Genomic DNA, 134,568 nt, shown 5'->3' with positions numbered 1-134,568 from the left:
TCATTATCTCAATATGCAACAGCCATGGATTACCCTCCTACTGCAGTGGTAAGCACTTTCTGTAAGACCAGATCAGAGCAGATACAGGGAGAGGGAAAGCAGGAAAACTGAGAAGTAGGTGAAAATGCAAAGAGAAAGAGCTGAGAAAAATATATATTTGTTGGTAAAAGCTGAACACAAATGTAAGTGTATACATTAATCTGATAGCCGTAGTTAGACACTGCAGCTTGGTAGTGAAGCTATACAGTGCTCCACATACATTCTATTCCACTCCACTGCAGGAAGTGTGTGTTGCAGGAGCAACTAGCTACAAGTCACTGCGACGGAATGGAGGCTGGAAGTTTGATACCGACAGATGGTGTGCCATGGGTGTGACAGATGACAAATCAAAACTGAGCTGGTCTCAACTTTTTTCCATCAAGCACCAAACATCATATGCTTCCATGTTCACACACACACACACACACACACACACACACACACACACACACACACACACACACACACACACACACAAGCTCAGCAGTGAAGGCAGATAGGATGAACATGGCATTAATCTTCAAACAACCACTTTTCATGATAAAAAAAAACCCATAATTTTCTTTAGCATTTAAGCACTTTTAAAGAGCACTCTGGCTTTTAAATTAATGCAGAAATGAAGTTTGCTACTTTTCAATCCTCAACTAACTTTCAGCACAGTATTCGAGCCCAGCAATAGATTGACAAGAGTGGAAAGTGAGGAGGTGGTACTAGAGAAGAAGAAATAGAATAGATACAGGGTATGGTCCAGTGCAAACCAACTCAAATGCCCTCCAGCAGATCACCTATCCTCTGGTACAACAGAGTTTTAATAACGTAAAGGATTGTTTTTTCATCCGTGGAGAGAGGTTCAAGCCAGGGCTAAAGAAAAATCTTGGGTCCCAAAAATAATAACTGAGAATAAAAATACTCATTCAAATCCACTTCAAATATCTTTAAGGAGCTGTAAAATGTCATTTATTTCTAGAAATTCAAGTCCCCTTCTATCAAAAGTGGTATTTTACAGTTGACGCTGATGCTGGATGAACAACCTGTTGTGAATCTAACGCTAATGAGATGCAGTTTTAGAAAACAAAACTAGTACAAAAGCAAATAGGAAGCAATCAAAACATAGGAGCAGTGGAACGCTGCACCCATTAGTTAAAGCTCCTAGTGTTTCCCAGTTATACCCAAGATGTCACATTCACATAAAAGGTAAGCATAATTTTTGATATGCAGGTGATGTGTACAATATTTTACAACCAACATCTTTCCCAATTTGTCTGTGTAGGTTCTCAGTCATTCAGGGCATGGTGGTACAAAGAGCTTGGAAACAAGGTGCCTGGAAGTCCAAAGTTAAAGAAGTCCATTCACTTTGTTTCCAAGACTGAATCCAGTTGACTGCAATGTGAATACAGACTGTATGAATTAGATGGCAATTATTTGCAAACCCTTAACAGTCTGTTTGAGAGTCACTGCAGTCTGTCCAAGTCAAAATACCACTTTTTGAATTTACAGTCACCAGTTGACCTAACATTAGTCTAACAAGCATTCGGACCTTGGGTGGAAGCTGATACACCCAAAGTAAATCCACAGGTACAGGGAGCATATACTAACTCCACACAGAAAGGAACCAGAGACGACCTTGCTGAAAGGTGAGAGTGCTAGTCAGTGGCAGCCATTCCAAGACTGTGAATTACAAACAAAAACTGCTTTGAAATTGAAAAACAAACAAACAATAAAAGATAAATATTATGTTCTCATTATCATTAGTGTCAAAACACTGGGTAAATTTAATCAGTTCAATTTAGTGTACCTGGTCTGGCAGGTATCCAGACTCCATCATTCTTCCCCCTCCATAATTTGAGCGCCTCCTGGAAAGATCTTGCAGACTCCTCCTCATTGTACTCTCCTTTAAGGAGTGAGGGTAGAAATCCTTTGTTATCATCTTCAGTAATTCCCACCTTTTTCTCCTCTCCATGACTCCTAACTAACATCTGCAATAGAAGAGTTGTTTCATCAGTGTACTTACAGGGATTGATGGCAAACAGTGTGATGTAAGGGTAAGAAGCACCCTTGTGCATGATAAGACTCCTACTGATAAAGGTTAGTGTTAGTGTTAGCACAAATCAAATACTACTCACAAAAAACTGTTTTTCTGATATCCTAACATAGCAAATATAATCAGAATGATGGTGCTAAACCTTTCAGGTTTTTTTGATGACTGCAATTTAATGAAGGGGGTCAGTTAATGAGTTTTTGTGTGCTGCAGGAACTGACCTGTATTCATATTCTAAAGGCAAAGACAAGCAAAACCTAAAATATGCATATGTACGAGCGTGGCTGTAACCTTGGCAATACCCTTGTTGATGCATCATTTTAGTGGCAACAGGAACTCTTTATCTATCTTTATATTAGACCTCTAAATATAAAGTCAACTGAAATAAGGCTGAAAATAGAAACTGTTCCTCATAGTAAAGTTCATTTGAGGTAAAAGAACAATGATTGTTGTACACACATATCACAGTGACTAACAAAAGTCAGTAAGCGTTCGGCAGTTGGAAACCAAACAAAACAAATCTGCTTAAACTCCCATAGATGAGTTGGTAGATATTTTTTTGCTTTTGTTTTTGTTCTCTGCCATGAAATCTTATTTCCTGTGTAGCTCTGATTTCCCTGACACAGCAGCTTTTGTGCTGGTAAGATGCAACATGTTCAACTTATCATTCCTGAATCAACTTCTGATCTTTGCTCTAGGTGTAAAAAAGAAACAGATGGCTTTATCCACGTTTTAGACACGCAATAAACTAAAAGATTACTGGTGCTCAATAAGAGAGGATATACAGGACTGTCAGATGTGAGATACCCTCTTCACCTAGATTAGCCCTTTTAGAGGACATATCTGATGTCCCCCCCTGTCAAAAGAAACCAGGCACAGTATATCAAACCAGCCATGACTGCTGGCAATATTCGTATTTCTCTCTTATGAAAAAGTTCAGATCCCACCTTCATCTCCATGTCGCTTCATTTAATCTCCAAAGAAAAAGACATCTTTTTGACAAATGCTGGTCTGATTTCAGGCACTACATTCATAATAGATTGCTGTCTTTGTTGGGTTTATATGTTTGTTTTCTACAAATGTAAATTTCTGTGTAAGTATTGTCAAATTCATGAGTTAAATCTATCTAACTTTTTATAGCTGAATAACTGTACTCTTTTCTGTGTTGGTGATGTAACATTTATTTATTCATTCGCATACAGTACGTATATTTGACTGTTTTTAGTTTTTCTCCTGCCTCAGAAATTATTGATTCCAGTATAGTTCTTGTCTGGTAGTGAGTGGGAGTGGGACTGGGCTTAAGGGACTGTTTTTGTTTTATTATGTTTTATTGAGTCTTGCTTAACTTATCTTTTTTTAATCGTCACTGATGTTGGAATATTTTATTTCTACTTTATTTTTGTAAATGGCCTAATGTTTCGGGGAAAAAATGTAATAAACATAGTTAAAACAAAGAAAAAAATCATTACTGAAGGTGTTGCCATGGTTTTGCTTGGAAAAAATGTGTGGTTACTTTTGTTTAATCTGTTGGAGATTTTCATTCACTTCCATCTTTTCTGAATAGCTTTGTGGTGCTGAAAGCAAGCCTGACACCGTGTTTGTGTCCTTGTTTAAGTGGGTATTAACTGTTTCCTTGATGTGTGTTATTATTTTTTATTGCCATTCTTTCTATTCTTATGCTCTTATGCGAAATGGCTGCACTGAACTATAAGCATAAAAATTGTTTAATGAGTGCTCTTATTTTTTCTATTAAGAGATACTTATATTTACATCTGAAATGGGGCGGGGGGGGGGGGGGGAGATTTGGACATTAGCTTACAATTTAGTGGATCATTTAATGAGTAGTTAATACAATTGCAGCCTACAACCAGCCCCTTAGATGTGATATTAAAAAAAATAAACAGTAGCTGTCTTTTGGCGGGGATAAAATGTTTAATAAATTTTGCACACAAAGGCAGCCGTCGTTTTTATTTTGTTGCAGTTGTTGCTGTTTTTAAATCATACTGCATTCTGGGTAATGATGTCAAATATTTGTACCAGTCTTGGTCACAGTCTCTGGATCCTCTAGGAAGACAAACATGTAATGTCTCCAAGAACCTCTATTTATGCCCAAGCACAACCTAACTGAGCAGGAAAGCTTAACTGCCATTATCAGAGATGTGCATTAAAATGACAACTATGATAGAAGGGACGAGGCAGCTGTCTGACTTTTTAATCCAAGTCAGTGTTGTTTTCACACACAAACACAATCCATAATATTGACTCACACACTTCGCCTGGCCACTGTCTACCTTCATCCACTATGTCTGTATCCAGCTAAGTAGCTGCATCACTCTTAGCTGAAGAACAACATGCACTTTTTTGCTGAGCTGGTGACACTGTTGGTTGTCAGGTTCCTGCTGACTGTTGGTTCACTTTCAGACAAAGCGACCACCATAATGAACAGTTTGCTGCTTAGTGGAAAACAGAGGTGGGAAGTAACAAGTACAAATACTTCACTACTGTAGTTAAGTAGAATTTTAAGGTATCTGTACTATACCCATTTTTAAACAAATATTTGCACTTTCTACTCCTTTTCAAAGCAGGCTCATTACGTTAGGTTTAATTTTTCACGTCACTGCAGGCCATCAAACATCAAGCCGATTTGGGCCTAAACAGTACAGCATGAAAGGCTATCGTGTTCATGTATTTATCACCAGAGGGATGTCACATAAAAGAGATTAATGAGGCAAAACTGTGTAGCTAGTTGGAGATTACAGTGGGCTGGTGTTTTGTTTTTGTTTCCTTCTTCTTCTGTTATTGAACACAACACCGGAACAACTGCAGGTGTCTATAAATTGTGGTCGTGGTACTTCAGCAAGGATAGTTAAACGTGTCGCCGTACTCCTTTCTATGCCTGTGTAAAGCACCCTGTGTGTTGGATGTATCAAAACTTGTTTCCACCACTGAAAAAAAAATCCATAAGTCAACATTTTCATGTTGTTATTTTTTTTCAATTCTGAGTTTTGTTTTTTCTTTTCTTTTCAGTAATGGAAATTAGCTTTCATAGAACTACACAAATTAACTGACCTTTACTTGCTCTCTGACAGCATTTAGACTCCTTATCAAAGTGCATTTTAGGCACACTTGGTTTTGGTTATCACATCTTTATGGCTTTAACTAAACTAATGCATCAAATACAACAAGCCTTACTCCACCAGGACTTTCCTGCTTCTTTCTCCTCTTCCTATTGACAAGAAAGCTGTGGAGACTAAAATCAACCCTCTTCTTTCCTTTGGACTGGTAATCACAATCAAAAGCAGCACAATGTGACATTTCTTTTTCATAATTTATAATGGCGACCTTGTAATGATCGCTCTGGAGTGCCATTAATTTACCCTAAGTGCACTGCACGCACAAAGTAATGGTGTCTTTCATAGGTCAAAATGAGGATTATAAATTCAGGATTTTTCAAACAATGAAAATATGTGTTTATAACAGCCTAGATGAGTTTCAGGAGAGTAAATTTACACCTTGAGGGTCAAATGTTGAGTTCCTTTTAATAAAAATGACACATCAATTTTAAATATTCAGCCTATTACCAGAATTAAAAACATATTAAGTTATGTGTTAAGCAGGGAGGTTTCTATGTCTGTTGCTGCTCAGACTGGTGAAAATTTAATGCCTGTATATGAAGTTTTAACATATAAGTTGAACACTAGTTTGACATTCAAAGACATTTCCTCAGTACCTTCTGACCCCAGCTGTTCAAAATGACTGCTGTTTGAATAAGGTCAACTGAGCTCGGTGGTATAAAAAGTCTGAAATGTCAATCTAACTGTTCTTGCCAGACCTACACAGCTGGAGGGCATTTTTTAGTCCAAAGGTGCATGCAGTTCACCAGCCTGCCTGTAGATACAGCCTGTGGATATAGCGTCAATTAGAGTTTGTTTGAAGTCTTTTCAATTGACTCACAGTGTGCAGGGGTAAAATTTAACAGTGTTAAGGCTTGTCTGGTATGTCTGAATTAAATTTTCACAGCCGGTTAACTGCAGTAGAGAAGAAAATGTATTCAGTAATCAATGACCATTTGAAATTTTTTTACATACGTAAAAAGTAAATAAATAATTGTTGGTATAACAATTGGCAAAGCCCCATTATTAAGAATATCATTTAATCTCATATTTAGATTTTCTTTAAATAAAATGGATGGAAAACACGTTTAGTATAATTTAATTAGTTTTTATTATTCCCTAATTAAATAAATAATGAATAAAAATGACAAACCTCAAAAATTATGTGTGAAAGACAGAAGCTTTGTTTTAAAGAAAACATGGCTTTTCTTATACTTCTCGTTTTAAAGCCCTGGTCTTGTTATCTAGTCCAATATTACATTTTTGTAAGTGTCATAGCTCATCTTACTGCAACATTTCAACATCCATTTAAGCTCTGCTTAATTTTTTGTCATCAAAAACTCAAGTAAGCAAAATTACTCAATGGACTGCCGTAGCAGTTCAAGTCTTTAATGCTGTATATTGGTTTGTTTAGCACAGTGCTTAGCACAGTTAAGCACATGCATACTGTACAATATTTAACGTATTAAACAAGTCAATGCATCTCCACTTTGATCATGTGTACAACTAACTGAGTAGTTTAGAAGACTTCATAAACACTGAATATTTATATATCAATAAGTATTAAATGGTAGTTATTACTTACCTTGCCGCAGTCAGGATTTTCCTCAGCTTCTGTTCTTTTTTCTGGACTCTCATTTTGAAGTCTGGAACTGGGGGTAGTACCAGGATTGGGATTAGGACTAGTGCTATAGTCGGAGCTAGGGTCAGTCTGTTTCTTGAAGCTGTTGACAACATCTCGAGTGCTCACACGGGTCTGTAAGTCTGTCTGTAACAGAAGGCCATAGCATGTGAGACTAGATCACTATGTTGTTACTCATAAAAATGATAGAAACTAAATACTGCAAATAATATAGCAGATGAAAAAAAAATACTGCATTAGGACAAATGGGGACGAATTGATACATAAGCTATAGCATAAAATCATAAAAGAGGTACACAGCAAAATCTCCAGTGTTAAATTAACACTGGAGATTTTGCTGTGTATTTATAAATTAAAAGTAAATGTCAAGGTTATTAATTTCTGCACAAGGCAATCCTATGAAAGTATGTTTAGCTAACCTGCATTTCTCTGAAATGTTTGTTTATAAATAGCTCGATCCCACTTGCGGGAAAAACAAGATCAGAGGCAAAGCTGTGCATTTTGTTGTAAAAAAGCCACAGGAGTGCAGAGGTAGACTCTTCAACAATGCTATTATCACAAAGATAAGAAATGTTGATCAGCAATAACAATGAACAGAAATTTATTAATAAATAAAGGTTGTACTTTCTTTACAATGAATGTCCTAAAAGTCAAACTGCAGACAACAGAGTGACAAATTTTCCAGAAATGAAAAAGGTGTTGAACAAATTTGATACACAGTAATGACAAAAAGTCAATGAGATGAGGGCTCTTTCGACAACTGCCACGAACCCCATTTAGAGGTTACAACCTAATCATTTTAAGTGCTCATACTTACATCACTGGCATAACCTTGAAAGTCACAACAATGAACTCCATTTTATATAGTTAATGTGTGCATCTTTATTTTATGTAAATTAATCCACAAAGAGCCTGGGCAGAAAGGGCGACATGTATAGACTGGAGAAGGACATGGAGCCTCAAACTGAGCATTGTGGCCATCGCTATCTTGTTTTTGCTGTGACATCAGTGGAAATACTATCAGGTCAAAGAAAGATATGAAGGAGAATTCTTAAGGAAATAAAAAAAGATCGTCTGACTTGGTGCTAGGCTGCTCAACTATGTGGTGGTAGATATTGTTGATATTGGACTGCTTTAGAGAAACTACAATGTTGTAAAGATGGACTAAAAAAGTCTATTTTAAATACACTGGCTCACTCTCGCTATGTTTATTCACCATGTTTGGTCAAAAATGTGTCTTCACTACTACATTTAGGATTATAGAAAAAAAGAATATATAGGCTTTAAATTGAAATGAAATGCTTGTCCACTGAGATTAGTGGACACCATAGTATTTCCACTGATGTCACAGCCAAAACAAGATGGCGATGGCCAAAATGCTCCGTTTGAGGCAGTGAATGTAATAACCTGGGATCCAGCGTGAAACAAATCAGAAACACCCCTATGATTAAACAATAAGTAAGGAACATGACTACCCTGCCTGTGACAGGGTTAAATTGGTCTCACCCTGGAGCCAGATCTGTGCATGGTGCTCACAGGAGGGAGCCCAGTGGCTGGCAAAGCCAGAAGGTGGTATAGGGTTTAGGTGCTCTGTGTATCAGGCACAAATCAGGGGCAAAGGTCCTGACGAATCTTGCTTTAGAAACATGGAATGTATGTCACCTCTTCATTCAATATTGTATTCCATGACTAACCAAGGGTGCGAAGACTATAGACTTACATTTTGTCCTTAAGTAATACACCAACAAATGTGGAGTCAAGAAAACATTGAGGAACTGAAAGTTTTGTTAAAGCTACATAAGAGTTTTAGTCATTTTGATCATCTTTTCTGGCAATTATGGACAACAACTCATATTGGAGATATTGCTCACACTCGTTCTGTTGACATTTTTCATCACTGACTTTTTTAATGGAGATGTAACCACAAATTTCAACTGTGTTCATTATGTGCAATTTCGTTTGTGAGCTATGGAAGATGTAAGGAAACTTTTCCATGTGTCCCTGTTGCACCACACCTGAATAAAATTAGTAGGTCATTGGCATGAGTATAGAACTTGACTGCATGATGAAGTGGCAACCCCTAACCATACTCGAGTAAATTTAAGTAAATTTAAGTGTTTGGAAAAATGTACTTCTTAAAGTACTTCTATTGCACCATGTTCATTCACTTATGCGCTGCTGTAACATGAATCAAATGGCTGAATTGCCACCTCAGCATGCAGTCAAGTTTTATAGAGTCTTGCTAATGACCTACTAATTGTATTCAGCGGTGTTGCAACAGGGACACATGGAAAAGTTGCAGGACACCAGCCCTCAAGGACCCCTGATGTAGAGCATTTTGTAAAAAAAAAAATGCATATCCATTTTTTTGGTCAGTGGGTGACACAAAAAGGAAACTGGCTAAGAGTATTTCGGATCTATCAAAAGCTGTGTGAACTGGAAAGATGAAAGATTTATTTTCCTTACAAAAAGACCATGGTTTATGCACCAAATTGTTCTGTAATCTGTTTTTTTTTTTTGTTTATTTGTTTTTGTTTATATGTGGACAAACAATTAGGTGATTAAATCTCTTTTCAATAACTATATTCCCACTAACTCTGCTGTAGTATCTAATATTGTGAGTCCAGATAAAGAGATAAAGTCATATTTTGACAGAAAGCACACCTAGGGCCAGATTTACTAATGGTCTGCGCCAAATGGTCTGTGCAAGACCAAAGCTGCTGTATTTACTAAAGAAGCTCAGTGTCAATTTTGTGACTAAAGGGCATGGATATGGGTATTTTTATGGAAGCCATATTTTAGATGTATTCATTGGAGTTTTGCTTGTAGAACACAAGATTTTGGGAGGAGAGTCATTAAGTGAATCACATAAACTTAATTTACAAAATGTTCACAGCATACAATTTACTGCGAATTGTATCGACTTAAAAACACAAAAAAACATGTTTTATTTTGCACCTAACATGGTTGTGATAGTTGTTGCTAGGAATGTTAATTTATTTGGAGTCAGAGACAGAGACGATATCAGAACAAGTGTGTAATTGGGTGGGTGTATCGCTCAAAGCTGTAAATGTGATGCATATATCCTCAGGGGAAAATCTGTATTCCCCAACCACATGTTGACTGGTTTCCGGAGTTTGCAGGCTGTCGTTGGATGAAATCAGTCACAAAGAGGGTGCTACACTAAAAAGCTTGTAGTGGTTTCTTTGGTTTCTAGCAGACTGCAACAGGACCCTGTAATATGCAACTATTCACTTACTCACTACTAGCTGAGCAGTAAAACTAAATCATAAAAGAAAAGGCATCATCTTCAAGGTAAAAAAAAATTTATCTTATTGCTCAAACAACACACTTCCAAAAGCCCAACTTTAACTGAAAGCAGACATACTCCATTTTTGGTTTGCATCACTCTTTTCATAGTTGCTGCTTAGAGAGTACTTTGCAAGGGTTTGCAGAAAAATCGAAATTTTCCATATAAACTTCAGGCAAACGCTGCAATCCACTAGTGGTCCAAGTGATCACAGGCAGGTTGCAGCACCATATAGCTTTTTGAAACCAATTTTAGCTAGCAACAGCAAGTAACTTCCTACACTGACAACAACTAGTCAGGGAATACCCATTTTTCACTGACCAATCACTGCTTGCCAGGGGTTGCTTACTGGTCTCTAAGGCGTGCGTAACTGGGGCTAAGAGAAACTGCCAGCACACTTTCCCTAGTGAAAAATGTCCAGTAGGTAATTTCCAGGAGCTTGCCAACTGGTCTCCAGACCTGTGTGACTGGACCCAAGCTTTGGCTCTGTTATATAGGTTTCACTACACCCTTGCCCCAAATGTTTAGGGTCAAGCTCCAAATATTACTTCCTCCTCAGTAGTATTGGTATTTTGATGAAATAGAGCACAGCTTTAGAGTGCAAGAATCCCAATACAAGACACATACAAGGATTTTTCTTGTTTTACAAGTAACCAATTTACCTTTTACAGTAACCAGAGTGATTTGCAGTGTTTCAGGTTTTCAGTCACATTCTCACACAGATTAGCACACATTGAAAATGTCTTGTGTCAATCTGTCTTTTCCCAGTAGTCTTCACACCCAGAGCAACTGCTTTTTTCCCCTTCAAACTGGCAGTTTATTGACAGACAGGCGTGAAGTGTGACAGATTAATGTCTGAATGTTACAAACCGGCTTCATATTACCTACACTGCCACACAGCCTGTTGGAAAAAAATGAATAACACATGTACTTAAGCACCCGGCAATGTAACAGTTCATCCCTCACCCCTTTATTAACACAGGGATGGATCAGGATCTGATGTAATTAATGTGGTGTCTTTTTCTACATCTGTTACATACAGATTTCAGGTTTTTAATGGTGGGATTGTAATAACACAGATCTTCTTTTTGAGTTCTGCTGTAATCGAAACCACAAGATTTATCCAGGGAACAGATGTCTGCAGGGATCCCACACGCAAAGTTCCCAGCAATTTCAGACAGAAAAAAAATTGCCTTTATATTAAAAACACCTTCAGCTGCCTCTAATTAATCTGAAACACATCTGTAAATCCTGCACAGCATATTTTTTTGGTTAGCAGACAACACTTCAATTCTGGTGATGGTCACGACTGAAATGAACTGGTTGTGTCTTTATTTATAAATTAGTGCACTGTTCATAGATCACTTACAGAACTGTTCTCACTGTACTGTTCTCTGTACTCACTGGCACATTTTTAAGAACACAGCCTCATCCTAATTTGTACCACTTAGTAAGTCAGGCCCCAATGTATCGTATGTTATTTTAGTTAAACCTTTTTCTCCTGTCTTTATCTTGGCAGTAGAGCTGGGCCGTGAACATATGTGTATTAATTCCCAGAGTTCACATTGTAACCAAGCTGGAAATATGAAAAGAAAAGAATCTGGTGGCATTAAGTGGCAGAAAATCAGCAGCACTTATAAACGTGACAGACAGCTGTTTAAAACAGCAGCTTAACTGATCTCTCATATGAGCAACTTCATCATCGTCGAGTTCACTTTACAATTTTCCTGTTTTTGTGGAGCTGCTGTCATTCAGGTGACACGTGAACAAGTTTTGCAGCATGTACTGTATATTATGGTAACTTTGTTATTGCTAGCCTCGAAACCAGACCTGTAGCAACCTCAGAGATTCACACTGCCTTACAAGATTCAGATAAGGCACAGGCAATTTACTAGACACAGAGATAGAGATGACATAAGACTTTTAACTCATACATTTTTTAATTGTGGGTAGGATGGCTCTCAATAAACTATGCACAACTATGCCACCATGAAAGCAGGCATTTTTTAGCAGAAGATTTGTTTCTGTTGGCAACACTAGCTCCTGAAAGCAAAAAGTACGACGATATAGAGTTCCTAGTCAGACCCTCTTGTTCTGTAAAGGATTCTACATCTGGTCTTCCACAGTAACACAGTGTAATAATGTCGTATAGATGAATGGATTTGCATTCGCCCAACTAGACAGAAACATGCACTCAGTCTGAAATATCGCTGGTCTCATCAGTGATAGAAGCAAAGGCCAGCTAATTTGGTGATACACTCTAAGTGCTGAATTTAGTATCTTGTGAGAGCGAATGTCTCGAAACATAATCCAACAAACCTGGGGACACTTTTTTTTTTTTTGACTGCAATCTTTGCATCGCAAGAAATTTTAAACAGTGCAACTGCTGAAGCAATTGTTCTGGTTCTCTTTCTGGTAATCAGATAGCCTTATTTACAGGTATGAACTGTGGTTGTTATCAAGATTATCTAAGTGCTTCTGATACCAAATTTTGACGGCATGGAGAAACGTATGATCTAAAAACCATACAAACCTTTGGCTGACACAAATGCTTCAAAGCTTTGATCTTTGCCAAGGTAACTGACAAGGTAACTCCCAATATATTAATTTCTTAATCCGATACGCTTTAAATAATTTCCCCCAGGGATCAATAAAGTATTCTGATTCTGATTCTTTAGCATAAATATATAAACCACCAATAAAATAAAAAATAATATCATGTGAAAGAAAAGGTTTTCATAGAAATGTGTGGAGTCCTGTGAAAAACGGAGTATATTCCTAATGTTCACTGATGCTTTCATGAGAATTAAGAGAGTAAATGGCAGCCAGGTGATGTTAATAAATGCACTTGACTATTGATCACCATGAAGTGTGAGCACAGCTATAAAGGCAGAGGTTTTGGCACTTTACTAATCAAGAGCATTCAGGTAACACAATGTCACAATCAAATGGACGTCCCAGTAAATTCACCCTAAGGTCAGACCATGCAATGCTCAGAGAAACTCCAAAAAGCCCAAAAATTATAAAAAAAATTCCAAAAAAAACCAACAACCTAGGAGCATCTCAGATGCAGCTCAGACTTTACGGACTTTAGTTAGCATGTTAAATGTTAAAGTTCATGTAACACGAGAAAAATAGCAAGGTAACCTCCCTGTGTTTATCACAACAAAAAAACACAGCAGCTGCCTTTTGGTTGTACTGAATCATTTCACATCCTGCGACCGATCACAACTTGTGATGACTAAATGGTTGCTTAGAGCTTAAGGGTTATTACAACCACTTTTTGATAGCAACAAATTAGTGATTTTCAAAAATCTATCACCCTTAATTGCTGCATTATCAGAAACAAATTGCATGCAATTGCTAACTTGACCCCATTCAATCAAAGACAGACTGACTCGGTGTTATGGAAACATTTATGGCAGTTTTTTGTGACAGTGTTGGAATGCCTGAAGCAAAAAAAAAAAAATTGAAGCGAGATTATTATCTTACTGGATAAAATAAAGTTTGCAGGTGATAAACTGCAATACTTTGTGAGTGAAGTATTGTCACAATATCATATCACCAAAATCATGCATCAAACAGGAAAGTATCCCCAGCACAACAGGAGATCTACAACAGAATGATTTAAAATGAAATAAAGTGTTATAAATGCCCAGGCAAAGTCCAGACCTCAACCTGGTCAAAATGTTGTAGTGGGACACTAAGAAAGCTGTGTATAAACGAAGCAACATTGTAAAATAAAGAATCAGACCATATTCCTCGAAAACAATGTGAGAGGCTGAGAAAGTAAACTTGTAACTAAAGGTGGTTCTACAAACTACTGAACAATGGGGAGTGTCTAGTTTGTCACAGGACTGCATGGAGTTCTGTGACAAACTCTCTTTTTCAGATAATTGTATTCATTACCTTTAATCTTTGTACTAGCTCTCATTTTACATAAGCTGCACTGACAAGCAAGTTGTCAAAAAATGTCAAGCATCCAAATTCTGTCTTTGGTTCGCAATAACACCAAAACTTTCAAAGATGGCCTCCTAAAAGTTGTTCACAAATGACCTCAAATGAACTCATATATGTGCTTGTACCCCTTTAATCAATTTCAAACTGCAATCTACATAATAATAATGTTTAACAGGTCAGAATATAAGCCATGGCAAGTCGTTATGTAACTGTAAGTGCAGCCGTCTTCTCTTTGAATTTTTGTCAGACAATCACTAAAGCCTCAAATCCTCAAAGACGGTATTTGGGACAGCCCTAGACTGTATAGAGTGGGTACAGCTTTGAACTTCTCCTTTCTTCTTTTTTCCTTCTTCAGACAACCTCTGTCACTTTTCGTTTGTACAGCTAATTGTAATACAATAAATGCCTTCAAGGAGAAACTGTCCGAAAGTATGCACTCACATCATCATACCGTATCATAATGCACTGTCAAGAATTCATAGACACTTTTTAAAGTTAATTCAGCCTCATATCTAAGGGTGAAAAGTTTTGTTCAAGTGTTTTTGCCAGTCTTTTGGGATTATCAAAGCTTTCTTCTACACTGGGTTTAACTGTTAAGATTCTGAAAGCCATCCTTCAAATCTGACATCAAAAATAATGCAGTTTAAAGTTTACACAACGGCTTAAAATGGTAAAACAATCATGATGTTTTCGTCATTAATATTGGCTCTTAATTGTGCACACAGATTCTCGTTCACTTGGAAAATCTGTCCAACACATAGTATCATTTATTGTAAGTGAGATAATACCATCTATAATTTTTCCAGGATGTTGTTTAGCTGTGAAACCAGGATCACTGAACTTGCCTTCAAGAGAGTATGTTATTAAGGTCAAGAGAGTAATTTTAACTTTCCCTTTGGAAACAGACAAGTGATGTAGGGAAGACTTTGCGCACAACAATGAAAAGTAAACTCGCTCAGTCGCATCAATCAATTACTTAACCATAGTTTTTAGTTTCTAAAACCACCAGAGTTCTGCTAAGTTTTACAGTGCTGTAAGTTTTCTAAGCATCAGAAAGAAAGAGTGAGGGGGTGAGGGTAGTCTGAGAATATAACATTTTCATAACCTTTACATTTGCTAAATTAGGCACACTATTGTCAATTATAATTAATGCTGTAAAGCTTAAACTTAGCTATTAAGTTTCTTGATATATCATCGCATACCATATTCATTTGGTACTCCCTACAGGTTAGGCTAAATCAAATACTGAAAATGCTCTGCAAACATTAATTGAACCACGTTTGGGAGTGTGTGTGTGCGGCTGGACACAGGAGCTGATGAGGCACCGATGAAAGCCCCAAAACAGCATAGTGATGAACTTAATATTCATTTTGTCTTTTTGTCTCTCTTCCTCCCTCATTCTTTCCAAGGCAAATAAAACAGGATTAGCAGAAGAGAGAAAGAGATATGCCTGCGTCAGCTGCATGTGTATAATCCTCAGCCTTTATGTCCTGCCAAAATACACAGTTTTGCATTACAAGGGACTAAAGTGAGGATAGAAACAGAGATGAACACTGAGGAGATGTAGATGGACAGTTGTCTTGTGTGGTTTCATAGAGCTACTTCAGTGTGTGCAGTTTTTCTCTTTGTCAGTATCCATGGCTTTGTTTCACTGTGGTGGCTACTGTATACACATCAGTGTCTCCAGCCAATGAGAAGTCAGGTAGCACACAGGATAAGTACAAAGAAACATAAATAAAGTGGGGTCGGTACCTGACCGGTCAGTACCAAAGTGCCTGTATAAACAGTGTTTATTTATGTGTTAATTCTTTTATTCAATTCAATTCAATTTTATTTATATAGCGCCAAATCACAACAAAAGTCGCCTCAAGGCACTTCATAGGTACAGAGAAAAACCCAACAATCATATGACCCCCTGTGAGCAAGCACTTTGGCGACAGTGGGAAGGAAAAACTCCCTTTTAACGGGAAGAAACCTCCGGCAGAACCAGGCTCAGGGAGGGGAGGCCATCTGCTGCGACCGGTTGGGGTGAGAGAAGGAAGACAGGATAAAAGACATGCTGTGGAAGAATAATGTAACTGTCAGAAAATTGCCCAAAAAAGATTAAGCTGACAGTGTCATGATATCATGTTTGCTTTTGCTCTGCCTGGATACAGCAAAAAGGCAGAATATTCAAAGGCCAGGTGTAAAAACAAAGTTGAACTGGAAAATTTAGAAAGATTTACAGGATTAACAGGATGAACAGTTACATCCATACAATTTTGGACAGAGACAACACAGTTCCTTCATTTCAGGGGAACAAAAGTACTTGGACAAATTAAATAACTGTAAATAAAATGTTTATTTCTAATACTTGGTTGAAAACCCTTTGCTGGCAATGACAGCCTGAAGTCTTGAACTCATGGACATCACCACATGTTGGGTTTCCTACTTTTAAATGCTCTGCCAGGCCTTCACTGCAGTGGCTTTCAGTTGCTGTTTGTTTGTTGGCCTTTCTGTCCAAAGTTTAGTCTTCAACAAGTGAAACGCATGCTCAATTAGATTAAGATCAGGTGACTACCTTGGCCATTGCTTTAATAAACTTCTGGGTTGCTTTGACTGTATATTTTGGGTCATTGTCAATTATGTCTATTATGAAATGCCTCCCCATCAATTTGACTGCATTTGCCTGGATTTGAGCAGACAGTATGACTCTGAACACCTCAGAATTCAGCAGCTTCTGTCCTGTGTCACGTCATCAATAAACACTAGTGTCCCAGTGCCACTGGCAGCCATGCACAACCAGGCCATCGCACTGCCTCCGCCATGTTTTACAGATGATGCTTTGGAATGTGAGCTGTTCCACGCCTTCTCCATACTTTTTTCTTACCATCATACTGGTAGAGGTTGATCTTGGTTTCATCTGTCCAAAGAATGTTTTTCCTGAACAGTGCTGGCTTTTTTTAAGATGTGTTTTAGCAAAGTTCAACCTAGTCTTTCTATTCTTGAGGCTTATGAGTGGCTTGCACATTACAGTGAACCCTCTGTATTTACTTTCATTTAGTCTTCTCTTTATGGTAGACTTGGATATCACTACGCCTACCTCCTGCAGAATTATTCTGCGATCATCCATTACTGTTGTCTTCTTTCCAGGTCTTTTTTGCGTTGCTGAGTGCTCAGTGCGTTTTTTCTTTCTCAGGATGTACCAAACTGTAGATTTTGCCACTCCTGATATTGTAGCAATTTCTCAGATCGTTTTTTGTTTTGTTTTGTTTTTGCAGCTTAAGGATAGCTTTCAGCTCCTTTGACTGCATCTTCCAGATAAAAGCACCACACCTCAAATCAAATCATCATACACACAACTGCCCATGAAATAGCCTTTTAGTCAATTGTCCAATTACTTTTGGACCCTTTAAAAACGTGTTAAGGAGCTGAAACTCCTAATCCCTTCATCCAATTTGAATGTAGGTAACCCCAAATGAAAGCTGAGAGTCTAAAATCATGTCCATATCCAATATATAACTATAATTGGAATATGTTTCAATAAACAAGTTTTAAAAAAAAACTTGTGTCAGAGTCCAAATATATATGGAGCTAACTGTAGTTATGAACCTTGGAATACAGTTGGCATGGATTTTAGCAATTTTGTAAATGCAAATAGTTCCAAGCAGTAGCCAAAGCTTCGTCAGTGGACTGTAGTCAGATGCTAAAATCAAATCCTCTCTCAACAACTACATAAGGGAACATGAGCTAAGGAACAAAGAGTGTCAGAGGGCTGTTGCCAAGTTTAAAAAAAATTCCAATGCTCAATGGTGCGAGGGGCTTCAGTGTTGAAAGTGTATGTGGAGCTGCACCCCATCCTCTTGGGCTGATACAAAAGATAGCAAAGGGGTGAAATATTGGTAGAGAAAACCAAGGTGGATTAAAAGATGTTTTGTTTTGTTTTTTGAGCCTTCTAAATGAAAGCACAATCAAAGCTTGTGCAACTAAAAAGCAAATAAAAGTCCATGTTGTAACAGTGGCTTCTTAGGCTGATTGAAATGTCTTAATGCAGGCAGACGCTGTGCCATCATTTGTTCTATCTTCAAATTTGTAAACTTGGCTACAATCTCAGACAACAGACATTTCAGACAGACAGATCTAGATCAAGGTGGGTGTGGGGTCAAACCCCACTAGGTTTGATCATATAAACTTGGCTTAATTTGAATTCAGTGGCGACCTGAAATAATTTATGTTTGTTAATATTTTGAATTCCAGGGTGATTACCACAGCTCTGGGTGGTGGAGGTGGACTACCAAACACTTCCTTTACATAAAGCTGAGACAAAAAAAACCTTTTACCACTGTGTCAAACACTCTTTTTCACTATCACATGGCATGGAGCATCAATAAGAGCATTGATATAAAATCCTAACAATACCCATCCCTATTAAAGCAAAAAAGGGTATCCATATAAGCTGAGCAACAGTGCATGACAGCTTGTTAATAATTGTTAATTGTTAATACACAAAACGCTTAGAGCTGAAACCCATAGAAACACATCTTGTCGAGAAACAGAATAGTAGCGTATATCCATATGACATATTGTATCTTTTGATTATTCTGTACATCCTTGGATAAATTAGCTTTCCCTTTTAGATATGCTTTCCATACTAATTTGGCTTAATAGGCTGCTGATTAACAAAAACAAGCCTTTGTGTGTCTACGTGTGAGTGTGTATTTGCATGTGGTCTCAACTATTGTATACTGCAGTGAGCATTTGTTTATATGAGTACAAAAAATATAATTTGTATGCTTGTTATCTATTTCCAAAAGTACACACTGAAGGTGTCTGAGAAGTGCAGGCTTGTGTCTGAGTATCTAATCTCAGGTCTTGGACAACTTTTAGACAATATGTTAAATAATAGTGTTACTCTGTTGTACCTATGCACATCCACTGTCTGCTTCTGTTTATATTGTGACTTAATAAACAATTGTTCTACATGACTTTTAATTGGTATTTACAACTACTCAGATTAATAGACATTATCTATAGAATCTTTCCTCTGCTGTGCAAACAGCATTGGCTTACTGTAATTAAACTGTGACATTGACCTGCTGTCTTGTCTTTCTGTCTTTGACTGAAGACTGCTGTTAGCACTGTTTAATTGACTGCTGTTGAGGAGTGTTTTCTGTCTTTAAAAGAGTGTGGTAGGGCCATGAAATGTGTTTTGTACATCTATGAGTAGCCTTCAGTAATCTGTTTTTTTAAACACTTATTTAACCTGAAAATTAAGCTCTTGATATATAGAAAATCATCTCTGAAGAGTGAAGATGCAGTGCTCTTTAAGAGTCTTGAGCCAACTGTTTCTTTATATTTTTCTTGCAAGAACCCAAACTTTGTTGTAAATTTTAATGTGGTCTTGAGCAATAGTTCTGCAGGCTTTCTGAACACCTTTCAAAGCTTTTCTTTATAGATTGACTGCTTTGGTCAGGTCCAGTCCCTGTGCCTGAGCAAACTGGACAAGTGGCTTAACGGTATCTCTAGCTGATGAACAGTATCTGAAAGTCATGCCTGGAGAAAATAGGAAAAAATCCAGCAAAGACCTGACACAGGACCTGAGGGATGGACCTGATACCTCAGTAGATTCATCAGTTGTTGACTAAAGCCTGATCAGAAATAATCTCAATGGAAGGGTGGCTCTCAAGAAGCCATTCTTAAGGAGGGGAAACAAGGAGAAAAGGCTTTAGTATGTCAAATTACACAAGAACTGGACTGGACCAGTGGCACCAGGTCTTATGGAGTAATGAATGCAAATTTGAAATTTTAGCTTCAAATCCTTCAAGTCTTCATCAGAATATGTACAGAGGAGGTCAGGAGAGAGGTACAACAGTGAGTGTCTACAGCCATCTGTAAAACACAGCAGAGGCTCTGTGATGGGTTGGTGCTGTATTTAGACTGGTGGAGTTGTGGATCTTGACAAAATCGGTGGAATTATGAACACAGAAAAGGATCAGATTTTGATCAACCATCTCAACTGCTACATTTTTCAGTTTGACAATGATCACAAACACACTAACAATGTACTAAAAGCATATCTGATAGACAAACACACAATGGAGCACCACCAGTTAGGAACTACCCAGAGCGTGGACTTCTGATGCCACGGTTTCAACGTTATTGAAGCAGTCTGGGATGTACTTGACATAGAACAAAACAAACGACAGCCATAAATAAATGGTGATTTGTTGTGATTTGGCGCTATACAAATGAAATTGAATGAATTTAAAGCTCTTCTCCTCAAATACAAAACCTCAATTAATCCGGCTCTGTTAAAGATTTCATAGTACCAGGCACTCTCTGTAATTTTTTATTATAGATTAGACTTTAAAGGATAAACAAAAACTTTCTTGTTCACTCAATACTTTTCATTCTATGTGTGTTTATACATCATAACTGATTTAATCATTAATTGTTAAACTTTGTTTCGCTCTCCTATAGGTAGCCTTTGTCTTTTTTCCCCTCACCCAAAACCGGTCATGCTGGATTGCTCTCTCTGTTTCTGTTTCTCCAAATTTGAGCTAAGTTTTACTTTCCTCATTGTCATTCATTGGTGAGGGATCAGCGTCAGTGAAACAGGTTGGCTGCTAGCTACCACAGTTAGAATGGACACAGAAGCATGGCAACAAAGAATGGTCAGCTGTTTGTTAGCAAGTTAAGTTTTGACTTGTTCATGTTAAACACAAGTAAATTAGTCTTCAGAGCAATAAGTCTAGGTTAGCTGCTAGTGTGAGAAAATTCATTTATTGAACATATTGACTCAAGTGACATTGGGTCAGTTAGAAAGTCAATTCATGATTTTATTCGTGTAATTGCCCAGCCCTGTGTACTGTTTGTGTGTGTTCTTGTGTATACTAAACTGGTATGATGTTCTGAAGAAGAGAAATGACAAAAAAGATGAGAGATAGTTATGAAGATATAATAATGATCAGCTATCTAAGAAACGAAAAAGACAAAAATGAGTAAAGCTGAAGAAGAATAGGATCAAAACATTTATTACTGAAAGCATAAGTGGAAGACAAAGAAAAAAAGAGAGTTGGACACAGAGAAAATAGATTTGATACATATGCAAACAACACTCACTTGAATGGGAATCATTTTATGGAACTTCAGTGCCCCCTTATGGTGAAATCTGGCAAAACAGCCAACGCAGTAGTTTTCAGTGCATTCAGCACACATCTGCAACACATAGACCAAGTGCCATCAGTCTGTCTGCATATAAAAACACCCACCTTTAGTGTGTTTCTATGTCTTTCAGTTTAAAAAACAATGGTCACTGCCTGTGCATGTCTGTGTACTGTATGCATATATATATATATATATTAATTCATGCAAGTGGTTGCACTGGTAGGTAAAGCGCTCTTTTGCTAAAGATGTAACCTCAACCTTTCCTTATAAACTGGCGTGGTGCTGCAAGATGCACGTGTGTGTGTTTGTGTGTGTGCTAGCTGTGTGCACATTGGTGCATTTGTGCTTGGCACATGTGTGTTGTGAGTGTGGTTGAGTGAATGCCTCTTAAGGGAGGTCATTATAATTTCTATCTGTAAGAATCAGGTCTTGTTAGTGGGAAAAAGTCATTGCATCAGCAGGTTTGGGAAACAGGCTTTGGACAGAGCACACAAGCAAGGGCAAGTGCAATGGAGACACGGAGGCTAGGGTGGAGAAAAAGCAAACAGTCAAGCAACAACTAGCCTGTGTTTGGTTTCCTTCACTATGCATGCAAGTTTCTTTTTCAATAGATCAAGGTTTTATTACCAACACCATCACTTAAAATAGTGTAGTTTAGTGCACTCTTTCAAGAAACACTACCAATTCTTTTTATCCTTGGAGGAACTTAACTATTTCATTTATTTATTTTGTGACAGTGTGATGCAGTTCCCGATCTAATGACTTGGAAGCTTTCTGTTTCTTCCTCACTTGCATATTTGCTATGTCTACACCTGTTTATTCATAGATGAATAATAGATAATTATAATAAATAAAGCAGTACAACAAACACAATGATTCACAGTTCCATGCTGATTTCTGGATGAATAACCTTACAGTGTAAATTTATACCAGCTGATTCAAACATTAATCCAGTAAAAAAAAAATGTATTTAGATACATATTATGTATTTCTGTAATTAATGTCTTTATGGGTGATGCTGTGTGTTCATTCTTTTTTTTTTTCTTTTTTTATCCATACATGGAAGTATGTGTGTGAGTGTGTGTACACGCAAACCTGCAGCTGCGACATTGCCCTTTAATGGTCCCATAAAGCAGGGCCTCATTTCCCCTCTCAGGCCTGAGGATAAATTACAACCACTCCTCTGGGACTAGGCATCCCTATCAGACTGCAAGCAGCATATCACTGCACTCTTCCTACTACACAGGGAGAAATGAGGTAGCTTTTTTTTTTTTCTTCTTTGCCTGGATGACTCTGGAATAAAGCATGAGGCTAGGTGTGCAGTGTGTGTTGCACATGAGATTTCAGCATTTTTATTACAATGAGTCATGTTTTTTTTTGTTTTTTTTTTAAAAAGAAAGAAAAAAGGACAGATGTGTGATTGTGCGTTTATGAGTGCATATGTGAGTGTGTGAGCATTTGTGTGCATAAGTGCAGTTCCAGACAGAATGGCACAGACAGTTGTAACGCTTCCCATTATTGCCATCATTATAGGGTACGAGGGCTATCCAAAATGTGTGTGCGCATGAGGGTATTGTGTGTATTTGTGGATGCATTTAGCCTATGTGCTTGCCCAGACTACCATAAGCACAACCATTAAGCCCATAACTATGGGACACTGGGGGCATCCGGCCCTTCATTGGACAGTTCAGAGCCATCATCATCATCAAACGCACTATCAAGCAAATCACATCACATTATATTTTAACACACTGTGTGTGCTGCACTTAAATAAGTTATTCCACAACAAAAAGGGGGGAAAATTGTAGATGTCAGCTCAATCAGTTCAACCCCTGCCTCTCCTTCAATTCCTCTTTAAGTCTCCCTCGCTCTTACCATCATTGTTCTTGTTCTCGTTCTCATAGAAGCATCACTTATTCAATACTAAAGTCTGCTGGCTTCATAGTGAAACACAGAATAGGATTTACACAGGGAGCTGAGGATTTAGGAGGTGGGAGCAACTGGTCATCAAACATGCATTACTCAGCTCAGTCCATTACACACACACACACACACACACACACACACACACACACACACACACACACACACACACACACACACACACACACAGAGACGGTAAGGCTTCATTTCTCTCCTTCTCCCTCTTATTCACACATACAGTTTCAGGCCGTCATCCCTCCTCCTGAGCAGCAGTGGATGAAGAGCGAGAAAGAATAAACAATGGTGCCCTCAGAGGTCTCAAGTATCGATGAATGGATCCAACTAAACTGTTATCAGTGCAAACACAAACACACAGATAGACCAACAGATTGGACAGTTGAGGCACAGCGAGAGAGAGGAAGGCAGAAGAAAGAAAAAGACAGACATGAATAAGCGAGTGCAGAAAGAAAGAGAGAAACAGGTCAGAATATGGCAGATGGAAAAACTGAAAAGGAGGAGTGACGAGAAAACACGAGGAAGAAAGAAGGATGGGTAAACACATAATGACAAAAGAGGGAGGTGGGCAGGTGAAAATGAGCATCTGAATGACAGACGAGCTAACAGCTGATGCAGGAAGAAGAGAAACAAATCTATATAATAACTGCAGTAAGATATATGGGTGAGAAGAGGGGACTCCAAAGAAAAATGAAAGGGGGGGGACTGAAAATATGACATTCAACATTTAAACTTTGAAAACAGATCAAGTGAATTGGCTCCTAGTGCTGCACGTGTAAGTGTTTGGTGTGTGTGTGTGTGTGTGTGTGTGTGTGTGTGCCTGCCTTATTAACACACAAAACCTTTACCTGAATCCAATGAGAAAGGGCAAAATCACTTGGCAATTAGTAAAATCTGATCTTTCAAACACACAATTTTTGCTTTGTGACAGAGCCAAACAAACCCTGCATCCATGACAGTTAAAGTGACTTTTGCCATACAGTGTTGTTTGCATTTGTTCAGGTGTGACAGTTTTTGCGTGCATACTATTCCAGCAGTCTTGACTTCACATTGTCCACATACTGTTCCCCTCAGTCTGCTTTTTCTTGCCGTCTGGGTAGGAAGTGGAGGTGGTGGTTGAGGCGGGGCTAAAAAGAGCAAGTGCACTGTTATTAACTCTTGGTAAGGGTATTTAATTTAATATTCCTGACATTTAAGGGATATTATGCAACTGACGACCATGACCAACAGAAAAACACAGAGAGATACAGTTTAGCATGTACAGCAAAGTTTTACACAAGTATCAAAAGTGCGTCTGTTATTGGTGCAAAAAGTTGTTAAAGCAGTTAGCCTGCTTGTACAACTAGTTCACACACTGCTGTGAAATGTAACAACAAAACCAAAGGTTATATTGCCTGTTACAACATATTGTGCACACCAAAGACAGTCCTTTAAAACGTTTTCTTAGCTGTTTATAATTAATACATGACGCAGAGACATTTAACTATTGCGCCTCATGATTATCATGTTTAACATAAGTATGCCAAAGCTAAACATTTGTTAGACAGATCAGTGTTTAACGGAAAAACTCCAGAGTTTGGTACCTGCCTTTTCAAGTATCCCTCGTACTGAACTAACTGTGAAGAATGCTCTTGCATATTAACGTCCAATTGGACGGTAGAAGGAAGTTCAATATAGTGCCAAGAGTACGCCTGCATGTCAAGCCTACCTGGTGCAGATATTTTACTTCTGAAACTCAAGTTGTGACTGTAAACTTCTCACCTGTCAGTTCTTCATCCTTCAGCACTCGGATCTTCAGTTTACCTGCTGACAGCTGTTGAGGCAGCATAGAGAAACAAATCAGCTCTCAGTTTACCAACAATCCTACGCAGTGTTCAGTTTTGTGTGTATTTGTAGGTATAAACTACTGTATGTTCATACAGTAGTATGCAGCGTTAGTGTTTACATTGCTGTATTTTATAATGTGTGAGCAAATAAATTAATAAGTTACCTCATTACTCTGCTGTTGAGAACTGACTTGAACACAGTGTCTTTGTCCAGAAACCAAGTTTCCACATTAGTATTAGGAATATCAGTCTAGATTATGGTTACTGCCTCTAGCATCTCTTTTTTCCCCAGACGTGTTCCACAACCACACTCTTTTACAGCTGAACAATTAAAAGTGGCTTTAAAATTTGGAGAAGACTGTTTTTCTGCTTTAGATTTAAAGACATCTGCATTGCAGCCCAAAGATCTAGCGTACATCCCAAATACACATGAAAACAGGATTCAAGACACATTCATAATCCTAACGTCACAAACTGAAAAACAGCTTTTGGACAATAATGCTTATACTGTATGTTAGTTTTCAGCTGTAATTAGCATGCAAACAAATGTGGCATGATGTTTAAGAGTTAAATGTGTTTTATTCTGTCACTCTAACTCACATAGGAAAAATTAGAATGAAAATTAAAGACATATAAATATATTTTTTATCTTGACGGTACCTTTTGGAGCTTGCTCTCTTTGTCTTTCTTGGAGCCATATGAGAGAGAATTGCTTGTCATGGAACCACATTCTCCAGATGCCCATTTAATCCTTTGTGAATGTCTTAACAGAGGGAGAGGTCGATTTTTCTTTGTAAATCAAACAATCCTATTAATTTGACCATGCATATCTCATCAACGGTTACATAGCACTGATTTCTCAAAAATGACAGAAAAAAACTGCCTGAGTCCTTGATTTGTCTTGTTTATGCTTTATATCCAAAAAGACAGACTCTGATGACATTTGTTCTACACAAGATCTGTGTCTGCAGCTGAAAAGTAAAATCCAACAGAAATTCCCTTATGCAGTGTCTTGGGGATTCGGTATACCTGTTCATGCAGCATAGAGTAAATACCAATAAGTAACAATGAATGCACAGATATCTTTACATGTGCAAATTTACTTTAAAAGAAGTCTGAACACCGTTCTCAGATTGTATTATACCTGATTCGATTTCACAGAAACAACTGACACATCTTGCTATTCCTGTATTTTTATCAAGGTGGATGTGAACAGCAGGCTGGATGTAACAACACTCAAAGCTAATGTATTTTAATCTGTTGAAGTTTCCCCATGGGGCGTGAGTATTTAATAATATTGTCAGGCATTAAGATGAGAAGAAATGTAGAAAAAAATGTCAGCAAAATACGGAAAAGGGTATAAAACCTGAAGTTTCATACCTTAAATCTCTCAATATTTTTTAAAGAAATATAGATGCAGATTAGTTTTATTCAATTTTAAAAATTTTATATTTTAAGAATCTTTTTTTATTTTTAGAGAGAAAGAGAAAGTAGTGGCTCATGCCTCATGCTTGGCTTTATATTGCATGATTTGGTCAAATGCAAAAGGATATTTGCCTACAATATTACAGCACAGAAGGAAGTTTAATGAATGAATTCATGAATAAATAAATGTTACATATGTGTATAAGCTTATTTCAGCCATCTTCCGCTAGTAAGCTGGGGAAGGCGGCTTAACCAGATGCTACTTGCAGGCACTGTGTATCAGGTCACACTGTGGGAAGCTGTGCATTTGGATTTTTGTGTGCCTCTCAGTGTGTGTGTGTGTGTGTGAGAGTGAGAGAGAGAGAGAGAGAGAGAGAGAGAGTGTGTGCGCATGACCAAGGGTTGAGGGCATGAGGCAGTTGTGCGTGTGGTGCACAGAGTTTTTATAAAAGTGTCTGTTGGGTGCTGCAGGCAGCAGGGGGTTTGAGGAGTCTCACAGCTTCCGGGAAAAAGCTGTTTCTGGCGTTGGAAGTTCTGGATCTCAAAATGTGAAACCTCTTGTGTAACGGGAGGGGGTTGAAGAGGTTGTGGAAAGTAAAGCCATTGTTGCATCTTTTTTTGTGAATGGCTATAACATGGCAGCCCCAGGTTAGATTCTCAAGCTACTCTCTCACCCCATGGAGCCAAGTAGATTCTCTTTTCTTTTTTCCCCCCAAAGTGTATACTTTTTCCTTCTGTCCAGTTAAAATCAAAACGATGTAGAGTGCAGATTACATTCTTTAGGGATCAGTTAGGTTCATATGCAAACTGGAGGGAGCTGAGCTTGATTTTATCTCGCTTTAGGCAATTCATGACAGCTGAAGTCAGTACTATTGGGTAGTAATCATTCAGACACGTCACCAGTGAATTCTTGAATGATAGCTGTGGACATAAGGGTGAGCCTGCACAGGGAGATGTTAAGATTGTTAGCACATCCTCCAGCTGGTTTGTGCATTCCCATAGACCACAAAATAGAATGTCTTCACCACCCATTGCCTTGTGATGCTTCACTTCATCTGTGATTAGGCAGGGGGCCTGTTCATCTTTCTGCGATGATGAGATAATCACAGTATGTATGAAGGTTTCTGGGTCTATAAGAGAGGATTCTATGGCTGTTGTAATTTTGCAAGGTTGGCTGGTGGTTGGCTGCGTTTCTTATTGATATAATTTTTTCTGTTTATAGATACATGTAATTTTTCTATCATGTGTAATAATCTACTTTCCTCCTTTTCTCAGGTGCGTGTCTTAGCTACATACAGTGAAACTGAGCAACTTTGCTATTCTTATCAATACTTAGTCTAATAAATTGTGGTTCAAACATATATACAAATAACAAAGCAAGGAAGTCACTGCTATGACTGCTAGCAGCTATTAATGGCTGAAGAAGTGCATACAATTAAACAGGGATGTTTTTCTTTGTTCAAACAAAGTGAATACACAGTTTTAATCATTGAGGAAAAAAATGCCATTTGTCTATCCACAGGTAGAATTTGTCTTGCTTATCACCAAAAATTAGCAGTCTTAATTTATTACCTGTGTAAAGGCACTGTCCCTTATTTTCAATAAGTAAGTGCACATCTGCTATAAGCAAATGTGACATTGCCTCCACAAATTTAGTAGAGGGTCATGGTATCTGTATATTCCTTAGTATCAATACTAAAGTGGCTGTAAAACTAAACATGTTCCAGCATTCTTAAAGCAGTTGGGTAGTGTTTCTAGGGCTCTCTCAGACTTCCCTACAATTCTCTGGCAGATATGTCTATTTCAGAACTGCAGTGTAAGACAAATGAACATTTATGAACTTACGATATATGTCATCGCCATGCACAGTGCTGTGAACAAAATCTATTGTCTTGTCTCCTTTAGTTGCAAAATTCACATGCTGGGATCACATAACATGAAAGGTTACAAGTTTTTGCACACAAGCATGGACACAGTTGCAAATACAAAATTAAAAATGAGCACGTGTGTTCATACAGACGCACATAAGCATGTGGATACAGTTTACATACACACACTAACAGGACACGCCTGTCAGTTTGAGAAAGTGAAGAAAAGAGGGATCCTCATTTAGATGTGAGTTATTCATGCTCATGTTGTTGAATTATTTATGCTATTTATGCTATTGTGATGTCAGGCTGTCTTTGAAAGAAGTTTATTTTGGATTGAGCTGGCAGCCTGTCAAGGCACAGGAAGTCAGAGTCTGAAAATATATGTGCGTGTGATGGCAAGAGTTGCCAGCAACCCTGATGCCGTTGCTGTGCTGTGCTGACACTGAGGGTGGGCGTCAGGTAATCATCCTCAAGACATCACCTAGGCAACTGGACTGTCGCTAAGGGAGACAGTTGAGGCACACCCCTGTCAGTGCAGGATGACAGGGTGTCCCTTCAGGACAATCAACCTGAGAGAAACAAGTGTGTGTGTGTGTGTGTGTGTGTGTGTGTGTGTGTGTGTGTGTGTGTGTGTGAGAGAGAGAGAGAGAGAGAGAGAGAGAGCGAGAGAGAGAGAGAGAGAGAGAGAGAGAGAGAGAGAGAGAGAGAGAGAGAGAGAGAGAGAGAGAGCAAAGCTAAAGCTAAAGCTATCTAATTCACACAGAGAAACTGAACTAAACCTGGAAGAACACACTTCAAAATAATAATAGTATAACACAGTTTCAGAAGCAACCCAACCCAAGTCTTGTAGCTAACAGATTAATTGTTTGTTTGCTTGCTTGTTGCTTGGCCAGTCCTCACTCTTCTAAATACCTTCAGAGTTGTTTGAAGATAAGAACGTCATAAAGGTTAGGTTAAGCTGTAAAATTTAGGGTTAGTTCAATTTAATTAAGATGATTCTGGGGAAAATAGACTGACATATACTCAAACACGCCCAGCTATCACCTTTATCTGACCCATCTCAGCCAAAGTGAGAAATGACAACATATGTGCCCCTCTTGCACACACATACATGTGGGGCAAACTCTCTTTGAAGTCCAATGCCAAAGTAATTGTGTGACATGAGAGAACAGAGAGAGAGAAAAAGAAAGAAATAATGGATTTCAGCCCGGGATGAGTAGTATCAGGTCAGGAGGTCAATGCACATGTACGTATCACACAAACTGGGGAGCCAAATGAAACAAAAAAGAAAAGAGATAAAAGACGGAGAGACAACATAATGGAATAGGCAGCAGATAGGGCGAGAAGCAGAGCAAAGAGAGAGCGGAGGAAACCGGAAAAAAGAAACCTCAACCATACTTTTAGATAAGATGAGAGCTTGTGTCTGTGAGCCGTACGGCCTAAAGACAAAGCTACATTAAATCTGTGGCTCGGGCAGGCCACAACAGAGAATGATGTACTATGTTTGCCCCAAGCTGCTGCTCTGGCTTTATTATCGCCTGTGTACCCTTCACAAACTGATTATACCACACCTCCTCTCAGCAAACTGAATTTGTTCGCCTATTCTCTGGGTGCATACAAGAGAGAAAAAGGGAGCAAGCGAGAAAGAGAAAGAGAGAGAGAGAGTAGGAAGACTCTGAGACAAAGATGAACAATTCATCTACTCCTGGAGCTTTGCGATCTAACAGACAGAGAGAGAAAAACAGAGTTACAAATAAATCACAGCTTGATATCTATAATAAAGTGTTGTCAAAGATACACTTGGATGTTTTGGTGGAAAAAAGGGGGGGGGGGGGGGGAAGACAGGTAAGGAAGGAAGTTGGGAAAATTCGGGTAACCTTCACATCATACCTGAAAACAACTAATTAAACAAATTAGCCAAACCCATCTTTGTCTGCGTTCTGCTTTATGTCAGTGAGAGACAAACTAATGAGAAACCATTTCATCTTTTTCATTAGAGGTGCACTAATTAATTGATTCAAATTGTCAAGCTGGGTCTCACATCGACGCCACTGCTGTATCATTGCACACAGCTTTCAGAGAAAAAGTAGGAGGGAAATAAAGTTAAATTAATGTGACGTTCAATCATAAAAACTGAGCGGGAAATGACTGTGTTTCACTGTAGTACTCAATAAAGGCACTTATTAAATGACTGTTAGTCTACAGTAATGTCTTTTCAAAAACTTCTACAAACCTCTGCTTGTCGAGACTGCAGACTAACAGACGGCTTATAGTTTTTTCACCCATCAAAAAAAAAACAAAAAAACTCTACACTACACACTAGAGATACTAATTACCATGAAAAACCTTGCTATCGGCTTAGGTACCTATTTACTACTGATACCAACAGTGTCATCTTTGCCTCCTCCATCTGAAACACAAATATATACAGCAGTGCTGCAGACAGGCAGGCACACAGCCACTCCCCTCACTAGTAGTTGAAGTAGTGATGTTCACAACATTGACAAACAGTGTCGGAGGAATTTCATTGGGGTCAGTGAAGCTCCTATTGAAATATTTAACAGACAGCATTAACTTTCGCCGTTTAACTATTAGCACCTGACAGTCAGATTACCCGTCTCTTAATTTAACATTAAGGTAGCGGTTAATAATGAAATGGTAACATTAATGTGGCAGCTAGGCAGCACATGTTATCAGACACAAGTATTAGTGTCTAAAAAATACTTGTGGGGTGATCGTGGCTCAAGAGTTGGGTGTTCGTCTTGTAATCGGAAGGTTGCCGGTTCGAGCCCCGGCTCGGACAGTCTCGGTCGTTGTGTCCTTGGGCAAGACACTTCACCTACCGCCTACTGGTGTTGGCCAGAGGGGCCGATGGCGCAATATGGCAGCCTCGCCTCTGTCAGTCTGCCCCAGGGCAGCTGTGGCTACAACTGTAGTTTGCCTTCACCAGTGTATGAATGTGAGAGTGACTGAATGTATTGTAAAGTGCTTTGAGGGGTCCCGAAAAGCACTATATAAATGCAATCCATTATTATTAAAAAAATGTTATGTTTCTCTTATAACCCAGACTGAAGCTCAGAAAAGTCTACCAGCCACAGGACAGAAACAGTGGGAGTCTACCTTACTAACTCTGTTTGATCAGCAATGAAATATGGTGCCAAGTCATGAGAAGCACAGAAAACAAACAGACCTGTAGGTGAATACATTTACATGGGCCAGGATTTATATTTATTTTATTTTATTTTATTACTACTTTTTTTCTCCATAGTATCAAAATGGTATTAAGCCTTTTCTTAGGTATCGTTATTGAGTTTGAAATGCTAGTATCATGACAACCTTATACAGTGCATCAAGGAACCTGGGTTCTGTGACCAATATATGGTAAGAAAATTAACTTTCTAACTGATCCTAAGTGGCAGAGTTCTTGCTTCCCATCGTTTCCAGTATACAAAAGCCAAAGGTGATCAGAACAAAGGTGTTTTACTCTAACAACAGGAGTCAGCACAGAGAAAACTGCTTAATGGAACCCCTGCACAAGGACAACACATTGCAAATAATTGCTAATCATCAGTGGTCTTTCTGAAAATTAACTACTTCCGATCTAAATTAAAATTAGAAAATATGTCTGAATATTATGTTTTTTAAAGAGATCATGAGATACCTCTAAACAAAGACACCCAGAATAAACTATTCATTTTCACACTATAGTTAGGCAAGCAGTTGCTCTCCTACCTTCACACTATTCCCCATACAATAAACAACCTCTTACTTCATGTACTTTTTTACAGCTTGCTCACACACAAATCAAAAATCTTTCTGAACTTACTTATAGAGTATGCTGTAATATGTCAGAAGCACAGAGCTTGAACAGAATTTTTGTGGCACAGTTGTGTGTCTGATTAAGGAACACAAACCAGAAAGTACAAAAAAAACCAAGAAAAAAGAAAGGGATAAAAGAAAGAGAAAAGTCTGTAATCCACAGTGTTGAAACACATGAATAACATTATTTATAGCCGGCCAGGTATCAGAAACACACACAAGCTGACGCTCGCACATCTTGTTGTATCCTAGGGCTGGTGGAGTGGTAAATGTTGCAGTATTTCAGCCTGACAGAAAACACTGTGTTTATGTGCTTATCATTTGAAAAGCCTGGGCAAGAGGGCCCTCTTCCCATACTGATAGCTTCTTAATTAGACCTAGACTTCCAGTAAGAAAAAAAAAACCAAAAAAAAACAACCATGCAACACCTTTCCTGAAGCGATAAACACGTTGCACTTCCAGGTGGTGATGTATGAATCAAACCAATAGCAATCCATCATGAGAAATGAGTGCCTCTCGCCATACTCTTAATCACTGATAGTGTAATTAGCTCTGCTGCTTTTTAAGTGTATTTTCACATGTGTGTGTGTGTGTATAGTTTTTGAGTGGATATTATTTAAAGGATTCAGTGCATAAAATCCATATTTTGCTCTCACTAGGGCTTTCCCTGAGCTGTATAATATACTAATAATATTACACGGTTCTCCATAACTATACATAGGTAACACAACTGAGAGGTATTAATGAACATCTCATTAATATCCAGTGTTTGTTTTCAGGCTATAAATTAATTTTCTGTTCATAAAAGTAGGAATGGCTCACAATAATGAGCCAGGTATGTACAGTATATATAATTTAAAGGTGTTTGTGTGACTAAAAAGGTCTCGTTGTCAAGAACACATGAATAACATTATAACCAAACTCAGCTGGATTTTTGGTAAATAAAAAATCTAGAATATTTAGGTTTTAAATGTTTAAAGGTATTATGCAACATTCAGAACCAATGGATGTTGCACTAGAGAAGAATCTCACACCAAAACAAAGTGAAGCAAAACAAAAATAGTCAAACTGAAGCCTTTTAGCAGCTCACAGGGCTCTCGATCTTAAAAGCCCAGACCAATGTTGACTCTGCTTTTATCTCTTTCTTTGTTGGAAGACTTTTTAGCCAAAAATTGTGATTTCCTGTGTCTAGCGAGATCTGAGTTGCCTTCGATGGGAATACAACTGTACACTTACATCTCATTTTTAAGAGAGACTGTGACTTTGGTAAACCAATACTGAAAATTAAACCCTATAAACAAAAAACCTCAAACAAAATATATTTAATTATCATCTATATAAACCTGATATTTTGGAGCTCTTTTTTTTTTCTTTTAACATGACAGATAATAACTTAGCATTTCTGACTAGCAGGCAGCTGCTTCCATCTCTTTAAAGAGTGATTTTCAGAGACACTAAAGTTCTTTTTCACTGTTACCACTTTCTCACTGCCCTGTCCAATTAAAATTAAATAAGAATATAAGAAACTTATTTATAGAAAGAAATGAAAGGGTGCAAATAGCGTTGTATATGCTGCCAGTGACTCTCTATATCCACTTTCAGTTAATCTAAGTAGTTGTGACAGTTAATGACATGGTGGAAACAAATATAGACCTAACTAAAAATATTACATAAATAATGGGTTCAACAACATCCCATCAAGATAAATCCATCAAGGACAGACAACATCAGGACTTTGATTATAATCAAAGTAAGGCGAAAATATAAATGGGGCTAATGGCCAGTGATTTATCTCTTTCAAAGCTAATTTTAACATCAAAAATGTTCCCACTGTATTTTTTTCTCCTTCATTTTACTGTTGCTCATTCTTATGTCTTGTGCATCGTCTCTCTGATGTCGGGAATGTGAACCAGCAAAGGTTGCTCCACTGACCTTTTGCATGGGCATGAGCTAACTTCATCTATGACTGGCTTTTTCAGTTCCCTGACTGCTTCTTTATTCCTTCCATAGCAACCTTTTCTTGACCTTTATAGTTAGAGAAGTCGCAGACCTCCCACTCTCTCATTTGGTGTCTACCTCTATCTGTCTCTATTACTCAGTGTCTCTACTTTCTGTGTTGCCTGCTCTTTTACAGCTGCTGCAACTTCTCTGCCTCTTGCACTACCTCATGTCTCTCCATTAGTCACCTGCTGTGTCTACGAAGTTGCTATATTTATTCCCCTTTTTCTAGTTTCCCTCTTCCATTTTTTCAGGATGCTTTCTTGTGACATTTTGACATTTTTACACTTTTGCTTTTATTGCATAGTGGCAGTGGAGATAGACAGCAAGTGTGGGAAAAAGTGCAGGGGAATGACATGCAGTCGAGTTGAACTGGTGCATTTTTCACATATGCTCCAACCATTTCACTATCTAATCTCTGCATTCCCTTTGTGCCCTCATCCTGACTCTGTAAATCTTACCCAATATAAGTTAAGAAAGTTGCCATCCCAAAAATAAAATACTGGCATCCACCAGTGCTACCCCTCAGCCTACTAGTGGATACACCTATGGTGTCAATTCCAAAAGCTTTAGGTCAAGGTCACTGAGATTCAAACTCATCTAACATTTTCAGTACATACACCTAAGTTATGTACTGAAAGCTATTTCGCCAAATAAATTTAGCACCATCTTTGATATATAGCTGTTTCACATCCACATAGCTGACAGGAGATTTTATTGATGTTTTGTCTGTGTTTTACTCAAGGTTTTGTTGTACTACTGGTCACTTTGTTAGAAAGAAAAGAAAAAATATATTTTCAGTTATATGAGTAAATAATAGCATGTGAAAAATACTCAGTCCTCTTTTTTTATGTATACCTTTTGAACTACTTGTTAATGCAAATAATGCAATCTAATCATTTAAGCATGTAGATATGGTCAAGACAACCTGTTGAAGTTCAAACTGAGCATGAGAATGAGGAAAAGAGATGCTTTAAGTAACTGGGATTTTCCCACACATCCATTTTCGGGGTTTACAAAGAATTGTCCAAAAAAAGAGAAAATATCCAATTGGCAGCAGTTCGCTGGGAAAAAATTCCTTGTTGATGTCAAAGGTCCAAGCAGAATGACTAGACTGCTTTGATCTGATGGGATGAACTCAAATAACCACTTGTTACAACTAAAGTATGCGGAACAGCATCTCTGAACACATAACACATAGGACCTTGAAGCAGATGGGATACAGCTGCAGAAAACCACACTGGGTGGCATTCCCATTCCAATTCCAAACTGTAAACCATTATCTAGTTTTACGAGTCTCAACTACTTCTGCAACATTCGTAATAGTGTGGGCCATATTTGTACCTAATAATATGGCTAGAGGACTTTTCAAGACTAAATGTGAATGGAACCAGGCTGCCGTAGTACTTGTTACAATAATGTGTTAAATTGCTAAATGGGATGATGAATGAAGGTTGTTCATGTGGTTTCCCATAGTTATTTATTCACCTTTATCTAAACACCTGAAAACACCCAGAAAAAAACCTATGTCAAGTAAAGAAAATACTCCACAGACAACATAAGGAGAAGTCTCTCTTCAGTAAGCTGAAACTTGATTCAGGAAAACAAAATTCCCTCTTCTGTGTTTTGTGCTACAGCTCATGCTTATTCACTACACTATCTTCCGTCCCCCTCTCTCGACCTCTCCTGTGTTTTCCCTGGCGTCTCACTTGCATTTTCACTTTTCGATTTCTCCAAATCACTGCTCTTCTAGGATACAGACTGTAACATTAATACTCACCCTCTTTCCGCCTTCTCTTTACTGATGCTGTCTTTTAGCCGTTGCAGTTTCTCCTCTATCTCCCTGCTCTCACTGGCCAGAGTCGTGGTCTCCATTTGCAATTCTTGCAAGTTCCTATGTTAACACAAACACACCCACATATAAGCAATCAATTAACAACAATCAATCATACAAAGGGCCTCCTCCGTCAGATTGGAGAGCAAGGCTTTCATCAATAACTTCAATTTATTTTCACCACTAGCAGATCTCTGAATAATCAATACATGCAATCAATTAGTTACTGGATCAGGGCATCACCAAGTCAGGCATTAATTTATTCAAGTAATTTATTCAATTACCGGTTGGCAAATGAGAAACTAGAGTAGGAGTATTGAGCAATATTAGTAAAAAACAGAGCAAAAAAAAAAAAGAATAGAGTCTACCAAGAAACACAGGCACCACCTCACAACAGTTACCTTGCTTGAAAGTCCATTTTGTGAAATAGCGATTCTCTGGATAGAATTTGAATGGTTACAGATGAAAATAGGATGGGAGCCAAGGAACAATAATGGGCTTCTACCGAATGCCTTAAATCACATCATTGATCTTATCTCATCTTACCTGGCATTGAGCTTGACCGATTTGGCCTTGTTGTTAGGAAGCACCACAAAGTCATTTAAATTCATGGCTCTTCTTTCTGGTGGCTCAGGTATTCTTCTCCAGTCTTTCGCTGTGCTTTTTACAAAGAGTCTCTGCTGCAATAAAAACCCACAGTAATGGCATAAAACTGGATCTCATGCAGGGCCCAAGTTAAATCACACGCAGCCATAAATGAATACTGCCACGGTGGAATGAGCAAAATAGCAGGGATGCATAGGAAGTTAAAACAAGCAATCACGTATATTTAAATTGCATCTGACGGATCTAAATGGATGATAAATGGTTTGGGGGCAGTAAAAGACGACTAAGAAAATTAGCCGATAAGGCAGGTTTGATAAAAGCAATACAGCCACACCTGCTAGAAACTCAGTAGGTAGAAAAAGTAACATTAGACGAGCCATTTTGTTCAAGGTGGGTAGTCTCTTAGCGAAAACACTGACATTTCACAGGCAATTTTAAAAACATAATCGTATATCCATAGGGTAAAATTAGAACATTGATGAAAAGCCACAAACACACCTATCCCAGAACAGATGGGGTTTTTTTTGGGGGGGGGGGGGGGGGGGGGTTTGCTTTTTCACTTGAAGCAAATTTGTAAAAGATTCAATGCCAGGAGGAGACACAAATCCCTTCAGGGTTGCATCAGGAAGGACATCGGGTGTAAAGATCTGCCACATAAAACATGTACAGTGGTTAGCACTGTTGCCTCACTGTGGCTGCAGTTAGTGGGGTTAGGTTAACTGGTGATTCTAAATTGACCATAGGCGTCAATATGTATGTGAGTGTGAATGGTTGTCTGTCTCTCTGTGTTAGTTCTGCGACAGGCTGGCGACCTGTCTAGGGTGTACCCTCCCTCTCACTCTTTAACAGCTGGGATAGGGTCCAGCCCCTACTCCTGTAATCCTGAGCCGGATAAGTGGAAAAGCATGGATATGTGAATGGATAAAACATGCAGTGACCTCTTGTAAATAAGGGAGCAACTGCAAGGAGCTATAACGAAGCTGAGTTAAATCAAACGCCCACTGAGGACACACCAGCACAATGATCCAATTTGCCTCCAGAGTATGGAGTGTATTCAGTGAATCCCACATCTGCCACAAACCAATGACATATGTTCACGGACAGACAAAATTAATTAACGTTAAATGTGATTTGACTGTAAATTCAATACCAATAATAATAATAGTAATAATAATAATAATAAATAAATAAAAAGGTGTTGAACACTTCGCAAAAAATGTTGAAGTCATATAGGATTTTGACAGCAATCCAGTCACCATTACGAGGGTATGACGTATGCTCCTGTAAGCTCATGTTAGACAGCGACAGTTTTTACAAAGGGTTTAACAGAGAGTAGCTGGTCTAGAGAGAGACATTTGACTGGATGAAGCTAAATTTACTGTCTCCTCTGAGCCGTATAGTAAAGATGACACACACACGCACACACAGTAATGCATTTGTTCACACCACACATTTTCTCTTGTAGTGTCAGCAAAAGCGCAGGTGTACTAAATCCCATTAATTAGATTAGCTTCTGGTATTTTTCATGCTGGCTCACCGGAACAACTTACTGGGTCATTAATGGAACTCTTAATGTTTTTAATCCCCCCTGTGCTTTTCCTACGAGACAAAATGTCTACTGTGAGACCGGTTTATTTAATATTAAGACAGTAACCGTGAAGCTCGTGTGGCATGTGACGGTAACTGTAGAACAGGCTAACTTAAACTTCACAGGCTGCTGAGAATATGAAACTTACCCAAATCGCTCCGCGGTTCTTTTTAGAGTAATCTGCTTCTGATAATTTATCAACCTTTTTTTTTTAGTTGTTAAGCCAAAAGGTCACATTTACATGACATTTATTGCAGGTTTTCGTCAGGAGCGCTTCTCTTCTGTAGTCGAAATGTTTCTGTTAGGTTACTATAGCAACTTACGCCTGTCTCGCGATAGGTTGACGGCGGGTGAGTTTCCTGGAGGCGCTTTTGCTCCGTATATCCGTGTTTGTTTGTGTTTTGGTTAACTTTTTCCCCGTTTGATATATTTAAAAAAAAATGAATTAGCCGTGTGTATGTGCTTTTGTTTGTTCCGGGAATAAGCATTGGATTCAAAGGCAGCAAATTCCCCTATTGCTTTGATAATCATGGGTAGTGGGAATTCCCGTCTAATTAAAATCCTTAAAGCATCAAGATAAAATTTTATAGCACTGATTAGAGCTTTGAACCCTCGTTATTTTTTTTATTTTTTTTTTTTAGCTGACTTTGGAGTTGTCTTTAGTAATCCAAAGACGATGATGTTTAAATATTTCATGTTGACAAGCATTAGAGATCAGAAGCAAAATAATTTCCCATTAGCCCATAAGATAAATGTGCTGGGTTGAATTTGGTAAGACCAAAGTGAGGAATATAGTTTGTGTCCCCGCAAGAGTGCTTATTTGTAAGCAAGAAACATAAGTCACTATGTAGCCACTTATTACATTGCTACATGTAAAATACAAACCTGATGGAGTTCTAACATTACAATGTTACTAACAAGAAGGTTAAATGCCAGGTTAAAAACACGGAGTTTTAGTGCTTTTGCAACTTTAAAAATAGAGTACATATTACAGCATACATACCACAGGTAATATATGTGTAGCCTATAAAGGATCAGCAGCACCAACTGTGCATCAGAACAGAAAAATCTTGTATTAATAAAGTGAAATTCTACATGTGATGCGTCTGCCTTTTTAAAATAATAACTGTATTATTGATTGTCATTATCATTATATGCCTTTGAGATGCTCTTGCCCGTAACAGTACAGCCAGGCATTCATCCAGCCTCATTTGTATTCCAGGACAATAGAAAATATTTGACTCGTCTACAGCAAGCAATTCCTCCACCTTTACTTTTTCTTTTTTCCTTGCGTCTTTATCCTACCATGCCATCCTTTTCCAAACCACAGGACAATTATGGTTTAGCACACCTCCACCTCATTCCTAAATCCTTTCTCTCTCGTTTGCTTGTACTCCCTCCTTTTGTCTGTTTCCCTCTTCCTACATTGTTGGCATATGACCTATTGCTCCTGCCATCAGGAAAGTGTGGGTGTATGACTTATTGTACACGTGCCTTTGTGTGTGTGTGAGGGGATGGTCATTTAGGGTCGTGACCCTCCAGCTGGATCCTGTCTCGGCTGCTAAACAGTGACTCCCTCCCTCTCCCGTTCTCTCTCAGCTCTGCCGGCACAGACAGCAGGGTGTGCAGTGGCATACCGATGAGTGGACGGATGAGAGGAAGAGAAAGCAGGAGTGGGGGGGGGGGGGGGGTGAGGTGCATAGAGCTGAAGGGAGCAGGTAGAGAAGGGGACAAAGCAAGAGGCCAAAAGGCACATGGAAAAGCAATGCAGGAGAAGTAATGAGAGAGCAACAGAATGAATGCAAGGAGGGCTACAACACCAGAGCAGTTGCAGGAAAAGGACAAGCACTGTGCTGTGAAATGTCAGGGCTATTTAATTCATTAGGAGGCAATGATTATGGCACTGTACTGAATGTCATCTGCTGGGTTAAACCTTCCTCAGCAGGCCCATGCTGGATATATATATTGAATGTTTGGCTATGGTTGGAAACATGGAGAGAAAGAATGTAGTCAGCCAGCCAGCCAGAACCAACACACACTTTTTTGTGTGGGGCTCCTGGCATGCACAGGAGGTTTGTAGATAATCCTACAAGTATATTGATGAAATAATGGAGAAATTGTTAAATAACCTTGAAAAAGTGTTTGGCAGCTTTCATCCATTCATCTTCTATACCTGCCTATTCCTATTCAGAGTCACAGAGGGATGAAGACTATCCCTGTATTCACAAATGGAAAGAAGGTCACCAGTCTATCATAGGATTAACACCAGGCACATCTCCTATTTTACCTGATCTGCATGTTTTTGAACTGTGGGAGGAAACCAGATCACAGGAGAACATCCGTAGGACTTTCTTGCTGTAACACTCGGACGCTGTCGGCCTCAATAACTAAGTCCCTGTGTTGCCCCTCACTAAAAAATTTACAGTATAGAAAACTTTAGCCTTATGCTCGCTCAATCCTGACCTGAAATTGTCTGACCAAATCAGCGCAGCAGTCTCAAAACTGAAAAGAATATAGGGTGTATTACCTTAAGTCAACCAAGATTGATTCAACTAACCTCCTAACCCGGTTGGATCATCTTTTGCTTGTTGCAGCATAGATTCAGCAAGGTGCTGGAAACATTCCTCAGAGATTTGGGTCCATGACATGACAGCATCACACACCTGCATCACACAGATCTGTCACCTGCACATCCATCATGTGAGTCTTAAAGTTCCACCACAGTGCGGTGAACTCGAGAAAAAATTTCAGATGAACTTTGTGCTATGATTAATTATTCTGCTGGATGCTGCAATCAGACAATGGGTACACTGTGGTGATAAAGGGATGGACTTGGTCAGGTAGGCTGTGGCCTAAATTATGCCCAAAAAATATCCCCCAGATCATTACAACACCAACCATTCATGCAAAGCAGTATGAATCCATGATTTCATGTTGTTTACAAAAACTTTGGACCCTGCCATCGAAATGTCCCAGAAAAAATCAAGGCTCATCAGGCCAGGCAGTAGTTTTCCAATTTCTTGCTAATTTCCAGATTTGGTGAGTGAGTTTAAGCCTCAGTTTTCTGTTTTTAGCTGACAGGAGTGGTCTTCTGCTCCTGTGCTATGTATATTTCAAGACTTGTGCATTCTGAGATGCCGTTCTGCATATCTCAATTGTAACAAGTGGTTATTTGAGTTACTGTTGCCTTGCTATCGGGTTAAAGCAGTTTCGCAACTCTTTGGAGAACTGCCACTCACTGGACTCACTCATTTTCGGACTATTGTCTGTAAACCACAGAGATAGCTGTTGGTAAAATCCCAGTAGCAGTTTCTGAAATACTAACTAAACCATGCCACATTCAAAGTCACTTCAGGAGGTCATCAGATGTAACAGGACTCAAACCTTTTATAAAAGTCCAACTATTGTCTCGTCTGTCCACAGAATGTATTATATTCTGTCATGGACTATGAAATGCGTTGGACTCAATACTATTACTATTGAATGTTCACAGGTGTTTTTACAACTGGATGAGTAACATAATCTTGAGGCAAAGGTTGTAGAAGTGTTGGAATTCAAGGTTTGGGATCACAAACAAGCTGGTTCAGGATCTTCTTTTTCTACAACAGATTCTCTCAGTAACACGCCAGGATTTCTCTGCAGGGAAGTACTCTTCAGCCTGTTATTCTCAGTGAATACACAAGTATTAAAGTAACTGTTTACTCATATATATATTTGACTGCACATGCCAATGATGCTATTCGTTTAGAGATTTTGCACTTTAAAACAAAGCCAATCAAAAGTGCAGACAGGATCCTGCATTTTATGATAAAACTCACATCATCTCACAGCTCCATCATTAAAACCCAAGATATTGTTAACATCTGGTAAGAGCTATTTCAAGGGCTGAAACAATCATTTATTCTCACAGTTGTGTGGAACATCCAAAAGCAGGTCCTTCTGAAAATAATGAGATTCCTTCTTTCTGAGGTTCTCATCACTGGGAGAGAAAAAACCCCTTTTAGGCCATGGCTGTAAAGAGACTTACTCGGTGGACATGCCAATCTAAGAGACGTGGGCTAGATGAGGAGGAGGCAGATAGGCAAGAGCAGCAGAAGAGGATTAGCACCATCACTATAGGCCACAGTGATATGAGAAGCATGCTCAGGAATACAGTACATGTGCAGATCCTTGACATCATAAAGAGAGTCCAGTATATTGAATATAATGAGGTCTTCATCCTCTTGTGACTTGCGGCTGAAGGTCCCAGTGGGTGAGTGATTAGTGTCCATGCAGTGTGTGTGTGTGCATGTGCATGGGAAAATGACTGTCTCTCTCTCTCAGAAATATGAATATGGTAAAGTATGTGGCATGCGTGCTCTAGACCAGTGTGCTGTATCTATCTAAGAATCATGAACATTCAGTGACCATAACAGGTGATAAGACTATTTGTCTTGCATAGCTTTACCAACATACAGTGATGGGATGTATGGATTGAAAGATCGATAGGAAATTAGAAAGGAAGAACAAAAGGGGAGGAGACAGAGTGAGTGACAAAGAGTGAAAGCAAGAAGAGCACAACAGAGCAGTAGGAGGGTATCAAAGTGTCAAGATCTGATAGCTAGTCACTAGATGTCATTGAGGAAGACACAGAGAGGTAATGAGAGCCGTGGCAGAGGGGAGAGAGGCCAGAGGGCTGGACGCAAAGGCCAACTGAGAAATTGAGAGGTTGAGTGTGGAAAGGAGGAAGAGAGGGGGGGAGATGGATGAGGTGCGGGACCTGAAGGCACAGAAAAGAGAAGAGCACCAAGGAACGCACGTGAGTGGCTCTTTATCACGTGAAGCCGCTTAAAGCCGATGGCTGTGTGTCACATATTCAGACGGTCACGTTCGCACGTTTTCTGCACAGAAAGTATGGATACTGTGCAGTCAAAGTGAGCCGCATGAGTGAAAGCAAGGCTGTAAAAGAAGAGATATGTCAGGAAAAAGCAAGAGTCACATCTGCTGAAAAAGATCAAAAGCAACTGGTGATAACAGGAGGCAGGCAGGCAAAAAACAAAGACAACCAGGTAGAATGTGCTTAGAAAGCCAGTAGAACGAATGGAGTGAACCACAATCCCCTATTGGACAATGATAAATTGCTCATTTTGGTTTGAGTAGAAGGTTTGACAGTAACACTGGCTGCCTTGTTAAAGCCACAGCGAAATAAAATTGCGTGTCATTCCTTTTTTATGTTACTCAATTTTATTATAGCTATCCAACTCGAGGAAAGAGTGAGTGTGACAGTAACTGCTGTGTGGAAATCTGGGTCAGACATGACGTTTAATAACCAGGGAACAAGCTGATACTGTTTGATCACATCAGCCTATTGTTCTGCCATGGATTATAGAGACAAATGGTGGCATGAACAAGATTTAGAATAGACAATTTTTCCCCTCCAATGTCTGTAAAACAATGTGCGTGGGAGCACAGGTAAAATTCCTTTCACTGGTGGTTTTTTTTTCCTTCTTGAGCGCTCCTGTGCACCTTCTCTCTCTCTTTATCACACACACCAGCGTATTTTTTTGCAGCCACAAATACACACCTGAGCATAAGCACGCGCACACAGTACTAGCAGTCCATCACTGAGCTGTAACTCCACTGCCATCTCCAGGTCGTGTGTGGAACACATCCCGGATTGATTGGAACATAGTGATGAAGAATGGCTGTTGGCTCTATCACAGCTATCATTGTGATTTTATGCACTGAGCGTGTTGACTGCGGGCCGGGGAGGGGAGTGTTCACCACTCTCAGGAAGCACACACAGATTGTTCTGGGAAAGGGGGCTGCGTATATATTACAAACGACATGACATTTGTTTGCCAAAATGTGTTTGTCGTAATCACGTTGATAATGTTTCATTTCGTCCCGTCTTGCAAAGTGCTTCGTTGAGAGGAAAGGTGCAGAACTCTGTTTTGGAAAGAAATAAATCTCAGATGATGTGGGTGACCAGCAAGAAACGTTGATCATGTACGCCTGCTTCCACGCCTCGGTGGCTAGGTATGCCCCTTTGCATAACTATGGTCAGACCATATGCTGTGTCCACATAGCAACAGCATGTAACTAATGTATTGTCTATCTGTTTGATGCAGCTGTTTGTTCCCATCCATTTTTTTTACCGGTTTTGCACATTTTGTAATGCTCTTGAACATTCGCTCCACTGTAGATGCATTTAAAGATATTTTTTTGAAATGCAAAGACTTGCATGAACACAATGTGAATACACACCTAACCCATCCCTGCAGTTTATCTGAGCCAACAGCACAGAAGGCTTTAGCTAAGATTAATGCAAAGACTGAAAGCAGGGGGAAATAGCTATCCTGGCACTCTTCAGAGTCTCCAAATCCACCTACTAGTGCCTTTGGCCCCACTGTTTTACACATTTTACCCTGTAAGTTTAAGATATAAGGAAACAAAACTGTAAAAACAACATTTTTTGAATTTAGGATAGAACTGCATAGTGGAAGTATTTCTTGGCTGACAAGGTTCATTATTTATGCGTTGACTGCTTATAATTAATTGCAGTAAAAGTTGCAAAATGCACAACTGCAAGTTCCAAAAAACCTGCAAACCTTTTTGCACTTTGAAGAAGTGGTAAGGATTTTGTTTGTGGATAGCTGCTGCCGCCTACCAATCGCCATGCTAAGCTGTGCCGGTTACCTCCTGGTTACAATTAACAGTCAACAGTGGTATCAGACCCCCCCCCCCCCCCCCCTCTTTTTTTTCCCCTCCTCATATCATCCATGTAAATCAGTCAACTACTGTTAACTGCTGTTTTGCACTGTGGAACTGTATTTAATTGGCTTTGTTGATCATTTATTCAACCCACACAGTAAACATACTACCTGATTTTTAGTTAATCATCCCTTTATCAGGCTACACCACCTGCTAATGCTGATTATTTATGGATTAACGGCCATCTAGCACATATCTTTCGCCACACATACACGTTCACCCAAACAAACCCGGCTGGAATTCAGACACACGCATCCTTCTGCTTTTCATCTTTATTTATTATCTGGAATTATGTTCACGAAGACGCGTGCGCGCACACACACACACACATACAGTATATAGCACACACATGCATACATAGACACAGCACTTGGGGATGGACGGTTTCTGTCATCGCAGCACTTTCCCAAACAGGCTCTGATTAAACAGCAGCTTAGAGCGCTTTAATTTCATGGAAGAACAGACAGCGAGAGAGGGCGCGATGGAGAGAGACAAAAAGAAGGTGTGTGTGTTTGTGAGAGAGAGAGAGAGAGAGAGAGAGAGAGAGAGAGAGAGAGAGAGAGAGAGAGAGAGAGAGAGAGAGAGAGAGAGAGAGAGGGCAACAGATGTATGGACAAGGGAGAGAGGAGGAGAAAAAAGGTGCCGGGTAGGGGGGCTGATAGGAACAGAGAGAATGAAACAAGCTGCAGCAGGAGAATAGATTGAAATGATGGATAGAAGATGAGAGAGAATGGGTGGACACAGTAAAGAGAGAGATTACTTAAGTCACGGAAGGCAGCAATGATAGACGGGATATGGAGGGAAGAAAGAGGACAGGGAAGAGTGAAGGCACAGGAGGAAGGAGATGGGGTGGGGGTGGGGGGTTAAAGAGATATATAAAGAGAAATCTGAAGACCTGTCCAGAATTTTTAAAAAACAAAAAAAACCCTTGAACAGGAGGTGAGGAGAGGTTGGAGAATATATATGCTGCAGGCAGGTGGAGGTGCTTCAATATTTCAGTCATATAAAAAATTTAAATCCCAGTTAAAATCTGTGAATACTGCATATTTGTGATTAGTCTTACGTGCCGTCACACAACACGTCGTTCCTCTTATCTGTATCGCTACACACACACACACACACAGATCCACAAGCGCACACATTCATGACAGCCACGTGCTTCCAGTTAATGGCTGAATGGAAGATTATTAGGGGATATCAGCTATGGGGACGTAACCATGGGGCCAAACTGTCACACCAGGTTCTGGGCTAACACACAAGGGAGCGACCGTGCTGGAAGAGCCTCTAGCAAAGGAAGGGAGTTAAGCCAGCAGCCCACAGCAGTTTAAATGTGCGTAGAGCATGTCTGTTTCTCCAGTTTCAGATGAGGTATTCTATAGATATCCACACGGGAGGGGCTCGGTTAAAGGGTTTTATTATTCAGAAAGGACAATATGGACTGCGTGAGTGCACACACACGCACACACAAACAGGCTTTTTAAAGAGCTTTATGAAATATGTTAAAGTACTTACAAATCCATTTGCTTTGAAGAGCTTGCTGTGACCTTAAGGAGAACTGTGCCGTATTGCTGTGGTACTAGAATAGTTATATATGAATATTAATGTCATATTCTCCCCTCTGAACTGCCTAAACTGTGTGACACCTTTACTGCTGGCTGTTTGCATGCAGGTGTGTGCAAAGAATTCAGGCACTACAGTTACACTACGTGCACGCAGCTCCTTACCTTTACATTGTGCAGCTTATCAGGATTAATATTATATAGACTGCTCGGTGATGTGAGCACAGACATCAGCATCAAACGCAGCAGCTTCCAGGCTATGTAACCGCAGTTTTTTAAGAACTTTGAATCTTTTATATTTTTGATCATCTGCAACCATTGGGACCAATTTAGCATTCGCACCAACTGGAAAGATGTTTGAAAGTGTTTCAGCATGCTAGATAAGAAGCTCAAAGCCGTGTCTTGTGGAGAGACAAAAATAAAGAGGGAAAAAGAGAAGGAAAAATGAGTTGAAGACAACAGACATGTGAAGGTTGCTGTGGAGGTTTTCGAGCTGATGTGGATTAGGTTAACCCAGAAACCGGGAGCATGATATGAACTTCAAGTGGATGTGACAGATTTCTCCTCTTCACCTTTACTGTTCTTATACTCCGTTGTCTAGTCATCTCACCGCCTCACACTTCCCTCACCTGTTCCATATCTTTCCTGCTGTTTATCTTCAATTTCTCTTTTACACTTCTGTCCAAACCCTGCACTTTCACATCTCCTTTACCTCTATATTTTATCCATTTCTATCACCACTGAACTCTTGCCCGCTTCCTCTCTTCATCTACTGATTCTGTCTACTCTTCTTTTCATCCTCTTGTCAGTTCTTTCGCCCCTTGCTTCCCTTCGCGTTGGCCTCTCCTTTACTTGTTTCCTTCGATTTCTTTTTTTTAAATTTCCTTTGTCCTTCCCCCCCCCCCCCCCCCCCCCATTCTACACAAATTCTCTCGTTACTTTCTTTCATCGTCCTCTCTCCATATCCCTTCCCTCTGCTACAGATGGACAGAGCAGGGGAGATAAAGTGGAGAAGAAACCTGCATTTGCAAGCGAGGGCATCAGTATTTACACCCAAAGTCTGCGTATACCTGATCATCAGTGGCAGCCTTAGCCCAGGGAAGCAGTGCACAGTGTCAAACTGAATTTATTGCTGTACAACTTCGCAACATTAAGACTGTTTAAAAGTGCTGCTTAGCATTCTGATAGCATGCATCATCCTGCTCCAAGTCAAATGTTCCTGCACTGATTTAGTCAAGATGCACAGATGCACAAGTATGCACAGAAAACACTTAAATCCGGCTCCTTTGGGCTGAGTTTTCTAAAGCACAGTGATAGATGGTTTTCATCTAAATCTTGCGTTTTGGCTTCCTGTCTTCGAAGAATGGCTCAGCTTTCATTTGCAGCACTAAACATGAAGCATGTATAGACACACTGACCACAGCCCCATGCCTTTCTCCTCTCAAGAGGACAGTAAGGCAGCACACAACAGCATTTTGAATAATTCATGATGCTGTCGTTCTTGCACACAACATGCTAGAACGGGCTGAATAGCCTGTAGCGCGGTAAAACTTCACTCTCTGTTTTTTTGCCATTTCCTTCACTCGGTTCGCTCTCATAAAAAAACGATATCCAGCCATTTGCATCTTTACAAGTGCGGCGGTGCTTAAAATGCAATTAAAAACGCACTCAGGCAACATCCTCAATAAATGTTACGAGGAACCCGACAAGGGAGGCGAGTGGGTTATTAGTGGCATCTTGAGGTGTCACAGTCACAAATATATTTTGCTAATATTGTGCTGTGCACCTCAGGACCCCACAGCTGGTTTTATCAAAGGTCGGCTGATGTAAAAAATAAATAAATAAACAAATAAAAAATAGCAGCAATAATTATTAAAAATGACAATAATGAGCTTGAATCAGGGCAGCGCAGTGGCAAGCTGGTTAGCACTGCTCCCTCACAGCGAGAATGTGCAGGGTTTGAATCCACCATCTGCCCTGAGTGGAGTTTGCATGTTCTCCCCATGTTCCTCCCACTTTCCCAAAAGGTCACATTCAAATGAGCTGCGGGTTGTCTGACTTCATAATTTCACAGCTCAGAATGCATCCATAGCCAGTTACGGCAATCTAATCATCTTATTGCCTGCTTCAATAACAGGTGCTTTGTTTGTTGTTCTTTCCTCAAATTTTGAAGCCAATTAAACAAAACAAAAACAATACAAATGAGACACGACCAACACGCTCATGTTAACTTTTAGTAAGGCCTCAGTCACACGGGCCTCGAGACCAGTTAGCGACCATCTGGCAACCACTGGGAAAATGTGCATTCCCTAACACGCTGAAGACACACTCACGCAGGCCTAGAGACCAGGCAGAGGCAACGGCTGGTCGCTACAGGAAAGTGTGTATTCCCCGACCAGTTGGTGAGGAGTGGTTTCAGGAGATTGCTGGCTGTCGCTAATGTGAAATGAGTTATTCGGTGCTGCACTGATAACCTCCACATGACTGTTTTGCTTGCTTGCTCATAGTTTGTATGGAAAACTTACACACACTTGGCTGCAAACGGCAGCAAATGACTGCAAGTTGCGAAACTGTGGAAAGTGCGACACAAACTGATGAAGGAGTGTGGAGCTGTATAAAGAAAAATGAGGAGTGATACTGTATACTGCATCTTAATTGTTAAATAGTTACACTCACAATTATTATGATAACTCCCCTGACACATTCAGGGGACCAACACGCGAGTGTGCGTTCCAATTATTAATCTGTATGACAATAAATTTTATTCATGGTGGACGCTAAAATTAACTAGGCAATACCAAAATGAGAACTTAATTACATGACAAATGTAAATTTGATTTATGGTAATTATGCTGCAATCAGGCAACCTGAGCTGCAATGTGCAAGCAGCACCAAACTAATTCACCTGCCACTAAACTCATACATACAAATGAAGTTATCTTTAAAAAAAAAAAAGTATATGAACAGAGATTTAGACAGCATGAAACAGATAGGGCAATATTACAAGCCTGGGTGCTTCAGGCCAATTAAAGTCATATACATGCATGTGCACGTGCACTCGTGCATATGATAAACTGTACATTTGCAATAACCATAAGTCACGTATAACCTCATATAAGTGAAGTTCATTCTCTGAAGCCAATATATGATGGATCTTGCAGAATAGCAGTTTAATGGTTTCACAACTTGCAGGAACTTTTGCATGACGGCACAATGTATGAAGATTCACGCCTGATGTCTTCACAACTTAAACGTCAGCTTTAAAAAAGGGGGAAAAAACAACCAAATGACTGAAACTACTAAATTAAAATAAGCTGGAGCTGAAAGGCATGCAAATTATGTGAATACGCACACACACACATACACACACACACACGTAAGATAAGAATACTGCACCAAGAGGCCCAAATAGCAGAGCACTTTAATCACAGAGTTCATTTCATTTCCTCTCCTCTCCTTTATCACTGGCTTGGTTCTTATTCATCTTCATAAGAAAGTAGAGGAAAGAGGAGCCAGCTCCCCTAATAGCTCACTGATTTACATGATGAGTGTTTAGCCCCATAGACAAACTCCTGAAAAAGAGGAACAGAGAAAAGGACACACAGAAACCTCCACACACTTTCTCTAATACACACACACGTATATAGAAGAATGTAATTTGATTTCATATTACTAAGACAAAGAATCAGAAGCAGATACACACATGCACACTCATCTGTACCCAAACACACACAGACATAAAGAGAACAAACAAGGCAGGCCCTGCTATAAACAGATGAGTTAGCACTCGCACACTGCTTTGCTTGTTTAGCGTGTAACTCAATTTGAAATGCTAACACTGCCATACGCTCAGGGGTATGCAGTGGCAGGCCAGCATCATCAGCCCACTTTCTAGTAATTTAACTCCACTCTTTCAACGCAGAACACTTGTGCAGTGGCCCCATATTTTACACACACTGAGTAAAATTAATTGGGAATTTTTTTGAGCACACATCATTTGCACGCTGGACCTACTTTGAATTGCAGATGAAGACGAAGGGGGGTGGCTGTAATGTAGCACGCCGTCTTTAAGTGCGTGACTGCATTCGGGTGCATTTTGTTTCTATTTCCGACTATCCAAAATGCGTGAATGCGTGTGTGTATGTGTGTTCTGTAGAGCTAGCAGGAATAATAATGACCTCGCGCTCCTTTATTAGAATCAATCATCAGTTAGAGAGGTGGTGAGTTTGGGGGGGGGTAATGACAAGGATGAGGAAGATGATGCTAATGTAAATATGGACAGTGGACATGAAATGAAGCTGGCAGCCTCCAGTTTAACTGTGGAAACACTTAAACTATTTTTGTTGTATATTAGCTGTATATTAGCTTAACGGTGAAGTATCGATATTCAGCCATGCTCATACTAAAACTCGTGATACTACCATTAATCTCACACTAAAACTGGTCAACTAATTCTTTAAAAAAAAGTTGGAGGTGGAACTGGTGATTAGGCCACAGTAATTTCGATTAAACTCAGTGAACGAGTTATGCAGGACTGACAGCGCCACATTTATGGTTGCTGGCTACCGACAATAACAGGTGGAACTCACAGCGAGGGCTCCCAATTAAAATCAAAATCAACCTTCCTGCTTGTAATTGCTTTTCCACCTTCGCATTGTGTGTGTACGGCGCGTGTGCACATGTTTGCCCGCGCGTGGACGTTTGCGAAGTTGGTACTAAATTTAACGACACTGAAATTTCACAGCCTGGTTTGGCTATTAGACTGGCTCCGAATATTGACTCTTTTAATCCGGTTTGTTATAATTTCAAGTGATCTTTATGGCTACGTAAAAGTCAAAGAATAAATCCTGCACTTTCCTCCTTGAGTGTGTGTCGGTGGGGGCACCGTGTTTTATTTCTCCTGTGGATACCCGAGTACTTTGTGTTGCTGCAAAGATTAGACTGAGCGCCCAACTCCATCAATATCCATGACTCCTGTATTGCTCACAAACACACACATGCACGCGGTGATGGAGTGAGCGGAACAGACCTGACACGCTCGCTCACTGCTGAATGGGTTCTCTGATGGACTGAGGCTATTTAGTCACGCGCACACACGCACACACTCAGCTGGTGATGGAGTGAAGCCATTCCCTCTCCTCACCTCATGCCCAGTAGCTGGATGGTAGCCCAGTTAAGACTTGCCAATTGGCTCTTCCGCCAAATCAACCACACAAACTTTTCTGATGAGCTCAGTACTGTACACACACACACACACACTTTCTCACAAACACGCAGCTTCACACGGCAAGTATTGATTCCCCCTGTAGAGTCATACTGGACACTTTTCCTACAGTTTCACACTTTTCAAGTTTTTTGGTTTTTGAGGGGGGGCGTTCTCATCCTTTTAAAATGTGGCGTCCTTTGTCATTTGACTTGCCCTTGAGCTTAGGCAGACCCTTAAATTCTCTCATCTCCACCTTTTAATTATCCTGCAGAAACTATTCCACTGTGGATTAATAATATATCATTCCTCTGATTGCTTACATTCTCTTGGTCATAAAATTATCAATTGCGAACTTATAAGAATTAAAAACATTGTAATCGGTTTCATTCTCTCATTAGATCTAAATATTACACATGTCCCTGTGAAACTGCTTCAGCTGACCTCTAATAAACTCTCAACAATAGTCACCTCACAGCACCTGGGTTTTAATCCACCAGCCGCCTGAGGCCTCTCTGTCTCCCTGCACCTTTGTGGGTTCTCTCCGTGTACTCCAGCTTTCTCCTGCAGTCCAAAGGCCAAAGCTTTTTAGGTTAACTGGTTGCTATAAATTGATGTGAATCGGTGTAAATGGTTGTCTGTCTCTTTGTGTTAGCCCGGTTACAGACTGGCGACCTGTCCAGGGTGTATGCCTCCTCTCACTCAATGACAGCCGTGATAGGCTACCTAAATTGGATAAGTGGAAGAAGATGAATGGGTGGATGGATTGATTCACAGAAACCATATAAATTGTACTAACCATGGCTTTAACAGAGCCTTATACTTTTGGTCAGACACACTGTTACCTGCTGATGCTATTTTGTGACTTAAAGAGCAGCATCTAAAGGATTCTTAAGGTGCGTCCACACAGGAAGTATTTCATGGCAGCCAGAGAGCAATGGAAGTCAATGAGATTCGATGATGGGTGAAATAACAGCTGGCACAGAGTGGGCAATGTCCCAGGTTTAATTTTCTCTACTTCAGTGCAAGCTACTAAAGCACATACCAGAGAGCAAAGAATACCACTGATTCACATATGACAGCATGGTAATTTCATTAGAGGGATATTTAGGTACCCGGAGTCTGGACTGTCTGCTGGTGATTGACCTTCAGTAATAAAGCAATGTGGGATAAGCATTTACCTTAAAACAAGCTTAAAGACTGGTTCTGTTCTGTTATGCGCCTGCATCTCAAGCACACAGGCCTTCAGTCTGGTGGTCGTGCAAAGGCTTTAAGGTGCAAGATACATCCACAACAAAAAAACTGCACAATTAATTTCTTCTTTCTTTCCATCCATCCTCTTCCACTTATCCAGTTCAGGGTTGGGGGGCTTGTCATAGGCCAATGCAATGCACAACTCCACTCAGAAAGGCCCCTTCTTGTTGTGAAGTGACAGTACTATGTGCTGTGCTGCCCTGCAAAATTTCCCAAAACTCTGGAACAAAGAAGTAAAAAGCTGTAGAAGAACAAGTGCCCCAGAGAAAGGCCAGTCAGGCAAAGGATGGGAGCCATCTCTTCTATCCTTGTTTACTGCCAGTTACTAATGAACTGCCTGCTTCTGGGTGAAAAACTGTACACACGAACATGATTAATATACAGTCAGATGCACTGCAAAATGAGGCAAAAACAACCAAAAAAAAAACGCATCCACTCAGCAACCTCTTTAAGGTTTAGTTCAGCGGTTACATCATCAGTTATCGATGCATGGACTGATGGATGGATTTTCTGATTTCACACAAGCAGTCATTCCCAAGTCAGTCCCATCTGCATTAGTGGCATGAACTTTTGATTACAAGACACAGAACAACAGCAAAATCAAAGTATGGTGTCAAATACATAAAGCCTAAAAATCTGCATTGGCAATGACTGGAAGAGTGACTCTGAGAACACCAGTAAATGCTGTCTCGACTCTTACTGACTTTTGTATTAGAACACAGAACAACCTCAAAAAAATAATTACTGTAATCTCACGAAGTATCTTTTTCTAAGCATTATTGGTGATAAAAATCACAGAACTGGGAGCAATTTAAATGTTTTCATTCTTTGCAGATATGAAACGCATTCATGACGACTTACTGTCACACACTACACAATCCTAAGGGATAAAAATAAAATGCCCAAACGCTACAATTCAGTAGTGTTTTTATTTTTCTTCTACTCATTTGGCACACATGTTGTAGTTTCTTTAGCGAAACCATTACAGTGTATTTTTTTAAAGTAAGCAAACTATTCATTCTTTCAAGTACTTATTCAGTCCAGGAATAAAACAACTGTAATCATGTAGAACTCAAATCAGCTAAATAAAGTTCCTCTTGCAACCACTTTAGTTTCTCTTTTGTCTCTTTTGGCCTTTTTCTGATCCTTTATCCCCAGTTGTCCTCGCTCTGCAGGAGAGTCGTGTCCTTGGTTAACATTAGTCTCGCTGCTTGCCAGAGGTGATCTCTAGTCCGGTGTTTTCTTGCCTTCCTCGGTCACTCTGGTCCTGCTCCGCTTCCTGTTGCGGCTGTTGCGTTCCAGGTCTCTCCAAACACCAAGGATCACTCTACAGATCATGCACAGCACTGATGAGCAGAATATTCGAGTGTGTTGTGTTGCAAGATGACCTTGCAGCCCCAAGACTTTTCCACTGAATTGATAAGAGTATTCTGGATTTTGACACTAGAGTTTGCAGGATTATTATTAATTGTGTTATTGTCTGTATTTTCTCATGGCTGTAAAATTATATGTATTATTTGCAGAACCTGAGAAATACTGAACAATGTTATCTAATGAGGCTTCGTGAATTAATAAAATGTAGCACAATACTTCTTAAAGTATAAAAAGCAACACGAACTATGCACTGAATTTTTTCTATTGCCTCAAAAACATTATATTAGGGAAAGCAGCGTATTTCCATACCATGAAATTTAATGTAGAGAGCCTGTAAATGTATTAGCTTTCATGCATCTGTGCAGTTCTTTGTATTCTTATGAAATCATAGGAGTGAATTTGTGTGAATGTGTGTGCGACTGAATGAGTGTATGGGCCTGAGGCAAACTCAAATGAAGCAACACTCAGCAGACACCGCCGCAGGCTAACTTCACATGAGTCTCTTTTGACACACACACGCCTAACCATGGCTTGATGGTAGGTTTCACATTCATTTTGTCAACTGGAAGCTAACAACCACCAGCATGCTGCAGAGAGGGAGGTTAGGCCTTATCAGAGCCCTTCTGAACATCTCTACATTTCAAGTGTGAGGATATAAGGCCGTTAGCCTGCCACTGTGTCACCGAACAATATCTTCATCCGACCAGCTCTTTATTACACACTTGCAGGTTGTGTTGCGTAACCCAAGACGCTGCACTTGTGTGCATTTGTTTACCTGTCCGAAAAAACCGACGGTCTCTCCAGGCAGGTAACTGAGAGCCAGACTGCAGTCTGACGATGCCGAGAGGAGGAGGAGCTTATCGCCATGTAAACACATCTCCAGGTGAGTCACGTGGTCGAGGTGTGGATGGAAACTAGATAGCAGTTTTGGGAGTTCTTTGTTGACTCCTTCACCTGGTGTGAGGCAATAATACTGAGGGACAGAGGAACAGATCATTACACAACCGCTGAGCTTTGCCACCCATAGTTACCGTTGCTAAGCTTTCTGTTTTCTCAAATCACACAGCAGGTTACAATGGCAACAGTGGCAGATTTACCACTCTCATTACCACTTCTTGTGTGTTTTATTGGTGACCATAGATTTTGCAGGCAGACATAAAAAATGACTAAAAGACTGAGGTACTTAATTCATATAAAACTGTATGTAGTACATAATAGGTGATTATAGTATGCCAAAAGACTGAGCGAGAAGTGTGTTGTGCATTCTATGGAATGAAACCTCACGAGCTGATGATTTATGTAGAAGCCTGAAATAAAGGAAGATCCTTGATATTGCACTGCAGAAAAGCTAGTTAGTGCTAATATTACAGTGCAGTAAAATTCTGGAAAGATCTGACTTTTTGGAGATGATTTGTGTTGTGAATATTTTTGCTTAACATAGATAACAGAGTGAGATGAATGCTTTTTTCAAAGAAAGACTTAGGGCTATGTTTAGCTGGGGCTCCTGAAGAGTAAACTTTTTAATGACAGAGCTGCCGCAGCTGGAGTGTACAATGAAAGTGAGATCCCACTGTAAAAGGTGACTTTTCCACGATAACCTGTATAACCCACAAAATCATATTAGCTAATGATGTCCTCTTTGGCCCAGATAGCATTTCCAAGGTTGGTAGTAACCTAACTGGCCATGAATGCCTCTATTGGCATCTTAAAGCAGATGAAGTACATTTTTAATCAATGTCTGACATTTACTGCTTTGGCTTGTTAGTTTTGCAGAGTAAATAAAACCTCTAAACTTATAACCTGTTAACTGTAACTTACAGTGGGGCAAAAAAGTATTTAGTCAGCCACCGATTGTGCAAGTTCCCCCACCTAAAATGATGACAGAGGTCAGTAATTTGCACCAGAGGTACACTTCAACTGTGAGAGACAGAATGTGAAAAAAAAAAAAAATCCATGAATCCACATGGTAGGATTTGTAAAGAATTTATTCGTAAATCAGGGTGGAAAATAAGTATTTGGTCAATAACAAAAATACAACTCAATACTTTGTAACATAACCTTTGTTGGCAATAACAGAGGTCAAACGTTTACTATAGGTCTTTACCAGGTTTGCACACACAGTAGCTGGTATTTTGGCCCATTCCTCCATGCAGATCTTCTCGAGAGCAGTGATGTTTTGGGGCTGTCGCCGAGCAACACGGACTTTCAACTCCCGCCACAGATTTTCTATGGGGTTGAGGTTTGGAGACTGGCTAGGCCACTCCAGGACTTTCAAATGCTTCTTACGGAGCCACTCCTTTGTTGCCCGGGCGGTGTGTTTTGGATCATTGTCATGTTGGAAGACCCAGCCTCGTTTCATCTTCAAAGTTCTCACTGATGGAAGGAGGTTTTGGCTCAAAATCTCACGATACATGGCCCCATTCATTCTGTCCTTAACACGGATCAGTCGTCCTGTCCCCTTGGCAGAAAAACAGCCCCATAGCATGATGTTTCCACCCCCATGCTTCACAGTAGGTATGGTGTTCTTGGGATGCAACTCAGTATTCTTCTTCCTCCAAACACGGCGAGTTGAGTTTATACCAAAAAGTTCTACTTTGGTTTCATCTGACCACATGACATTCTCCCAATCCTCTGCTGTATCATCCATGTGCTCTCTGGCAAACTTCAGACGGGCCTGGACATGCACTGGCTTCAGCAGCGGAACACATCTGGCACTGCGGGATTTGATTCCCTGCCGTTGTAGTGTGTTACTGATGGTGACCTTTGTTACCTTGGTCCCAGCTCTCTGCAGGTCATTCACCAGGTCCCCCCGTGTGGTTCTGGGATCTTTGCTCACCGTTCTCGTGATCATTTTGACCCCACGGGATGAGATCTTGTGTGGAGCCCCAGATCGAGGGAGATTATCAGTGGTCTTGTATGTCTTCCATTTTCTGATGATTGCTCCCACAGTTGATTTTTTCACACCAAGCTGCTTGCCTATTGTAGATTCACTCTTCCCAGTCTGGTGCAGGTGGTCTACAATACTTTTCCTGGTGTCCTTCGAAAGCTCTTTGGTCTTGGCCATGGCGGAGTTTGGAGTCTGACTGTTTGAGGCTGTGGACAGGTGTCTTTTATACAGATGATGAGTTCAAACAGGTGCCATTCATACAGGTAACGAGTGGGGGACAGAAAAGCTTCTTACAGAAGACGTTACAGGTCTGTGAGAGCCAGAGATTTTCCTTGTTTGAGGTGACCAAATACTTATTTTCCACCCTGATTTACGAATAAATTCTTTACAAATCCTACCATGTGAATTCATGGATTTTTTTTTCACATTCTGTCTCTCACAGTTGAAGTGTACCTCTGGTGCAAATTACTGACCTCTGTCATCATTTTAAGTGGGGGAACTTGCACAATCGGTGGCTGACTAAATACTTTTTTGCCCCACTGTATAAGTTACAGTTTATACACCTGGTGAATCATAGTTTGGTATTTTAATCATTTATATTTGGTCTGTTGAAACTGAAATGAAATGCTTTTATAAAGTGATGATATTGCATAAAGGCTACAAATGGATCATTTTATCCATTCTTAGGTGGTTGCTAGGCAACATTATAATTACATTATTATTTATAGAACCTTTTCAGATAGGAGGAGTTTCATGTGTTACAATAAGATAACACTGAGGGTACCTAATAACTACAAGATTTAAGTTCAGTGTTAAGAGTTACAATTTAAGCACAAAACATTTATTTTCAGTTACTTTAAATACTTTAAACTTATTTAACTAAGTTGCACATCATTTTAAGGTGACACCTGCGACTGACCTGAGAAATGTCTGGGCGCACAACTCTGTACTGTGCAATCATGTTAGTTATCCAGCTGATTCTGAGGTGCGCTCAATACTAGCCGAAGGGACAGAATTTCCACCAGAGCACTGAGATTGCCCAGCTTCAACTATATATACATAAATCTCCATAAATTAAACTGGAAGCCAATTGAGACGTACCCATCTGAATTCATCCCCTTATAAACTGTGACAGAGAGTTGAGCTCTGAATATTGTGGCAATAATACCCGAGAGGGTGTTCTTTTACTGTGATTATGAGCATGACAGTGATGCAGCTATGCTTCATACTGACGGCACGATCCAAGTCTTCATAACAAGAGTCAAAAAGTCGAAAGGCCTCTCTGAGGTATGAAAACTCTTCAGTGACCAAACGCGTGGGACATTCTCGTGTGATGAACTGAATCTCAGTGGACGTGGATGACATTACTGATGATGTGATGACTCCTCATTACTCCTCTTTTAATCGAGGTGGTCTACAAAAACAATATCTTTTGTTTAAAAAAGGAATCAATTACAAATCTCATCCATTTCTAATGGCCTCTACTGCTTTAAAATAATATTTTTTTTAAAAAAATAAAGAGGATGGAGGCATTACCTCTCTCCACTAATCCATCAGGGGAGATTTTCTAAATGATTGACTGTCTTCACTGTACTCCAGCAAGCTGCTGAGACTTCACAATGACAGGCAGGGCTGTCATTTTCAGAGTGAACAACACGCTTTGATTTAATGGAAATATTCAGGGTCCACTCTTTCTTCACTGTCTATTAAAGTCTGCCTCTTGATCTCTGTCCCACCCTCGGGCTCTGTTTTCATCAGTTTCCGTCATTTTCTCTTTTTTACTCCTTTTTTTTAACACCACAATATACAAAATTGTGCACAAACCCACCTTCACGTCCCATATCTTGACTGTCCCTTCCCTGTCAGCTGTGGTTAAATATTCTCCACAGGGACTGACAGCTATTACAATAGATCCCAGGTCCCCTTCGTGGGCCGTGAACTGTCCTACCAGACGGGCGTGCTGGGTGCTCCAGAGCCTGACCGTACCTGAACCCCCGCAGGACACCAAATCTGCAGCGCCTGATGGAAATGCAGAAATAGAAATGGCTGCAATAACCAGAGGCATCGGTTATTTTAGACGTGTGTTTGGACTAGATTTGAAAAAGAAAACGCATGCTGTGGTAGCAACACCACAAGTACCAATAGGAGAAAGTCAAACAGAGTTACAATAAGTCAGTTAGAGTGTACCCATGTGGTCTAAAATGTAATCAAAATCAATTATGGATTAAAAATGCTCATATTGTTGCTAAGTGGGAATCTCAAACATCCATGATACTGAAAAAAGAAAAAAGATCAGCAACATATTTCATTAAGCACTGAAATAGTCGAATTAGTAAGAAATCTGTACAAGTTCTGACTGACAATGAGATTTTTTTGGTCAACAATAAACATGGCCAGGGCTTCCTTTGTTTAGTTCTCCCTGGATCTGGCAACCCATAGAAAAAACTGCTCCACTAACATCATCAACAGAGCCACATACCTCATTGCTACAGCAAACCCGAGCAGCAGCAGCAGGCACAGAGGCCGATCATGTTTTTTTTGTTTTTAAAGCACCTAACAGCTACAGCTCAAAGCAGCAGCAGCTACTTAACAGCAAGAATAAATCTAAATGGATTTAAAAAGTCAAGGGACCAGGGAATTTTTTAAATAAATACAGGAAAGTAAACTTTGGCAGGAAAGTAGTTACAAATATCGAAAACTTGCTACATCAAAGGATCAGTGATGTGCAAATGCTGTACAGTATTTCCACACAGCCTTACTGTATTTGAAATATGTAAACACCAGACACACAATCTGTGTAAAACATCCTTAAAAAAATAAAAAATAATAATAAATGCAAGGCCATATATTCAGCAGATCTGGCATTTTAAAATGTAGAACGCCTTTAAAGTTACTTCATTGTTTGCATCAGCTTCCGCTCTTGGTTTTGCAGGCACGTCAAACTACAACACTTTTACAGCAAGCATGCTTAAAGAGGCTCACAGCAAGTAGGTGAAATTAGCTGATTTGCAAATGCGATGGCTTTATTGTTAGGAGAAAAGTTAGAAAAGTCAAAATACGGAATTTGTTTGGGTGAAAATAGTTTTCTCTCCACTCTCTCTCAGCTGACATTTAATACTGAGCTGAGGCTGCCCCACAGCGTTACACAAACATACAGCCTCCCACATCTTTTAGGACTTACTTTAAATAACACTTTAAAGAGTCCACAATCTATACCTGCAGTTGTTACAGATGTGCGTCCTGGAATGAAGAACAGTCTGGTGATGGCATCGCAGCTCTCCGAGTCCTCTGTCATTCAAAAGCACGTTGAGAAGTGAGAAGTGGGGAAACGACCCACAGTGTCAGAGTTGAGAATGAGGAACAGAAGAAAAAGCAAACAGAAACAGGCAAAAAAATTAACTTAATTTCTCCTTGTTTTAAAGATTTTTGGAAGAATTAACGTCTAATAATAATTACAGAAACGTTGAAAGTGGCACCTTGCTGCTTCTTGCAGTCTTCCCCTTCGTCATGTGGCCGGAGTTTCCTCAAAGCTTTTTCTGTGCTGCTGTTCCACACTATGATCTCGCCATGGTAGCTTCCTACTCACATCAGAAGAGGGACAAAACACAGAGGAAGAACTTGGCAACAACAACAAAAAAAACCTTCTAAAAACTGTACTTTGCTTCATGGCAGTATATAGTAAACTTCACCGCCTGTGCTTTACAAGCTCTTGTGCTTACCAAGTGTCTTCACAGTAAAAGAAATACAAAGACTATACACACACACACACACAAAAGAAAACTTTTTATCAACACACACTTACTTTCTTATCTTGCTGCTGAATCATGCAAGCTGGCCACTAAAAACTTCTCTAAAGATAAAGTTCAACATCTGTCCCCAGCTACCATCTGTTCCAACACTCAACCCCTAACTTTTACTGCAAGAAGAAGTGCTTTTGAAGTAATCTACATTATATATAAGCAAGAGCACATGCATGGCAATGTGTTTGTCAAAAACGGCAGGAATCTCATCAGGTCGCTCAACAGTCCAACAGCAGGACTTAATGAGATGTGTGAGGAGTGTGTTGGCTATGGGAGGTGAGTGTGTGTGAGCAATAGGAGGTATAAAGTTTATGAGAGTGCCAGTCTGCTGCATTATTCATGCAGCCCAGGGCCAGCTTCTGTATTTCAAGTGACTTTTATCATGTCCTGTGTGTGTGTGTGTGTGTGTGTGTGTGTGTGTGTGTGTGTGTGTGTGTGTGTGTGTGTGTACGGCTGAGACAGAGAGGGTCAGAGAGAATGGGAGCAGATTTCTGCATCATCTACACAATGTTGAGCTTTAAGATGTAGATGCTTTAATCCCCCTCATTAATTTTTAAAATCACTTTGATGCACTTAGCCTGCACAATTTTGACAACATACATAGAGTACACATCACAGTGCATATTTAAACTGGGGATAATAACAAGAAATACAAAGACGTACGTACACAAAATAGTACTACACAGATTTATCGCTGCACAGCAATGTGCAAAAGTCTTGAGCCGAAGGACAGACGCAACAACATTGTCATCCCCTATGTAGCCGGTGTATCAGAGAAACTCAGGAAAAATTTTTCCAAGCATGACATCCCGCTGCATTTCAGACCCAGCAACACGCTCAGACAGAAACTGGTTCACCCGAAAGACAAAACGCCAAAACACAAACTTAACAATGTGGTGTATGCTGTACAGTGCGGCGAGGAATGCTCGGACCTCTACATTGGAGAGACCAAACAGCCACTTCACAAGCGCATGGCACAACACAGAAGAGCCACCTCCACAGGACAAGACTCAGCAGTCCATCTGCATCTTAAGGATAAAGGTCACTCTTTCGAGGATGCCAATGTTCACATTTTGGACAGAGAGGACAGATGGTTTGAAAGAGGAGTGAAAGAAGCCATCTATGTCCACTGTGAGCGACCATCTTTGAACAGAGGCGGTGGTTTACGACACCAACTCTCTGCCATCTATAATCCAGTTTTGAGATCCCTTCCCAGACGCCTTAACGCCCACTCACATCCTGGGCCATCTGACCTCAGGAATTCGCATGATAAGGTGGGGCCAGGTTTCACAATGAACACACCCGAAACTCTGGCTGATTGGGACCCACGCCCAGTTTCCCACCTTGGCTCAGGCGATTAGAGGATCATCAGGGGGTCCTTTTGTCCCTCTGTGGGGGGTTACTCCCACTAGGTTTATATCTGGGACTCTCCACCATTTGACCTTAAAACTGAAGAAGCTTCTCGGATGAGAGGTGAAACGTCTTCAAGCAACTTAAAGAAGTCCAGACGCTTTTCTTTGCAAGCTCCTTTGACAACATATAATAAGAAAAGCGTTTGCACGGTTTGTCATTCTAACAAACTCAAAAGTCAGTATTTGGTATGACCACCTTTATTCTGCAACACAGCCTGAACTCCCAGTGGTGGCAGAAAGAGTTTGCTTAAATGGATCATCAAATGGAAGGGCTGTGTTTGGGATATTACTGGAGGAGAATGGGTTGTCTGTCTAACGTTGCTTACAGGCTTCGCTCCATTAGCAGCAGAATAGCGTCAATGGGAGCAGCAGTGATGGTAGTAGATGTACCGTAGTGTCAAGAATAGCTCTAACACCTGTAGTCTGAACTGCAGCTCTATACTTTAGTACTATTATACTTCTGACTGCAGTGTCAGAGTTAGTAACAGCAGCAGTGACTGGCAGACGTACAATTCTGTGCAAAAACTTCTAGTCACCCTTCGTTGCTTATATTTTGCTCAGAAAATGGGAAATGGGTGGTGATTTATTAAAATGTATGCAAACTGTCAAATGCTGAAAGTCAGTATTTGTTATGACCACCTTTATTCTTCAACACAACCCTAAATCTCTTAGGCAGCTTTCTTGTCATTTCTTTAAGGTGTCTTCAGGAATAGTTCTCCAGGCTTCTTAACGGACATTCAAAGCTCTTCTTTGGACGTCACCTGCCTTTTGTTCCGCTCTCTGTCCACATGATCTACACTGCTTCGCTAATGTTGAGGTTCAGGCTCTGGGGAGACTGATAGAGCTTAACTGTGTCCTTTTCTATCCAGGAATGCTTTTAATACTTTGAAATGTATTGAAACTCATTGTCAGCAAATAAAAATGAGAACTAATCAGAACTAAATAAGTTTTGCATTAAAATGAGTTTGGAAGTGAGTGAACTGATCGGTAGTAATCTGCAGTATGGTTAGATGCGCACATTTGATCTGCCGCCAAAAAACAGGAAGGGGGAAGCTCCCGGATAAAGTGTAAAGCTTTGTAAAGTGTGTGGAGAAACTCTCACCGGTAAAAACACAACAACTGTTATACGTTACATTTTAGTTGATTGAGTGAACTGTAGATTTAGATGATACAGTTGATTCATGGTATTTGGTTGACTAAAACGAAATCAGAAATAGCTGTCAAAGTTAATGCTGGTGTTAATTACCTAAACCGTTCATGAAAGAGCCCAGAACATGTGTCACAGATGGCTGTAGACACTCACTGTGCTACGTCTCTCCTGAACTTTCCCAAACATACTGATGATTATTTGTCTTTGTAGATATAACTAAAGAAACCAGAGGAAAACGTGTTTTTGTGACAGGTTGCTAGTAACAAAGACAAAAGACAATTTTAAAATGATTCTTTGTTAAGTGGTCTAAGTGTAGACACAACACCGGTTCTCTTAGGTTTGATGCCTTTTTAGGCTTGAGTGATTCATAGATCAGATCAAAAAACAAAACAGTCCTCTGAATGTGGTCGGGCACAAGGACGGGACTAAAAATGAATGAAAAAGCAGCCAAAGTCTAAAGAAAATTTTTAAAAGATCCTCAGAAATCCTGGACAACTATTGCTCAAGACCACTTTAAACATTTACAAGAAAGTCTTGGTCCTTGGAGCAAAAATATAAAGAAATGAGGGGTTGCCCGAAACTTTTGTTCAGTTTTGTAAAACATGATTTTGTTTTTAAAAAGATTGATTGATTTGGCAGAAACAAAGATGTTATACTCATTGTATTTTTGGCGAATACGCTCAAGCCCACAAATGGCTACAGAGGTCAGATGAGTTTTTAGCTAGTTTTTACCATTACAGAGCCTGTGCTACTGCTGTCAGTGCCAGCATGGAGCCAGTTTGCCTTGGATGCCTTGTGAGAGCGATCTCACATTTTGACAGGTTTGACAAGTAATTTCCTTGATATGAAAATCATTGCAGACAGAATCTGTCTGGTACATCAGCCAGTCATTAGTGAATTTCTCGCGGCAGCGCCTCCCATGTTTATTAAAATCAGCTTTGGGCCCAGCAAATTTGTGGTGCCAGCTTTTTTTTTTTTTTGGTGGAAGTCCATGGAACCTGTTCCAGTTAACCCACCAGCACAATGTCTGTGGTAAAAAGTTCTGACTCCACCGAGTCATTTTTGAACTTCCATTCCTCTGCCTCAGTTAATGCCAACTCAAGCGGCATCACTTGATTTAATATCAATGATATTAAATATTGTTTACCATTTTTCCCCCAACAGATTTATATATACACAAAAAGAGCCCCCTCTGCTCAAAAAAAAAAAAAAATTTCATTGTTGTCATCACGTCCTTTGATTTCTGCGCTTGCTATTTCTATTTGTTGCAAAACATTTTGGCCATTCATCAAACTTCAGATTAGTTGGTGACTGGTTGCTTGGAAGTTTTTCATTCACAAAGGATTAAGGGATTCAAGGAAGGAAGGAAAAGTGAAAAGGGGGGTTAGACTGAAGGAGATACACAGAACCCATATATCCTGCTGTGTTTGTGTGCACCGAAATGCACGTGTGTGTGTGTGCGCGCGCGTGCATGTGTGTGTGTGTGTGTGAGTGAGAAGTCAAGCAGAACCTAGCAAACACTGAATATGGATGAGGAGGCCTCAGTCCCCCATCAACCCAATGTTCCTGCTACAACTTGATTCAACTCGAGACCCAAACTAACAGATGCGTGCACACACACACATACACACACACTCACAAAAATAATATACACAAACACAGACACGTGCACCGTCTCCTAAGCAGGTGCGAGGCCAAATAGAACTTTAAATTGACTTTTCTCACTGGTGGCCATGATGCCACCACTGCCTTCACTCGGCGGCACAAGCGCATAACTTGGCAGCACCGATGCTTTGATGTGAAAAGAGCATTACTCACTACAACCCCGAAGAAATATGCAGCCAACTGAAACTAATGCGTCATCGCTTTTAGATGCCGCCTTTTTGCTCGGTGGATTTGTCAAAGAAAGAATTTGCAACTCCAAAAAAAACAAAAGTTAATGTAGAAAATAGCGCACAGTTCTCATGCACCTTTTCCTTTAATGTGCGAGAAGATAAGGGTGGAAATGCAGGAAATAGCAATGCGAATGCGATTCACCCTTTTTTTTTCTTTACCCCCTCCCTTTCATTCATTTTTTTCCATCCCTTTCATATGCCCAAAGGCCAGGGGAGGAGAGTAACACACAGGATATTCAAATGTAGGAGGAGTTAGGAATGAATTACACCATTTTCTGAATTTTTTGGACAAGATGTTAGCAGATGTGGATATCCCAGCACCTCTGATGACGAAAAGCTGTCGCAAAGGTTATGTTTTTGAATCTTCCCCCCAGCTTAACGCTTTCTCCTTCTAGACGTTAAAGCACTGAAGCTCAAAATATAAAAAATGTGATTTATGAGGTGACTCATTTGCATTCAGCCTGCACATTTCCAAAGTTTTTTCTTAAAATATACAAGCACCCTCCCTGCAGCCGTACAACATGCACGCACAGACAGACACATAGATGCTCGAAAGGCAGAAACACATTCATTTCACCCTTGCTTCCACTGCGAGAGTTCTAATAAACATAATTCAAATTGGGCATTTTGGATTAAATTGGAGGTGGAGGGAGCAGTGCAATGCGGGGCTATGTGTAGATGGAGGGGGGTGGGCAGTCTAAAGTACAGAGATTAGATAAAAATGGATAAATAAATTGATGGCGGGGGGCTGAGCACGGGGAAAGAAATTGCACAGCGAACTTTGAAGAAGTTTCCAAGTTTCTAAAGTAGCTCCTGAATCGTGCTTTTTGTTCTAGCTCCAACTATTCATTTCCTTCCAAACCATTTCTCCCTCCAGCTTTGAGAATACCCCTCTTATCTACCTTTCCACCTCCATCCCTCACTTTATCGCTCTCAGTACTTATCTGTGGGCTTGATCTGTCTCAGAAGGCCAGAGAGGGGCCCTGCAGTTTGTGTCTGCACGCTGCTCACACAGACTGGTAAACTGCAGCTGAACTTTCAATACGTGAGCCAAAGTGATACAACTTTACAAAGTGAAGAGCATACTGGGGCAAATTGGGTGCAGGGTGTTTGCAGTTTGAGGGTTATACAAGTGGACCAGTGGCTGGAGGATTGCCAGTTCAATCCCCCAGGCAAAAGAAAAAAAATCTTAGAAAGTGATGAGTACTGAGGGGTCATGCCGACATTTCAAAGCAAGCCGTCTTCACATGCTAAAAACCATGACAGAGCCGTTAATTCTATGTATTTGTCCATGTAAAGAGCAGCTACTTGGTTTCTCTGTTAATGATGGCTGATACTCAGTGTGACAGCTTGGCAGATGTGATCAAGTGCCAAGGAGGGAGGGGGGATTGCAAGGTCCACAAGAAGCTTAGAAGCTTCTTTTTTTCTTTTCTTTTTTTAAATCATGCATAAAAACTTTGGAAAAAATGTTTTTGAAAAGTTCACATGAACTCGAAGAAGTGGGATGAAAAATAGAGTGATTGGAAGACGAACGCTTCTCGTCTGCTCTTCCATTAGCCAGAGGCGCCCAGTGTTTCTGCATTTTAATAAGCGCTGGTGTGATTTTAGGACACGAGTCATTTGCAGCTCACGCCGCTGAGTCCATGCACTAATCAGCTGCCAAATCATTTTGATGGTAACGCCGGAAAATGTTCTTCAGTGTTCAGGTTTTTGTTTTGTTTTGTGTTTTTGTTTTGTTTTTGTGTAACAGTTCTACCCTCAGTGAGGTACTGAGTAATTGTTTCTCCAAGGACTCAGGGAGGGAGAGGCAGAGAGAATCAGAATTAGAAAATACGAGTATAGAAACAGAATGTGAAAAGAGAACTGCTTGTAACTTTTTTATTGGGAATAGATCTTGAGCTTATTGGATGAACCAGTGCAGAGCCTGTTTAAACAGTGCCTGTAAGAACAGGTTGATTGCGTAGCCTCCAGTATTAACACTTGAGTTTTCTTAATGTCGTCATCTAACCATTTCATCCAAACACCAATTCTGCAGATTTAGAAAACTACAAACTTAAATTAGCTGTCGCCCTTATTAGGTATAACCAGACTGTTACATTACGGTGGGTTTTAATGTGGCTCCTGCTGATTGTTAGTTTTAAAAACATTCATTCACTGATTAGATGGTTAATGATTTTTATTAATTAATTAATAATGAGAATTCAGAGTGAAATTCTTAACATCTGTCACCACTGGCTCACATCCTCTTGTCTTTTTGGCAGTGACACCACCTCCACTCACTCCACCCTGTCTGCACTGTCTTCTTTACTGCTCTGTGAGTGCACTGAGTGGCTTTGGATGGTTAGAAACTCATCCACCTTCACTACCTCTGCCCTTTGCAGGTTCAGCTTTGTATAACCCACACGTTATGCCATTAATAATTGTGAATGTATGTTTTAGGTGTCTTATCAGAAAAATATCAGTGTTCAAATACAAAAAAAAGTTGTTTAATTACTGCATGTCGCAGACAAAAAGCATCATAGCTGACTGTTGGTCACTAGTCAACATTCTAGTATCTTTTTCGTTCACTGTTAGTTGCTTAGTTTATTTATAAACTGTAAATCTGTTGCACCTGCATTTGTTTGGCGAGGGACAGGGGCAAAAGCTTTTGACCACCTACACACTGACATCAGTATGAGCTTTGATGGCGTTCCATTCTAAATCCATAGGCATTAATGTGGAGTCCGTCCCACCTTTGGAGCTTTAATAGCTTCCACTCTTCTGGGGAGGTTTTCCGCAAGATTTTGGAGTGTATCTGTGGGAATCTCAGCCCATTTATCCAGATCATTTGTGAGATCAGACAGCTGCTGGAGGGGAAGTGCTTGGCTTGCAGTAATTCTAGTTCATCTCAGAGGTGTTTGATGGGGTTGAGATCAGGGCTTTGTGCGAGCCAGTCAAGTTCTTCTACACCAGGCTCATTCAACCATGCCTTTATGGATCTACCTTTGTGCACTGGGGCATAGTCATGCGGGAAAGGAAAAGACCCCACCCAATCTGCTGACACAAACCTGGAAGATTGCGATTTATTGGGCAAAGGATCAATTTAACCAATAAAGGAAAACTGCTTTCAAAAGATAGTTTCTGTTTTTTTATGAGAAACACTCGAGTGAAAAGCACACACGAGGGGAAAAAAGGGTTATGCTTGTAAAATTATGTGGTCCTCCAAACTGCTAGATGTCAGTCTCTGCCAGTCTCATATGACAATCTGAAGTGGAAAAAACTTGTGAAACAAAATCATAATCAGCCAATCAAAAGTGCAATCTGTGCATTTCTAGTTTTTTCACTTAAAAAAAACAAACACACTTCTTTCATTTCATCTCAGTTTATGAGTCCCTGTGTCACCTGTCTATGTTTGAAGCCCCTCCCCTCCACACTCAGAGCGCAGACAGACATACAGGGATTTCTTCACTTTCTAGTGAGTTGCGGTACTGACAGGAACACGTGTGAGGGTTTTTTGTCCTCATTATACTTGACGACCTTTCCAGTTTACTTGCTTCTAATTGCAAATTTAATTAAGATGGAAATGGCAAATTAAGGCATTCTCACATTTAAAGGTTTCGGTCTGTGGTGGAGGCAAATGTCAGCCCACAACAGAGAAAATGGAAGCTGTTGTGCTTGTTGTTGAGTAATGTGGTTTGCACCAACAAAGGCCAACAGGGGAGAACACCGACTTAAAAGGGCCTGGCAGGTCTACTGTATCTGCCACATGGGGAGTTTCTAATTAGGGTATTTTCACTTCACTTTTTCATTATTTTTTATGGTTTTTTTACTTATATTGTAGAGTTTTGTTGTGTTTATACTGTGGCTATTATTTGACGTTCAACAACAACAAAGAGAAAAAATCCAAAAATGGAGACACACACACACACACAGAGAGAGAGAGAGAGTACAGTTCTTTGATTGTGAATTCTGAGCTCTATTAAGTCTCTTTCTACCTTCACATGTGCACAAACACACAAAAAACACACACACAGCCATTTCCAGCAGAGACAGAGAAGCGTGAAGCTTGAGTCCTTTGATAACAACACCACTTACTTTAATCAGCAGATAACTGCAGCCAGTTATTTTTCAGTTAACTAAAGTCTGTTTTCTCAGATTCATTTTAATTTCCTAGCCTGTGTTTGTTTTTTTCCCCCTTTCTTCCAACTCTCTCTTCTGCACAAGCTCTCGTTCTTATAAGCTGTGAAAGCGTAATCGAAAAGGAAAGGTGCACACAAAAGCTACAGGCATGAATGCACACATGCATTGTTAATGACGCTTCTGTTACTGCAAAACTTTACTGAGTAAAAGAAACATTTACGTTGCATGTACAAACACACACCTGTCACTAGAGTCTGTGGGGGCTGGAATGCGGCACACAGTACAGCACCGCGATGCTGGAGTCCCCCCTTCCACTCACAGGGCTCAACAGTAGACTGCCAGAAGGAATGCAGGCGGAAAACTGTTAACTTCCTACAGAGGGACAAACACAGAGGGAAGGAAATGGTGTAAAAATGACTCCAACACAGTTTTAAGATAAGATGCACACTGGACCATCATTATTAATTCTCTTTCTTTAGGCAACATATGTGTTAATCAGGATACATGTTATATTAAATTATTATTATAATGACCATCAGTATCACTGGCAGTTCGGAGCAGCCCTAGCAACAGTACTTGCTAGTTAGTTACACAGTAGTTACAGTACTGTGTAAAAGTATAGAGTCACTGTTGGAGTCAAATTGTTAAATGTTGCCATTATTGTACTTAAATTTGTAAGTCTTGGTTCAAACTGTATGATCAAAGACATTCTCCTGTTTCTATTGCCCTCCCCAGCCTGTTGAATGGTGGGGAGGCTGTAGTGTTTTATTATAGGCACATGAAGGTTCTGTTTTCTTGTTTAGTAAACTTCCTGCCTTTATGACCATTTTGGTGAGCAGGAGGTCACACAAACGCACCCCCAAACACAAACACACACACACACACACACACACACACACACACACACACACACACACACACACACACAGTGTTTTAACCTTTTATAGGGGGGTTTACAATGAGTGTTTGTGTAAACTGTGTGTCACAGAAATAAAAGGCTGTAGGGGAAGCTGGTTCTTTGGACTCACTTGACACCAACGGCAGAGGACTGCTGCCGTCCATTCCCCTTGCTAGCATGTGAAAACCGGTTGAGCTGTTCGTCTTGCTTTGTTTTTTTGGTTTTTTTTGTTTTGTTTTTTTTTGTTTTTGGTTTTTTTTGCCTGTCCCGTTTGGCTCTTTTGCCATCAGAATTGTTGTCTAAAGGCAAAGAAAGATGCCCAACGGATTTACTTTACCAAATTGACCATCCCAGCCTTGCCGTAATGGTCCATTTGATTCACCTTTTATTGTTTATTTTATTTTCACTTACTGAATACGGGACAGACTTGACTGGGGGAAAGAAGGGGAGAAAGAAAGAGGGAAAGAGAAACAGCTGAGAAGAGGGATGGGGGAGAAGGGCAAAAGACAAAAACCAACAGAATGAGCAGAAAAAGAAAAAAAGAAGAAAAAAAGAAAAAAGAAATGCATATATCAATCACCTGGGTCACCTGCTGAGAAAGAAAAAAGAAAACAAGCAGAAGAGAACAAGAGTAATAGAATAAACAACATCACAATGATATATGGGAATATGACAGTAAATACTAAATATTAAACATTATTGTGCAGCACATAAGATCAACAGAACACAGTGTGCTTTGAGGTAGGAGCCAAAAAGGGTGTAGTTTGTGGGTGTGATCACCCGTGTGTACACCTGTGAGCATGGATGCGTTTGTTTTTTGTTTTTTAAAAGGTTCCTTCATGTAATAATCTGCTAGAGGGTGTGGGGGGGCCACAGCCCCGTCCTCCAGGGCATGAAGCAGGTATGGAGGAGATCAAAACTCCAGACATCCAGAGGCCCCCAGAACACAAGAGACCAAGGAAGACCAACAGAGGGGCAGCCGTGCCACTGTCCCGGAAAGAGCTGAGGAGAGTCCCAGATGAGGGCTCATCGTCTTGCTTTGTTAACGGGAATAAGTCTCTAAACCAGCAGGGCCTGTAGAAGCGCAGACCCAACAGTCACCTCTCATTTTTTTATATTATGCTGGGAAATAGGTGCAGCAAATACACATGGAAATACAGTAAATAAGGCAAAAAATAATCAAATTTACAAATCTCAGATGTTGAAAGTCTGTATTTGTTATGACAACGTTTATTCTTTAACACAACCTGAACTCTTATAGACAGGTTTCTTGTAGCTTGTAGTCTTCAGGACTAGTTCTCCAGGCTTCTTGAAGGACATTCGAAGGTCTTCTTTGAATGTCGGCTACCTGTTGTTCTGCTCTCTGTCAAGATGAATCCACACTGCTTCAGTGATGTTGAGGTCCAGCTCCAGGAGAGGCCAATCCATGACTGACAGTGTTTCATTGTGTCCCCATTTCCCTTCCTTAAGACGGCTTGTTGACAGCTACCCAGATAGTTTCTGATGAGGCTTCAGTGAACAGTTAATGGATCAACTAAAGGGTCAAATGCATCTCTTTGGGCCTTTGTCAGATTTTTTTTTTCCTATTTCTTAAAGACATGACTTTCAGATAATATTCATCTGCTGTACATAGTATTTTTAGGCCCTCTAGGCCTTCCTTTTGTCCTCTACTTGTCCAGTTTCTTTAAATTACTTAAGGAAAGAATCTCAGCATGGATTAAATTGGAGGTGAAGGGAGCAGTGCAATGCGGGGCCATGTGTAGATCACAGCATGCTGAGATATGTCATTTTCAGCTAATAGTCCTTTGGGAATCACCTCGTTGGTGCAAAAATCCTATTTTATGCCTGTTGAACTGTGTTATCTTTGGGATTTTCTATAGATTCAACAAAGGAAATTGGAACAAATAATGTGCTTCTACGACAGGCTGCTAACAACAAAGTGCCAAAAGACACCATTTAAAATGTATCCTCTGCTAAGTTGTCTGTTATGTGGTTCATGTATTCGAGATCGGTGCCCTTTTTATGATTGCATGATTCATAGGTCAGTGTTAAGAGGCTTAACCTGGACACCTACTGCGCACGTTAAAAATGCTACAATAAGGCGTGACTCCTTGGAAGCAAAATATAAAGATATGACGATTGGTCGAAGACTTTTACACAGAACTGTAGCAGGCTTATGTCCCACCCCCACCCCCCAAAGAAAAAAGTTTTATTTTGCTCATTTAAAAAAAGAAATAACTTGAATTTGAGTGCATTAAAGGTAATCATTATAGCATTAGCAGACTCATTTGTTTATTTTCCCAACAAAAATCATATTCATTTAATTTCACTACAAATTTTGAACCTCGCCATCCATGCTGCCCCCATCAAATTGCTTTTTTCCCCCCGTAGTCTGAAGAAACATTGCATTAATCAGCTATTTATTCCATAAATTATACCTCCTCTGCAACACATTCAAACTTTGCTTTACACCTGCAATGCATCAAGGCAGTGTTGGTAATGAACATGGAAGCAGTTCCTTTACACTACAGCGCCACAGGGGATATCATGAATATGCAACACTTTAATACTCATCATCTCAGGAGGACTTTTAGCACACCTGCAATGAGTTCTTCTTCTTTACTTTTTTGTTCTCTCATCACAGAACTTTTGCTTTTTATTGTTGAGCTGCTGCTGCATGTGAAATGAAATAATGATGCACTTTGGTTTCAAACTGAGAAGTATGTCTAGCAGTGGGATGTGGATATTTCAACCCGCGTGAGATCGCTTGAGCAGCCGAAGCTGATAGGACTTTGAATTGGATGCCATGTGACACAGCGCTATATGGATTAAACTGCGGTCTAGGCTGATGCGAAGAAACAGGAAATTATATGAGTAATGAAAGTCATAACGGCACCATTTTCTTTTACTGCTGCTGATCTGTCGTCTATGTTCTCGTTACCACTGTGACTCCCCAGAGAGCGAGAAAGAGTGTGTCTGCGTGCGTGCGCGCGTCGGGATGTGTGCGCGCATGTGGCGATGAGACGGAAAGACAGAAAGAGAGCGAGTCGTATAACTTGATGATAGCACACTGCTGAGTTCAGCTCACTGGGTGTGAAATGATGATGATGATGAAGAGCAGATGTGATGTGAGTATAAAAAGAATAGACACACACACACACACACACACACACTATCACACAAATATGAGGTAGTGATAGTAAAGCAAATATGAGCGCCCTGGAGCGTTTTGACTTGTTAGGGTCCAGATGTCTGGTTGGCTCTGAGCTTTTGGCAGCCAGACAGAGCAAGAAAGGACAGAAACACACAAACACACACGCAGATGCTTTCACACACAGTCATTTTTACACACAGTTGTTCAGTGTTGTACATTATGGATTTAGTGTTTAAAATGAAACACAAATGAGCAAAACAACAATAATCAAAATAATAACATCTCTTAAATATATACACGACTACCTTTCCCAGCCCATCACCAGTATGCTTCTCTTCAGCAACAACACCTGAGAGAGTCTGACAGCACGACCCAGGCCGGCATTCATTCTGTGAAGGCAGCGGCCGTTAAAGTCCCACACCTGAAAAGAAGCCAAAATAACACTTAAATGCATTTGGACAACACGAAATGTTTTTAAAGTCTTTGGTACACCCTCAACTGCTCATTAATGCAAATATGTAATCACAAGACAGCAAGTCGGTGCATTTAGACATATAGCCATGGTCAAGACAAGCTGCAGGAGTTCAAACTGAGAATCAGAATGAGGAAGAAAGGGGATTTAAGTGGCTCTGAATGTAGCATTGTTGTTGATGCCAGGTGGGCTGGTCTGAGTATTTCAGAAACTGCAAAACCACCTCTAGAGTTTAAAAAGAATGATCCCAAAATGAGAAAATATCCAGTGAGTAGCAGCTTTGGGTAGAAATACTTGTTGTAACCACTTGTTACAACCAGTTAGTATATTTCTGAATGCACAACATGCTGAGCCTTGAACCAGATGGGCTACAGCAGCAGAAGATCACACTGGGTGCCACTCCTGACAACTAGGAGTAGGAAACCGAGGCTACAGTTAACTCGGGCTCACCAAAACAGAAGATTGGATAAACATTGCCCGGTGGGAAGAGTTTCAATTTCTTCTGAAAAATTACGATGGTATAGTCAGAATTTACCGTAAACAACAGGAAACCATGGCTCCGTCTTGCCTTGTTTTAACTCTTCAGGTGGGGGGTGGTGATGTAATCATGTGGGGATATTTTATTTTTGCACCCCTTAGTACCAGCTGGGCATAATTTAAACACCACAGCCTACCTGAATATTGTTGGTGACCATGTTCAGCCCTTTATGACCACAGCATACCCATCTTCTGATCCTCTGATCCTGCATTCTGATTAATCCAATAGAGCACTTCTGGGATGTGATGGAACAATAGATTCTCATCATGGATGAGCTGTGTGATGCTGTCATGTCCATGGACCAAAATCCCTGAGGACTGTTTTCAGGACCTTGCAGAATCTGTGCCATTGAAGCAGCTCTGAAGGCAACCCAGTACTGGGAAGCTGCAGCTAACAAAGCGCCCAGTGGGTGTATGTTGCTTAAGGAAATTTACTAGAAATGGAATTACAGCTTTATTTTCTTGTCTAAAAAAAGGATTTAAAAAAATAAATAAAACCAATGTGTGTTTTTCTACTTTTGAAAGTGTCATTTTTCCCCCCAAGGAGGGATAAGGCAACATGACATTAGGGCTTTAATCCCCCGTCACAGCTCAGGCACCATTTCTTCTTCTGTGTCCAATTTTACACGATGACGCACTTTGCGTCTTTGTTTGTGCAATTTCACAAAGAAACACTGATTGGCTCAATGGGGACACTGTAATTAAAAGGTCAAAATTTCACATTTGGAATGGCCCTAACTGCTACACAACGGGTTCATTGTTGATGAAAATTGGAGCGATGATGCATCGTGTTACTAATTGGCCCAGGGGGGGCCCTGCTTCTTCTGCTGAGAATGACTTGTGTGGTTGTTTCAAGCAGCGGTGCAAGTATTTCTGACGCTACTTGCACATGGATGCATTCTCACAAGGTCTCATGGGGTCAGAGAGCTGATGTGGTTGATTATATTGATTGCAAAAATGCATAATTATAACTACTGCAGTAAGCTCAAAGTCATTAAAAACAGTCTCAGAATGCTACATATGGCAAGCTGTTTTCACATTTAATACCTACACTGGATGTGTATTGCAGAAATCTGTCATTCAATTCTTCGGAGCCCAAAAAGAACATTTCAGATATCAAAAAGGTCGTTGTCTCTCGGAGAAATGGTGTCCATTTAAGTGCACTGCACATTCTCTTTCAGATATTCTTAATTACATTTTTCAAATCCAAAATGAATATGGGCTGAATCTGCAGTGGAATTACTACTTGGAAAAACTCCCATTTTGGATATCTAAAATTAATTTCTGATTAGTTACAATTCCGACTGAAGATATATTTAATTCCCCTCAATTCGAGATAACTGCCTTCTCCTCATTATACGTTTTAAATGAGGGGTTAACTAGTCAGAATGAGGTTGTAGACATCTTGAGCTGTAATTCTAACTATTCAAAATGATGTTAATGATATCTCAGAGTTTCCTTTTCTATAGCTGAAATGTAATTATGGATATCTTGAATTAGAGTTTCCATTAGTTGAAATTACATGAGAAATAGCTGTAATTCAGTCAGAAGCTCCTTTGTGTGTGAAGCAGGGGCAGCTTGGGATCCAAACATAATGCCACTGCAAACATCTGGAAGCAAATAACTTAGAAAACGGAAATTCCTACGAGCGAAATCTACTGAACAAAGCTCACAAGTGCTTCAAACTCCTGGATGATAAGCTCTTTTTATTACATGTTCAGTAATGATTAAAACTTGTTATTATGTTTGAGATTCTCACAGCTGTTATTTTTGTAGTAAAAACTGGATTGCAAACATATGTGCTAGTCTGATTAGTCTGACTGAAATGATTCCACTACAATTTGGTAAAATATCAACATTAATATTTGTAACATTATTTCCAGACACTGAAACTTAACTAGAGCTTACTAAATGAGGAAATGGCTTGCCAGCTAAAAGATCTTTAAACTACCAACAAAGAAGAAACTGTGCAAGACGGGATTCTGCCCTGAGGAGATCTAGTGACAAACGACAGTGTAAGAAAACGGATTTTTCTCATAAATGAATATTTAGATCTAACGAATCTGTCCTGGGCCATGTTGGCCCAGAATTGTTAGTTTTCATGTAATTTTGTATTTTGTTCTTTATTTAGGCCATGGTTCCTGGGTTGCTCTGTTAAGTTGTTCCTTATTTGATTTCCCCTTGTGACTTTTACCCCCTGTGTGCCCCTCTGTATCTGTGAGCCCTCGTCTCCCCTCCTTGTGTTTCATTCAATGTTTTCCCCAGCCTGTTATGTCTGTGCTCTCTCTCTCCTGTCTGAACCTCTGTGTACTTCCTGTTTTACTTTGACAGTCTCTCGTCAGTATGCGTCATGTTGTGTTCACTCCTTCCCTGTCTCGTTACGATTATCTGTTTCAGCTGTGTTCCCCGTGTGCTCCCACTTCCTTCGTTAACCCTCTGTGTATTTATGTCCGCGTCTCCCTCAGTTCTGTGTCGCGTTCTCGCTCATGACTGTGTGCCCCTCCATGTGTTTCCTCGTGAGTCAGTTCCTTTATGACTTCCCAGTTTAGTTTCATATTATTATTAGAAATGGTTTATTTGAGCTTTGAGCTGAGATTCAGAGGTTTCTGTGGACACTGCTCATGTCAGCACTTATATTTCTAACCTTTTCTTATAACCGATTAAACATGATCTCCTTCCTTTTGCCCCCATTTTTGGTGGTGTAGGTACAAATGATCAGTCATGACATTCTCATAATAAATAAGATACTGCAAATAATTATTTCTGCATTTGTGCGATTGAAGTCAATTGAAAATGTGTATGAAATGACACTGTTTTAAAGATTTGGCCTAAATAATTTTGGAGTGAATGAGTCTAAACATGATGACCTAACTAGTGATACCCTGACACACACACACTCAAGCATGTTGTGCCACTTTCAGCTGAAACAATGTTTCAAACCATATTCCGGGTTTTTAAGTTCAACATTTATGAGGTTTCAAGAAGAAAATAAAAGACAGATCTGAATGTTTGAAAATGTTTTGGAAAAATTCTGTAAAGATGAGATGAAAAATACTCGAAGGATAAATTTAATTGGTTTATTATTTAGATAAGTTGAAAAAAAGTTAAACAAGCAAGTAAATGAAGAAAAAAGGTAGAGGAGAGAAAACCCCAACAATCCCCTCTGAGCAAGCACTTGGCGACAGTGGGGAGGAAAAACTGTCTTTAAACGGGCAGAAACCTCCGGCAGAACCAGGCTCAGGAGGGGACAGTCAACTGCCGGGACTGGTTGGGGGGGTTAACAGAGGTGGAGCAAGACGAGGCTGCATCAGGTGAGGAAGCAGTAGCGTCTCTCCTCTGGAACAAGCGGAACCATTTTTCTTTTTTTTCATGCACTTTTCCACGAGCGCTTTTTTTCCCAGGATGAGATTTCTCAGCTCATCGATGGTTACTGCGTTTTGTTCTTCAAGTTTCTCACATCTTTGTTCCACCTCTTCCAATGTTGCTTGTTCTTCTTCAAGCTTGTCTTTGAGTTGTTTGGATGTTGCCTCCTGTATCAGCTTGTCCTTGTGCATGTCTGCATTTCTCTGTTGGACCTCTTTGTGCTTGTCTTCTAACTGCTCGTTTCTTTTCTGGGTTTCTTGGAGCGTGAGCTGCAGGTCTTCATGTATTTTGTCTTGTTGTTGTTTTTGCGCCTGCATTTGAGTGTTTTCACGCTTCAAGTTATTGAATTCCACCAAAATCCCCTTAACGAGCTCAGAATTGTTTCTCGCTATCTGATCGATCCTTCTCTGCATCTGTGAGCAGCGTTTCTCCAGTTTGTCCTTTTCTTCTTCCACTTTAGTTGCTGTCCTCCAGCTGATTACAAAACTCTTGCAGTTTTAGATTTTTAGACTCAAAGTCCTGGACGATGCGTTTTCCTTCTTTCAGTCTTTCTTGTTGTTGCTCTTTCTGTTGAAGAAGGTCTTTATTTTGGCACAGTGTTTCATCCAGGCTTTCTTTCAGCATTCGGTATTTTTCCTGCATGCTCTTCAGTTCGTGCTGCATGTCTCGTTGCTTTTTGTCATGCTCCTCCTTCTGTTGGAGGAATTTATTCTTTTCTTCCACAGCTTCATGGAGCTGTCTTTGGAGGAGCCGATTTTTTCGGTCCATGTATTGGAGATCCCGTTGTATCTTATCACTCATCGTTTTCTTGTCGTGGAGCTGGTTGGTCATTTCTTTTAGTTCTGCACTTTTTTGCCTGTTTTCTTTAATGAGGTGCACAATCTGCTCTCGGGTCTGAGCAAACTTGATTCCCCAGCCCTCATTAATAATTCTTATGTCCGGCTGGCGCTTCCGCTTATCCTTTTCAGGGTCACGGGGGGCGCTGGAGCCTATCCCAGCTGTCACAGGGCAAGAGGCGGGGTACACCCTGGACAGGTTGCCAGTCTGTCGCAGGGCCCAAAAAATCATTCAGCAAAAACTTTAGGAAGGATTAAATCAACAACATGGTTCATTCTTAAGTGGAAGAATGCTCAGCAACACCAAAAAGGCCTGACAGACCACAGAAGACACATAAAGTGCATGATGACAGAATTATTTCCATGGTTAAATAAAACAATTTCACAGCATTTAACCAAGTTGTGATCTCTCTCAGAGAGGCACGACTGCCTGTCAGCTCTGTTAAGATGTCGGCTGCCAGTGGAACCCAGTCACTAGTGTTTATTGATGTGAGTGTTAACTGTGTGAAGTGTACAGGACTATACTTTCTGCTCAGATTCAGCCAAACACTGTATAACTGATCAGAGTTTCACAGTGTAAATGGATAATGACTCATTGCATACCTTGAAAGTCACCCAAGAGTTTCTCAAGACAAAAGAAACAGGATATATCAGTCACCTGATCTAAACCCAGCAATGCAGCTTTTCAGTTACTGAATAAAAACGTGAATGCAGAGAGACCCACAAACAAGCAGCAACTGAAGGTGGACCGGCAGAGCGACTCAAGGGAGCAAACGTAGCATTTGTTCACGTCCACGTTCTAGACATCAGGCAGTCATCGACTGCAAAGGATTTTCATCCAACTCTTAAAAATAATACTTCCAGTTAAAATTACGTTAGATTGTCCAGTTACCTTATAGCTACTGTTTATGTATTAACAGCATTAACTGTCCCAAATTGGTAAAACAAAATGTTGGTCAAACCCCTTGAATTTCAATCACATCTGGATTTTTTTTGATGTTTTATTCACTGTGGCGGTGTACAGAGGCAGGATTACACATTATAGCATATCCTGCAAACCCTGAAAAATGTAAATGAGATCAGTAAGATTTGATTCTGTCATGATTAGGCTGTGTGCAGGCAGGATGAGGACCCAAACGCAAGCTCACGGAGGCAGGAATGAACTCAAAACACAGTGTTATTGCTGACGGAAGTTAAGGCGATACAAAATAAAGTATTATTTCATATTAATGAAGATATAAACTTGTAAAAAAAAATTTAATATTGTAAAGTGATAAAATAACAATACAGCAAACAAAAAATATTCTTCCTCACACTGAAAAATATTCAGCATTGCCATAAAGCACCCACATCAGCTTGACACAGCTAGAGATACAAATGGGAACACTAAATGATATTGCTAAATCTAAATTCTTAGGAATATTGTTTGTCTTACAACATATATCATCTGATAATCACCTCTGATAGTCTCCAGCACCTGAGCAAAAACACTATTTGAATTCACAGTGATCCAGTGGGGAAATTGGCAAGTACCTTTAGACCCATTAGACACAAACACCAACCATTCTACCATTTTCGGGGGGAAATTTGTGCCAGTTTGTCAAAAAGCTGGTGTTGTCCCTTCAAATCCACGTTTGGCCATTAGCCAACAGTTAATCACACAATAATCTAACACAGTGAGCCGCAGCTGATGTAAATGTAACCATGCTGGTTTGCAGCTGCACACATCTATTTTGTAGTGCCCATATCAGGAGTAAATACAACAATTTCCTAGAAACATTGTCCTAAAAAGCTGCTACTCCACATTAATTCACACTTTAATTTTGCATTTCACTCAGGCTTTAACATTTCCATGAGGACTAGCCGGCAGCTGTACTGTGCATCTTCATATCCGTACAAATCCGTGTGTGTGTGTGTGTGTGTGTGTGTGTGTGTGTGTGTGTGTGTGTGTGTGTGCGCGTACGCCTGTCCACCTACTTTGACCTCTCCGTCGGCGCCCGCGGTAAACAGTCGGGTCTGCGTAACGTCTAGGGCCATGGTGGAGATCTCAGCATCACCATGGCAACGGTGGAACTGCTTGACCTTTTGTCCTGTGTCAGTCAGCCAGAAGATCACAGAGGAGGCAGAGTCGCTGCTGACTACCTGCAGAGAGAGTTTGATCCATGTTATGCTACAGCAAAGGCACTAATGCATTCTTTAATGATGCTCAGATAACCAATCCATTCTCCACGCTTATTTTAGCGCTAAGCCACCGCTGAAGAATACATAATGGGAACAAGAGGAGGAAGAAAAACACGAGTGGCGCACAATAGGTGCTCATTTTCACATGTTTGGTGTCTGCTGCCGCGTCAGTGGGAAACAGCTTGTTAAGAGGAGTGAGAAGAACTGGAGAACTTACCTATTGTATTAATTGTACATGTGGAAACACAAAGAAATAAAACAGCAGGTCACAGAAGACCATGTCACTGACATACCTGTCTGAACCGACTGTTATACAGCACACAGGTAACAGGATGTTCATGGCTACTGGTTTTCTTCTCCTCCCTCTTGGATTCCAGCAGGAGAAGCAGGCTGTTGAATGAAAGCACAAGGTGCTGGCGCTCCTCATTGAGAAACAGGAAGGGGTGTGTGTCCCCCTGTATGTTTGGAAAGACACCGGCCAGACGGTGTGTGCACAGCTGGCTGGACACATCCCACAGACAGAGCACCTGGAAGGATAATAAGGACTCTTATGTGTCTGTGCTTCAGGGCAGATATTTTGGTACATATCCACATGTTCCTAAAAAAGAAAAGTGCCACTAAAAGCTATCGCTCCTACAAAAAAACTTTTATTCAGTGATTACCAAGCAAATACATCGTTGCACCATGAAGAACTGCTCCTCTGGTTGCAGTTTTAGTGGCCATATTGCTTCTAACGGCAACAACATGCCTGTCACTGCTCCAGAAATTCTTTCAGAGTGAACTGAGGTAAAGCCTTCAGAGTTTCTTGCAGTGGCAGATGGTGTTTGAGCAGAGGCAGATGGAACATAAATCACTTCTAAAATATTCATTCTCTTCAGAAAAGCCAAAGAGAAGGCAAACATGCACGGTGCTACAACAGGGAGAGGAAAAGCAACAGAAGCACCAACATCCTCTTTGCATCAGAAAATAAAACAAGGCTTTAAACGAAACACCAGCTGACAGTGGCAAGAAAAATGTGAAACAGGCTCATCCCCAACACCTCGTTCGTCTGCAGTAATTAAAGCAAGGAATAACAATTAATATTACAATTACGGGGCTCTTCATCTCTACATTATCTGCACTAGTAGCGGGTCTGCGCACCCACTGAAGGGCACTCCTACCTTATCTTTGGAGTAGCTGAGGAGTTGTTGCTTGGTCTGCAGGAAGCAGACAGCAATGACGGGGCTTGTGTGTCCACCAAGGGCGCACACCGGCTCAGAGGTCACGTAAGGATTCCACAGCAAGACGTGATGATCCACACCTGCTGTGGCTACAACCAATCAGAGGCACCATTCAGACCTGGAAGTAACAGGCTTCTTTGTGATCCTAACACAAGCGGACAGCTCCAGGCATGTTAGTTCACACCTGGCATAAGAATGCATGTCCAGTGTCTTCCGGTGACTTTTCCTCTCTATATGGAGATAATCATTTACATGACTTCTGTTTGCAAATGAAGATCAAATGCCCGCACGGGTCCCCTCCAAGTCAAATCCACCCCACCATGAGCCCACCTGTGATTAAACAAACAGGTTTACTCACTATTTATTTATTTACATGCACAGTTGGCCAACAGCCTTATGCAAAAATCTGTCAGATCTCAGTGCATTCCGACTTGGAGATAACTGCATGTTGATTCTGGTAGCAGGTCTGGTCAAACGTAGGTTTCAGAAATGGACTTGTGCCGGACTTTGATCTCGAGTCTTCGCAAATCGAAATTATGTAAAGCTCACTCGCATACAGAGCGGGGTAGTGAGATCCAATTACAGGTGGTCATTCAAGATGCATTTTAATCCCAAGGGTGAACTGACTGATCATCAAAAGAGACATTTCAGTGCCAGGTCTGAACAGCTCCCAAATTAGCGGAGAGATTAATTGCAGTTATTTCCAGGGAACAATACCGCTCCCAGCCCCCTCCACCACCACAACCAATTTACTGTTCAATGAGGCATTTGACAGTTTTGATGATGCATTGTTAGTAAATTTAAGTTGATTGATTGAGAACTGTAAAAGCATTCACGTTTTTGCAATTATTTAGAAACACATGGTATGGTACATTAGACATTTAATAGATAGTGTACAATCATTAGAGTTTTTTTTTGTTTTTTTTATGTTTTTTTTATGTAAAACCTCTAAGTTAAACCTGAAATGAAAACCTTCAAGTGAATAAATATGATTCATATACACTCATGGTAAAAACAAAGTGCAGCCTCTTTCATTCAAGGTTCTATCAGGCATAATAAAAAGGTAGCTAAATATAATCTGAGGTTAATACAGCCTTAAATGAACAACAACAGACAAAATGACAAAATATGACATATTACACTGTGTACAACCTTACTGCTTCCATAGGAATTAAGAAGGTAATTAGCAGCCAGGTGCTAATAATCAAATGTACTTGATTAAGTGACCATTTGCATGTAAAAGCAGAAGGTTTTGGCCATAATGCACAGCGCCATGAACGCAAGCATACTTAATGTCGAGCACGGTGGTGGAGAGCTGATGATCTGAGCTTGTTTTGCAGTCACAGGACCTTAGGATCATTGAGTGGACAATGAACTGAATACTAACATATTAGAGTCACATGTGAGGCCATCTGTCTGACAGCTAAAGCTCGTCATCCAGAACAGTGATGTTTTGAATCATGAGGAGCACATAGTTTTTTTTACATACTTCTGCATTTTATCTCAGTTTTTGTGAAATAAATAATGTCAGAGTCTTCATCTGAGGTTGCATTTGCCAAATTTCAATTCGTAGTAAGGACCAAATTATTTTTATCATGTCGTAATACCTAAAACCTTGAAAATTACATTTTACCATGACTCTATGTCATCATACTTTATGTTGTACAGCCACTTCGTTTGGACCCACCTAACAGGCCGAGTCCAATATGGAAGTCGACGTCCCACACACCGTCCTTTGTAGAGTAAGAAGTGATTCGTAGGCTCGTGCTTTCCTTTTCCCTCCAGCCAATCACGATGCTGCTCTGTGGTGCGATGCTGCACGACACAAAGGCCTCAAGTGAGCCCAGGTAACGCACTGCAAGAGGCATAATAGTCAGAAAAGTGAAAGTAAATCAGAAGTGGCATACTGTAGTTAGCTTGACTCCATCCAGAAAAAAGCAAGTAGATAGTATAACATTATATTAACATTTCTGCAGTTTATGTCATTGTAAATTTCTGCTTTAGCATTAGGAGCTGCTTATTTGTCATCGTCTTCCAATCCACAATAACTACAACTGGTTTCATCATAAAGGAAAAGCTGTATGGCTTGTACAAACACAGCAATAGGCTTTTTATCTACAAGCTAATTTCAAGAGAAGAAAATAATCCTAAACAATAGCTGCTGCCTTCCTGTGTAAACAGCAAAAGTTACTGGCAGAGTGACTAAATTAGTTTCAAACTTGACAAATTCAATATAAAAACAACATTGCAACATATTTTGATGATGACACACTGCTCATCTTCTTTCATTTCCTCAAATTATATCCTTCTCCTTGCTGATGCCAAAATGCTCTCACTAGCACGGCTCCAAAGGATATCCATCCACTCTCTGAAACGGTTGCGCTAAATGTGCAATGACCGCAGCCGTATAGTAAACCGACCAATTCTCAGGAGCTCAATATAGCATAGAATTAGGCGGTTATGATTTGCTCACTGGTATTACAGAAAACGTAATGGATCTTGCATCACCATCTATCTCAATTAAGACTTTGATTGAGACCAGCTAAATTGGTTGCCACATGTCTCTATTAGAGGCTGCTTAACTTTCAAAGCCTGCACAAGCTAAGGGCTGGTTTTGAGATGGCATGTGACAAGTCGTAGGTCAAACACTGGCTGGAGAGCTTGGGGCAAATAATTATATCTGAATACACTTCACGCATTCCCATCTTTGCTCCGCTCCGTGAATTTAAGAGATTAGTGGATTTTCAGACAGCGCGTTGTGACTCATCATTGATTAATGATCCCTTCTCTTATTCATTGACAAGCACAGCTCATCAAACTAGTTGTGATGCAGACTCAGATACAGAACATCTGCTTCCTTAGCCAGTGCTGCAGCTATTCTCGCACTTTCACTGCTGAGATTGGAAATAACACAGAAACAGCAGGAGTCATTGTGTGTTTATATCAAAGCAAACCTCTCGTGTTGTGCAATAAATCGCTGCACGTTATGGGAGATTTTTATGTTACCTACACGCTCTCTCCATCACTAACACACCCCTTCCTTGCACCTCTCATTCTTTGTCCTTATAGGACTGTTGTCCATCCCAATTTCCTCCTAATTTGCTCTCAATTTCCCCTCACTGATCCACCGCTGTCTCTTTCTCCTTCCTCTCCTCCTCTCTCTGGTGGCCCATGAGCCTGAAGGTTTGGAGGTCTGGATAACCAGGCATGTCTAATGGTACACAGCCCACTCATACTGCAGGGTGGGAAACTTCAAAAGAAAAAGCACCAGCACCCCAGAGGTATGCAAACACACACGCACATGCATTCACGCGGGCTGCCTTTATTTACAGTCAGAAATGACGACACACACGCCCACACACAAACAAGCGTGCTCTTGCTGATTCACGTGCATGTGCACACACAGATTGTAAAATTTTCATTTAACTAAAGCTTTTAATGTTTCGCCATTGTATCCTTTGTTTCCCCATTCTTTGTTATTCCTTTTTCCCCATTTATTGAGCTTATTTATACGTGCTTTATTCTTGTTTTCGCTTTTATCAGGATTCCCCCCCCCTTTTCAGCGAATCCAGCCTCAGAGCGTTGTCTCGGCTGAATCATTATCAAACAGCCCAATAACTCTTCAGAGAGCCTCTGTCCAAATGATGCAATCGAGATAAAACTAAGCGACCTCTTTGTTACCCACGCTGAGCTGCAGTGGGGTGGGGGTGGGGGGGATCTCAGCAAGCCAGACCTCAAGTTCCTGACTTTATATCAACAGTAAAAAGTCTGGCTATGAAGAGAATGACTCAGGACTCACTGCATTTGTGTCAGCGTGCCTGCATCAGTGACCGGGACACACCCAGGCGTTTTCATTGTGTTGCATAAGCTGTTATTGCAACGACACCGGAGAGGTGACCAAGCAAGCCTGTGGCTCTCATCCCAGGTGTGAAGGGTAAAGTGTGTGTGTCTGTGTTTGCGTGGGTGTGTTAAGTAGGTCTGACACCCAGAATGTGTTGTTTCTATCGGATATACTCCTGATTTCATTCTGACCTGATACTGGAGAGCTGCTTTTTTTTTTTTTTTAACCTGAGGCTGAATACAGTTGTGCACAGGAATGACAAATAGAAGCATTTGGGTTCTGATTATCGCTGCTCATGCAGGCTATTTCAGCTGGCTCCTTCTTTTGCATACCATATGAAATAGCAGATGTGCAAACAGAGGAGTTTTCACTGGGACAAGACAACAAAAGAGAAACTACAGCTGCAAGAAAGACATGAACTTTTACAAGAATGTTAGGCTATAATTAAAGAGAGAGGGGTTTGTTAGTATGCTTATGTCTCTTTGATGGTGTGTGTGTGTGTGTGTGTGTGTGTGTGTGTGTGTGTGTGTGTGTGTGTGTGTGTGTGTGTGTGTGTGTGTGTGTGTGTGTGCGCGCGCGTGTGTGTGTACTTTCTACCTTTTCTAACCCAGCCAGGCGCGTGTGCTTGGTGTGTCACGGTGTAACAGGAGCGATGCTTGCCTTTGGCCAGATCATCCCAAAGGATGATGTCTGCTGAGTCAGAGTCTGTCCTCAGACTGAATCTCTCAAACAGGAAGATCTGGGCTGAGGTGAAATATAAAGCGCTGACCTGGGAATATACACAGACACTCACAGTCGTTGAGCAGTGGACCTGTTCGATTCAGATTTATTTATGTAGCGCCAAATCACAACAACAGGCGCTTACATTCACCTTACATTCTTTAGCTCATAGGGGGTCACTTTGCGACAGTGGGGAGGAAAAATGACTTTTTAACAGGAAGAAGCCTCCAGCAGAACCAGGCTCACAGAGGATCAGCCATCTGCCATCAGCGGTTGGGGGTGAGGGGAAAGAGAAAGAGAAGAAAGAGAGCATATGGAGGCAGGACAAAACAGACTAAGGGAGAGACAAGACAAGGATTTAATGACATGCTGCAGTGGTTTATAAATAGGGAGAGAAAAGAGGCAAGTGGAGCATAAGTGCTCATTGCATCACACAAAGTCCCATAGCAGCCTGAACCTATAGTAACATAATGAACACATATGTGGATAATGAGGATAACGCCTTCCTCTCTTGTTCTTTAGTAAACTAGTTCATGCATTTACTACTTCTAGGCTAGACTACTGTAATTCATTATTATCAAGATGTCCTAAAAACTCCCTAAAAAAGCCTTCAGTTGATCTAAAGAGTACTGGCAGGGACTAAAAAGAAAGAAACATATTTCTACCATATTGGTTTCTCTTCATTGGCTCGCTGTTAAATCCAGAATCAAATTTCAAATCCTTCTCATCACATACAAGGTCTTGAATAATCAGCCCCCATCTTATGTGAAAGGCCTGGTGCCTGAATCACCCCATTAGAGCACTTTTTCTCTCAGACAGCAGGATATGCAAAAGTAGAATGGGAGCCAGAGCCTTCAGCTTTAAGGCCCCTCTTCTGTGGAACCAGATCCCGGTTTGGATTTGGGAGACAGACACCCTTTCTACATTTGAGATTAGGCTTAAAACTTTCATTTTTAATAAAGCATACAGTTAGAGCTGGACCCTGAATCTTCCACTAGCTATGCTGCTATAAGCGGCTGGGGTGTTTCTTTTTCACGCTCCATGTGTTTCTACAACACTCTGCATTTACTCATTAGTTATAAATTTCTCCTCCGTTGCAGCAGATGGGTGCCCCTCCCTGGGCCTGGTTCTGCTGGTGGTTTCTTCCTGTTAAAAGGGGGTTTTTTTGCTTCCCACTGACGCCAAGTTCTTGCTCATATCTTCTGTGGATTATTGTAGGGTCTTTGCCTTACAATATAAAGTAACTTGAAGCGACTGCTTGCGATTTGGTGGCATATAAATAAAACTGAATTAAGTTCTTTTTCTTCTCAATCATTTGCTTTTCTTTGTATGTGTGTATTACCCGTCCTCCAATGTCTCCTATAGTGAGAACAGCCTGGTCAGGGTTACAGGGATCTACCCAGTAGTCTAGACACCAAGGAGTAAAGTTCAAGCCCTAGAGTAGATAAGAATATATGAGATATATTGCCAGTTCTTATGTTCTTAATAATGCAATGGAATCAAGCTGATGGTAAAATGAAAATAACACAAAACACTAAAAAAAATCTCCTTGTTACCTGGAGTTTACACTTGCAGCTGAAGGTCTTTTCACACACGAAGTCATAGAAACACACCTCTTTACTTGTGAAAGCCACAGCTATCTGAGACTAAAGAAAATGGAGTTTGTTAGAAAACACAGAAACATGGAGACATGCAACCTGTCCCTATTATATAACAAGGATTTAGCAGTTTGCCAAACTGTTAATTAATGCACAATGGGGGGAAAAAATCCTCATGTATTATTCAACGCGGTTATACAATACAGAATATGGCATCCATAAATCTGTAGTTTAAAGAAATGCCAATTAAAACTTACAATCAATTATTGATGGTGTTATTACTAAAAAATGTATGTTTACTTTCTGATCTTTATGCACCAGCTTCGTGTCTGAAACGCAATTAACCAAAGCCACAGATCAATAATTCATTAATTGAGTGGAGTATTTGTTTATCTCTGTGCCATACAATATCTGCTCCATTAAATGAGGCTACTTATCAGTTATTAAATTATAAATCCATTTCTTTGAATAATATTTCTTGAACTACACTTCAGGAGCCACGATGCAGCAGTAATCGATGAGAGGACTGATTAATAGTTAGGTATGCATCTCTCAGTATGTTGATAGGTTCACCTTGTCGACGTTTTGCATCAGCACCACATCTGTGACCCAGAGGTCCTTGGGTGCGACTGTGCTGTTCTGCAGTCGATGAGTGTGCAGAAGAGACATGTCCTCCGCATCCCGCAGTCCTACGTTTCCTCCTTTACTCACAGTGAGATACTGACCTGAACTCTGCAGGTACAGCACCTGAGGAGGCCAGAGGTTATTACAAGCAAAACATTTAAAGAAAATATCCACAGAAAGACTACAATTCACACTTCCCCGTAACACCAGCCTTTAGCTTTATGCCCCAATGAAGTTTGCTACATTAGAGAGTGGCGTTATTTATTAAAACCTGAGGAGACAGCTTTTAAAAACCAATTTAAAATATTAATTATGGCTTGAATTTTCCTCTTCTTGCTAGCTACTTTATAACCGCAGAACTACCCTAATATAAGTTCTCTAAAAATGAGCCCCTACTAAATCTTCCACTCATTGGATACAGGTGAATAAAAGGAGCCGTTCTGTGCTGAATCTAATAAAATTGAGAATTAATCATTACAGGAGTTATTGGGTGAACAAAACTTGGAGCTGCAAAAAATAAATTAATTCATTTTAAAAAGCTTGAAGCTGACTGCATCTAATGAGCAAGAGACAAAGTAGATCTTTGATGAAAGGTAGTTTATTAAAATTTCACCGCAGAGGTAAGAGGTCAGATGTTCTGCAACGTAATTGCTGTCTTCTCCCTTTTCACAGTGTACCTTTGTAAGATCTCCCAGATTCGCATGTCATTTTTCCATAATTATTATAATTACATATTGATATACAGCTGGTGAGTAACTGATACAATGCGTTTATCTGTAGTGCGAGCGAAGGGCTATCATTTTGGGGCTCTTTTAGCAGCTTTTTCGTTGCTTTAAAAGCTGGAAGACAAAAACTGTTATTCAATTTGAAGTATGTACCCAATGAAGTGTCAGTGAACCTGTAACTGCTAAATGGCAACAAAATAACTTTTATACTTAACAGTATATGGTATACTTTAGTAAGTATTTCAGTGTATGCAATAGATTCCCATTTAGCTTGTAATAGGGAAAAGCAACGTTCAGGAAGAAATGGTGGTAGATGAAACAAATAATATAGGACCATGTAAAATGGGCAGGTGCAAATCCCTGGGGAACTCTGATGAGGACAAGCATTTCAGAAATAGCATGTTCTGTGGGGTGCTGCTGGTTAGCAGCACTGAGTGGTCAAATGAGGGACAGACTGTCCACAAGGTCTCGGGGATGTGCTTGTATTACTAAAACCTCACAATACTGGCACCAAGGGGTACTTATAGTCTTAGAACCATGCTATAGGCAGGTATCTTTGCTATTAAAGCTGTTGTGTTGCTCTGGCTCATCAGAGTTATGTGAAATATCAAACACCAGAAGTGATTTTGGGAGACAATTACATGACAGAGCAGCTCTAGAAGTGACTTTGAGGAAGAAAAAGATGCAAGATAATGTGTGTTCTAACTGTATGATCCATGTAATACTGCAATGGGGCGGGGCGATCGTGGCTCAAGAGTTGGGAGTTGGGAGTTCGCCTTGTAATCGGAAGGTTGCCGGTTCGAGCCCCGGCTCGGACAGTCTCGGTCGTTGTGTCCTTGGGCAAGACACTTCACCCATTGCCTACTGGTGGTGGTCAGAGGGCCCGGTGGCGCCAGTGTCCGGCAGCCTCGCCTCTGTCAGTGCGCCCCAGGGTGGCTGTGGCTACAATGTAGCTTGCCATCACCAGTGTGTGAATGGGTGCGTGAATGGGTGGATGGATGACTGGATATGTAAAGTGCTTTGGGGTCCTTAGGGACTAGTAAAAGCGCTATATAAATACAGGCCATTTACCGATGTAATGTAATGTAACATGAAAATAATATTACATGTTTACTGAGGCTCTTCCATCACATTATCGTCTCCTCAAAATCACTTCCATTATAGACAGACAGACATAGATAGCAGAAGCTCACAGATAGAGAGCTTCTGCTGTATTTTATTTAACATTTAATGTTCTTTTGCAGCATTTTTCTATTTGCTTGTGTTTTCTTAAGTTGCACTGCCCAACAGTTTGGTCTACAATTGTAGCAGACATAAAGCAAATATTAATATTTGGTGTTACCATTTAATGAATACAAGTCCAGAATTCACTCCTTTTAGCTCAGTTTTGGTCTTCAACAAGCCCTGAGTGAAATGTGTACAAAAAAAATGCAAAAGCTGCAAGCTGTTGGTGGATTTGTCACCATTAGTAACCACTTCCTGCTTTGCTACAAATTTGCCAGGGTTATAGATACAGTACATTGTTTCCATATTCTCTATTTGATACTTAACTAGTGGAGTAATGGTCAGAAATGAAAGCTATCTAAGCAACAATACTCTGCCTCTTTAAGGCTGTCAAACCTTCCAGGCAGTTGGAGAACAACTGACACAACAGTCTGACATTTCGACATCCTCGGGATTGAAAGATTAAAGTGATGAGCCGTCACTTTATCCAAAGCGGTGGGGACTTCATACCGGCTGCTTCATTTACATATTAATTGATAGATGTTAAAGGAGTCCAGAGCCATTTATCTCCAAAGGAGTCAGCCATTTTGATGAGCAAGACCCTAATACTTTTTGAACGTTTCCTTCCACAATGTTTAATAATGTGCAATTCCATCCAGTCAGCAGAGTTTTGGATTCCCTAGACTGCCAATGTCAAAATGTTTTCAGATAACATGCAGAGGGTCATTGGTTTGGGGGGGGGGGGAAGAAAAGGGGGAAAAGGCAACATGCTATGACTTTTCTTCGTGTAAGTCTCTACTAGGTTAAAGGACCTTTTACCTTTTGAACAGGGTCTCGATGTGGACAGGTGAGGGTGCGTGGTGGCTTCCAGCAAGGCGCACTAACAGTTTTGCTGTTCTTTAATTTATTGGAAAGCTCCATCAGCAGAAATGAGCACAGGCCTCCCCAGTCAATGCACTCTTTCTCCTTTGAGGTGTCGCTGTCCAGGAGGAGGCCACTGCGCTGCTGACTGAGAACCACGCTGTCAAACAAGAAGCCATATTCCTCCTCGGACCCGTGGCCAACTGATGACCAAGCAAGATCGATGAACTGAATTCGGGACAAGGAGCGGGATGCACCTGAGAAGTCCTGCATTCAACAGCAACAGGATTGTGAGATATTGCACAATCTTGGCACACAGCTGAATACAGCCAACTAGTGCACTCCCAGCATCAGCAAAGTTGGTCAATCATGAGTGTGGACTATGTAAAAGATGGAAATAGCTTCAGGCTATTTAAAGCCTCCCTTTTTTGCCTCCAAAGTACCCCCACTTTAAAGAAGTCCATGAGCACTTTAACCTCAGTAAACAATGTCTCCAATCTCTTTGAAACTGTTAGCTAAAACTAGTGCATCTCTTAGCTATTATAGTAAGGTATAAGACTAATACCTAAGGTTAGTTTCAAGTCTCAGTTATTGAAGCAAAGTATAAGACTGACAGCTAAGACTAGTTTCAAATTTGAGCTATTGTAGTATGGTGTAAGGCTAATAGCTAAGATTAGCTTCAAGTCATAGCTGTTGTAGCAAGGTGTTCCATTTAGAACGGAACACACAATAAATCAAGGTGTGTTTAAGACTGTGGCTACACTGTGACAGGAAATTGGTGCAGTTCAGGGCATCACAAATAAGCGACTTACTTCTAGGTGGCTACCTCCATCTTTTATACATCAGTTATGAGAAGAACCCAAAAATTAGGTCAGTACTTGAACAAATTAACTTGACAAGCTGTATATACTCCAGTAAACTAAAAGTAAGTAGAACATACCCAAACCCTATGATTTCTTAGTAAATCCCTGAAGATTCCCTTGTTTGTATAGCACTTCTTATCAGATCTAAAGGTATGGTTCTATACTGTCAAAATTGGAGAGAAATAATTTAACCCTGTTCTTTAAATGTGAAATAAAGGTGCTGTAATACAAGGCTGTCAATAGACTGACTTGAAATCAAAGACTCACAAGGAAAAGGTTCTGTAACTTTCTATAATCCTCAGCGTTCATTCTGCTTTCAAGCTGTGCCACCTCCATTCTCGTTCCCATGGTTACAGCTCAGACCTGTCAATCAATCAGCAATAAACCAGGTGAGGTCAAGGAGGTAAAATGCGTGTCTGCTTGCAGGTTGGTGTGGAATAGGGAATACACACACACACACACACACACACACACACACACACACACACACACACACACACACACACACACACACACACATCACTGAATAAAATAGATTTCCCAACGTCTATGTGTTACATGACAAAACAAGATGCACTCAGAATAATCCCTCAATAACCTGCCATATCTATTTCACATGGGTCGTCATGCCACCGTGATCGTACAGCAAGGTCACAGCAGCAGCTTATTCTTGCCTCTTTTCACTGTTGGATAGCGTGCAAAGGTTTCCGCTATTTTCCGAACTGCAAGACTTTAGGAAGTAGTCAAACAAGCCCCCCCCAAAAGAAAATTTCTCAGAAAGGCAGCGGGTTGCCAAAGCATGTCGAGTCTGTCATATCCGTTAGTGTGAAATAAAATACAGTCAGATAGATGGAGAGAATAAAAGTGTGAATAAAAGGGAATGATTTCTGAAATTGCTCTGTGCTGAAATTAAAAGCGCATTTGAAGTCAAAGGGAGAAAGTTTCTTTTTAACTCCAACTCTCCTACAAAACACTCCAAGGGGCAGCGGGGCGGCAAACACTGTTTCATTTTTAGCATGGCATAAACGTTTATGAGACAAATTCACTGGATGTGGCATCAAACTGAACAGAGATTTAGATGACAGGCTGTGTAATGAAAGCAAAGGGAAAATAAATAAATAAATCAATGCTTTGCTGCAGCTATTATCTTTTTTTTTATAACAGTGATGAACTGCAGTGTGATCTTGACATGATAGTTAAACCAGACAACAGGTTCGCAGTAGACTGCAAGATGACTTTAGACTACTGTAATATTTAAAAGAACACCGATACTCATGGGACAATTTCTTCACATCTTGTTTGTGAGCGTGATAACTTCTAATCAACCACATCCTGACTTGTTTTGTGGCACGCCGCTGGCCTCAGTCTGCATGCGACTGCAAAGACGCAACTCTATAAAGAAAAATGAACACAGAAAGCTTGATGTGCCGTCCAAATTGCTGCTGCTTGAAAGGTAAGAGGCATTTCTTATGAATGCATCCACCTCTGGGAAAGACTCCTTTTGCAATCTTTTAGCAAACACACTTATCAGGGTTGCCTCTCCTCTTCCTGGATGGTCACTTTTGCTCCAGTTAGTCCTCTCAAAACTGTCACTGTAGTACTTCTGAGTTTTTAAAAGAACATGCAGTTAACTTGTCCGTCAACAAAGCATCTCAGCTCCTAACTGTGTAATGGCAGACCTGGCCTTCCAGTATACACATACCTCAAGTCAAGCATGTTTTCTTTTCAATCACAAAGTTCAAACAGTGAAACCAAACACAACTTTACACTTAATAACAAATTCAAACTTACCATTCAATTTCACCTCTCATTCTGTCATGGGTGTCTGTAGTATGTTGTCCCAAGAGTCCAGCTCTGAGGTGTTGGAAACACCACTTTCAAATGTGTGACATTTCAAACAAATCCTCACCTTCTGGCTATTCCGTCTTAGCAATGGCTGCCTCTCGTCTACAGGAGACTCGGCCGATTTGTGGCTGAAGTTTGTGTCCAGAGGTTATTCTAAGCTGGCAACGTGTAAGAAGCAATCAACGCCAACAGCCCTGACTGCAGGCACACACACCCACAGAGAGTTAACGAACTGCCCCCCAGTAGCCCAGACAGTGGCAGAGGCCACACACACACAACAAATCTTTTATTATCCTTCACTCTTAAAGACTCGGGCTAAGTTTCCTGGCAACCGAGTAGTCAAAAAGAGTTGTGAGAGTTTGTGAGTCCAGGCCTATTGTCAGTATGCGTGCGCGTGTATCCTTTCTATTCTCAGATTAGGCACAGGAGCGAACATAATGTGTGTGAGAGTGAGGTGCAACAACGCCACATACAACAACACGATTCACACAAAGATTCCACGGCGACTGATAATAAAAGAAAAATACTGACGTGAACCTGAACAAAGATAAAATACACACAAAACAGCTTTACAGCATCATTCAAATGCCTGTTAGAGGGCATCCTGCAGGTCAATTGTTGCTATGCACACACAGACGCGCATACACACACACAGAGAACAAAGTATCTCAGGGATTTGTTTAACTCAAACAAATCGATAGCTCGCATGGTGGAAAGCATCAAACAGTAAATCCAACAAAGATGTAATCACCGCCCTTCCTTCCTGCTGCTCCAGTGACCATGGCCAATCTCCGTGTGTGACTTAATGGTCTTCAATAACTCGAATTAGCTGATTATGGCGGCCGTCAACAGTGACAGGATCGGAAAATTAGGTCTCAGCAATTTCAATAATAAAGCTTTAAAAATTAACACTATCACAATTGGATTACAGTGGTGCATGTAGGAGCCAGCAGAGAGCCCAAAATAGCCCTCCACAAATCCACCATGAAAAATCCACTATTATACAGGGAGAAGAATGAAGTTGCTGGAATGGGAAGGAGAAAGAAAAAAAAAAAATTGGTACGGCTCTTAGTTCTGGGAGGAAAGAGGCGCAGTCGAAGAAAAGAGAACGCAAGGGCAACTGAGCGAAAATGAAGCACTCTCATACAACAATACAAATCTGAAGAGAGACCCACTTTTGGAAAAATCTTTCTCACACGTCAGAACTCTTTAATTTGCAAGAGGAAGAAGAAGAAGAAAAGTGGTTTAACTCGTCATGACTTCTTTAAGAGTTCTCAAAGAAGTTCAGGTCCCTTCATTTTATTTTCACTGGCCTTGAAAACGTCATGAAAACTACAGAGTAGGAGTTGAACAGAAGGTGACAAAGAGACAATATGTTCATAATCAGAGACATCTGCGTAAACATGTGAAGGTTAAGTCGTCACTCATTTGAAATGAATTGAAATCTGCAGCTTTGGAGCAGTAACGCTCTAGCTGGAAACATTAAAATACAAGACAGCGAGAGAAGTCCAGTTAAGTATACATGTATATACACATGGCACATATAGATAATACCTATGGGGAGCTAAAGAAAAAGGGTTAGAATCAGTGGGCTTTTGGTCAGAACAAAATAACAAAAAACAAAACATTTAAAGATGGCATCTTGGTCTTGGTCAATCAAATTACAAATGACTACAAACCGTATTGGCTGGATATTAGTAATTGCCAAAATGATAACTTTTAAGGACTTATATGCAATTGCCAAACTTTTAAGGACAAGGGAAACACTGACATGATCTGAACAGAGTGGAAAATGCAGAGGGGAGCGTAGAAAATATTGACTTAAGAATCTGATAAAAGAACAACATTAAAGAGTAAAAAAAATCCCCAGCAATTACTGTCAGCCTGACGTGCTTTGAAACTCGAAACTACCTGATCTCCCCTCAGAGCCACAGAATTATAAATTATACAGCCCCCCACAAAAAAAATAATAAAACACCTTTACAAATAAAAAGCCTTGTTTCGCCTGTCCTCTAATGAAAACGCTTCTCCTGTGTCTGCGCGCGTCTGTTCTTCGCGTCTTCTCGGGCCGCCGCCGCTGGGCCGCCAGTCTTGAAGGCCCGCATTATCATGTTGATTTGGTGGGTGAGCTGGTTGGCGCTGACAAACACATTTACTGCTCTGGAAACAACCGGAACAGAAAGACAAGGACACACGTGTCACTCACACGGGGAGAAAAAAAACCCAGAAAAGCGTGGCAACAATATTAGGATTGATCCGGGGAACACTTTGATCTGGCTGGAATAGAGAATGTCAGGCTTCAGAGAACACAAGCCAGGATGGATCCACAGGAAGTGGGTCAAGGGAATTATTCAGCATTGGTGGATTTGATGGTAGCGGGCCTGTGATCAAACAACCACCATTTACATGGGTGACAGTGGGTGTGCGCGTGAGCGTCTATGCAAACAGGCAAGGCGTGCAGGCGTGGGTGGGTGTGTACGACTAGTGAATGCGTTGGTGGCTATGTGTGCGGACACGAATGAGAAAAGGTTGAAGATGTGATGGAGAAAAAAAAAGAAAAGGGGTAAAAAAATACACTAGAAACAGTGTCTTACTTTCCATCTTTGAAGTAGGTTTTGAGAGTGTCACTGAAGCTCTTGGAGTATTTCACAAACTCTTTCTTCTGCTGTTCCACTACCTAACCAATAAATACAGACAGCCTTTCAGCTCCACTTATTTCACAGCAACTGTGTTTGTGCGCACAGGCACTTTTTTTTTTCTTAAACTTACTAATGTATCCACTTACCCGTCTGTTCTGATGTTGGTATTTCCTTAAGACAGTATTAACAGTGTTTAGCAGCTCCTTGATGGCACTGGCAACATCTCTGCGGATGACACGCACAAGTGAGTCCATGTTAGAAAGAAAAAAAAAAATATAGAGAAATCTTCAAATCTGTCTGTTTTTATCAGGCACTGATACCCTGAAACTACAGTCCTTTGATCCAGCTCGTTGTCTCCCCTTTCTTCCCCCTGTTCTCACAAACACGCTCTCACCTTCAACTCTCTTTCTCTGTCTCTCTCTCTCTCCCTCTCCCCTCGCATGCACTTGAAATCTGCCGTTTCATAACTTTAATTTCTTAGCATTCCCTTTGAATTGATTTTATTTCTAAGCCCTCCGCTGGGTAAGTAACTTAAGCACTGACTCACTAAGAGTATTGAATTCCATCAAAATAATGGCAAAGTGGGCCAAGAAGATGAAACATCTCTCACTTTCTCTCTATAGCGTGCGTGCAGCGCGGCGGACAGGGACGTTAATAGTTTCGCCATCACTGCTGTGCACACTGCTCAACCTTTGAAAGGAATCTTACGGCTTAGAAACAAAGACATGCTCCGGTTGGCCAGTTGGAATAAAAGAAATGAGAGCTATGTAATGCCAGGCAGCGTCTTAGTGCATATAATGCAATATTAATTGGAGAACAGTTACTAAAAGCCAACTCTTTCACTTTTAATCAACCATCGAGATGTTGTAAGTCAAAAGGGCTTGCTTTCTGCTACTTTAATCACTTAATCTGATCGAAATTTTGCACGTAGTAGTGAACCTGATTTACGTCACACTGCAACACACGTGCACATTCACACACACAGCTGTCTTACTTGATGGTATGTAGCAAGCCCATTCGGTCATTGATCTCATCAGGCAGGGTGCTTAGGATGTGTTTCAGAGCTCGGGCCCTCTCGTTCAGCTCCTGGAACTCTGGCTCTTTCCTGTCAATCATCAACTCTGAAAAACACCGAGAGGAAGAGAACAAAAGACAGAGCTCAAACTCCTCGCAGCAATGGGCACGTCAGCAGTCGGCAGAACTCATGAAATTAATATTGGTGACGTGTTAAAAACCTATGTCTACAGTGCAAGTGTGAAAAATGAACACAGCATCAGGAGTATGTGTACATGCGTGTGCACTCACACACACACAAAAACACACACATGTTAGGGACAGTAACGTGTTGAGTTTGTTAAGTGAAAAGCCGGATTAAGGTAGAACTTGGGATGTGCCATGCAGGAGGTACATTTAAAATTCATCCAGTGTGTGTGTGTGTGTGTGTGTGTGTGTGTGTGTGTGTGTGTGTGTGTGTGTGTGTGTGTGTGTGTGTGTGTGAATTCATTACTACCATCAATCACTGTACACTCGGCACAAGGAATTCAATTACAGACAGAAACAAGGGAACAACTGAAAGCAGACAGAGGGGTTGATTTGTGTGGAAACAGCTCCCCCCAGTGGATATCTGTGCTGCAGCAGCACAGGACTGGGCCGTCACAGAAACCAAAGAAAAACCAAGTTGGTATTCCCACAGCTTTCATCTTTAAGTGCACATTCTGGTCTACAGCAGAGTACAAAAAACAAAAAACAAAAAAAAAACAAAAAAAAAAAACACCAAATAAAAGAAACCAAACCTACCCTGCATATCATCTCCAGCCATGCGAAGCAGAGACTCGTTATAGTTAATTTTTAACTTCTTCTTTTCCAATATTTTGACAACAACGTCCTGGGTAAGGCCCGGGGTCTCCTTCTCTGCCTTGAGACACACAAACATGCAGCTGCTGAGGACTCACAGTCACCCTTGGTGTTTTGCGAAAATAAAACTATAATCAAAGTTATAAATCACTAAGCTGCTGTAAAGAGGATTTACAAAGTGAAGGGTACAGGCAGAGTCGATACAAGAAGGATGGCAGTTTTGTCCATGAAATGCAAGCAAACAAACTTTAAGAGAAAACTTTACCTTTATAAAAGCTGTTCTCAAGGTCTGCGCTGCTGATAAATTGATCTTCTCCAACTGCAAGTTGTAATACACAAACACACAAGAATAAGCCAGCGGTAAAACTAACACTCACACAGCTTAGCTCTTACCATGGCCTTTTGTCTGTGCTGAAATGTAATTCTGTAAAAAGTACATGAAAGCTAAGGATCCCACCGTGTTAAAAGAGGACACCGTGATGCTGAGATGTGAAAATCCGTGTGGACTGAATTGGATTCTATTGTTAACCTCGAAAGAATCGAAGTACATTCAGTTTCTCTGAGCTGATATTTTGGCATTAGGCAGGTCTTTGCTTCTTCAGCTCCAGATCGCTGCTTGTTGGTTTGCGCACCGTGAAATCGATAGTTTTTCAATAAGATAATTTCATACTGTAAACAATAACACCTTAAAAGCACAGCAGAAAAACAATGAGAGCAATCAGGAGTGACAAAAGCTGAAATTAGCAAGTTGCAGAAACCAATTTAAGCCAGGGGATAACTGCCGAGTAGGTTTGTGTTACCCAGTAATTTGCTTAAAAAATAATAATAATAATAATTTTTTTTTTAAAAAACCCCAAAAAACAAAATGGGTTTTAAATTTTTGTTATGTTTACATGTACATTGTTTTAATTCCTCTTTATTTACCACAAATTCCTCCCCTTAATACTCAGAAATCCACAAGCAAATGCTAAATAACAAAAGACATAAATGAAAGACATGATAATGGGCAAATAAAAAACAGCAGCGCACCAATATATCAGTGAAACATGGCTATTAGCTGATATTGGGGCTTTTGACTGCTTTTTTTTCAGTTCAACGACTGAAAAATAATGTAAAGAGCTGAAAGATTTTATTTAATATGTTTGATTATTTTTTGCAAACAAAAGCAGCCTTTTTGGGCTTAAGGTCAAGGTCAAGTTTATTTATATAGCACATTTCAAACAGTCAATGCTGCACAAAGTGCTTAACAATATAAAAATGGCATTAAAAAGCAACAATGTAATACAATAATAACATTATAAAACAATAATAGGACAATAAAAGAATTAAAACAATAACTAAAACTATTTCAAATAAGACAAAAATGCTTGGGTCATAGTGTGTTAAAAGCCAGGGCATAAAAATGTGTCTTTAGTAATGATTTAAATTGTGTTTGTGCAGATTTAATAATTAGGGGGAGACTATTCCAAAGTCTGGGACCTGCCACAGAGAAGGATCTATCACCACGAGATTTGAGAAAAGTCTGTGGGATGGACAGCATTAATTTTGAGCTAGCTTAAAGGTGCAGGTAAATACAGGTGTTACTGACCTTGCCTTAAACAAAACAGAACCTTCATTAAACGACCTTAAACGCTTACCAGCCACTTTATTAGATACTCTCATTAAACTGCTCGATAATGCAAGTGTCTAATCAGCCAATCACATAACAGCAACTCATTGCATTGAGACATGAAGACTTGGCCAAGATGACTTGCTGAAGTTCAAACTGAGCATCAGAATGAGGAAAGAAAGGTAATTTAGGAGACTTTGACTATAGCATGATAATTGTTCCCAGAAAAGGCGGTCTAAGTATTTCAGAAACTGCTGATCTACTGACATTTTCCCAAACAACCATCTCTAAGGTTTACAGAAAATTCCCCCCCCTCCCCAGCTCCCACGCCAAAAAAAGAAAGAAATAAGACATATCCAGTGAGTGGCAGTTTCTGGGCAAAAACTGCCTTGTTTGTGTCAGAGGACACTGACCAGATTGCTTTGAGCTAAAGGGAACTCAACAATAACTCATAAGCACTTATTAAAAGGTGTGCAGAAGAGCAAAACAACAAACCTTGAAGCAGATGTGCTACACAGCAGAAGACCACACTGGGTACTACTCCTGTCAGCTAAGAACAGGAAACTGAGGCTCCAGTTCACACAAAACTGGTCAACATCAGATTGGAGAAAAAATGTTGCCTGCTTTGATGAGTCTCAATTTCTGCTACCACATTTGGATGGTAGGGTCAGAACAACATGAAAGCATGGATCCACCCTCCCCTGTATCAACAGTTCAGGCTGGTGGATATTAGCACCCTTGGTACCAACTAACATTGTTTTTTTGTTTTTTTTAATTCTTTATTTCTAAACTATTACTTCACGAAGGTGATTACAGGCATTAATTAACACAATTTACAAGGGAAAAACAAAATGAAAGAAAAAGAAAAAGAGAAAGAGAAAAAAAAAACAACAACAACAACAACAACAACAAAAAACAGTCGGGAGTGACCAATTAGCTAGGTTGGTGGTTTCAAGCTTTGAGGAGAAGATCCGGCTTATGAGTATTGGCATATAGGACCCACTTATCCCAACACAAATGGAACCAACACACTCTGTCACTGACATAAGCTGTTACCTCCTCCATCCTATAAATCTCTAGCGTAATTTCCCACCATAATGACAAGGTCGGTATATCTTGCAAGGACCCTTTCTTAGTTATACCTTTCTTACTTGCAACAATTAAAGCTCTTAACAGACATGTATCATTTTTAGACCAGTTCTGCGGTATACAACCAAAAAAGTTTGTCTCCATGTCCCAACTAACATTGTTTAAACCCCACAGCCTACAGCCTACCTGAGTATTGTTGGTGCCCAGGTCCATCTCTTTGTAACCACAGTGTACCCATCTTCTGATAGTTACTTCCACCAGGATAGCACACCATGTTACTTGAACATGACCATAAGTTCTCTGTACTTGAATGGCCTCCACAAGAAATAGAAGTTAATCAAATAGAGCACCTTCGGGAGGTGCTGCAATGGGAGATTCCCCTTATGGGTGTTTCCATGATCTTGTTGAATCTATGTCTTCAGAACTGCCTTAATTCTTTGTGTCAAAGTGTATCTGATGAATTATCTGGTGAGTGAATATCAAGACAAAATGGCTGTTGGGAAACAGATAAATTCCCCATTTTAAAAACTGTTTTCAACTCCTTTTCTGGGTCTTTAATGATAACAAAAGAAAAGAAAAAAAGACAATGGAAAAGTGTAACCTGTAATCGTGCAGGTGTGATACACAGAGATGCTTCACATGGATAAAAAAAACCCTTCAGAGATACTGACAGTCACTCAGATTTACCATCAGCTGAACAACATGAATAGTAGCAGCCTGCTCACTTCTCATTACCGCTCATTCTCCACCACTTGTTCTTGTTAACACTACCGTTTCCGTATTTCTATTCGGCTACACCATCAACTCTGCAACCTCACACAAAAGCCTTTCCACAGTTAAATACAACCCCAGCTTGAACTGACTATTTACCGAAAGTCTCATTCCAATTTTCTTCTAAGGTCACAAACTCTCTTTTTTTTTTTTTTTTATTCTTTACCTCCTTAAAAACAGGAAACATCACGGTGTAGAGAGCCATCGGAGCCAGCGAGGCAGCAGCTGCATCATTCTTCATGTCTCCCATGGTCATCCTTGACCAATCGATGGACCCCTGTGCGTGCACTCGTCCACTGATGCCGGTTTCACTGCATTCAATCAGTCATGAAGACTGACAGAATGGGAGCAGACAAGGATCTAAAGAAGAAAAGAGCACGATGGGAGAACAAGCAGGGAAAGATGGATGGTAGTTGACAAAAACAACTGTGTAAGGGATTAAAAAAAAAAAAAAACTAGATAAATAAATAAAATGATCCATGTTTACAACCAGGCTAAATTTATCCTGTTTAAACATGTCTCTATTGTAGTGAGGAGGTAGAGAACTGGTTCCACAAAATTTCAACTGGAGCACTCTAATTCTATAAATTTTTGTGCAATTAAACAAGATCAAACCCCATGTTTACTTCTTCCAAGAAAGTCTTTCAGTCACAGATATGATCATTCCATAACAGCCACACCACTTAAAAGACTGTGCTTTACTGCTCCACTGGGTGCAATGCCGACAAAACAGGCACGAGTCACACCTGTACCAGAAAACCACGCTCTTCTGAAAATGACTGCCGCAATAAAGCAAGGCGGTGTGATAAATATACGACCTTGGTATTGGTTTTTAAGCTTGTTTTCCCCCCCAGACCAGGTTAGTCATAAATAATAACAAGAGGAAGAGCCAGCACATCCTCTTTTGCAGGCCTGTATTCTGTCTCTTTTACTGTTGGTGACACAGGAATTCACAGGACCAGTTTTTGCTCACCTACATTGGCTCTATGTGACAATCTCCATTCGTACAACAAATCCCTAATTAAATAAGGCCTTTTTATACGAGCTCACTATTCACACGGGTGAATGAAACAAGAGCGAGACAAGTCGTCACCCTGTGACTTTCTGCCATAACTGAGAGTGCTCTTAGGTTTATCAGATGCTTGGTTCTGCCCTTTGGCACTCTCTCGTGCATAGAGAGTAAAACTGTAAACAGGTCCAGTGTGACATTATTATATCTGATAAGGATTTTAAACGGAGGTTTAATCAGTGTTTACAACAGCCATGGTTACAGGAAGGATTGCACTGGTTTCTAGTTATAAGGGATACGTCATATACAATTACATGTGCCAAAAAAGGTAACACTGCAGACTCTGTTACTTCCCTGAACCATAAATGACTAAGGTGTGGCAAATCTTAGTGCAGGCCAAGACAGAGAGGTAATGGTAGCATTTGGCACAGATATATGGAATGCAGACCAATCATTCAGTGTATGCCAGGACAAAAGGTTATTACAGCCCCTTCTGAGTCATTTGCATAGACTAATGTAGCTCTTCCTGGAAATAAAAAAGGGGGGAGAATAACAAAAAAGTGTTCAGAGCAGCATGAATATCTGGGGCCGTTTAAAACCACCGGGGTGGTTTGTTTTTTTTAAGAGTTCTCTGTGAAATGACCCTTGGATCAAAGAGAGGCGTATTGCTCTGAAAAGGTTACGGTCATAACTCACTATTGACATTTATAAATCAAAGTATTATAATTTTTTTTGTTTGTTTTGAACTCCCTTATTTTGCCCTTTTCTGAAAGGGTACCGACCTCGCTGTAGTAGTCACTATATTTGAGGTTGCCCTGCTTCTCAGCTCCATCACAGGTCTTTTACCAGTTTATGTGGTGGTTAGCAGGCACGCCAAACTACATTAAAAATAAAATCCAAAGAGCTCAAACTTTCGGTACCAGCCTTACCTGATAAAAGATGGTTGCCAGTGATGAGAGAAGCGGCGGACCGTTGACCGGAAAACAGCAAATCACGTCTATAGGTAACGAACTAACGTTAGAACAGCAGCTTCGAGAGCAGGTGATTCAATCTGTTCTGTTAGCACTCCAGTTGCCTCCTTATGAAGTGCGACTAAATAAAGCTGAATGAAGGCGGGGACGTGTTGTTGAGTTATCTTCCCGTCTTGTTTTGGGTTACGTCTCGTTCAGGAAGTTTTATTGTCTAATAAAAGTGCAGACGAGAGCCAGGTTGGGCGGTGTTGGGAGCTGCCCGTTGGCGTCGCTCCAGGCTGTTTGTAGTTCTTCCTATGGACGCCCTCAATGTTTCGTTATTGCCGGGGACACCGAAATAGACTTCAATTCCCAGGTAATGGATTTTTAACCCTTAAGTCGAGTATGAGACGAATATTATCTGCGGTATGAGCGCACACATTTTAACCATGTTTAAGAAAACATAATATAATATTGATATGAATGTGTATATGCGTCTACAGTTAAGATTTGTGTCTACAATTAACATGACACGAATGATAAGGTAGCTAGCTATCAGAAGAACAAAATTAACGGTTTTCACGACGGTCAAGAGAGTTCGCTGCCAAAAAGCTAAAATATCGTCAGTTGCGCAGAAATACCAGGCTTAATTAAAGGTACGTTAATACTGACAGGATGCGGCTGTTAACAATTATTAGCATTGTGCGTTACTGCAGAACGTTGTTTGCTAGGGAAACTGTGCTAACCGCTAACCTCCAGGACCATTATTAAGCTGGAGGTTAGCTTTTACAAACAAAGAAACAAAACAGAGAGAGAGAGATGTGATACATCTTTGCTATTTCATAAAATAATCAAGAGGCTGTCGTCAGAATGGTCAAAAAATATGTTTGGAATGAGAGTAACTTGAAGCTTTACGGATTCACAGACATACAAGGAAGCTGGAGACAGTTACTATTTCACCTCACGCCTAAACTCTTTGATCAACGCTCATTGGACCAATCGGCGTGGAGTGGGCGGGGTCTGCGGCAAACGAAGAAACAGTGAGCTGCGGAGGAGAGCAGCAAAGAGAGAGACCGCACTTATTCATCCTTCCATCCCAACCAACCGTACGCCCTTTATCGGTAAGAACCGTTTCTGGCAATAATACATATAAATACATATCTATGGTTCAGTCACAACGCCGGTGCTGATTTATGTGAACCATATTGAGATAAGAAAACCTTAAGTGTTCAGCTTTTGCACGATAACAGAAGAATGTGATATTTCTGAGTTTTTCCACTGGAATTTCTGTTTATTAAGCTGTCAGGAATGAGTAGGTGTAATGGGGCATTTTATGGACGAGTGTAAAAGGATTATGATTGCTGTAATCAACATGTGTGGGCTTTTAATAGGGGGGGCGGGTGGAGACGCACATTGGAGCCAAACGTATTTTTTCCCAAGCCCACACTGATTAAAGCCGTTACCCGTGTGTCCACTACCCAGGGCTATTTAATTTTCATCGGTGGTGCATGGTTAAATTGTTGTAGTTCTTGTATGGGTTTTTTTTTCTTTGTTTGTTTGTTTGTTTTTTGTTTTTGAACTGAAATCAGCTTCAGTCGATGTGTTGGGGCTCTTGTCCTTGAAATATAGGCAAAGGCGCATTGAGTGAATGTGTGTGAAATAACGAGGCAGATTGTAGTAGCTTGGTCCTGCCTTATCCCTACCCCACAGTAACACACATACACACCACTTGTTATTCCTTTAATGCAGATCTCTGTATATGAATGTGTGTGTACATGATGGCTTTGATGTCCATCGATAAGTCAAATGTATACCTACTGTCTGTTTTATTTATGTTAAATAGCAGTGGACAAAAGAAAGACGGAAAAATCTGGTCAAACATTGCAGTAAAAGATGGAATTATTGCAGTATGATTAGATTGCACTAAAACATTTATGATTTTTTTTTTTTTGGTTATTTTTCTCATGATATCACCTATTCTATGTGGCATTTATGTGAGTAGGAAAGCAAAAGTCCGCAATAAATATTTCATCGTTCCTCTCTCATGTCTCATTCTCTCAATCCACCTCTCACATCTGCTTATCTCTGCCACTAAAACAGTGACTTTTCTAAATCCTCATTTAGGGAAACAGGAAAACAGAGTATCCTTTTAGGTCATAATCTCAATGTATTAATCCCATATGGATTTGAATCACTGGTTAATCCCCGCTGATAGCCTGCTGTTTGCCCCCCTGTGCCTGCCTACGGTTTCAGCGCTAGCATACATGTGTGTGTGCGTGTGTGTTCTCTCTTTTCCCACAGAGTACTGCATTAATTGCATTTCAATAATTAAATGTCTTTCAAATCGTCCTAGCGAAACAAAATGAGAGAGGAGGGAAAAGTAAGTGCCTGGGTTTGAACGGCACAGCACGCCGAGCTGTGATTGCTTGTGTGTGCGAATGCTAACAAGAACCTTACAAATCTGTATGTGTGCAGGACTGCTGACGTGCATCTGTCAGCTACACGTGTGGCTGCGAGAATAAGGAGCAGTAAGTAAGATACTCTGTTTCCTCAAGCTGGGACCAAGCTTGCTATGTGCTGCCGTGTGAACCATAAGAAGAAGTTTAACATCTGTGTTCTGCAGTACGTGTCTTCGCCCCACAGTTACTGAGCACACTGTGCATGCAGTGCACTTGTGTGGTCTTTCTTCTGCCTTTTTTGTTCTGCGTAAAATAAACTCACAAACCGAAGCACGCTACCTGCATATACGCTTTCAAGCCGCAGGTTTGTCCCGAGTGTGCTCAGCGGCAGCAAATACACAGGATATTTAGCTTATATTTGGACAGATCTGAGGATGAGGGAGCAGAAATATTCCAAGAGAAAGCGGTCAGGTGAGGGGAAGACGTCAAAACAACGGAAATAGCTCATCTTAGATTTAGGTAGCAAAGCTGCCAAAAGCTGGCATCCCAAATTAAATGCATACATGTTGGAAAGCATTGAAAACATAGAGGATCTTAACACCTAAAGCTACCTAAAATACTGAGGTATGCTTTTAAAAATTTGTAAACAATTTAAAAATTGTGTGTTTATCTGCAAGTGTGAGTATTGCATACAATTAAAGGGTTTTTAAAAAATTATTTTGTTTCATTTAACAAGTGTAATACGTACCTGTGTTTATACACTTGTACCCTGGAACTGATCTGTTGATTGATTTGTGATGCAAAGTGTAGAGGAGAGAGGATGAGTGCAAGTAGAAGATCTATCTGAGGAGGAAAATAAAATGGTGACAGTCATTTGATAACCCAATCTATATGCAAAACACATACTACTCACAAAGTAGACTGCTGCTTTTGCACCACTAGCTGTTCAGCAGGTACTAAGTGTAGACACAGGATGCATGACCTCACCTGGCTTGAATGCAGCCGTCATGAATGCACCTGTGCATTTCCTGCTATCATGTGTCTCCTCTGGAGAAAAAAAAAAAAAAAAAAACAAGATTTTCGCATTGCCCAGCTTCTTTTCTTTCTTTTTTTTCTTTTTTTTTTTTTTTTTACATCTGTAGTCAGAAGACTTTAACTCAAAATCAGTTTAATTTATTCCCTAAATGTTTACACCTGCAAGCTAACAGTTTCGAAACCTTCATTATCACTCTGCCTCTCGGCAGCCTCGTCACAGCTTTTTATTGAGGATCACCTGCCTTGTCTCTTTTTTCTTATCTCTGTTACCACCCCAGATATACGGGCACTGCTAGGTCTGTAAGTATTTGGACAACGACGCATGTTTTTTTTTGTAGTTTTGCCTTGTTTTGTAAATCAAGCCATCAATATGGGATTAAAGTGCAGACTTTCAAAGCATTTTTTTTTTTAAGTTGCATTAAATGTGTTGAAATTTCGACTTTTTTTTTTCCAGAGATTACAAGATGATAATAAGACAAACTAATATAATTGTAAAAATCCCTTGCAGTCATCAAATGCTTCAGTTTCCCTTGAGATGCCAGGCCTGTACCGCCTTCAGTAACTAAAAGCTGCACTGTTGTGCCTGACCTGACCATTGAAGAATATCCAGTTTCACTGCCTTAAAAAAAAACCCTGGACTGCTTTTGCTTTGGATCATTATCAATTTATATTGTGAAGCGCTGTCCAATCAGTTTTGCAGCATTTAGCTGAATCTGAGCAGAGAATATAGCGTCACCTCATCAATAAACAATAGCTGCCCAGCTCCACTGGAAGCCATATAGACCCATGTCATAACATTGCGTTGTTTGACAGATAATATGCATTTCCTTCCTTCTCCATACCATTCTCTTCTCATCATTCTGGTACAAGTTCATCTCGGTTTCATCTGTCCAAAGAATAATCTCCAGAGCTGTGTAGGCTGTTTCAGATATTTTCTGGTAAAGTCCAGTCTGGCCCTCTTGTTCTTCAGTGTAACCAGAGGTTTGCAGGTTGTTGTAAACTCTGTATTTACATTCTTAAAGGAGTCTCTTGATTGTAGACTTTGACAGTGACAGTCCGACCTCTTCAAGAATGTTCTTGACTTGGTTAGATGTTGTGAAGATGCTTAACCTAACCATAGAAATAAATATGTCATCATAGTTGTCTTCTGTGGTCTTTCAGACCTTTTAATGCTGCTGAGCTGCTCAGTGCATTCATTGTTTATTATATTTAATATTCCACTGAAAAGCTACCAAATGCTATCGAATCAACTCTAGATTTCTCATTTTCTTAATTTGTAATAAAATAATTAGGGAGCACGCCTCACCTAACCATGAAACTGCTTGTCAGGAAATTGTCCAATTTACTTTGGACTCCCTGAAAATCGGCGACGGTGGATAAGAACGGCTGTAATCCATAAACGGCTAATAGAGTATTTTTGTTGAAAGTCTGACCTTCACTTACATCCTGAACGTTTTATTTAAAATACACTGTAGCAATGCACAGTCCCAAAGCTGCACAAAAATCGTGCCGTTGTCCAAACACTTACGAACGTGACTGTATGTGTACGCTTCCCCCACAGGACTAGTTGATAGTGACCTTTCCTATGCTGTAGACCATTTGAAAAAGCCTCCAGTCTTTTCACTTTTACCGCTGACCCCAAATAAAGGCCGATCCAATTACAACTCAAACCTTCTAAATGTGCTCCCACAGCACCAGAGGGGGGGGGGTGTGTGTGTGTGTGTGTGTGTGTGTGTGTGTGTGTGTGTGTGTGTGTGTGTGTGTGTGTCCTGATATGGACGAAGAAAAAGAGACACTGTTTGGTGTGCCAGGACAGAGCGTGGGGAGCAGTCAACCATCTTGCCATGCCGTGCAGGGGGCCGTGAGATATGACTGGCTCAGAGTCAGTGCTGCTAAGCTACCTCCATGCAGCTCCTCAGTACACCTCCTGCCACAATCATATTTGTCTGTCTGTTTTTATTTGTGTCTTCTCCTCTTTTGCTAATTTTCTACCAAAAAACGGTCCTTGTACCTCTCTGTGAGTGTGTGTCTGTGTATGTGCTTCTCCCTCTGGATGTCTCTGTTAGCAGGGATTAATAAAGAGTTGTTAACCTCTGTTTGCCCTCTGTGGAGTGTGCAGTGAGCATCTTGGGACTCCAGGCAGCTTCAATAGCACAGTGTGTCATTGCTAACAAGGCACTGGATAAGCTAATGTTCTGACATTAGCCATGCACAGGCTACATTCAATCACATGGCAAACAAAAGTACCACGGGAATGGTTGTGAACTGCAGGGCCAGAATTAGAGTGGTGCTTAACCAAACTTAAGCATAAGTAGGTGCAATCAGCTTTGTTTAACAGTTACTAAATAACAGTGACTAATAAGGTGTTGCTACAGCACCGACTGCTGTGTCATCATTGTGGCTTGCACTCTCAATCATACATAACCCATCCTTCACTAATAATAATGCTATAAAAGCAGCAGACAGATTTAGGTAATCAGTCCTGAGCCTGTGGAAACAGAGTTTTTCCTCTCCTCTGTATCCCTGTGTAATACAGCACAAATCTTCTGTTCACTTCTTAGTTACAGAAAGAATGACAATCTGTAACACATTTCACGCTCGATTACAATTTCATGTGATTGAGAAAACTTAATTCATTAAAATGACCCCTTTCCAAATTAAAAGCTATAAACGAGTTAATCCCAAAGTTGTTGGAGAGAAGATGATTTATTTATTTTTTCACTCCCTTTCAAAAGCTAAACGAAAGAATTGCACAGAATAGAACCGAGCTGCTATTTGGATTTTAGTGTTCCTGTTAATTTGAGCTAAATCCTAACTAATTTAAAATATTGTGCACGTTAGCTGGGATTTTTGTGATTTGGTTCGTGTCACTGTCTTTTACTTTACCCCATTTTAGCATCATGTTGCCACTAATGTATACCACCTGGTGATAAAAGAAGTCTGAGTCATTAAATTGTAGCAGCTTTTTGTGTTATCATTCCTTTGAATATTAAATAACTCCCATCATATAAAATTTTTGCTGTTTTGTTTCATCCATTGCACATTATTCTTTTGTGAGTGCTTTAACATTTTCTGCTGCATTCATTTTAAGTAAACAGAGGTGAGCATGTACTTTTGCAAGGAAGATGATTGTGGTTTGAAGGGTTGGGTCCCTGAAAGGGCTTCTTTAGATAACATCTTTGCAGCCATTTAGCTGCAGTTAGCTGCTTGGTTAGATGGGAGCAGGGGGCGTGAGCAGACCAGACAGTTTGATTGATGAATTGGATGAAATTTATTGTGCGCTGTAATGGAAGTCTCTTCCCTCACCACAGGAGTTTAGTGCTCTTTGACTGCAATGGGCTCCACCAGCAGTGGGCTTTATTGCAGCCCTCCCTATGTAAATATTTCCTTGTCCTTGGGATTCTTCACATGAGCGGTTGAGCAACAGGTACTCATTAAGCTGGCAAAATAGACGCTCACAGAGACACGAGCGGTTTAAGATTAATGATGCCCGTTCTATGGAAGTGTAATTGTTTTTAATGCGGGCATGCATGCTTCTTTTGGCATCTGGCTTAATTCAAATCCATGTAAACTGCAGCTTCTATGGCACCTCTAGGGAAAAGTTTAAATTCATGAATGATAATCAGACGCCATTATCTCCATACTGCAAAGGCCTTTATAAGCTAAACATATTCATGGTGAAATGGTAAATGGCCTGTATTTGTATAGCGCTTTTACTAGTCCCTAAGGACCCCAAAGTGCTTTACACAACCAGTCATCCACCCATTCACACACACATTCACACACTGGTGATGGCAAGCTACATTGTAACCACAGCCACACTGGGGCGCACTGACAGAGGCGAGGCTGCCGGACACTGGCGCCACTGGGCCCACTGACCACCACCAGTAGGCAACGGGTGAAGTGTCTTGCCCAAGGACACAACGACCGAGACTGTCCAAGCCGGGGCTCGAACTGGCAACCTTCCGATTACAAGGCGAACTCCCAACTCTTGAGCCACAATCGCCCCAAATCACACCAGATCGCCCCTGCCAGTCTAAACAGATCATCCGTTGCAGAAATTCAAGGTTTTTCTGGGCCACAGATGATCATAGACATCATTCTCTGCAGTCCCCCCCCAAGGAATAGGCCTTGATGAAACGGGTTGTTAGCATTTTCACAGAACTTGTCAAAGCTTCAGCAGTTTGGAGTGTACTTGGAGCCAAAGTGAAGTAGAGTGCTGAGATTTGAAGCGTGCCTAAGCAGGAGGCACAGTTGGAGGACTTTGCTGCAGCTCCTTGTTTCCAGGGAAAAGTGGAGAAAAACAGCAGAAGTTTTCCTTGTTTTTGCAAAATAACCAGCTGCAGTCAGTGCGTGTGTGTGTGCGTGCGTGCGTGCGTGCGTGTGTGTGTGTGTGTTTGTACCAAACAGTTTTACGTGACAGAACTGTAACTGGTGCGCAGAGTTCTTGCAAAGAGACGAGGTTAGTGAAGACCGAAATTGCTGAACAGATTCATAAAATGTATATCTGCCTAAACAGAAGGAGAAAGAGAGGGTAGAGGGAAAAAAAATCTGAGGACTTGTCTCCTGGCAAAATGAAAAATGTCCATCACTTGTAGTTGCCGTAGAAACCTTGTCTTGGAATTGCATGTGGAAACGTGTGTGTGTGTGGATTTGAACAGTGAATGAGGATGTTCATGTTTAATAAATTCCTCCGGTCTCCGAAGCGTGCCACCTCAAGGTGTTGGGTTTAAATGGCAGTAAGGATTAACCTACGTGCTGTGATTTTGGGTGACGTCATGCTTTAATTGTGGAAATGTCAACTGCCGATCTGTTTTGTCTGAGAATTAGGATTACACTGAGAGATTAAAGGCTGCCTTTAAAGGCCACAGAGTTTAATTGCACAGAATTAATTCAGTTATCAGGATTAAAGTCTTGCAACTTAAACCATAAAGGATTTTCTGACATATTAGGTTCTTTCAGTCACGAGAGGACATTATGTGTAGCTGGGTGTTGTCTTTCCTGGATTACCTGGGTGGCATGCTGGGAGACCCACTTGAGAAGATCAGCGCCGAAGTTGGTCTCATAGTCGTCAGTGGTTAAAATGGAAGAGTGTGGGATCCTCAGCCGAAAAAGGTCAGAATGGTGTCGATGTTACAAGTAAAAAGCCAGCCACCCATGGTGTTATTATCCACTCACACATGCACACTTGTATGCAGACACACACACAATGAGGTGCGCGCACAATTGCACTCTACACTGCTTTCCCCGACTTTACTGCATGGCTGGATCTTTCCTTACAGAAAACAAGGCTGACTGTCTGAGGAAAGTTCAGCTCCCACAGCTCAGAAGGTCAGGAACATTATCTCCATTTACATCTGTGCCAGCCGCCCCCTCCTTTCCCTCGGCCCCTTATACTTTCTCTGGACTTCTCTGCTCTCTGTAGTGTCAGACTTACAGCATGATATCTGAGAACAGGTGTGCATGTAACGAATGGTGTAATTAACAAATACATCAGCGTCGAGCCTTCAAGGAGTCATTTAATCTTTTTTTTTTTTTTTTTTTTTTAAGTCTATTTGAAGTTGATGTTCAAGGCCGTACCCACCGTTTATATACAGCTAGTTTAATGCATTTATTTCTTTTCACATTTTGGTGTTTTCACTCTGCATTTGTTGACCATAATGAATGAAAACATTAAAGGATAATGGTAGAGTCACTGTCACCAAATCCAATGAAAGCACACAAACCAACAGCCTGTCAGTGTGCATGTCGGCCTGGAGCACATTCGTTTTAACTGAAAATGTAAAACAAAAAGCAAAAAGTCACATTCTTCAAACCCGCTGGGCAAAGGTTGCTTAAATAGGAGTAAATTGTGAATCGGCTGGGGACTATTTTTAGCTGTGGACTAATATGTGTTTCTTGCTCTAGGGTGACAGTGCGTGTGGTATTGAGACAAAATAAGTAAACAACAGTGTCCATGTTGACTTTAGTGAAGCAGCATGTTACTGGATATGATTGTGTGGCTCGTTGATGGGTTTTTAATAGGTTTGGGAGCGTTGGGACACTATAATGAGCTGTATTAGGCTTTGGTTACACAGGCAATCAGCAGTGTCTTTTTAGGGTCAGCTAATGGTTAATTCATTGACTCTCAGCTGGCAACTGTGATATTTTAAATATGATCAAGGCAATCAGATTGTATACTAAAACTGCAAACACCTAACCAATTAATATTGTGTCTGCATGCCTAAATGCATTGAGTTGCTGCCATGTGATTGGCTGAACAGGTGTACCTAATAAAGTCTCCTCTGAGTGTATTACTTGGTTACATGGAGAGCAAAGTGTAAGTGACAAGGGATTCTGGAGGTGACTGCGTGTGAAGGAAAATTGGAAAGTCAAATAAATTTCCATTTGCTCAGACTGATGGATGCAAATCCACCAGGCTTCATGGTCCCTGCAATGCCAGAGTACAAGACAAGTTCTCGACTGTCACCTGAGAAGTGTCACCTGAGAAGGAAGTGACATGTGGTGGTGTGCAATTTGCAACAGGAATGAGAGCAACAGTACGGTGTAAAATATAAGCAGGCACGTTCAACTGTACTGGTTTAATCTGGGGTGTTACTTGAAGGTTGAGGCTAGCGATTTTTGTTCATTTATTTCCATTATTTAAGTCTTTCAGTACTCTCTGATTTTCCTTTTCTGTGAAACTCACTCTCTTCTCTGCCTCTTTCTTCTTTTGATGGTTTAAATCTTTTAAAAGAACACTTGTGTTCTTTTTATTTTTCTAAACCAAAGAAAAGTTACTCTTTTTTCCTTTTCCCCCCTCTGTGAGCTGTTTTTACCGTCAGATTGTGAGTAAAAGAAATAGTATTACAGGAACATGTTGATCCACTGTGATCAGGTAGCTGTTGGATCACAGTGGAGGACTGTGGTACATGAAGCATGCAGCAGATACAGTAAAGTGCATATAACAGTGTAGCAGGGCTGGACCGGTTCATTTCAGGAAGGTAGATTGTTTGCCACATGCCAGAGCAGAGCAGAGGAAAGAACAGGATGCAGCAGAGTGGGGCACTAATTTTCTGGCTGCTGCCCATTGTTTATGCTGTTGACACTCAGGTACATTGTCACCACCAACACCTGCCATCTCGCACGTGCAGCCAGCAGATTCCAGCCGGGCTGCTAATTGAACCCTTTATACAACCTATAATAGTAACAGCACAACAGAGAGACAAACAGCAAAACAAATGCTCTCTATCTCACACGCCCTGCACCTGATAACTTCCTCCATGTTTATGGAAATCATCACTCGATTTTTTTTTTCTGTTTGGCCAGCAAAAAACAATGTTGCTTGGCAACAAGAGCGCCACAGTTAGTGTGTGTGTGTGTGTGTGTGTGTGTGCGCATACTCCCCATCAATCTGGGGATGTAAAGAGAGAGGGAGAGAGGAAAGGAGTGGTGAGGACAGGATTAAATATGGATAAGAGCAAGAGGGGAAAAGAGGGCCAGAACTGTTGGCATGGCAAGATAAGGGGAAGGATGGAGGATGGGGGGAAGGTAAAGGCCTTTTTCCAAGTCACTTACTCTCCACAAACGGAAAGAAAATTGCCCGTTCACATCAGAAACCTTCAAAACGCACAGAGCAAAGCATGTTTTAAAGGAAAGAAGCTGATTTTACTCAAGATGATAAGAATGGCCATGAAATATTTAGAAGTTCATTTAGCGGATGTGCTCTGAATAGCAGTACTCGCTGTAGTCAGCTTCACACATGTACTGTATGTGTCATGGCCTCTTTTGTTCTTTTTCATACATTTTAACAGTATTTTTCCATTTCTCGGATGACTTCTGCTACCATGTAACACTGAACATCATGATATCTACTGTACATCTTAGGATAATGATACATTACCTTTGCAAGAGTCCTACTGCTTCTTATAGCGCTTTTGGTCGATTTAATTTAGAAGCAGGTATAAACTTCCTGTAGCACCTCAGCTCTGACTGTTACACTGAATGTTACAGTAACATCATAGTATAAAACATTTTTCTAGAGTAAGGAAGTGTTTTTGTAGATTACAGTGCATGCGATGTCTAGCTGACAGTACTTTACTGTGATTTAAGGAGGAGGGAATTTGGCACAGTGAGTATTTGTATACATGTATTTTTTTTTTTCCCCTGTAAAATTAAAATGGGCAGACTGGTTGATTGACAGATGTTTTCTAACTCTCTCTCGTCCTATTCATCATCCTACATCTCTACTGTGTCTTTCATCTCTGTCTGTCTCTTCCAAAAATCCTCTTGTCCTTCATCTCCCCCGCTCAATAATCTTTTTTGCTTTATCACATTATCTCTCCTGCGTGTTGTTGTCTCTACCTTTGCCTCTCTGTCCCATCTAAACTCTACTTTTGACCACATTTCTTATTCCTAATAATTTTCTCTCATCTATATGTCTGCATCCTCCTTTTTTCCATCCTTCCATATATCTTTGGCTCTCTCCATCTATATTTCAAACATATTGTTCAACTTAATTGCCTCTCCTTCTTTTTTCCTTCTACCTTGCTCCTCTTATCCCACCGTTCTCTCAATCTTCATAATAAATTTCTCATCTTTCTTTTTCTTTCAATCCACTGCATACCCGCCCTCTTTCACTCAGCCCTCTGTGGTCTGTGCTGCGATGTTGATCCTGGACGTTTTGTCCCCGCTCCTCCTCCTCTCCATCCTGTTGCCGGGCTACGGTTGCCGTGCGGCTGACATTCCAGAGGACACTACATCAGAGTTCTCGGTCAGACTGTACCAAAGGCTGCAGGCAGCAGGGGGTCAAGACAACATCATTTTCTCCCCGCTGAGCGTGGCCGTGGCCCTGGGCATGGTGGAGCTGGGAGCCAGGGGGGCTTCACTAGAGGAGATACGACAGGCTGTCGGATTCAGCCATCTGCTGCCAGGTGAAACGTGTTTATAAGCAGCAGTTCACACACACGTCAAGGTCAGGAGTAAGTGAGTGGAGATGAGTCTTTGACACAACAAATGCAAATGTATTTCTTTACACAAGAGGAGTAGGATTCAGGGGCTCTCCTTCTCTTATACACCTTTATACACATGAACGATTGAAACAGTTATATATTGTATTGTATATCTATTGCTATGGTGCAAAAATAATATATTATAGAATAGAATATTATTTATAAGCTGAAGTTGTTTTTTTACTCTATGTTACCACTCAAAGCTCTTACTACAAGCCTCAGTCAACCATTTATGCGTTCTTTGAACCTAACATTCATTTACACTCTGATGGATGGATCGGAGGTAACTCTGGGTTCAGTGTCTTCCCGTCCATCCATCCATTTTCTTCCGCTTATCCAATTCAGGGTCACAGGGGAAGGCTGGAGCCTGTCCCACCTGTCATAGGGCGAGAGGCGGGGTACACCCTGGACAGGTTGCTAATCTATCGCGTTGCTGGAGAAGGCATGGATCAAACCACTGACCCTCCAAATAGTGGACGACCCGCTCCACCGACTGAGTCATAGCCTCCCCTGGGTGGGGGATGGGGAGAGGTTCACCGGAAAGATTGGATCAATAATTTAAGGAGAAAATTTGTCAAAATAAGATAAAATAATTTGGGGGTTTTATTCGTTATAGTACATAATAGAATTAAAAGATTCAGAGGACCTGGACACAAGAGATGAAGTGATATTGATAGGCTATGATCTGTGGACCTTCAGACATCGCATTTAAAATAAATAAGGTTTTGTAGTGTAACTCACAGGAACCGTTGTTGGTAAAAAGATTTTTAAAATGCCTCCATTTTCTCTGTGATGAAGCGTTTTTAAGATGGACTGGTGCAAAGAGGAAAACTGCCCTCTATGGGTCGGACAAATTTTAAAAAATCTTGGATTTTTAGAATATGTATTTTTTCAAATGATCTTGTATAACAGCACATGTGATGCTCAAAGCTTTTAAATAATGTCTAAAGTAAGAACGTGTGTCTGTCCTTTTGTTCTCCAGGTGTCGAGTTCTCCTTGCTCCAGAACCTGACAGCGGCCCTGTTGGATGATGACAGCCACTATGTGATCCGATTTGCCAACAGCCTGTTTTTGCAGGAAGATGTCACCTTTAACCCAGAGTTTCTGCATTTGATGAAGAAGTACTTCCGAGCTGACGTGGAAACGGTTGACTTCAGCGAATCGTCTGCCGTGGCTGAGCAGATCAACAAATGGGTGGAGAATCACACCGACAGTAAGTTACAGAGAGAGGGAAAAAGTGGGGATGCTGTTAAAGAGACTGAATGAATGCATACTGATAGATATACAGCTATCCTCTGTTAAAATCTGCCTGATGTTTAGGAGTCTGGAGTAATGGATTTAAACATACAGCAATGGTAGTAGCCTCCATGCACGTTGCTAACCAAGAGCATGGTGTATGCGTGCACCTTCTTCTTCAGACAACAACAATCCGATTATGAGCTGCTGACATGGTACATTGTCAAAGCAGTTGCAACACCTTGGTTTTTGTGTAATTGCATCCACATGCTAAAAACCACCTCAGTAGGGGGCTATCTTAGCGCTAATGGAAACCAAGGTGTTTTAAACAAAGCGTACAAATCGCTCCCTCCAGGTAAAATCCGGGCTCTGCTCTCAGCCGATGACTTCAGCAGCGTGACCCGTCTGACCCTGGTGAACGCAGTTTATTTCAGAGGCTCCTGGAAAAACCAGTTCAGGCCGGAGAACACCAGGACCTTTTCCTTCAGCAGAGATGACGGCTCTGAAGTCCAGACACTCATGATGTACCAGCAGGGAGACTTCTACTATGGTAGGAAAGAACAGTGTATGTGTGTGTGTTTGCAGTTTTAGATTTGTACTCGTGGCATTTTCTCCGCAGGCCTTGATTTTCAGCTCATATTTCCTGAGGTTATGTAAAATGTTAATCTTTGTTGTAAAATATTCATATGTCATGTCGAGTGTTATTCCCTGAAATAGGCTCCTGTTTTCAGCTCGGTTAAAATTCTGTTCACTCGCACAGACACCGCTGGTACGTCTTTTCAACTTAGTGGAGGTTTTGAAAGCTTTTCGTGTCAGAAATATCAGCACTTAATTGTCACAGTCTGTGCTAAGCTGTGCGCTACTATATTAGTTTTGAAGGTACAAATAAAGGGAGGCTTTTGCTTTGTTTTCTTTTTAAGTGTGTTGATTTCTTTTCTTTTTTTTTTTGTTGTTCAGCATATGTCCTTTTTTCTTTTCTGTTAGCCTCTGGAGGATGTTTTATCTGTGTCTAGTTCTAATACCATTAAAGTAACCCAAACTTTTATATTCCTTTTTTTTTCTTTTCTTTTTTTTTTTCTTTTTTTTTTTTGCTTAAATGTAATGATCTGCAGAAATCTGATTAGACTTTTTGACTTCTGTTATTAAGTCTTTGTCATTAAGTTGCAACATGCACACTGTTTTGCACAATGCAGTAGTAATTTTTTTGTAACCAAGTTGTGATGTTACAGTTTAGTTATTATGTAACTAAATCGACGTAGGTGCCATTGGTTTATTCTCTGGATCTATGCTGTCTTTAAGTTCCAGAGCTTAGATGTACTGTACACGGTAAATTTCTGTTTTGCTGGGAGATGCAATACTGCACAGAACCCTGCAGTTTGTCTGCTGTGCTGTTACATGTGACTGACTCTCGTCTGTTTCTTCCGCATCCTTCTTAATGTGCCGTACTGCCAAAAACAGTCGCATCACAGTCTTATGGCTCTGCTGCAAACGCTGGTGCATTTCAGTTATTTTGGTCCCGTCTGTGTACGACTGCAGCGAGGATGCTCGCGCACACCTACATTCACACATGCTCACATACACAGGATCAAGGAAATTTGTGCATGTGTGAATGGGTGTGGATATGGCGTATTTGAAAGCTGCAAAACAAGGACAGGTCCTTAGGGAAATGGTTGCTTTCTGCAGCACGATCCACAGAGTGTGATTGTGCATTATGAAGCGAAATCATATTGGTTAAGTAAAATGTTTCGGGAGGCCACATTATCTGCTGCGTGGCTGCTTCCCTAACAGCAAGAATGCTCACTTAATGAAGGGTGTTCAGTCTTTTTGTTGTAATTTTCCCCTTTAAAGCAGCTTCAAAAGAAGATTTGTGTGCAAAGAATGGGATCAAATTCTTAGACTTTATCTTATACTCTAAAATCTAAGCAGCATGTTCAGATTGAACTCTTTACCCCTTAAAAGCCTACTAGGAATTACCCCTGAAGCCAATTTCTGTCATATTTCAGCTTTATAAAACAAAATGACTGGGTGTGCATTAGAAGTTAGTGAGGGTGGTCTCTGCTATGCAGCTACACATCTTTATTGATATAAACTGAGGTGTTTTTGTTTCACTATTGTTTTTTACCGCTATACTTTACAGGCTTACTTGGTTTAATTTCCACCTGCAGAAAGTCATGATCATATTTGTGTGGCGGGGGGGGCATTTAACTGAAAGACATAGTCAAACACACTCACTTTCACTGCATAACTGAATTTTTCTTGGGCTTTCAACAGGGTGCTGTTAGTACTAGGCGACTACATACAGTATACAATGGATGTAATCCATTTTCACACAAAGTGTAAGCAAAGCCTTTGAAGTTAAGCGTCAGTGGTTTTTAATTAAAGCATTGGGGGAAATGACCACACGCACTCTGTAATCAATACAGCCAATCATTGCGCCTCAGCGTGCTTCCATTTGTAAATGTTCCTCCTCAGTGAACTTCACAAACCCATTACAGGGGGCCACCAGCACATACAATATGAGCGTGCAAGCTTTTGCATATATCCATCAATACCCACAGATTTGTATGTTTCCTCCCTATCAGGCGAATTCAGTGATGGCTCACAGGAGGCCGGCGGTGTGTACCAGGTGTTGGAAATGCCCTACGAGGGAGAGGACATGTCCATGATGATCGTTCTTCCTCGGCAGGAAGTACCTCTGGCCTCCCTGGAGCCCATCATTAAAGCGCCGCTGCTGGAGGAGTGGGCTAACAATGTCAAACGACAGAAGGTGGAAGTCTACCTACCGAGGTGAGACTTTTATATATGTGCAAGTCCACTCACCACCTCTCACTTATGTTGTGGTATGTTTCGCTAGCTTCATCTGTCACCTTTGCGCCTTTAGACCATTTACATTATATAGTCCCCTTTTTGAATCCCAAACTCAACTCTAAGTCAAACCTCACCTGTTCAGGTTTAAGGTGGAGCAGAAGATCGATCTGAAGGACACTCTGCAGGAACTGGGAATAAAGAACATCTTCACCAACAATGCTGATCTCTCTGCCATGACAGGTGAGGCATAAAAATGAAGCGCATAAACTTCTAAAACGCTTCAGTATGTAACATTTAATACTTGTTCTTCTGGGGAGCAGTGAAATAGCCTTCAGTACTTTCCAAGGTAACCAAGGTAACTGGCACTGAGTGGGCAGGTCAGAGCTGTCACGTCATCTGTTAAAAATAGATGCACAGAGTGAGACAGGTAGATCCACAGAGGCAAAGAAATAGGGACATAAATATGTCAGGGTAAATAACGTGGACACATAAGTAATATTCAGCTAAATTGATAACTACTTAATATTTGAAACAACTTTATAATGTCAGTTTCCCTCAGGATTATCAATCTAGCTCAAGACCGCTTGTTCTTATCAGGTGGAGTTGGTGATGTATAGTGAAACAGAGTAGGCAGTACTGAATTCGGGCACATCTTGCACTTGCTAACACTTCCTCAGCCAAATATCTACTCAGAGGACACGCTCTGTTCAGACAGGCTGGTAGATAACTGGGGGCAATGTTAAAAAGCAATCATTGGCTAAAGAATAGTTTCTAACCAATGCTTGTGACTTGATGTGACCCATATGTTTGGCTTGCAATCCTGATTCAGTCAGTAACAGGATATATTCTAGACCTCAGCATAGATATGCATACATCTTATAAAGAAAAGGCGATGTGCTGTGTTTTTTCTGTGTACATTATCCAGATGTTGAGGATCTGTACATTGGGAAAGCGGTGCAGAAGGCCTACCTGGAGGTGACAGAGGAGGGGGCAGAGGGAGCTGTTGGTTCAGGTATATTTTTGTGTTTTAGTCCACACATGACTAAATGCATGGCATTTTGTTGTGTATAAATGTTGATGTTTTTTTTTTTTGTTTTTTTTCCCCGTGTCTTAGGAATGATTGCCCTGACCAGGACTCTGGTCCTGTACCCACAGGTCATGGCTGATCACCCATTCTTCTTCATTATCAGAAACAGGAGAACAGGTGCGTTAATCTCTGTGTGGAAAATACGAGTAATCTGTGGTTTGTGCGTCTATGCATCACCTACAAAATACATATTTTAAGTAAGCTGGTACATATAAGGGATACGTTTTTGTTTTTGTCTTCCTCCAGGGTCCATCCTCTTCATGGGCAGAGTCATGACTCCTGAGATCATCGATCCCAACGACCATGCCTTTGACTCCATGTAACTGTGACATGAGGTCACACAGTCTCAGCCAATCAGATCCTGACGTCATAAATGCTACCTATCTTGTGTCACCATCTTCAGCTGTGTTTTATACTCTTTATGGAAAAAAAATAGATCTATAAGCTGAATATTATATGATATATTATATATTGAAACATGACATTTGACACGTTACGTGGCTGTGTTTTGATACTGGGAGCTTTAAATTCCTGGATAGAGACGTGCAGAAAGAGGAAGCTGTAAATATTCTCTAGTAAAGTAGGGTTTGTATGTATGTGAGCTGGAAGTACACCTGGGATGTAATTCGTGCACAACCCTTTTAAGTTCAGCAGCTTAATACTCACACTCATGCCCACAAAATGCACAAAACCCTTCCTCTTTGGAAATATTTACTTTAACTTACATCCCTGTACATTTGACATTGTGTTCTATATACATATATATGCTCAATATTTATTGCAGAATAAACATGTGCAAACACTTTGTCCTTATATGATAAATCTTAGTAATATATCTGTTCCAGACAGTATTGAGACATTTTTACACTGTAGGCACATGGCTACACTGCTAATGAACTAATATGCCTTATCACATCAGAGTGGTTGATTAAGACCCAGCTGGGCGTCTTAAAGCTTGCTAAAGCGGTTGCTTTAGAGAGTGACTGGAGCATGCAGGTGCGCTGAACAAGATCTGCTGCACTGCTTTGGATGTACATACAGGGAGAAACAGTAACACCAGCTGTATTGAGTATTTTATTCAATAAAAACATGAATGTGTTCCCATTAAAATGTACCACTTTCTTTGTGTGTAGAGGTTGTTTGCTGTCTTGTTTTTTTTTAAAGGTAGGTACCACTTTATAATACATCATGCAACTAAGGGTGTAATTTCCCTGTAATTAAATGGAATTTTAGTCCATTTTAATTTTAAAATGAAATGTAAATATATTAACATGCTTTTTTTAAAGGTTTAAATAATAATACTGTAAGTAAATTTAAGGAGTCATTTTAAGGACTGCATCAATAATTTTAAGTACTGTCTATTTTCTTGGTAATTTTGTGGAAAAACAAACAGTTTCCCCTTGTTACCTTGGAGTGGCTTATTCTATATATTCTTATTTGATATTTATTAAATTGATGTGCATAATTGATTTCTCTATTATTCAATTGTCCATTTTTACTCAAGGTGTAATAAAATTACTTGGAGTATAATGTGTGTCTCCTCTCCTGTAATAATAGTTAAGCAGGTTAAGCCACTCCATGATACAGCCCACACCCCAAAATGTGCAATGTACATATGTATTTTAATTTCCACTAAATTACCAGGAAATTATGCAGTGCTTAAATTTACTTACAGTATAATTGTTTATTTGTTTCCAGCAAAAACATGATTTCTTAGCCCCTTATTCGAATGTCCCTGACTTTAAGTACTTGCATGTAAATATAACTACATTATATTAAAAATGTTGAAATCTGATTTAGGTGCTGGGGAATTACGACTTTCATCGTGGGCGGTGTTATAAAGTGTTACCAAAAGTTAAACGCACTTTTAATTCAAGGACACGACAGCTTATGCGGATTGTAAACAACAGGCCTTTCCCTAATTCTAAAGCTGCATAACCACTAATGCGCCAAACCAGCTCCAGCTAAACACGCAATGCTTTAGCTATTGAAGCCTTTGGAGTTTAGCCAGTCATTTTCCACCAAAGGCATCTTGGAATTATTTCAAGCCTGCATAACCCTCCTGAACACACATGCACGCAGATCATGTAGCTGGTGAAGGGAGTGAGACCTGTGCTCTGGTCATGCTGCTGGTCATGATCACTATCAGGTACTCAGGAAACTGTCGGTATTTTAATATATCTTAAATAGAATAAAAGAATCCTGATTAAAAAATATTTTCCTTTTGTTTATATGTAATGTGTTTATATGTAACATTTATGTGCACATCTTTTGTTACGTTTGCCACACAAAATGAAGTTGGCTTTCTTAAAGTTATTAAGGAAGATTATCATATAATGAGTCTGTCCATCGGAAGCACTAAATCAGCTAACAATAAGCCAAAGCTCTATGCAAAGTTACAAGGACTCATTTCCACACTGCTGTGCAGTTCCTAGTGTTTTCACTTAACTGTGAGAAGTGAGATTCACTATTAAATGTTAAACTCAATAAGCTAAACTATGGAGAAACAATAAGGTTTAAGAAGGTATTCTTAATCTAAACGTCTTAAACGAGCAGCGATGATATCTGCTCCATATACCTTCATTGTGTGCTCCTCTCTTACCTCTTCTGCCCCATAGTGTACAGAAACTACAAGAAAATACAAAGACTTTTCTCTAGCTGCTGTCTATTTGGACAGCTGCTGGTTAAATATTTGCAGTAATTTGTTTTTAAGAATTTCCGTTTTATTGTTTGGTCTGGCTTTATAGATTTATTCCACTGATGTGTGCCAGCAGCAGGAGGGATAATCATGTTTGTGGCTACAATTTAACTCACAAAATGCAATGCATGGTCAGCCTTCCAAAAGGTTTACAATACCGAGTGAACATTAACAGTAATTTACACACATATGTAAACTGCCTTAGAGTTGACACACTTTGTAAATAGTTATATGTCGAGGTATTGCTTGGGCAGGCATTTGCTCGAGAAAACGAGAGGAGGAGACTCTGTGGCAAAGAAAGACGAAAGAAAGAAAGAACTAGAGATCACTAGGTCACATTTTTCTGACAAAAACTTGCGTTTCAGCAGGCTCATTTGTGATTTTGTCACTTTTGAAAAGCCTTCGTTATACTAGCTGTCACAATCCATTTGAACTTTGAATAACAGCTTCACGAGCGCGTGGTGCGGCCCTCACGCGCACTCTGCTCTAATTTCTACCTGTCCTGAGTGATAAGCCTGAGCAGCGCCCTTGGCAGCTCCGGCTCTGGGCCCACACTGCTGTCAGTCTCTCTCTGCAGAGCCACAGCCGGCCAGCAGGACGGTCAACTCTCGCTGGGTGAATCCTAACAAACACGGCGGGCTCCATGGGTAACAGCCACGGGGCTGCAGGGCTACAGCGAGCCGTCCGCAATGTGCTAAAGAAGGCCGGGAAAATTCATCACAAGGCTCTTGGGACATGTCAGAAAGGTAAGGCGAATCAGCTATGTCTGCATGACAGACACCAGCTTCACTCTGTGACGCCCGTCAGTGTAGCTTTTTCATCCAGTGCACCTTGTGCGATGTGAAATAATTTGCCCATTAATTAAGGTTTTCTACCTAAATAGGGAGAAACCTTCATTAATGCCATTGCTAACACTTGGCTTTAGCCCTCAGTGACATAGCCAAATGGCTACAATGAAATGTGGAAGCTTGTTTCTTCTGAAAAAATAAAATATAATAACAATAAAATTAAAAAAGTCGTTGAAATTTAGACTGAAGTCAGTAACTCGAAAATTTGAGATAATATCCTTAACAGTCGTCTTACCTCTGCCTGGCATTTCATTTAGTTCATCACAGTAATAGTCGGTTTATTTGCTCTCTATATTTTTTATTGGACCTCGAATATGTACGAAAAAAAACGAAGCCAGTTTAGCTTAAAACGTAGGTATAACATTTAAAAATCCTTTAATTTATATATATTTAATTAAATATAAATAAATAAATATTGTATCATCTACGCAGTTCTTTTGTATGATAACTATTTAGCACACCGCCACAGGGCATGCAGTATCAATTATAGAGGGTCCAGCTACCCCCTGCCGACACAGATTATGATAACCTAATAGCACCTGCTCAGGTGTCCTCTGGAGCTATGGCAACGGGTCCTAATCTGCATTGTCGGGCCCAGTTCAGTGTAACCCTAACCACTCGGTCGGTGGTCAGGGTTTTAGCACACACCAGGGATTACATTACCAAAGAACAGCTCCACTTCAAACAGGGATGGAAGATGGGATAATTATTGTCTCTCTTTTTATTTTTTTTCTCCCCCTTTTCTCAGCTCTTCAGGTGTGAACACACTCACTGGCAGTTTCCCCAAATCCCACTCATCCCATGGCTCTGAATTCAGGGTTACCGGCACACCTCTGTCTGTGGACCAAAGTCCTGACTCTGGACTAGTATCTACACCCGTAAGTGACACGCACACACTGGATAAACCTGTGATTACCCTTCCCTCACAAATTCTCCTTTGCCTCCTCCTTCCTTCATCTTAAACAGCCTTCATCCCGTCTCCCTCTCTCTTTTAGCCATCTCTGAGCTGAAAAATATTCTCAGTCTGTTCTCTGCACTCGCTCTTTTACCCTCGAGCCACTGGCCTCTCGCCTAGACTACTGTGCAGAGTGTTTTCTCACTCACTCTCTTACTCTCGCTGATATGTGATTTAAGAAAGATGGGGGGGGGAATCACTCCTCACCTAATCCTTCTTATGTTCCATGCAGAGTTCTCCCACTTGGGCTGAAAAAAAAAGAAACCCCTCTGTATGTCATGTCTTAAACAACTTCAAAGTGTTTTGCTTAAAATCCTGCAGCAAAATAGCATCTCTAAATAATTATTTGCAAAAGAAAAAGGCCTTCTGGTTGGAGCTGCGTGCATGACTGACTAATGCTCCTGTTTTAGTAGAGACAGGGATGCTTTTTTTTTTAAATTATTAATGTATTTAGATGTTGTCAGATATTGTGATATAAAGACTGTATAAGGGAATGAATCATACGCACTTCCCATTTAGATTACATCCATTATTGTCTCCCACACTGTTCAGAAACCTTTAAGAAAACATTTACACTGGAGAGTCTGGAAAAGGAGGAGCAACAGTTAGCTGGATTTGGGTCATTCCTGTGTCTAGATTACCAGGTGGAGGGAGTGGAGAGTTACACAGTAAGAGTGAACAGGATGAGTATAAAAGGGTTGATAAGGTCAAGGCTGCTGCATCCCAAAAACAGTCAACATAGGATCATAACTTTTCATTTGATATGATAAATATTTGCATAAATATCCCAAGATGACTTTTAAATAGTCTTCATTTGAGGAAAAAAATGCATAAATGGAAAATATTTTAATGTTTATCATTAGAAGATGAAAGGAGATTCACAAACTCACTAATGAAACTATGAGCAACAGCTGCTATTTGATTTTATACAGTTGATGTGATACACAGCCCTGTAGACGGGGGGTAGGGCTAAACTGGGGAAAGAATGCATGCGCTGATACGTAAAGAGAGGAAAGAGAAGGATGATGTCAGCAAGACAAGGTGTCATTACAGGATAATAAAACTGTAGCGGCTCTTGTCGACCTTCACAGGTAGCAGTATTGGTTAATAGTCTTATAAATGAGCCACTGATTTTAGCTTCATGCTCTCTGTATGCTCGGGGAATAAAGTTTATGTTGGACTAATGGGCAACCATGGTAGATTAAACTTAATTGTGTCTCCTGTTCTTCTAAACGATTCCCATGTATCGCTCTCTTTTTGCCCATTGACATGTCAGTTATTTGACTGTCCTGATCTTGAAGCTGAAATTAATTTGACTATCAATTAGGGGAATGTGATTAAACTTGGGGGGAGAATATGGCTCATAACTGGTGTCATTTGCACAACACACCTCACTGAAAGGTGTCTGCAGATTTGTGACTGCATATGTGTCACAGATGATATCATAGCTTTGAAACTTGGCAGAATGGTGCATTCACGAATGGCACTTATTTACGTATTTAATCAAGGAAGGAAATCTACACTCGCTGGCCACTTCATGCATTACACCAGGGGTGGGGGAACTCCAGGCCTCAAGGGCCGGCGTCCTGCAGGTTTTAGATGTGTCCTTGATCCAACACAGCTGATTCAAATGGCTAAATTACCTCCTCAACATGTCTTGAAGTTCTCCAGAGGCCTGGTAATGAACTAATCATTTGATTCAGGTGTGTTGACCCAGGGTGAGATCTAAAACCTGCAGGACACCAGCCCTTGAGGCCTGGAGTTCCCCACACCCGCGTTACACCCTGCTCGTACCAGGTTGGACTTTTCCCTTCGTGGCGCAGATTCAACAAGGTGCTGGAAACACTCCTCAGAGAATTTGGTACATATTGACCAAATTTTCTGAGAGTTTCTGCAGATTTGTCGGCCGCGTATCCATGATGAGAATCTCCCATTCTATCATAGCCCAGTGGTGCTCTATTGGAGTGAGATGTGGAGATTATGGAGGCCATGTGAGTACAGTGAGCAGCCATCAGAAGATTGGTACACAATGGTTACAAAGGCATGGTCAACAACAATGGTCAGGTAGGTTGTGATGTTTAAATGATGCTCAGTTTAAGGGGCCTAAAGTGTGCTAATAAAGTATTTCCCACATTACACCACCAGCAACAGGAGCCTGAGTTGTTGATACAATGCATGATGGTTCCATGCTTCTACATCATTCACACCAAATTGTGGTTCTATGATCTTGACGTTGAAGCAGAAATTAAGACTTGTCAGGCAACATTTTGACAATCTGCTGCTGTCCCGTTTTGGTGAACCCATGTCAACATCAGTATCTGCCTCAGTTTCAGTATTTTGGCTTTAAAAAGTGGTTATTTGAGTTACTGTTGCCTTTCTATCAGCTCAAAGCAGCCTGGCTATTCTCTTCTTAATTCTGAAATCAGCAAGGCAAAGAAATGGTGCTAACTGGATATGTATTAATTATCAGTTCATTCTCTGTAAACTAGAGATGGTTGTGTTGAAAATCCCAGAGCAGCCCATTTGGTACCAACAACTATGCCACTTTTAAAGTCAAATAAATCACCTTTCTTTGTAATTCTGATGCTCTGTTTGAACTTCTGCAGGTTGTCTCGACCATTTCTACATAACTAAATGCTGCCATGTGATTGGCTGATTAGCTATTTGCATTAACAAGCAGATGAACAGGTGTACCTAATGAAGTGGTCAGATAGTAACACATTTCTTGTGTATCTCGTCTGTCACCCTGTTCTCCTCTTCATCTTTTCTCATCAGCTTCCATCAAGTCGGTTCCAGTTTGCATTGTGGCATGGCCTGGAGCAGTGTGATGTCACAGGTGACCAGCTGACGTGCCCCAGGGTTAGAGAAGGTGTGTGGCTGATGTGAGAAAACCACCTCTGTAACCTAACCAGAGCAATAGAAAAGAAATTGTAGTTTTCTAGCTCATGAACCGTTTTAGAAAACCTCTAAAGAAGCTGTGTCGCTGCCATTTTTGTGTTGCTTTCATTACTTTCGAGTCTCTTAATTTAGCTTCTTCACCAGATGAATAATAATGTGAAGATTGTTAAAGACTTTTAAAAAATTTTTTACATTATAATCAAAGGGCCATCAGAAGATGAGTTACATCTAAAAGAGAGGGGTGGCATCTGTTTGGAGAGAGGGAGGAGCAGGAGAAGAGAGGAACAAGGACAGAGATGGGAGGAGAGGCTTCAAGAGAACTGGGAAAACTGTCTGGTAAGCTAGCATGCAGGATATGTGTGGGTGTGTGATGTTAAAGATGTCATATATAGCACAGAAGAGCAAAGACATAGCTGCGGAAAGGAAAGAAGTGAAGGTGCAAACTGAGAAGAAGAGGAGGAGAGGGCAACAAAGATTGCTTCTGACACCTCTACCACCTGTCTCTTCTCAGGAGTTAAATTTGTCCTATCAGGACTTGGGTGATCCCTTCCAGCAAGAAAATTTCCTCCGAATCCTCCGCCGGTTGATCCGAGTGGAGAAACTTCAACTGATTGACAACTCCCTCACCAGCCTGAGTTCTGTACGTCTGCCAAGGTATGAAATGACACCCAAGGTGCAGCACAACGCCCTCATCTGGAACAGCTCCCTGGAGGAACTATGAATATTACATACTGTGAAATTCCAAATGGTTACACACACACACACACACACACACACACATATATATATATACATATATGATAGACTGAAATTAATCTGACTGACATTACTACAGCATTCATTATAGCTTTATTAAATCCATTTAGCTGTTAAAAATGAAGACAAATGTCCTGTCAAACAATATTATATTCTATAATTAATCATCATTGTTTTTATAACGTTGGCCACGTGGGTTTAGTGTTGAAGTCAGCTTCTGAAACTCACATTGCACTTTTTAAAATTATGTTATTTAAAGATAGTAGCTCAGTGCTTTTGAACAAATAAGTGAAGGTTATGTAATATTTCTTCTGTTCAGCCTGTGATGGGACTGTTTGTGTGCTAATTAGTGTTTTCTTACCTTTTTTCTTTTGTTTCTTTCTGAGTATGCTTGTCTGTGCTGTACTGTTTGGCACGAAACAAAAAGTTAAGCAGTATTTGTGTTTGCCATGAGCAGGTGCAGAGTGTTAAACCTGCACCGTAACCACCTGGTGTGTCTGCGTCAGCTGCCAAAGCTCCCCGCAGTGGAGCACCTTTGTCTGTCTGAGAACGCCATTGGTTCCCTGGGGGGATTGGGAGCTCTGGGGAACAGCCCACTCCGTTCCCTGAACCTGACCCGCAACCCAGTGACCTTCACTCAGGACTACCGTGCACGGTAATCAGACTGTACCAGAGGCTGAACTCAGTTCTGCTTAGTATTAATTAAACCACTACTGGTTACAAATAGAGTGTGAATATGTGAAATAGGCAAAGTAAAAACACCAACATTTATCACGTTTTGATCATTTTGTCCCATTTCAGCCCCCGCCTATCCAAACATCCACTCACTTCCACAAACAAATCACTCCCTGTTGTAGTCCCTTTAACTGAGTGCATTGCTGCCAGTTCCTCTATAATCGCCAACATTTATGTTGTCCCAGTGGCTGTGTTGGACATCACAGCTCTCGTATTAAGCCCAGCAGGAAAAAGCTCAGACTGAAGCTCCAGATTTCCCACAACTTCCTCAATTCATGTTGTTTACCTTAATACAGTAGAGTCTACCAAAGTCTTTATGAACTCCCCATCAGAGAATGACTTAGTGGGGGGTCAATCTTGGTCTTGACTGGTCCATCCCTGGATAAAAGATTCAGATGTCTGTTCCCGCTCTTCATCTGTCACATTCTTGTTCAGTTTCGTAATGAAGTTCAAAATGCAGTCCCTAACACTGTAATGCCAAGTTTATTGTTTAAAAAAACAAAACAAAAAAACTGCAGTTTCAAAATAAAAGCATCAGTTGTATTGGGATTTTGCAAAAAAACATTAAGTTGGTCTCTAACGGGGAGTTATTCAAAGAGTGTTTGGTGACTGAAGTGGGACAAACTGTGTGATGTGTACTTTTTTATGTGTGCATCCTAATTTCCCATCGACCTGGAGACAACCAAAGGGCCGGATATTTCCTGTAGGCCATACAATGCCCAGGTCTGCTCTAGAGGATAATGTCTGTGTATCTATAAACTAATTTATACTCATTTTCTGTCTCTCTTCATATTCAGTGTTTTCTCCTGTTTGCCAAATCTCGAGGTCCTGGATGGAATCCCCAAGCTGCCAGAAGACTTGCTGCCCCCCAGTTTACTGCTCCCAGAAACCAGCAGGATGTGTAATATTTTGTGACATTCCTCCGTGGTAGCCTGCACTTTGAAAATGTCAGCTTTCAGAGATCTCCTCTGAGGGAAAGTGGCCAGGTAACATTTAAATGAAGGACTTAATATTTACACAAACTGTCATACTTACTGCCGTTAAGGTCACGGGTTGAGGCATTAAGAAGAATAATCGTAAGGTAATGCTTTTAGTACCAAGTAACAACTACCAGTATATTACTGATATTTTTAAATTTTGATTTATATACAATTTACAGCTATTTTGATAATAAACAGAAAATACCATCAAGACTTTCAAGTGTTTATTTTTTATATTAATTTTTACAGATATACAGACGGGTGATTCTAACAAACTCTGGATTTGAAGGGAAGGAAAGCAAGCTAATCAGACTGCTGCATGACTCATTGCTCGGCATCTCTCAGTGCTTTGCTGAGCCGACACGCTTACACTCCTGCTTCTGCTGCAGCAGAAACATACAGGGGAGGATTTTATTAATATTATTATTATTATTATTATCATCCTACTGTCTTAACTATGAAAAAAAGAAATTCTGGGGAACTTTTATTTCTTTTTAAACTGTAGCTGCGACTTTAGATTACACATGTTTGCATGACATGTGTATTATATGAGAGGAGAAACAGGACATCCGCTTTAGAGGCTTATCAAACATTTAGTGTGCAGACTCCCTCGGATAATGGCTTCTTGTGTCCTCAGGCTGACTGGGTAATGACCCAACAAACACACACCCACGTACAACTTGCACACACAAAAAAGTAGATAAAAAGAAATCGGTGGCTTGAAAAGCACTCACACTGACAGGATTTAATACCTGCTAAAAGTATGTGTGCTCTTGACATTGTAAAGCGGTTTGGATAAAAGGGTGAAGTCAATGACACGTGCACTGTTCTAGATAAACGGTGCTGCAGGGGTTACGGCTTAGATATTGATTTATTCATACATCATGGGAGCCTGTTCTCTTGTAATAATGGATTCACTTTCAGTCTGCACCTGCAACATAAACACATTTTGCCATGTGATACTGCAGAACATGATTATGAATACCGCCGCACACGCATCCCGAGCAGCCACCTATGCACATAATGGGAAGCAGCTGCATTCTCTTTGCTCACAGTAATACAGAGAAACAGAAGCTGATATCTCTCTAACAAGCGTACAGCCAGGCACAAGCTACCAGTTACATGCTTCATTGGGGTTTGTTTAAGTGTGGAAGATTGTTTGTGCAATTGTGTGTTATGCGCGCCGAAGTCTCCAGCTGATGAATGAGAGTTCGTTACTGGTGTAAGGAGACAGTGTGATCTGCTCGATGCATCTGTATATGTACTGCAAGCTGGATACGGGTTAAGAGGAAAAGTTAAGGTATTATCGATAATCTCTGCAGACAGTATTCGATGCCAGGACTTCTTTTGCAGTGTGAGGGTAGAAAAAGAACACATATTGCTTCGAGCTTTAGCTTTATGTAAGTTTTGAACTGGTGTTAAATGGAAGATTTGGTCATTTGTGGCAACTGTGTGGGCATTCGTCTCAAGAATTATTTATGCCTGGTGATTCACCCGTGAAATGACTGAATATAAGGGAATGATGGAGGAGTTGTCATCTCTGCATTGGTTCTTATAAAAATATATGTGTGGACATCTTCCTGTGGCCTGTTATTAGCGCAATGATGAGACACCTGTTACCGTTGTACTCCTCCAGCATCCTGCAGTCCCTCCGTGGAGCGGATGGGGTGATGACAGGAAAAGGAAGGGAGGGCACAGCGAGAGGCAGAGGAACAAGTACTGTGATGGAGATGGGAACAGAGAGCGTAAATAGAGACTGAGGGGAGGAGGGTTGATCTGATTGAGACTGTGTGCTAGGGACAAACGTTGTTCATTAGAGATAATTGCCTTTCTCCGTCGACCCCCTCTCGTTTGATTTTCATTTCGTCCTGATTTGCCGGTTCATTTCCCATGTGAGTGAGCTCACATACACATGGCCTTCTTACCTCTCAGCTCAGAGTGGTAGATAAGGAGCAGGGCTAGAACATTTGGGAACATTTGTGCCGTGTCATACAGACTGACTGGCACAGTTTGGACAGTGTTGCAGTTTATTTTGCTCTGTGCACCGCCATAATAGATTTTTAAGATCGAGCAATCAAGATGTGAATGAAGTACAGACACTCAGCTTTAATTCAAGGCCTTTAAGAAAAGTATTGCATTACGTATTTAAGAATTACACCCATTTTATACACAACCCACAATTTCTAGGGGTAATGGTTATACACACTGTAGTGGGAGACCACACCACAACCAAAATGTTTGTGCCATTTGGGGTGGCTCGAATGTCAAGATACTGAACCCCGAGTTATATTGAAAAAAAAATGCTTGTATGTGTGTGTAAATGGGGTCACTAACAAACTCATCGCCTTTGAAATGGCGGGGACCAGGTCTGTGACCACTCGCAGTCAGCTGCCATCTTCAGAGTAATTTTGGTGCAAGTCAGCTGATATAGTTGCTGCAGAACTGCGATTTAACTGCAAAATAGCATAGGCACTCAGTGACTGTGCTTTTATGTTGGAACACAACAATAGAACCACTTGGCAGCAAGTTGACTCAAACCCCCTGATGTGTAACAGACGACTTGCCCTCAGTCACGTAGTAATTCAGAGTAAATTCAACATGTTGGCAATCTGTGTGTTTATAAATTAGACAACAGTTATTTCTGGCTGAGTGACTGCATTCAGTCCAAGTCGGACTGATTGTTTAGAGAAAGCCTGCCTCC

The 134,568-nt window shown here is 40.5% G+C and overlaps 5 protein-coding genes and 1 long non-coding RNA gene across 6 annotated transcripts; 3 read left to right on the top strand and 3 right to left on the bottom strand.

The window, feature by feature from the left end:
* Positions 1–20,895: 20,895 nt before the first annotated feature.
* LOC145419968 (zinc finger B-box domain-containing protein 1-like) lies at positions 20,896–39,178 on the bottom strand. Its single transcript, XM_080288536.1, has 8 exons — positions 38,302–39,178; positions 36,506–36,639; positions 35,906–36,019; positions 25,673–25,775; positions 24,948–24,999; positions 24,213–24,313; positions 21,204–21,299; positions 20,896–20,992 (listed from the first exon to the last, which is right to left on the bottom strand). Exons 2-8 carry the CDS (start codon positions 36,568–36,570, stop codon positions 20,975–20,977), a joined length of 549 nt encoding a protein of 182 aa, XP_080144662.1. The 5' UTR covers positions 36,571–36,639; positions 38,302–39,178; the 3' UTR covers positions 20,896–20,974.
* A 14,654-nt stretch (positions 39,179–53,832) lies between these two features.
* On the bottom strand, positions 53,833–92,086 carry LOC113036855 (cilia- and flagella-associated protein 337). Its single transcript, XM_026193395.2, has 16 exons — positions 91,772–92,086; positions 88,953–89,126; positions 88,338–88,427; positions 88,124–88,216; positions 86,659–86,830; positions 83,908–84,075; positions 82,161–82,309; positions 81,294–81,527; positions 80,797–80,961; positions 73,917–74,032; positions 69,801–69,931; positions 60,660–60,761; positions 60,400–60,471; positions 59,012–59,202; positions 55,072–55,269; positions 53,833–54,249 (listed from the first exon to the last, which is right to left on the bottom strand). The coding sequence occupies exons 1-16, from the start codon at positions 92,084–92,086 to the stop codon at positions 54,121–54,123; spliced, it is 2,499 nt and encodes an 832-aa protein (XP_026049180.2). The 3' UTR covers positions 53,833–54,120.
* LOC145419967 (uncharacterized) lies at positions 85,930–92,910 on the top strand. The gene is made up of 2 exons (XR_013901236.1): positions 85,930–86,145; positions 91,926–92,910. It is a non-coding gene; the product is annotated as an uncharacterized LOC145419967 (long non-coding RNA).
* Positions 92,911–95,765: 2,855 nt separating this feature from the next.
* Positions 95,766–104,738, bottom strand: pdcd10a (programmed cell death 10a). The gene is made up of 8 exons (XM_026192208.2): positions 104,422–104,738; positions 102,650–102,843; positions 99,280–99,333; positions 98,958–99,075; positions 98,155–98,281; positions 97,307–97,385; positions 97,116–97,198; positions 95,766–96,681 (listed from the first exon to the last, which is right to left on the bottom strand). Exons 2-8 carry the CDS (start codon positions 102,737–102,739, stop codon positions 96,534–96,536), a joined length of 699 nt encoding a protein of 232 aa, XP_026047993.1. The 5' UTR covers positions 102,740–102,843; positions 104,422–104,738; the 3' UTR covers positions 95,766–96,533.
* Positions 104,739–105,429: 691 nt separating this feature from the next.
* On the top strand, positions 105,430–123,129 carry serpini1 (serpin peptidase inhibitor, clade I (neuroserpin), member 1). The gene is made up of 9 exons (XM_026192207.2): positions 105,430–105,563; positions 116,500–116,788; positions 117,849–118,079; positions 118,458–118,652; positions 120,685–120,889; positions 121,053–121,150; positions 121,836–121,922; positions 122,025–122,114; positions 122,244–123,129. The coding sequence occupies exons 2-9, from the start codon at positions 116,521–116,523 to the stop codon at positions 122,318–122,320; spliced, it is 1,251 nt and encodes a 416-aa protein (XP_026047992.2). The 5' UTR covers positions 105,430–105,563; positions 116,500–116,520; the 3' UTR covers positions 122,321–123,129.
* A 2,077-nt stretch (positions 123,130–125,206) lies between these two features.
* Positions 125,207–132,078, top strand: LOC113036754 (uncharacterized). The gene is made up of 7 exons (XM_026193215.2): positions 125,207–125,441; positions 126,292–126,421; positions 129,274–129,367; positions 129,602–129,732; positions 129,908–130,050; positions 130,610–130,807; positions 131,685–132,078. The coding sequence occupies exons 1-7, from the start codon at positions 125,431–125,433 to the stop codon at positions 131,800–131,802; spliced, it is 825 nt and encodes a 274-aa protein (XP_026049000.1). The 5' UTR covers positions 125,207–125,430; the 3' UTR covers positions 131,803–132,078.
* Positions 132,079–134,568: the final 2,490 nt, after the last annotated feature.

The sequence above is a fragment of the Astatotilapia calliptera genome, chromosome 14, assembly GCF_964374335.1.
Source record: "Astatotilapia calliptera chromosome 14, fAstCal68.1, whole genome shotgun sequence".
NCBI lineage: Eukaryota > Metazoa > Chordata > Actinopteri > Cichliformes > Cichlidae > Astatotilapia > Astatotilapia calliptera.
This window is presented reverse-complemented; position numbering and strand designations above follow the sequence as displayed.

Excerpts from the sequence above, each read along its gene's own strand:
- LOC145419968 (XM_080288536.1), bottom strand. The coding sequence starts at position 36,570 with ATGAATTTAAATGACTTTGTGGTGCTTCCTAACAACAAGGCCAAATCG. Across the intron at positions 36,020-36,505 it reads TCGGTCAAGCTCAATGCCAG|GAACTTGCAAGAATTGCAAA; the intron begins GTAAGATGAGAT and ends GTGTTAACATAG. Across the intron at positions 21,300-24,212 it reads AAGTCAAGACTGCTGGAATA|ATGTGTGCTGAATGCACTGA; the intron begins GTATGCACGCAA and ends TATGTGTTGCAG.
- LOC113036855 (XM_026193395.2), bottom strand. The coding sequence starts at position 92,086 with ATGCAGGACTTCTCAGGTGCATCCCGCTCCTTGTCCCGAATTCAGTTC. Across the intron at positions 89,127-91,771 it reads ATCGAGACCCTGTTCAAAAG|GTGCTGTACCTGCAGAGTTC; the intron begins GTAAAAGGTCCT and ends TGGCCTCCTCAG. Across the intron at positions 54,250-55,071 it reads CCGTCGGTTTTTTCGGACAG|AGTGATCCTTGGTGTTTGGA; the intron begins GTAAACAAATGC and ends CATGATCTGTAG.
- pdcd10a (XM_026192208.2), bottom strand. The coding sequence starts at position 102,739 with ATGACCATGGGAGACATGAAGAATGATGCAGCTGCTGCCTCGCTGGCT. Across the intron at positions 98,282-98,957 it reads GGCTGGAGATGATATGCAGG|AGTTGATGATTGACAGGAAA; the intron begins GTAGGTTTGGTT and ends GGTGTTTTTCAG. Across the intron at positions 96,682-97,115 it reads ACCTACTTCAAAGATGGAAA|AGCAGTAAATGTGTTTGTCA; the intron begins GTAAGACACTGT and ends GGTTGTTTCCAG.
- serpini1 (XM_026192207.2), top strand. The coding sequence starts at position 116,521 with ATGTTGATCCTGGACGTTTTGTCCCCGCTCCTCCTCCTCTCCATCCTG. Across the intron at positions 116,789-117,848 it reads ATTCAGCCATCTGCTGCCAG|GTGTCGAGTTCTCCTTGCTC; the intron begins GTGAAACGTGTT and ends TTTGTTCTCCAG. Across the intron at positions 118,080-118,457 it reads GGTGGAGAATCACACCGACA|GTAAAATCCGGGCTCTGCTC; the intron begins GTAAGTTACAGA and ends CGCTCCCTCCAG.
- LOC113036754 (XM_026193215.2), top strand. Across the intron at positions 126,422-129,273 it reads CTGGACTAGTATCTACACCC|CTTCCATCAAGTCGGTTCCA; the intron begins GTAAGTGACACG and ends TTTTCTCATCAG. Across the intron at positions 129,368-129,601 it reads GTGCCCCAGGGTTAGAGAAG|GGCCATCAGAAGATGAGTTA; the intron begins GTGTGTGGCTGA and ends TTATAATCAAAG.